This window comes from Salvelinus sp. IW2-2015, linkage group LG19, assembly GCF_002910315.2.
Source record: "Salvelinus sp. IW2-2015 linkage group LG19, ASM291031v2, whole genome shotgun sequence".
Lineage (NCBI taxonomy): Eukaryota > Metazoa > Chordata > Actinopteri > Salmoniformes > Salmonidae > Salvelinus > Salvelinus sp. IW2-2015.
In genome coordinates this window covers 1,467,041-1,610,661 of record NC_036859.1, presented here as the reverse complement: position 1 = coordinate 1,610,661, position 143,621 = coordinate 1,467,041, and the positions used below count along the sequence as shown (strand labels likewise).

At 43.4% G+C, this 143,621-nt stretch overlaps 8 protein-coding genes, 1 long non-coding RNA gene, 1 other non-coding gene and 2 pseudogenes across 17 annotated transcripts in view; 11 read left to right on the top strand and 1 right to left on the bottom strand.

The window, feature by feature from the left end:
* Nucleotides 1-1,475: 1,475 nt before the first annotated feature.
* LOC111979830 (eukaryotic translation initiation factor 3 subunit F-like) lies at nt 1,476-4,578 on the bottom strand. Its single transcript, XM_024010549.1, has 8 exons — nt 4,437-4,578; nt 3,995-4,065; nt 3,810-3,889; nt 3,472-3,609; nt 2,580-2,671; nt 2,280-2,416; nt 1,921-2,034; nt 1,476-1,654 (listed from the first exon to the last, which is right to left on the bottom strand). Exons 1-8 carry the CDS (start codon nt 4,546-4,548, stop codon nt 1,577-1,579), a joined length of 822 nt encoding a protein of 273 aa, XP_023866317.1. The 5' UTR covers nt 4,549-4,578; the 3' UTR covers nt 1,476-1,576.
* A 343-nt stretch (nt 4,579-4,921) lies between these two features.
* On the top strand, nt 4,922-24,162 carry LOC111978852 (G protein-activated inward rectifier potassium channel 3-like). 5 transcript variants are annotated; one of them, XM_024009087.2, is made up of 9 exons: nt 4,922-5,082; nt 6,669-6,722; nt 7,018-7,422; nt 8,048-8,258; nt 8,909-9,110; nt 16,771-16,963; nt 21,311-21,508; nt 22,090-22,220; nt 22,775-24,162. In XM_024009087.2, exons 3-9 carry the CDS (start codon nt 7,134-7,136, stop codon nt 22,949-22,951), a joined length of 1,401 nt encoding a protein of 466 aa, XP_023864855.1. In that variant the 5' UTR covers nt 4,922-5,082; nt 6,669-6,722; nt 7,018-7,133; the 3' UTR covers nt 22,952-24,162. The 5 variants fall into 5 exon arrangements, with proteins under 5 accessions (XP_023864855.1, XP_023864852.1, XP_023864853.1 ...); XM_024009085.2 differs by lacking the exon at nt 4,922-5,082 and adding an exon at nt 5,131-5,319; XM_024009084.2 differs by lacking the exon at nt 6,669-6,722.
* Nucleotides 24,163-25,086: 924 nt separating this feature from the next.
* LOC111979802 (dynein axonemal assembly factor 6-like) lies at nt 25,087-31,142 on the top strand (annotated as a pseudogene).
* An 81-nt stretch (nt 31,143-31,223) lies between these two features.
* Nucleotides 31,224-41,054, top strand: pip4p1a (phosphatidylinositol-4,5-bisphosphate 4-phosphatase 1a). Its single transcript, XM_024010510.2, has 7 exons — nt 31,224-31,637; nt 32,980-33,173; nt 33,546-33,652; nt 36,273-36,378; nt 37,846-37,898; nt 38,302-38,392; nt 38,632-41,054. Exons 1-7 carry the CDS (start codon nt 31,520-31,522, stop codon nt 38,773-38,775), a joined length of 813 nt encoding a protein of 270 aa, XP_023866278.1. The 5' UTR covers nt 31,224-31,519; the 3' UTR covers nt 38,776-41,054.
* Nucleotides 41,055-45,848: 4,794 nt separating this feature from the next.
* On the top strand, nt 45,849-47,293 carry LOC139029339 (uncharacterized). Its single transcript, XR_011481652.1, has 3 exons — nt 45,849-45,935; nt 46,741-46,798; nt 47,206-47,293. It is a non-coding gene; the product is annotated as an uncharacterized lncRNA (long non-coding RNA).
* A 64-nt stretch (nt 47,294-47,357) lies between these two features.
* Nucleotides 47,358-49,268, top strand: LOC111979823 (ETS domain-containing transcription factor ERF-like). Its single transcript, XM_024010542.2, has 4 exons — nt 47,358-47,437; nt 47,821-47,935; nt 48,150-48,252; nt 48,612-49,268. Exons 1-4 carry the CDS (start codon nt 47,406-47,408, stop codon nt 48,947-48,949), a joined length of 588 nt encoding a protein of 195 aa, XP_023866310.2. The 5' UTR covers nt 47,358-47,405; the 3' UTR covers nt 48,950-49,268.
* Nucleotides 49,269-60,178: 10,910 nt separating this feature from the next.
* LOC111979531 (DNA ligase 1-like) lies at nt 60,179-90,525 on the top strand (annotated as a pseudogene).
* A 7,222-nt stretch (nt 90,526-97,747) lies between these two features.
* On the top strand, nt 97,748-108,843 carry LOC111979456 (myelin protein P0). 4 transcript variants are annotated; one of them, XM_024010013.2, is made up of 6 exons: nt 97,748-97,978; nt 99,796-99,962; nt 100,705-100,918; nt 101,113-101,242; nt 101,814-101,862; nt 108,489-108,843. In XM_024010013.2, the coding sequence occupies exons 1-6, from the start codon at nt 97,933-97,935 to the stop codon at nt 108,489-108,491; spliced, it is 609 nt and encodes a 202-aa protein (XP_023865781.1). In that variant the 5' UTR covers nt 97,748-97,932; the 3' UTR covers nt 108,492-108,843. The 4 variants fall into 4 exon arrangements, with proteins under 4 accessions (XP_023865781.1, XP_023865780.1, XP_023865778.1 ...); XM_024010012.2 differs by lacking the exon at nt 108,489-108,843 and adding an exon at nt 107,222-107,314; XM_024010010.2 differs by lacking the exon at nt 108,489-108,843 and adding an exon at nt 106,113-106,843.
* Nucleotides 108,844-110,207: 1,364 nt separating this feature from the next.
* On the top strand, nt 110,208-129,453 carry LOC111979355 (sodium/potassium-transporting ATPase subunit alpha-2-like). The gene is made up of 24 exons (XM_024009844.3): nt 110,208-110,311; nt 111,566-111,643; nt 111,900-111,959; nt 112,916-113,119; nt 114,600-114,713; nt 115,698-115,832; nt 115,978-116,095; nt 118,353-118,621; nt 119,370-119,568; nt 119,957-120,066; nt 121,069-121,203; nt 121,417-121,496; nt 121,648-121,757; nt 121,985-122,160; nt 122,570-122,706; nt 122,829-122,979; nt 123,303-123,471; nt 123,574-123,728; nt 125,396-125,519; nt 126,248-126,393; nt 126,749-126,879; nt 127,131-127,232; nt 127,864-127,955; nt 128,878-129,453. The coding sequence occupies exons 1-24, from the start codon at nt 110,300-110,302 to the stop codon at nt 128,904-128,906; spliced, it is 3,036 nt and encodes a 1,011-aa protein (XP_023865612.1). The 5' UTR covers nt 110,208-110,299; the 3' UTR covers nt 128,907-129,453.
* Nucleotides 129,454-131,736: 2,283 nt separating this feature from the next.
* LOC111979797 (succinate dehydrogenase cytochrome b560 subunit, mitochondrial) lies at nt 131,737-133,980 on the top strand. The gene is made up of 6 exons (XM_024010504.2): nt 131,737-131,827; nt 132,554-132,613; nt 132,742-132,843; nt 133,310-133,371; nt 133,463-133,626; nt 133,734-133,980. Exons 1-6 carry the CDS (start codon nt 131,811-131,813, stop codon nt 133,839-133,841), a joined length of 513 nt encoding a protein of 170 aa, XP_023866272.1. The 5' UTR covers nt 131,737-131,810; the 3' UTR covers nt 133,842-133,980.
* A 4,459-nt stretch (nt 133,981-138,439) lies between these two features.
* trnar-ucu (transfer RNA arginine (anticodon UCU)) lies at nt 138,440-138,513 on the top strand. The gene has a single exon. It is a non-coding gene; the product is annotated as a tRNA-Arg (tRNA).
* Nucleotides 138,514-140,192: 1,679 nt separating this feature from the next.
* The window catches only part of cadm3 (cell adhesion molecule 3), a 64,083-nt gene continuing 60,654 nt past the window's right edge, over nt 140,193-143,621 (top strand). Inside the window, exons 1-2 of the mRNA XM_070449106.1 lie at nt 140,193-140,441; nt 142,829-143,012. Of these exons, the coding sequence (XP_070305207.1) occupies nt 142,919-143,012 (94 nt within the window). The 5' untranslated portion in view covers nt 140,193-140,441; nt 142,829-142,918. The remainder of the gene's footprint in view (nt 140,442-142,828; nt 143,013-143,621) is intronic.

Below are 143,621 nucleotides of genomic sequence, written 5' to 3'. Positions count from 1 at the left end.
TTATGAGTCCTCACTTGTGTGATGCTTCCACTACCCTAAAAGAGGGAAAATTGCAAAGACCCAGAGTTAGGCCCTACTGTCAGTAAGATTGACTTTAGAACTGCAATATKGTTTACCAAATAAGCTTTTTTGTGGGTTTCATGAGTCTGTGCTCAAGGCTTAATGAGACAGTGACCCAAGGATCCAAAATGGCACCCTTTTCCCTTTATAGTGCACTGCTTTTTACAAAGGCCCATAGAGTGCAATCTTGGATGCATACAGTATGTATAAGGAGTTTAAAGCCTTATGAAGACACATGGCCCTTGTATTCTTGTGTTAGTCCAGTTTCCTTTCAAAGCTCCACAAAAGGACAATCTCCATGGATAAATGCAGAACTCTTAGCTGTTCTGTATGTTACTTAGTGACCATAACTACACAACTCTACTGCTGCCGACTACCCTGACCCTCTATCCCCTTCAAGCTCCAACTAAGGACACATTCTAAATGGCACCCTATTTCCTAGAGCCATAGGGTTCTGGTCAACAGTAGTGCACAATACAGGGAATACGCTTGGCATTTTGGACACACTCAAACTTAGTGAAACCCACTTCCTCTCATCATAATACTGTAATAGTTTATTAGATAATGACAGCAGGGTTTGCGTGCCAGCTATTATAATACATTTTATTTGGCGGATGGCTTTCCGGGTACTCAAGGACATTTAAGAGGCTCAAAGTAATTTGTTAAACAGTATGTGATAATTATATTACTCTTTACAACAGAGCTGCATTGATCCCACTAGGATGAGAATGTAAACACTTGTTAAATGTATCCCTGTTGCCCCTCGATACTAACTGTATTCATGGTAACGATGGGGAAAGGACCGAACTGTTTGTGTACTTGACTAAACTGTTTTAAAATCAAGATTCAAAGAAATGATCTCAGTCAAAGGGAGAAATCTTACGTAAAAAGGTGGGTCTGAGGCATAAATATGATGTACATAAAATCAGACAGATACTAAAGATGACCATTATATCAAAATGTGCATCCCAAATAGTTACTGGGAATTCTGCAGACCCCTCTTTGACCATCTAGTCCTCAGAATTCATTGATCCTCTCCTCTGCCATATTCTGTCCTCTCCCTGACCATGACCCCCTGTTGCCTAGGAAACAGCGGGGACCTCACCATGCAAGGCAACAGGCCTGAGCTCTTTAGTGCCACCTTGCGGACAAGATAGATTTCATCCCAGGGACCGGTGAAGTGGCAACTAAATCGGAATACAGTATTGAGCCATATTTGTATCTCTTGTGACAACACCCATAGGGCGAAATAGAATTCACTCAAGCAAATGTATCTGACCTCACTTTTTCCAGAAATTAAAATGATGCTACAACTACGCATGCATTGTCCTATTCAGGACATTGTGGAATTTGTAAATAAATTGTCTTAGTTAGAAGACATTACCTAAGTTATAAAAGCAACCATAGCAATTAGGTACTGTTATAACACCTTTATTAATTTGAGTTTAAGAACATACACAAAAAATTAAATACAACTCCAAAAAAAGAAAAGTAAACAACCCCAATCCTTCAATGCTCAGAGTACCACGATTTTTTCGTTCAAGGCGATCTGTGCTTGAGTCAGATTCGATAGATAGGTCACCATCAACAGGTCCTGCAAATAGTAAAAGGTATACATTCACACAAACGTCATGAGGACAAGGGACAAACACAGTATGTACTAGAGCTGTTCAACTGAATAAATTCTAAGTACGTACCGAGTGTCTCAGAGTAAGATTGCTGATTTAAGAACAGCTCCACACAGTCCATGTGATCGTATCCATTCATTGTGATCTAAAAGCCTAAACTGATGCTAAATCAGCATTCCTACTCGGAGACACTTGATAAATACAGGCCCAAATCCAAAGGAGGCATACTCACGTTGATGTTGGAGTTGAGCATGGTCTCAAAGTCCTCTGCTGTGATCTTAGGAACTTTGTTGACCAGATCCATCAGGTAACGTCCAACACTGTTATCTGCTGTCTGTTTACCAGACTGAAACAGCCACAGAGAAAAAAGTGGTTCAGAAAACTAAGCTATGTAATCGTTGCTGTAAACACTACCCAGAGCCATCTATAACATATCATGCAACGGGCACACAGATCACTCCAATAGCAATGCAAACAGAGACTACTGACTGAGAACCCGAGCACTACGGGCCCTAGTCAAAAGTAGTGCACTACATAGGGAATAGGGTGCCATGTGGCATTGCCATTTATAGGCTCTGTGTATGTACTCACCAACACATCCTCTATGTAGGTCAGTACCGTGGCCAGCATGTCCTGAACCCGGCCAGCAGCCCCGCCAACTTGGCAGAGGTCAGAGGTCAGCCCATTGGTGGTGTTAGGAGCATCTCTCGTCCTCTCGAGAAGGTCAACTGGAATATAAAGACCATTATTTACCATTTATCAAGGAGTGTTACTTCCCCCCCCCCCCAATTAAACATATGACATAACAAATAAACAATGTCCAATAAAGGCACAAATTGGGACATAGAAAAGTTAAATGGATAGAAAACATGGCAAAGAGAACATTCTTACCGCCTATCCTCTCGGTGTCGTAATACTTGTATTTCACACTCAGRGGGGTGAACATCACACCGACTGTCTTTCCTAGCACACCCATCTGGGCACTGTCAGAGGAAACAAAGCAACGGAATAATAATGATTAATTTTAACGTATAAAGCAGGGATTCTCAAACTTTTTTGAGGCTAGGGACCTCCTTTGTGAAAGCAAATTCACCAGGAACCCCCTCAATCAGAACAACTTGAGTGATATAAAAATACATCATAAAGGAGTTTTACTATGACTTCGTGCAGCGCATTTTTTCCCCAAACTCATTTCCTGCAATTCTACACATCTTGTCACGGGCAGCGATGTTTTGTTGTTGCAGCTTTTAAAACTAATATCCAGCAATTCTACACATCTTACCATGAGGACAAGAGAAAACATTACAGTTTTAAAGCTTAAAATGGGGGAATATATTAATTATTGAGTTGAAAAATATATAATTGGTGGAGTACTGTGGATACCAATATCCTTGTGAGCCTCCCAGGCCCATGTTGCCCRGGGTTAAGAGCATAAAGTATTACATACAGTATGTTAAGAACTTATTGGATTTTATTAGACCCTCTAAATTTATTCCAGAGATCCTTGGCCAAAATTTGTTATATCTGTCGTGGACCTCCTGCGAACCTATGAGAACCTCTGTTATAGAACCACTTTTTAAGGAATCTCAAAGCGAGAGAAAAAAAAGCAAACTAACCAAACAGCAAATGCAAACGTAGCAAAAAACAAAAAACAAAGACGAGGGCAGGAAGTCAAGAGTTTAAGAAATCCTTTGCGTCAGCAATAGCTTCTCGGTGGACAAACAAGTAATGAGACAGAARTGCGACTGGTTGAAGTGAAAGGTTGCGAGGGGAAGTCACTGACCTGAGGTAGGCGCGGATGTTCATCTTCCCACTCTGCAGGGCGGTGTCCACTGTCAGGTGAATGGGGTTTGTGGCCTCTCGGCTGTAGTACTCATGGATCAACACAGAGTGCTCGGTGATCTCAAAGCCAGTGGCGTACCTGACGAAGGAGAATGGTTTCACTTTAGAGCAGAGTTTTATCTCCAGCATAGGCTTTTGGTCACAACACCACCTTTTTATTTTTTAGGGAATGTACCCATCCCATTAGATTGAATACATTACATCGGGTCATTCATTGTTAGTACTGGCATGAGACAAAAGCTTTACTGGATGGGAATAGGAAAACATTGGCCTACTCACCATCCGACGATGACCTCGCTGGGTGACACCCTCTTATGGAGCTCATACATGTTCTTGGCAAACTCCATGTCAACAGCAACCTGTCGCCGTCACAAAGACTACAGTGTCACTTCTGGTTTCACATGTGCCAACTTCACTMATTTCTACGTTACAGAGGTCGATAGGTGGCATCAGTTTCTACTCACCTCATCTTCAGACTCATTGTGGGGGACAGAGAAACAGTTGGTGACCTCAACAGAGTGTTTGTCAATGGTACCTTAGGAACACAAGAATGCAACAAGTTGTCATACTATTGTGCTTATGGGGACAAATAAGTTCAACTACTTCATGTAACCTATATTACTAACTAGCTAACAACGTTAACTAAAAACCATTCGTAGCGTAGATAAGCTAAAACGTTAGAATACTTGGTAAAGTCGTAAGTTAAACCAGAGCTTTGGTAGCTAGTTAAGTAGCTATGATTGTCAAGATGTGAGATTGACAAGCACCCAACGAAGTGATGCTAGCTAGCAACTAGCTAGCGAGACATACCGCTGTAGCTAGCAATTAGCTAGCGAGACATGCCGGATTCACTGCGCTTCGAATACATTTTCTTTACAGCTACTTTTCGGAGTAAATTTAAAGTACCAAGCAAGGTTCCGATCACACGACTCGCTCCCTCATTTCTCCGTTCGTATGAGTCACCGATGGAGGCGAGAACGACAGGGTGAATTTTCACCACAGGTCCGTACACCGACATCTTGAGAAATAAAATAAAATATTACGTTTACGGTAGTTTTATATGCAAGTATTGAAAGGTGCGTCACCTGCTGCATTGGAGGTCGCATTGCACACAGAGGCAACGCTATATTAAAAAAACACTTATAATTAAAGTAGTAGACTATAATACATGTGATTAACAATTAAATGCATCGGAAGACCAATTAATTTAGAAAATATTATCGATTCGTTTATTTTAAATGATGTTAGGCAATGTGGCTGTCCAGGAGAAAAACATTGTTTGTTTCACATGAAATTGATATGAATTAATTCACTCCAAAACGTCATCCTCCACAACACGAATACCCGTATGGCCTACTGCAAGCCTAATGAAGAATAGTGACGGTGATGACGACAGCATCCCCTCGACCGTCACGTCCATGATCTAACACCTGCACAACTTAAGTGATTCATACAACTCTATCGGACGCGGATCGGTGGTGCTGCTTGCACTGTCTGTACCCAATGACCTGTACAGACGAACTGCCACCATCTTAAACTCTTTGAAAACAAAGTAGGAAAATACAATAATATGCTATTTGTCAATACTAAAGGGCTTTTTCTATAATTAGCCCACAGTCGTTTGGTTGGGGTTGTCTTTGTTTACTGGTGAGAGAGGAGAGACTGAACTGATGCTTCGTCGAACACTCACCCGATCATCAGAGCTGATGGTAAACATAAAAAATGGGTAGGGTTGAACCTAAGCGGACGATCTCCGAGGCTCACTGTTGGACCATCGACTCATCTATCTGTAAGGTCCTTATAAATAAAGTGATGGGATAAAATATATTAGGAAAACCTTAAAGGTAGCGCTTTAGGCATCCATTTTAACATGAAACACGATGATTATTCATATTAGAATGACATTTGCCTGATTGCTGTTTTGTGTTCTTATAGCTATGTATTACAGAATACATTAAAAGTGACATTGTACATTTTCTGAGTAAGAATAGCCTTCTTACTCCGTTAAAATATTCCTGTAATTCATTGTGTCCCATAACAGACAGACAGACAGACAGACAGACATCTATGACACACACACACACACACACACACACACTCCCCATTATATTATTAGCTATTCCATAAATATAGATTATTAGACTAAAAGTAATGGGATGGGTTGAGTAGATAACGTTCAGTCAAGGACAGACATCCCAGTATGCAAAATGACGTTGAAAATACATATTTTCCAGACATAGAAGTTACGGTCATTTTAGGTTCTGAATGGAAGGTGAAAAAATGTATGTTGAAATAAGGTTCATTTTTGGTTCCGAATGAAAGTTTAAAAGGCGTAATTTACAGAAATTGAAAAAACTTATTTTTTGGTCATTGATTCTATGGCCAAATTTCAACTGCACACACATTCTCAATGAAGTAAACATTATAGCCCAATAAGAATGTTTAAATCCATGACGAAAGAGGAGCCAATTGAAGATTGTAACATAAAATATGAATTATTGCTCCCATTTGCCACATGCACATATGTTAGCTTATTCAAAAGCTTTAAAACTTGCCACGATTGTGTTCAAAGGAGTCTGACTTAACGAATAAACCAACAGACCACGGACTAACAACATTCTGAGTAACGGTTAACAAAAAAATATTGCTATGACTGTGATATGTTGTTAGTTCAATGCATTGACTGTAAGTCGCTCTGGAGTGTCTGCTGAATGACGAATATTATTGTAAAAACAGAAAAAATCTGTCCTAATCATAAACATCTAGTGTTTCACAAGTTTGCACAGTACAGTACGGCACAGTTCAGTACAGTAGAGCACAGTGCGGTACAGGAAAGTAGAGTTTTATCCAGTATAGTAGAGTACAGTACAGCAGGACAGTAGAGTTTAATTCAGTACAGTACAGTAGAGTTTAATTCAGTAGAGTATAGTACAGTACAGTTTAGTTCAGAAGAGTACATTTGACTAAAGTAGTGTACAATACAGCACATTATACCGTACTATACTCTACTATACTCTACTGTACTGAGCACAGTAGAGTAGACGTCTATGATTGGTTCATATTTTGTCCGGTGCGGATCAAAAAATCCACGTCCATGGACTTTTAACCGCACCAACAACAACAAAAACATTTTGAAAGAGACGGCTGGTCTGGACAGGACCAGAAAAAGATGCCCAAAAGACATCGGCGTTGGTCAGTACTTATGGTTTGGGTATTGAGGACAATTTAGTGAGGGGCATATTCTGTTCCCCAAATGGCACCCTGGTTACTATAGTGTGCACTACTTTTTACCCTGGCTCATAGGGAATAGGGTGCCATTTGGGATACAGTTCATCAGTATAGTGAAGGACATCAGTACTGCTCAACACTAGCCCCACAGTCCCCTTAGAAAAAATTTACTGAAAGCAGAGCACTTTAAATACCCCACTCTTCTATGATCTCACAATAATAATTTGAATCAATTTCCCCATCCTTGTTTTGTTTCCAGGACCTTGATGGACAGAACCCAATTAAACAGTCAATAACCATCGGACAGAGTCTGCCATAGGAATAAATCGAGGACCCAGGAACACGAACACACACACACACACACCATCATTCCTGATGGCGCTTGAGAACTCTGTTTTCACCTTGAGGCCAGAGTCCCTCTCTCTCCCCGTGGTGGAGAAAGGGAAGGTGCTGGTGGAAGAGGCTACCGAGGTGATGGTGTCCACCGGAGTGTTTCATGTGTCCGAGGAACTGGGCCATGTGGTTACGACAGATACCGCCCAGCCCTCCGCTAACAGATCGTGGAAGTCCAAGCTGGCAGAGAGGCAGGCAAATGCAGCATCTGATGAGTATGTTAAGAAGCTGCCTCGGGTGATGGAGAAGGAGAGGGGCAGATTTGGCTGGGGTGAGTAGTGGTGCTGTTAACTTTAAATGTGTCCCAAATGGCACCCTATTGGCATCCCATAGGGCTCTGGTCAAAAGTAGTGCACTATATAGGGAATACGGTGCCACAGTAGTCTGCAGATAGGGGGTTATTGACTATGCACYCTACTATTTTCTCTCCCTCCCCCCTCCACACTCACGCATTGCTTATTGGCAAAACATGTGTACTTTCTCCCTCCCTCTTCTCCTTCCACAGTTTCACCTCCTCCTCCAGCATCTCTTCCTCCTACTCCTGTGCAAAATGGCTGTTCCGTTGGTTTCTCCCTCAGTGATTTGGATATTCTCACAACAACCCCTCTGTCTTCCTATTACTAAGTCCCTTTAGTTCTGCTGTCGATATGTCAATGTAGTCTTTCTCATCTATCTGACTCACTCTCTCTCTCTCTCTCTCTCTCTCTCTCTCTCTCTCTCTCTCTCTCTCTGCTCTTACTCTCTCTCTCTCTCTCTCTCTCTCTCTCTCTCTCTCTCTCTCTCTCTCTCTCTCTCTCTCTCTCTCTCTCTCTCTCTCTCTCTCTCTCTTCTCCTCTCTCTCTCTCTCTCTCTCTCTCTCTCTCTCTCTCTCTCTCTCTCTCTCTCTCTCTCTCTAGCTAAGAGACGTAAGAGGCAGCGCTATGTGGAGAAGAATGGCAGATGTAACGTGTCGCATGGCAACATGAGGGAAACGTACCGTTATCTGACAGATATCTTCACCACCCTGGTGGACCTCAACTGGCGCTGCTCTCTCTTCGTCTTCGTTATGGCCTACGCCATCACCTGGCTCTTCTTTGGAGCCATCTGGTACCTGATAGCGTACCTCAGGTGAGAGAGACAGAAAGCAGGCACTCATACAGAGCATGACAGGGGACACTTGGCGTGCGTCCCAAATGACACCTTATTCCCTATTATCCGCTCAGTCCCATGTACTTTTTAGGATGGGTCCCAAATGGCACCCTATTCTCCATACACCCTATTCCCCTATGGGCCCTGATCAAAAGTAGGGCACTAGGGAGGAGGGTGCCATTTCAGACACATCCATGGTATCACTGTCTGGGAGAATCACTCTAGATCAGGGGTCCCCAATTACATTCAGCTGTGGGCCGATTTGTCTTTGAGCGGACGGTCTGGAGCCCGGAACATAGTTATAAATCATTTGTACACTGCAAATTGAGCGCAAGAATCCCAAACAGATATAGTATTTGACAAAAACAGTATAATTTCAAAACTTGATTACATTGGGATACAATCACATCTGTATGCATTGTGTACAGTCTTTTATGTCCAACAATGAAAATTATGAAAAATAATAAATACATTTTGCTCTGAAAACTATTATTATTATGTCATTTCTTCTCTGTAAAGCAAGTGGAAGTATATTAGTCAATGGATAGTTTTTTCACATCCTACATTTTTGTCGCCTCTTTGCTTCTCTCCCTCTTTCCCCTTCACTCTGCCTCCTGCCTCCCACCCAGAGGGGATCTAGATCATCTGGAGGATGAGACATGGACACCGTGCGTCAACAACGTGAACGGATTCATCTCGGCCTTCCTCTTCTCCATTGAGACAGAGACCACCATCGGTTACGGCTACCGTGTCATCACTGACCAGTGTCCAGTGGGCACCATGCTGCTCCTGCTCCAGGCCATACTGGGATCTATGGTCAACGCCTTCATGGTGAGACTCATNGGGATCTATGGTCAACGCCTTCATGGTGAGACTCATGGACTGCATCTCAAATGGCACCCTATTCCCTATATAGTGCTCTACATTTGACCAGAGCCCTATATAGTGCAATAATTTTGACCAGAGCCCTATGTAGTGCACTACTTTTGACCAGATCCCTGTATAGCAGTGGCTATTCGTGGATGACAAGGGAAGCCAGGCTTCCCCTCAAAACATTTGAGGAAAAAAAGAAACAATTATTTATGTATCGTTTCTCTTTGTTTCATGATTTTCCTTCAATTCACAAGAGGCTGAATGTATCTCATCGGATAAAGCATTTGAGCGAGCGAAACAGCGCCCTTCTGTCTCTGTATTTGTAGCCCATCTATTTGAAGCTGTCTGGTCAAAAAGAGTAGAACATTGTTGCTGGCCATTTTTTTWATTTCACCTTTATTTAACCAGGTAGGCCAGTTGAGAACAAGTTCTCGTTTACAACTGCGACCTGGCCAAGATAAAGCAAAGCAGTGTAACAACACAGAGTTACACATAAACAAACGTACAGTCAATAACACAATAGAAAAATCTATGTACAGTGTGTGCAAATGTCGAAGAGTAGGTAGGTAAGGCAATAAATAGGCCATAGAGGCGAAATAATTACAATTTAGCATTAACACTGGAGTGATAGATGTGCAGATGATGATGTGCAAGTAGAGATAATGGGGTGCAAAAGAGCAAGAGGGTAAATAACAATATGGGGATGAGGTAGTTGGGTGTGCTATTTACAGATTGGCTGTGTACAGGTACAGTGCTCGGTAAGCTGCTATGACAGCTGATGCTTGAAGTTAGAGAGGGAGAKATAAGACTCCAGCTTCAGTGATTTTTGCAATTCGTTCCAATCATTGGCAGCAGAGAACTGGAATGAAATGGGGCCAACGTAAGTGTTGGCTTTGGGGATGACCAGTGAAATATACCTGCTGGAGCTCGTGCTACGGGTGGGTGTTGCTATGGTGACCAGTGAGCTGAGGTAAGGCGGGGCTTTAGCTAGCATAGACTTATAGATGACCTGGAGCCAGTGGGTTTGGCGACGAATATGTAGTGATGGCCAGCCAACGAGAGCATACAGGTCGCAGTGGTGGGTAGTATATGGGGCTTTGGTGACAAAACGGATGGCACTGTGATAGACTACATCCAGTTTGCTGAGTAGAGTGTTGGAGGCTATTTTGTAAATTACATCGCCAACAGCAAGGATTGGTTGGATAGTCAGTTTTACGAGGGTATGTTTGGCAGCATGAGTGAAGGAGGCTTTGTTGCAAAATAGGAAGCAAATTCTAGATTTAATTTTGGATTGGAGATGCTTAATGTGAGTCTGGAAGGAGAGTTTACACTAACCAGACACCTAGGTATTTGTAGTTGTCCACATATTGTAAGTCAGAACCGTCCAGAGTAGTGATGCTAGTCGAGCGGGAGGGTATGGGCAGCAATCGGTTGAAGAGCATGCACTTAATTCTGCTTGCATTTAAAAGCAGTTGGAGGCCATGGAAAGAGTGTTGTATGGCATTGAAGCTTGTTTGGAGGTTTGTTATCACAGTGTCCAAAGAAGGACCAGATGTATACAGAATGGTGTCGTCTGCGTAGCGGTGGATCAGAGAATCACCAGCAGCAAGAGCGACATCATTGATATATACAGAGAAAAGAGTCGGCCCGAGAATTGAACCCTGTGACACCCCCATAGAGACTGCCAGAGGTACGGACAACAGGCCCTCCGATTTGACACACTGAACTTTATCTGAGAAGTAGTTGGTGAACCAGGCGAGGCAGTCATTTGAGAAGCCAAGGCTATTGAGTCAGCCGATAAGAATGCGGTGATTGACATAGTCGAAAGCCTTGGCCAGGTTGATGAAGACGGCTGCACAGTACTGTCTTTTATCAAACTTCCGGCGCCGAAAAGAGATGGCCGCCTCGCTTCGCGTTCCTTGGAAAATATGCAGTATTTTGTTTTTTTACGTGTTATTTCTTACATCGGTACCCCAGGTAATCTTAGGTTTCATTACATACAGTCGGGAGGAACTACTGAATATACGATTAACGTCAACTCATCATCGTTCCTACCAGAATATTGGACTTTCCCGAAACGGATCCAGTGTTTTGCCTTCCACCCAATACAATGGATCTGATCCCAGCCGGCGACCCTGTGCGACGCCGAAAAAGGGAAAACGAGGCGGTCTCGTGGTCAGGCTTCGGAGACGGGCACATCGCGCTCCACTCCCTAGCATACTACTCGCCAATGTCCAGTCTCTTGACAATAAGGTTGATGAAATCCGAAACACGGGTAGCATTCCAGAGAGACATCAGAGGATGCAACGTGCTCTGCTTCACGGAAAGATGGCTAACTCAAGGGACGGCTAACGGAGTCGTGGCAGCCAGCTGGTTTCTTCATGCATCGCGCCGACAGAAACAAACATCTTTCCGGTAAGAAGAGGGGCGGGGGGTATGCCTTATGATTAACGAGAAGTGGTGTGATCGATCATTAACAACACACAGGAACTCAAGTCATTCTGTTCACCTGATCTAGAACTCCTCACAATCAAATGTCGACCGCATTATCTACCAAGGGAATCTCTTCAATCATAATCACAGCCGTATATATTCCCCCCCAAGCAGACACATCGATGGCCCTGAAACGAACTTTATCTGACTCTTTGTTAAACTGGAAACCACACACCCTACCTGAGGCTGCATTCATCGTAGCTGGGGATTTTTAACAAGGCTAATCTAAAAACAAAACTCCCTAAATTCTATCAGCATATCGATTGTGCTACCAGGGCTGAAAAAACACTAGACCATTGTTATACTAATTTCCGCGACGCTTATAAGGCCCTCCCCCGCCCCCCTTTCGGAAAAGCTGACCACGACTCCATTTTGTTGATTCCAGCCTACAAACAGAAACTCAAACAACAAGCTCCCGCGCTCAGGTCTGTTCAACGCTGGTCCGACCAATCTGAATCCACGCTTCAAGACTGCTTCGATCACGCGGATTGGAATATGTTCCGCATCGTGTCCAACAACAATATTGACAAATATGCTGATTTGGTGAGCGAGTTCATTAGGAAGTGCAATGACGATGTCGTACCCACAGCAACGATAAAAACATTCCCAAACCAGAAACCGTGGATGACGGCAGCATTCGCGTGAAACTGAAAGCGCGAACCACTGCTTTTAACCAGGGCAAGGTGACCGGAAGCATGACCGAATACAAACAGTGTAGCTATTCTCTCCGCAAGGCAATCAAACAGGCTAAGTCTCAGTACAGAGACAAAATCGAGTCGCAATTCAACAGCTCAGACCAAGAGGTATGTGGCAGGGTCTACAGTCAATCACGGATTACAAAAAGAAAACCAGCCCCGTCGCGGACCAGGATGTCTTGCTCCCAGACAGGCTAAACAACTTTTTTGCCCGCTTTGAGGACAATACAGTGCCACTGACACGGCCCCCTACCAAAACCTGCGGGCTCTCCTTCACTGCAGCCGAGGTGAGTAAAACATTTAAACGTGTTAACCCTCGCAAGGCTGCAGGCCCAGACGGCATTTCCCAGCCGCGTCCTCAGAGCATGCGCAGACCAGCTGGCTGGTGTGTTTACGGACATATTCAATCAATCCTTATCCCAGTCTGCTGTTCCCACATGCTTCAAGAGGGCCACCATTGTTCCTGTTCCCAAGAAAGCTAAGGTAACTGAGCTAAACGACTACCGCCCCGTAGCACTCACTTCCATCATCATGAAGTGCTTTGAGAGACTAGTCAAGGACCATATCACCTCCACCCTACCGGAACCTGACCCACTCCAATTTGCTTACCGACCCAATAGGTCCACAGACGACGCAATCGCAACCACACTGCACACTGCCCTAACCCATCTGGACAAGAGGAATACCCATGTGAGAATGCTGTTCATCGATTACAGCTCAGCATTTAACACCATAGTACCCTCCAAACTCTCATCAAGCTCGAGACCCTGGGTCTCGACCCGCCCTGTGCAACTGGGTCCTGGACTTCCTGACGGGCCGCCCCCAGGTGGTGAGGGTAGGTACCAACATCTCCACCCCGCTGATCCTCAACACTGGGGCCCCACAAGGGTGCGTTCTGAGCCCTCTCCTGTACTCCCTGTTCACCCACGACTGCGTGGCCATGCACGCCTCCAACTCAATCATCAAGTTTGCGGATGCACTACAGTGGTAGGCTTGATTACCAACAACGACGAGACGGCCTACAGGGAGGAGGTGAGGGCCCTCGGAGTGTGGGGTCAGGAAAATAACCTCACACTCAACGTCAACAAAACAAAGGAGATGATTGTGGACTTCAGGAAACAGCAGAGGGAGCACCCCCCTATCCACATCGACGGGTCAGTAGTGGAGAAGGTGGAAAGTTTTAAGTTCCTCGGTGTACACATCACGGACAAACTGAATTGGTCCACCACCACAGACAGCGTTGTGAAGAAGGCGCAGCACGCCTCTTCAACCTCAGGAGGCTGAAGAAATTCGGCTTGTCACCAAAAGCACTCACAAACTTCTACAGATGCACAATCGAGAGCATCCTGTCGGGCTGTATCACCGCCTGGTACGGCAACTGCTCCGCCCACAACCGTAAGGCTCTCCAGAGGGTAGTGAGGTCTGCAGAACGCATCACCAGGGGCAAACTACCTGCCCTCCAGGACACCATACCACCCGATGTCACAGGAAGGCCATAAAGATCATCAAGGACAACAACCACCCAAGCCACTGCCTGTTCACCCCGCTATCATCCAGAAGGCGAGGTCAGTACAGGTGCATCAAAGCAGGGACCGAGAGACTGAAAAACAGCTTCTATCTCAAGGCCATCAGACTGTTAAACAGCCACCACTAACATTTAGCGGCCGCTGCCAACATACTGACTCAACTCCAGCCACTTTAAAAATGGGAATTGATGGAAATTATGTAAAAATGTACCACTAGCCACTTTAAACAATGCCACTTAATACAATGTTTTACATTACCTACATTACCCATCTCATATGTATATACTGTACTCTATATCATCTACTGCATCTTGCCATCTTTATGTAATACATGTACCACCTGCCACTTTAAACTATGCCACTTTATGTTTACATACCCTACAGTACTCATCTCATATGTATATACCGTACTCTATACCATCTACTGCATCTTGCCTATGCCGTTCTGTACCACCACTCATTCATATATCTTTATGTACATATTCTTTATCCCTTTACACTTGTGTGTGTAAGGTAGTAGTTGTGGAATTGTTAGGTTAGATTACTGTTGGTTATTACTGCATTGTCGGAACTAGAAGCACAAGCATTTCGCTACACTCGCATTAACATCTGCTAACCATGTGTATGTGACTAATAAAATTTGATTTGATTTGATTTGATTTGATGGCGGTTATGATATCGTTTAGGACCTTGAGCGTGGCTGAGGTGCACCTATGACCAGCTCAGAAACCAGATTGCATAGTGGAGAAGGTATGGTGGGATTCGAAATGGTCGGTGATCTGTCATTATAATTTTCAATCCCAATGACGATAACTAACAATTATTTTAAGCTTTGACCAATCCCCAAGGTTTGTAAGACCCTGGGTTTAATAATAATTAGGCAAAGACTCAGCTTATGCAAAAGGTCCGTACAGTTTATTCAGAGAACGTTCTGAAGTCCATAATACAAAGACATCCATTTTATAGTTCACTCCCTATTTACGCACATACATACACACAAACAGTAGATATCCTACGCACATACATACACACGAACAGTAGGTGAGTTGTATCCACTGTTTATCACTACCAAGCTGGCAGTTCCATTCCCCCCGAGATTAGAGGAACCTTGAAAGGACTCCCTGTTCTATCATACGTATCTCAGAGTTCTAGCCAGGTCGGGTCAAACACAGTTGAATTGTTCTCAGTATTTTCTTAGACACACACACACACACGTTTCTCTCCCTCACATGTCTCTACTAAACCTTATTGGACTTACGCTTAGTACTTTAATTATTCATTATACATGCTACATAAACTAATAATCACTAATAGTTAACGTTTCAGGGTGGAATTCTTTAATCATTACCTTTAAGCATATAAATTCCCTTATCATGATCTGTTTGTTAACTTGACTTTCGAAGATTTTAGAAAAGCAGAGCAGGATGGATATACTGTAGGTCTATAACAGTTTTGGTCTAGAGTGTCTCCCAATTTGAAGAGGGGGATGACCGCGGCAGCTTTCCAATCTTTGCAGATCTCAGACGATATGAAAGAGAGGTTGAATAGGCTAGTAATAGGGATTGCAACAATTTCGGTGGATAATTTTAGAAAGAGAGGGTCCAGATTGTCTAGCCCAGCTGATTTGTAGGGATCCAGATTTTGCAGCTCTTTCAGAACATCAGCTGTCTGGATTTGGGTGAAGGAGAAGCGGTGGGGCGGGCTTGGGCAAGTTTCTGCAGGGGGTGCTGAGATGTTGGCTGAGGTAGGGGTAGCCAGGTGGAAAGCATGACAGTGTGGTTTAAGCATTGTTGTGGACARAACATCCAATTTAGTTATTTTTCTATTTTAGAAAGTGTGACTTTGAGAGCGAAAACCTTAAATGTGAAAACCTGTGAACATCTGACTCAGTTGACAGCCTGTATTTCAATAGTAGGCCGCTATTAGCCTACAAAATCGGTGGAGGCTGTTGAGGGGAGGATGGCTCATAATAATGGCTGGAACTGCGCAAATGGAAACCATGTGTTTGACGTATTTGATACCATTCCACTTATTCTGCTCCAACCATTCCTCCCCAATTAAGGTGCCACCAACCTCCTGTTGCCTACTTGCACAGTATTGTTTGGGTTGGCCTGACTGTGAAAGACCAATATGGGATTTATCATTTTAGGTAATTCAGAGTATGTCACTATTTGTCATTTTTTKAATTTTTCACACAGGGCACCTTTCGGGGTTTTTGGGGTAAAATTTGAGAAGTATACCCACTTCTCCAGGCACCACTGCACCACTGCTCATAGTGTGGAAATATACACTGAGTGAACAGAACAGTAGAAACACCTTCATAATATTGAGTTGCACCCCCTTTTGCCCTCAGAACAGCCTCAATTCGTTGGGGCATGGACTACAAGCGGTCGAAGGCGTTCCACAGGGATGCTGGCCCATTTTGACTCCATTTTGACTCCACAGGTGTTTCAAGTTGACTGGATGTCCTTTGGGTGGTGGACCATTCTTGATACACACGGGAAACTGTGGAGCATGAAAAACACAGCAGCATTGCAGTTCTTTACGAACTCAAACCGGTGCGCCTGGCACCTACACCCATACGCCGTTCAAAGGCACTTAAAAATGTTGTCTTGTCCATTCACCTTCTGAATGGCACACGATACAATCCATGTCTCAATTGTCTCGAGGCTTAAAAATCCTTCTTTAACCTGTCTCCTCCCCTTCATCTACACTGATTGAAGAGGATTTAACAGGTGACATCAATAAGGGATCATAGCTTTCACCTGGATTCACCTGGTCCGTCCGTCTATGTTATGGAAAGAGCAGGTGCTCCTAATGTTTTGTACACTCAGTGTATATAAAACACAGGAAATCACTTTTTGACTGCACTGGGCCTAATCTTTTTCATCATCTTTTGATCAGGTGGGCTGTATGTTTGTGAAGATCTCTCAGCCCAATAAGCGTGCGGAGACCCTGGTTTTTTCTAAGAATGCAGTGATCTCTCTGAGAGATGACAAACTGTGTCTGATGTTCCGGGTGGGGGACCTGCGCAGCTCCCACATTGTTGGGGCCAACATGAGGGCCAAACTCATCAAGTCTAAACAGACTCAGGAAGGTGAGGCTAACATACCATCCATCGCCATACAAGGTCTGCATCCCAAATGGCACCATATTCCCTATATAGTGCACTACTTTTGGTCAAAAGGGGAATAGGGTACCATTTGGGATGCAGATATATATTTTCACATAATCTATTTCTGTATATTATGGAAGCATTCGGRAAGTATTCAGACCCCTTTACTTTTTCCATTTTGTTACGTTACAGCCTTCTTCTAAAATGTATTAAATTATATATTTTTCTCAWCATTCTACACACTATACCCCATAATGACAAAGCAAAAACAGGTTTTTAGAAATGTTTGAACATTTATTGAAATGAAAAAACCTTATTTATACCTTATTTATTTAAGTAAGTAAGTAAGTATTCAAACCCTTTGCTATAAGATTCAAAATTGAGCTCAGGTGCATCCTGTTTCCTTTGATCATCCTTGAGATGTTTCTACGATTTGATTGGAGTCCACCTGTGGTCAATTCAATTGATTGGACATGATTTGGAAAGGCACACACCTGTCTATATAAGGTCCCACAGTTGACAATGCATGTCAGAGCAAAAACCAAGCCATGAGGTCAAAGGAATTGTCCGTAGAGCTCCGAGACAGGATTGTGTCGAGGCACAGATCTGGGGAAGGGTACCAAAACATTTCTGCAGCATTGAAGGTCGCCTAGAACTCAGTGGCCTCCATCAATCTTAAATGGATGAATGAAGTTTGGAACCACAAAGACTCTTCCTAGAGCTGGTCGCCTGGCCAAACTGAGCAATCTGGGGTGAAGGGACTTTGTCAAGGAGGTGACCAAGAACCAGATGGTCACTCTGACAGAGCTCCAGAGTTCCTCTGTGGAGATGGGAGAACCTTCCAGAAGGACAACCGTCACTGCAGCACTCCACCAATCAGGCCTTTATGGTAGAGTGGCCAGGCGGAAGCCACTCCTCATTACAAGTCACATGACAGCCCACTTGGAGTTTGCCAAAAGGCACCTAAAGGACTCACAGACCATGAGAAACAAGATATTGAACTCTTTGCCAAGCGTCACATCTGCCAAGCGTCACATCTGGAGGAAACCTGGCACCATGAAGCATGGTGGTGGCAGCATCATTCTGTGTGGATGTTTTTCTAGTCAGGATCGAGAGAAAAATGAAACGGAGAAAAGTAAAGMGAGATCCTTGATGAAAATCTGCTCCAGAGCGCTCAGGACCTCAGACTGGGGCGAAGGTTAACCTTCCAACAGGACATCGACCCTAAGCACACAGCCAAGACAACGCAGGAATGGTTTCGGGACAAGACAGAGGAAATCTGCAGAGAAGAATGGGAGAAACTCCCCAAATACAGGTGTGCCAAGCTTGTAGCGTCATACTCAAGAAGACTCGAGGCTTTAATCGCTGCCAAAGGTGCTTCAACAAATTATTGAGTAAAGGGTTTGAATACTTATGTAAATGTGATATTTACATAAGTATTAGCAAAATTAGCAAAATGTTATAAAAACGTTTTTACAATCCTGTCTCGGAGCTCCACTGGGAATTCATTCGACCTCATGGTTTGGTTTTTGCTTTGACATGCACTGTCAACTTTGGGACCTTGTGCAGTGTTTTCTTTGTTTTCAACCTCGTGTTGCGTTTTGGGGTCACGACTAGTCGTAAACCTTGGCTGCAGCATGTTTTATACCCCAGGGTAGGAAGGGCGTTCCCAGACACGCTCTCTGGGTTCCCTGGGGCGTAGCTAGTTACGAGGCAAGGTATTATAAATTGCTATGGTCTCGTTTAGACAACTAAAATCCCAGTCTTATCGTCACCAAAACATTCTCTTTCATCTGGATATTTTCTACACAACATAAAGTATGTAAACATCACATACACATTATGAAAACTCTTCAAGTTAGAATGTTTTTGTTATAACGTCTTCATTTAACTTTTAATAACATAACAACATCGACTTTCATTTTCATATTCCATCTATCATTTTTACCACTATTTTGGCTAATGAAATATAACGTCCCGAAGTCCATTTATTGCATGTTACAGTTCTGAGGTAGATTCTCCATAAGGCCCAAACAGACATTCCAGTCCCAAACACTAAAGGACAAAGGATTCGTCTGCTGCTTTAAGATTTACAATGGGCGTGAGGTATCATAACCCCCCCCCAATCAATCAATCCCTCTATACCTCTCCCCTCTGCAGGAGGGAGAGAGATCTCTGTAGAACCGTGATCCGCTTTGTCATTATGGGGTATTTTGTGTAGATTGCTGAGTTTTTTAAATTTATTTAATCCATTTTAGAATAAGGCTGTAACCTAACAAAATGTGAAAAAAGTCAAAGGGTATGAATACTTTCTGAAGGCACTGATATATACTACCAGTCAAAAGTTTTAGAACACCTACTCATTCAAGGGTTTTTCTTTATTTTTACTATTTTCTACATTGTAGAATAATAATGATGATAGGTTTGGATTTATGAACTTTAAATCCTTTTTAATCATTAGTTGTAATAGAGAAATGAGGGGTGCTAAAACCATTAACCTCTGGTGTAGCCCCTCGGCTATCTGTAGGAGGAAGGTATATGGTGAGGGCTATTAAGCTTGGAATGTATTGAGCGTAGGGAAAGCGATCACATGTGGCAGGCATTGATAAGGGGAGTGAGCCATGGATTAGTGAGATCAGGTCGAGATCAGGTCAGTTCACGTTAAGGGAGAAATAAAAGTTTATGGCCCGTATCACTTCGTGTCCTGCCGAGCAGTAAAGATAAAATGTTTGTTCAGATGTGTAGGAGGAGACAGCCTAGGAGAAAGGGTTAAATATCACTGCTTGTGTGAAAAGGTTTTTGTCTAATGCAGCTGTATTGATCCTCTGGGAAGAATAAACTTGGTTTAAGCTTTCATAGTGTCCGTCGAGTTTTTACTCTGAGAATTAGAACCTAACAGTGAAGACATCAAAACTATGAAAAAGCACATATGGAATCATATAGTAACCAAAAAAGTGTTAAACAAATCAAAATGCATTTTGAGATTCTTCAAATAGCCACCTTTTCCCTTGATGACAGCTTCGCAAACTCTTGGCATTCTCTCAACCAGCTTCACGAGGAATGCTTTTCCAATAGTCTTGAAGGAGTTCCCACATACGCTGAGCACTTGTTGGCTGCTTTTCCTTCACTCTGCGGTCCAACTCATCCCAAACTCATCCCAAACGATCTCAATTTGGTGATTGTGGAGGCCAGGTCATCTGATGCAGCACTCCATCACTTTCCTTCTTGGTAAAAGCCTGGAGGTGTGTTTTGGGTCATTGTCCTGTTGAAAAACAAATTATAGTCCCACTAAGCGCAAACCAGATGGTATGGCTTATCGCTACAGAATTCTGTGGTAGCCATGCTGTTTAAGTGTGCCTTGAAATTCTAAATAAATCACTGACAGTGTCACCAGCAGTCAGGCGCAGAGAGCAAGGTAGTTCAAAACGTGGATCTTTATTCCAAGAACAGAGTAACTGTCACGCCAAACACAAGAGCGCATAAAATACCCAGTCCAACAAATAGGACGAAACTGTCCAGGAAAACAGAATCCACAATAATCCACACACCATGAACAGAAAAACAAGCCCGCACAAAAGCCGGCGGGCCTACCGGGTTTAAATAGTCCAAAACCCAAACAAGAAACAGGTGAAACTAATCAGACAAAACTAACTGAAACAGAAAAGGGGATCGGTGGCAGCTAGTAGGACGACGACCGCCGAGCGCCGCCCGAGCAGGAAGAGGCACCATCTTCGGCGGGATTTGTGACACTCCTCTATGCGTCACGATGGGAACCACACATGCGGAGATCATTCGTTGACGTACTCTGCGTCTGACATGGTGGTTGGAACCAAAAAATCTCCAATTTGGACTCATCAGACCAAAGGACAGATTTCCACCGGTCTAATGTCCTTTGCTCTTGTTTCTTGGCCCAAGCAAGTCTCTTCTTCTTATTGGTATCCTTTAGTAGTGGTTTCTTTGCAGAAAATCGTCCATGAAGGCCTGATTCAAGCAGTCTCCTCTGAACAGTTGATGTTGAGATGTGTCTGTTACTTGAACTCTTCTACAATGTAGAAAATAGTCAAATTTAATAAAAACCCTTGAATGAGTAGTTGTGTTCAAACTTTTTACTGGTAGAGTATATGCTCACTAAGGGCATATTTCCTGTGCACAGATTAATCCTAGTCCTGGACTGAAAACCTAGTCCTGAAGGTCTTATAACTCACTTCTCACCTGCTCTCTCGTGCTCCCCCTCTCCTCATCTCGCCCTGCCTCTCCATCTCTCCCCCTCCCCTTCACCCCTCTCCATCTCACCCCCTCTCGCCCTCTTCCTCCTCTCCCCCTCTCCAGGTGAGTTTATCCCTCTGGACCAGACAGACATCAGTGTGGGTTTTGAGACAGGGGACGACCGCCTGTTCCTGGTGTCTCCACTGGTCATCTCCCATGAGATTGACCACCACTCGCCCTTCTGGGACATGTCTCAAGGCCAGCTGGAGAAAGACGACTTCGAAATGGTCGTCATCCTGGAGGGAATGGTGGAGGCCACAGGTTAGTCCATGGCTGCGTCTCAAATGTCACCCTATTCAATATATAGTGCACAACTTTTGACCAGGGCCCAAAGGCAGTAGGGCCGTCATCCTGGAAAGAATGGTGGAGGCTATTGGTTAGTCAATATCCTGAATCACAAATGGCAAACTATTAAAAAAACAAGTGTAAAAACCGCACACTAGAAAAGACAGGCAACCGACTTCACTTCATTTGTTTTTCATTTGCAGTGAATCAACGGACCACACATTTCGTGTACAGCTTCTTCAAGTTCACATACGCACACCATATTTATTCACAGTTTGTATACTATTTGGACTATGCCTCTGCCTGTTCTCATGATCTGTTATGAGACTGTTGTATAGTGTGGTGCACACACAGAGATCCTGCACACACACACACACACACACACACAGTGAATTATATGATACCTATGGGTGCACCATGCTTTGAAAGTGGAAGTGACTTCACCGCCCACTGAGAAAAGATTTGCTTAGTCATCATAGTAGCTGTAGGTGAGCTGCCAGGGAAGGTTAATACAGTATGTGTTCTCACTATATGTGTGTGTGTGTTGGCACCCCCAGGTATGACGTGCCAGGCGCGGAGCTCTTACCTGGCAGATGAGGTCCAGTGGGGTCACAGGTTCAGCCCTATGATGTCACTGGCCGACGGGTTCTTTGACATCGACTATGGCGCCTTCCATCAAACCTTTGAGGTAAGAACACACAAACACACAACACTCCAGAAAGAGGAAGGGCTGAAAGCAGCCAGGGCCGCGGTGTGTTGGGGCTCCCGAGTGGTGCAGCGGTCTAAGGCACTGCATCTCAGTGCACGAGGCGTCACTACAGTCCCTGATTCGTATCCAGGCTGAATCACATATGGCCGTGATTGGGAGTTCCATAGGGCGGCGCACAATTGGCCCAGCRTCGTCCGTGTTTGGCCGGGATAGGCCATCATTGTTAATAAGAATTTATTCTTAACTGACTTGCCTAGTTAAATAAAGGTTAAATAAATAAATAAAAGTCTTAGCAATCACATGCTGGATGTCGGTGGCGATTCAACATGTGGATATAAACAGCTGCTTTTAATCATGTACCTGGCTATGTGCATCACTACCACTGGAACAAAACAACACAGTTTAACCGTTTCCCCCTACTGGTGTGTTTCCTCTTTTACTCTTGTCGTGTCACAAATGTTTTTACCCTGATTTTGAAAGTCTTCTTTCAAGTTGTGTCTGATAACTGCAGCTCATACCTCTTCTTCCCTTAGGTGGACACTCCCTCCTGCTCAGCGCACGAACTCTCATTGACGGCGGCCCGATTGGAGGCTCATCTGTATTGGTCAATCTCCAGTAAACTGGATGAAGAGAAATGGGAGGGATCTTCTCTGACCAACCAATCAGGAAAGCAGCTAGACAATGGGAAAGGAGGGGTCGTTGATCACTAGAATACAAGAGCAGTCAGGACCAGGAGGGTTGAATGGTTGTCACCACCGACCAGTCAGAATCAGAGGCCTAAAGTAGATCTGATAGAGTTCCAAAATGGCACCCTATCCCCTATACAGTGCACTACTTTTGACCAAAGCCCTGTACTATATAGGGAATAGGCTGCCATTTGGGACATACTTTCAATCAATGTCATGACAGGAGGACCCACAACTACAGTACTGTAAATTACTTTTAGCTAATGTATAGTATACAGCCATAGAACATTTGTTCCCAAGGGAGAGATGGGTGGTTTAAAAAGGCTCATTGCTACTTCATTGCTTTGTTTAATAACACTGACTAGAAATGACAAATTATATCAATTACATTTTCTCTTTATGATATTTCATTCTTACCACGAGCGTCTGTGCTATACTAGAATTATATTCTATCTTCTATTGTTATTGCTCTAATCACCTCTGGCAACATACATGATATTAATTAATACACTGTTATTTCAAAGAATGAAGTATTGACAATTCTTAGTCAGGAAAGAGGATGTTCAGCCAGGTAAGATACTGAAATGTTCAGAGACATAGAAAGAGCAGCTTGTTTTGGAACACTCTGGAACGTTCAGAGACAGAAAGAGAAGCATGTCATGTATTGGCTGAATGGGAGAGTCAATGTTTAAAAAGGAAATCTGTATTACAGATAATGGGATAGAGTGTGATAGAAGAGACCATGTATGTTTTTCACTTTAATGTGTATAGAGGATATAAAGGAATAGATTGAAATGGTATCTCTAAATCTTTATCTAAAAAACAAAACAAGGATTGTTTTAAAATATATATAGAAGTGTACATTAAGAATGGATGACATTAAAACAACCTCTGTTTTGTGACTCATTTAGATGTAAAATCATTTCTGTGTTCACTTAAAATGTTCACATCACAAGTACTGTAGCTTATCACTGACCCCATCCCAATAGGGTGAGTAGTGGAAGTATTCATCCAACAAGCTTTGAGATAAAACCAAGCATTTGCTCTCTTGGGAATGTTTCAGTGCGCTTTCACATAGAATATAAGTAGCACAATGAAATATCTTCTTTCGATAGCCTCATAGGATGTAAACACACCAATGTCCTGCTCAGCTCAGCCCAACCTCCTGCTTCTGCTGCTGTGTACATATGTGAGTGTTTTTAATATTGAATTCTATAAGAATTAATAAACTGTATTCCACACAAACTTTCTTCATCTTTGCCCCTCACTTTTATCAATGTGGTCTTTATTGTACTTTTTCACTGTTAATCCTTTGGGGTATACCGTTTCACTGAACAATTTCACTTCTGTCAATCCATTTGTCCAACAATTTGTTTTGTGTGAGACAATCTGGGTTAGAGTCTATTGGCAATACTTGACAAATCAAAAGTTGCCAGTTCCCTCAATGTGGCACAGAATCTGTGAGAAGAGACTAGTGTACCAGTTCACCAATCCCTAGGATGAAGTCCCTATCTTGTCCTCACGATGGAACTGAAGAGCTCAGGCCTGTTGGCTGGCACAATGAGGGGTCCCCGCTGTTTCCTAGGCAACAGGGTCATGCTCAGGGAGAAGGTCATCACTAGTTACCACAGCCACAAAGTCAGATTTATGTCAAAACCCCACCTATTTGTACAATTTCTATTCTTAAAATGTGATTTGAAAACTAACCCTAACCACACTGCTAACCTTATGACTAACCTTAAATTAAGTCCAAAAAGTTCATTTTTGTTTTCATCAATTTTTATGATATAGCCAATTTTGACATTGTGGCTGTAGTAGCAAGTGACAACCCAGTGAGAGAGAAGAACATGGGAGAGGAGAGGATGAATTCTGAGGACCAGAGAGTCAAATGAATTCTGAGAACCAGAGGGTCAAAGAGAGGTGTGCTGAATTCCTAAGCACTCCTGTATATCTGAAAATAATAAGTTTAACAAATACGGTATTTGSTTCACCTCGTGGATTTCACCTATCCTGTCATTTCATATCTGAGTACGAGTGCCTGACATGTTCTGTTGTTGTTTTACTCATATAATTAGAACGTAATAGTATCGTTCTATGGTTCTCGCCACTCCCACTCGTCTGAAAGGAGATGACGTCGTCACGGTCTCCATGGCATCGAAGAAAGCCGCGCAACTGTCTCCCAGGAAAMAGCAGTACGACCAACACATTCCCCGTTTTTGGGACTGGCACATCATGCTGTCGCTGTGAACGTATTTTGTCGCCTATTTTAGGTACACTGAAATATATTAGCCATTAAGTTTAGCTCGATAATGTAAGTATCCAGCGATATTGTTTGTTGCAACATGCTAGCAGTAACTGACTTTGCCAGGGAGCCTTTGCTCGAGCACGTGAATTATTTCACAAATGGGGGGGGGGGGGTCATCATTCCAGAATCTACAAGACCTCTCTGCCCTCTTATCCATGCAGGACGAGGATTATGAAGATGATTGTAAGGTAAGGCATTGTTAACGTTCATCATTGAGATAAGCTGCTAAAACCATAGAGATCCTATTCAAGAGGGGCTATTCTATACTAGAGGGGCTATGTCATAAACCATAAAAGTTCCAGAATGCGGGGAAAATAGAAGCCATTGTGGTCTGGGAGAAATTCAAAACCAGTCTAATTTTGGAATTAATGACAGTAGTAGAGGCATAGGTGATGCATTTCCTGATTTTACTTATGCAGGAAAATAAAAGTAAGGCATGTGTTATATCAGCAATTGTGTAATAGAAATATTGTCAAATCTAATAACAAAAAAAATAAATAATAATATTGTCATATCCTTATACAGTTAAATAGGTTTTATGCCAGTTTTCTGTATAAATAGCATCTAAAATCTATGTAAACAGACCATAATTTCTCAATGATTGTTTTATTGGAGAGCTGTGAGTGTTATTAGGCTGCATGATACAATATCAGTACTTGTTGCATTTACAATTTAAGTCAAATCAAAATGTATTTGTCACATACACATGGTTAGCAGATGTTAACGCAAGTGTTGCAACATGCCTGTGCTTCTAGTTCCGACGGTGCAGTAATATCTAACAAGTAATCTAACAATTCCCTAACCACTACCTAATACACACAAATCTGAAGGGGTGAATGAGAATATGTACATGTAAGTATATGGATGAGCGATGGCCRAGCGGCACAGGCAAGGTGCAATAGATGGTATAAAATACAGTATATACATGTGATATGAGTAATGTAAGATATGTAAACAGTATTAAAGTGGCATTATTTAGAGTGCATTGTATAAGTGACTAGTGATCCATTTATTAAAGTGGCCAGTGATTGGGTCTCAATGTAGGCAGCAGCCTCTCTGAGTTAGTGATTGCTGTTTAGCAGTCTGATGGCCTATCACTGATTTCAGCCATTGTTTGAATGAAACAGCATTCAAACAGCATTGTTTGAATGAAATGTTGGCATATTGGCAGTTAATTTGAAACATCTATGGAATGGCTGGCTAGCTAGCTAACAAACATACAGTGCAGATACATTCTTCAAATTCATTGTTTTAAACAGTATTTTATCACAGCACTTACAAACAATGGTTGACCAACTTACCAAAATGGCTTATATCAGGGCAATAACAACCTCTTAAGTGACAAAAAGGCACCCCATTCCTTATGGGCACTACTTTTGACTGGGACCCATAGGGCTCTGGTCAAAAGTAGTCCACTACATAGAGACTAGGGTGCCATTTTGGAGGTATAACAGACTATGCAAAGAAGGACAGTAATGCCATCTGGAATGAGGAGGAGGTGACAGAGGGATGACAGATTGATGACCTCACAGACAGCCGGCCACAGCCTAAGTATGTACATCCCAAATGGCATCCTATYCCCTACATARTGCATTGCTTTTGACWAGAGYCCTATAGGYCYTGGTCAAAAGTAGTGCACTATATAGAGAATAAGGTGCCATTTGAGACAGAGACAAGTTTGCAGTTGTCAAGAAAAATAAAACAACATTCAAGACAAGACAGTTACCACGTCTCACTGATCATTGTGTTTGTTGTTGGCTTGCTTGTGTACACTTTCTGTGTGTGTGTGGCAAAGGGTGGCTACTTTGAAAAATCTCAAAAATAATTGTATTTGTTTAAAACCTTTTCGGTTACTACATGATTCCATATGTGTTATTTCATAGTTTTGATGTCTTTAATGCAGGGAAACTTACATCCGTTTTACCTCATTTCTACCAGCATGTTAAATGTGCAACCAGAGGGAAAAAAACTTTAGACCACCTTTATTCCACACACAGAGACATGTACAAAGCTCTCCCTCACCCACAATTTGGCAAATCTGACCATAATTCTATCCTCCTGATTCCTGCTTACAAGCAAAAACTAAAGCAGGAAGCCCCAGTGACTTGGTCAATAAAAAAGTGTTCAGATGAAGCAGATCTTAAACTACAGGACTGTTTTGCTAGCACAGACTGGAATATGTTCCGGGATTCTTTGGATGGCATTGAGGAGTACACCACATCAGTCACTGGCATCATAAATAACACATCAGTCACTGGCTTCATTAATAAGAGCATCGTTGACGTCGTCCCCACAGTGACCATACGTACAGTTGAAGTCGGAAGTTTACATACACTTAAGTTGGAGTCATTAAAACTCGTTTTTCAACCACTCCATAAATTTCTTGTTAACAAACTATAGTTTTGGCAAGTCGGTTGGGACATCTACTTTGTGCATGACACAAGTAATTTTTCCAACAATTGTTTACGTACAGATTATTTCACTTATAATTCACAGTATCACAATTCAAGTGGTTCAGAAGTTTACATACACTAAGTTGACTGTGCCTTTAAACAGTTTGGAAAATTCCAGAAAATGACGTCATGGCTTAGAAGCTTCTGATAGGCTAATTGACATAATTTGAGTCAATTGGAGGTGTACCTGTGGATGTATTTCAAGGCCTACCTTCAAACTCAGTGCATCTTTGCTTGACATCATGGGAAAATCAAAAGAAATCAGCCCCAAAAATTGTAGACCTCCACAAGTCTGGTTCATCCTTGTGAGCAATTTCCAAACGTCTGAAGGTACCACGTTCATCTGTATAAACAATAGTACGCAAGTATAAACACCATGGGACCACGCAGCCATCATACCGGTCAGGAAAGAGACGCGTTCTGTCTCCTAGAGATGAACGCACTTTGGTGCGAAAAGTGCAACTCAATCCCAGAACAACAGCAAAGGACCTTGTGAAGATGCTGGAGGAAACAGGTACAAAAATATCTATATCCACAGCAAAACGAGTCCTATATGGACAACCTGAAAGGCCGCACAGCAAGGAAGAAGTCACTGCTCCAAAACCACTATAAAAAAGCCAGACTACGGTTTGCAACTGCACATGGGGACAAAGATCGTACTTTTTGGAGAAATGTCCTCTGGTCTGATGAAACAAAAACAGAACTGTTTGGCCATAATGACCATCGTTATGTTTGGAGGAAAAAGGGGGAGGCTTGCAAGCCGAAGAACACCATCCCAACCGTGAAGGACGGGGGTGGCAGTATCATGTTGTGGGGGTGCTTTGCTGCAGGAGGGACTGGTGCACTTCACAAAATAGATGGCATCATGAGGTAGGAAAAATATGTGGATATATTGAAGCAACATCTCAAGACATCAGTCTGGAAGTTAAAGCTTGGTCGCAAATGGGTCTTCCAAATGGACAATGATCCCAAGCATACTTCCAAAGTTGTGGCAAAATGGCTTAAGGACAACAAAGTCAAGGTATTGGAGTGGCCATCACAAAGCCCTGACCTCAATCCTATAGAACATTTGTGGGCAGAAGTGAAAAAGCGTTCTGCAAGGAGGCCTACAAACCTGACTCAGTTACACCAGCTCTGTCAGGAGAAATGGGCCAAAATTCACCCAACTTATTGTGGGAAGCTTGTGGAGGGCTACCCGAAACGTTTGACCCAAGTTAAACAATTTAAAGGCAATGCTACCAAATACTAATTGAGTGTATGTAAACTTCTGACCCACTGGGGATATGATGAAATAAATAAAAGCTGAAATAAATAATTCAGACGGATTACCAGGACATGTATTCCGAGCATGCGCTGACCAACTGGCAAGTGTCTTCACTGGCATTTTCAACCTATCCCTGACTGAGTCTGTAATACCAACATGTTTCAAGTAGACCACCATAGTCAAAAGGTTGTACAGCTGCACCATCGAGAGCATCCTGACTTGTTGCATCACTGCCTGGTATGGCAACTGCTCGGCCTCCGAACGCAAGGTACTACAGAGGGTAGTACGTACGGCCCAGTACATCACTGGGGCCAAGCGTCCTGCCATCCAGGACCTCTATACCAGGCGGTGTCAGAGGAAGGCCCTAAAAATTGTCAAAGACTCTAGCCACCCTAGTCATAGACTCTTCTCTCTGCTACCGAACGGCAAGCGGTACCGGAGTGCCAAGTCTAGGTCCAAGAGCTTCTACTCCCAAGCCATAAGACTCCTGAACAGCTAATCAAAGGGCTACCCAGACCCCTCTTTTATGCTTCTGCTACTTTCTGTTTATTATCTATGCATAGTCACTTTAACTCTACCTAAGTGTACATATTACCTCAATTACCTCGACTAATCGGKGSACCGCACATTGATTCTGTAACGGTACCCCCTGTATATAGCCTCGCTATTGTTATTTTACTGCTGCTGTTTAATTATTTGTTACTTTTATTTTCTATTTTTTACTTATCTATTTTTTTTTTTACTTAACACATATTTTTCTTAAAACTGCATTGTTGGTTAAGGGCTTGTAAGTAAGCATTTCACTGTAAGGTCCATACATGTTGTATTCAGAGCATGTGACAAATAACATTTGATTTGATTCACTATTATTCTACAATGTAGAAAATAGTAAAAAATAAAGAAAAACCCTTGAATGAGTAGATGTGTCCAAACTTTTGACTAGTACTGTATATTAACTTTTCCCCCATCCTCAGGTGAAAATCCAACTGCCAGACACCAAAGCAACAGATATAGTCCTGGATGGATGTGAAGGAGAAAGTCCTTGTTCTGCGAACACCATACTTCTAAGTTGCTTGCCTGTCATCGTTCTGCAAAGAGTTCCAGGATATCAATCCATAGCCAGAAAACTCTTTGCCACGATTTGCTGACCTCCTCTCATGCTCCTTTTTTCTTCATAAGGAGAGAAGTGTTTTATATCTATCTAAAACATCTGTCATCTCAGCCATGACTGAAAATCCCCTCTCTTCCTCTCCTTTTGTCCAGATGAGCAGGTCCGAGGTGTTGGCTTCAAACCGGTAGCTGCTTAGGGCTCAAATGTATAGACTTTGATCCCCTTATAATATTCATAGGAATTCACTCATAGATGTTCTACGCTAAAACAATAAAAACATTTGTAATAGTGCTCTTGGAAATAAATAGCTACTCTTGTTGAAACTACACGTCTGCTCTTGTTGTTTCATTTGAAAGTTTTGGGCTCCCGAGTGGCACAGCGGTCTAAGGAACTGTATCTCAGTGCTAGAGGTATCACTACAGACTCTGGTTCGATTCCAGGCGGTATCACAACTGCCCGTTATTGGGATTCCCATTGGGCGGCGCACAATTGGCCCAGTGTGGTTAGGGTTTGGCAGGGTTAGCCGTCGTTGTAAATAACAATTTGTTCTTTACCGACTTGCCTGGTTAAATAAAAATACAAAATGTTCTGTCTGACTGTCTGTTTGACACAAACACACAATTTCTCTGTCTCACTCTCTTTTCCCCTCCCAACTCATTAAATCCTTTCTTCACCCTTCGACAGTAAACTGGGCCTACAACTTCCGCACCCAGTACACAGTCAGGAGGGAAAAGCCCTGTTCTAAAGTGAAAGACAGGGGCTGGAGGTCACTCTACCCATGAACCGCTTCATGGATCAAAGCAACCTGCAATGAATGACAGAGCAAGTTATGGTGAAATACCCAATATTATACAAACTGAACCACCACACTTTTTCTGCATTTCCAACAAAGGACTTTGCACCTGTGCTTGGCCTAAATATGCAGGCTTTTGTTACCAATGCATGTAACAGGCTTGAGTTGAGAGGAGCAGGTAGGAATGTGCCCAGGTGAGTGCAGCGCTTCCATCTTCTGTTATGAAGCAGAAAAGATGGGTATTGTCATTACTGCCACTATGGATTAGAGTTCCATGGTTTTCATTATAAAGTCTCGACTCTGTTCATGGAATACATTTGGTCTGTTACATGGAATATTGTTTGCATTTCAAGAAATACAATTATTCAACCTGTGTTACACTCGCGTATTTGTGGTTTGTTCTCATTGTGCTACATTTACCAACACACTCTTTGCTATAGCTTACTATTATTGTTTGTTATTATTCAATATTGTTTTATTATAAGGTAGTTGTGGCCGTGGGCTGTGTTGATCAATTATCATGAGGGAGTACTTGGTCCGACAGAGTCGCAGTAGCGAACTCACGATCATGTGACGCATACGTTACTTTCCCGGCACAATCCCAGACGCAACGGCTCCATATCATCGCTTTGCACAGTCCTACTACTCCCACGCCTTGCTTTCGGTATGGCGGACGGCGAGAGGTCCCCGCTACTGGCAGATCTCGGAGATGGTGGTCTTGGGGGTGGTAACGGCGGAGTGTCACCTGGCTCGGCTCCTTATGGTTTACCAAATAAGCCACAAAGTGAGTATACATGCCATGGATGTTCTCCAACCTAGCCAAGGCAGTCGACTGGTTAGCTAGCTGACAACGCATCGGTTCCTATGACTTYCAGATAGCCAAGAGCACAAGTTGCTGTCTAGCTAGGAACATGAACAGCGCRTATTTGGTAAAACATAGTAACGACGATGTTGTGTCTGCACTGATTATATTGGGAATATATTGTGGTTGCTAGCCAGCTAGCGGTTGATGCAAGCATGCCGGTTAGTTAACTTAGTTGGCTGGCAATATTTCTCTATAACCTTATGGCATTTTATGCATTTATCGTTTAGGCATCATAGTTAAACGGATGTAACTAACAAAACAGAAACACTATGTTGAGTTGTGTGCATGGAGCTAGCTAACTAGTTGCTGCAAGATTTCTAACTAGCTAGCCTCGCTATAATCTATTTCTCAATACAGAATATGCAATTGACCATATCCTGATGATCCACGTGTTATGTTATAGTGGCCTACAGAAGAAGAAGAAAATGTCAGTGTAATATTTGTATCACCATTTGAAGATATACCGCCAGTATGTTCACGCTAACTAGCTAGTGTGCTAATCTCGTTTGAGGCGTGTACCGAAGCACCTGATTTGATTGGCACCGCTTCGGGCCATTCAATAAGCTTATAATTACTGCAAGATAAGACGTCGACCAATTACTGTTTTCTGGGGAGGGGCTACTGTATGGAAATATCAGAACAGTGGCATGAGTTGCTGTAACACAGGTGTTTGTTCACATCATAATACCTTAAATTCTTGTGTTTTAGAAATATTACAGTGGTAATTGCATATTTCCGCGATAATAGTACTACACACACACAGATAAGCCCCTGCAGCCCTTTTATAAAGCTCCTTTTTGTTGGAACTCAAGACTCAAATCTCATTCTTGTTAATCCTCATTTAAAAGGTACAAAAACGGAATAGTACTTTCCGTGTAACCCTTTCATGATTTAGTGCACTACTTACTCCATCTGTATTATTCTGTCAGTCAATCTGCAAATCCGTGGCGCTAAAACGCCAGATATATGCAATAAAAACTCAATGTTATCAAAAACAAAAAGGACTGATAAAAAAAAAGCAATTAAAAATAACTAAATATGTACAAATGTATAGAGGAGCTCTGTGCTTAGGCTGCTACTAGGGTGCCATGGCAACTAATGGCAACTGTCAGCAAAATCAGGGCTTTATTGAAGAAAAATGATGACTAATATGTGGTTGTTTTTCCTACCTTAGTTGAATGCACTGATTGTAAATCACTCTGAAAAGATTGTCTGCTAAATGACAAACGGTCATGTTCACCCCCCCCTCTCTGCATTTCAGGCTTTCCTCCCTTTCCCAGCCCCACCCAGCCCTCAGTACTTATGGGGGAGGACCCTCCTCTGTACTCCCCCCTCACCTCCCCAGAGAGTGGCAGTGCACCAGGCATCAGCTGTAGAGTGTGTCAGAGCCTCATCAGCGTGGAGGGGAAGATCCACCAGCATGTGGTCAAGTGTGGGATCTGCAACGAGGCTACGGTGGGTGACACATCTATCTGTAGTGTCATCACATCTATAGTCATACAAGTTGTATACAGTGGGCAGGCTGGGTGGGTGACCTACCACATAAACCTGCATGTCAGGGTTAATTTCAATTCCGGAAGTAATCTGACATTTGAATTTCCCTCGTTGCTTCTCTATGAGAACTTGGATGTGGAAATTCAGTTGACTTCCTGAATTGACCCTAGGTTTAAGATAAAAGGTTAGGACAAGTTATAATTCCATGTGGAAGCTTTTTGAAAATAAACAGATTCATGGGACCAGTGCCGTTGCTAACGGATTTATTTGAAATGGAATGGAACTTGTTCACCTTTCTGTGTCCCTCCTCCTTTTGTCTCTCTCCCTCTGTAGCCCATCAAGAATGCACCAGCAGGGAAGAAGTATGTCCGCTGCCCCTGTAACTGTCTGCTCATCTGCAAAGTTACCTCCCAGAGGATCGCCTGTCCCCGGCCCTACTGGTAAGGGGGGGGGAAGAGGGTTGAGTGAGAAGGAGTGTGTGAAAGAGAGACTGGCTGCATCCCAATTGGCACCATATTTACTATTTAGTGCACTACTTTTGACCAGATGGGCCCTGGTTATAGTGCACTATATAGGGAATTAAGTAATACACTATAGGGAAATAGGCTGCCATTTGGGATGTAGTCACATAATCGGAGACGGACAACAACGGTTATATGAAAAATGATTCCCTCCCTTCATAAAACATTACATGGCAGCAGCAGATGCTACTTCAGTCAAGACAGTGTCTCAGGGCATATATATATACATACATACATACATACATACATACATACATACATACATACAGTTGAAGTCGGAAGTTTACATACACCTTAACCAAATACATTTACACTCAGTTTCACAATTCCTGACATTTAATCCTAGTAAAAATTCCCTGTCTTAGGTCAGTTAGGATCACCACTTTATTTTTAWAATGTGAAATGTCAGAATAATGGTAAAGAGTGATTTATTTCATCACATTCCCAGTGGGTCAGAAGTTTACATACGCTCAATTAGTATTTGGTAGCATTGCCTTTAAATTGTTTAACTTGGGTCAAACGTTTCCGGTAGCCTTCCACAAGCTTCCCACAATAAGCTGGGTGAATTGTGGCCCATTCCTCCTGACAGAGCTGGTGTAACTGAGTCAGGTTTTTAGGCCTCCTTGCTCGCACACGCTTTTTCACTTCTGCCCACAATTTTCTATGGGATTGAGGGCAGGGCTTGTGATGGTCACTCCAATACCTTGACTTTGTTGTCCTTAAGGCATTTTGCCACAACTTTGAAGTATGCTTGGGGTCATTGTCCATTTGGAAGACCCATTTGCGACCAAGCTTAAACTTCCTGACTGATGTCTTGAGATGTTGCTTCAATATATCCACATAATTTTCTACCTCATGATGCTATCTATTTTGTGAAGTGCACCAGTCCCTCCTGCAGCAAAGCACCCCCACAACATGATGCTGCCACCCCCGTGCTTCACGGTTGGGATGGTGTTCTTCGGCTTCCAAGCCTCCCACTTTTTCCTCCAAACATAATGATGGTCATTGTGGCCAAACAGTTCTATTTTTGTTTCATCAGACCAGGGGACATTTCTCCAAGAAGTACAATCTTTGTCCCCATGTGCAGTTGCAAACCATAGTCTGTCTTTTTTATGGCGGTTTTGGAGCAGTGGCTTCTTCCTTGCTGAGCGTCCTTTCAGGTTATGTCAATATAGGACTTGTTTTACTGAGGATATAGATACTTTTGTACCTGTTTTCCTCCAGCATCTTCACAAGGTCCTTTGCTGTTGTTCTGGGATTGATTTGCACTTTTAACACCAAAGTATGTTCATCTCTAGGAGACAGAACGCGTCTCCTTCCTGAGCGGTATGACGGCTGCGTGGTCCCATGGTGTTTATACTTGCGTACTATTGTTTGTACAGATGAACGTGGTACCTTCAGGCGTTTGGAAATTGCTCCCAAGGATGAACCAAACTTGTGGTGGTCTACAATTTTTTTTCCTGAGGTCTTGGCTGATTTCTTTTGATTTTCCCATGATGTCAAGCAAAGAGGCACTGAGTTGGAAGGTAGGCCTTGAAATACATCCACATGTACACCTCCAATTGACTCAAATGATGTCAATTAGCCTATCAGAAGCTTCTAAAGCCATGACATAATTTTCTGGAATTTTCCAAGCTGTTTAAAGGCACAGTCAACTTAGTGTATGTAAACTTCTGACCCACTGGAATTGTGATAGTGAAATAATCTGTCTGTAAACAATTGTTGCAAAAATGACTTGTGTCATGCACAAAGTGGATGTCCTAACCGATTTGCCAAAACAATAGTTTAACAAGAAACTTGTGGAGTTGTTGAAAAACGAGTCTATGACTCCAACCTAAGTGTATGTAAACTTCGACTTCAACTGTACAAGTAACGATTACTGTAAACTAGGACTATGATGGACATTAATTACAACAGGTGTATTCCTGTGTAACTAAGTTGTGAAGATATATAACTTTCAAAGTACAGAAATTCTGCCTGTATGATGCATTTTTTAATGCTGCGTTTTGCATCATATGAGGCTCGTACCGGCTGTATTTCTGTATTTTGAAAGTTATATATCTTGTAAACTTGATTGCTGACATGCAAAACATTTTGGGACTATATCAATAATGGACTTTTATGAAACAAATACCAAAAGATAGTTTCTGGGTAGAGTTTTCCTTTAAGGGCTGTATTCGGCTAACCAGGTGCATGGATAAGTTAGGTGACTTGTATGGAACTTACGCTCTGTAGCATTTAAACCTAGCTAAGAATACTGACTTGTAGACTGAACAGTGAGTTATGTGGTTGCTGTTTTGCCATCCTGGCACTGATTCTGCTGATAGCAGCTATTTCGAATAAGGGTCTACTTGTGATGCAAGGTTACTTTCCCTCCTAAACATGAATGCACGAACTGTGACTCTGGAAAAGAGCATCTGCTAAAATGACTTCAAAGTAAACATTTTAGTTGACAGGTATGGTGACGCTCTGTTGCATTTAAATCTAGGAATACTGACTTGTAGACTGATCAGTGAGCTATGTGGTCGTGTTCCCCCAGTAAGAGGATAATAAACCTGGGTCCGGTCCACCCTGGTCCAGCCAGCCCTGACCCCCAGCCGGCCGGAGCTCGGGTCTCCTGTGGACACTGCAGCAACACTTTCTTGGTACGACCCTTCCCTCACAGCTATCATATACAGTAGGCTGCATCCCAAATATAACCTTATTCCTGCCAAAAGGGCACCAGGGCCCAAATGTTTGATTGTGTCTATAGGTAAATGAGGTGTGTGTGTGGTTAAGATTTGGAAACATTGTCCAGTGTCCAAAGGCTTATTGGGTTATTAGGTAATCAAATAAGTGTAAMATCTTTCCAGATTCCAGTTAAAATAAGGGTTGCAAATATAACCCTATTAAATCAACAAAACAATAATACAAGTTCTCCAAGAATCAATCATTTAGTGTTATGCACACGAGTGCAACAATCTGATTAGTATTATTGACTCTTACATGAACAACAAATACACCGGCCAGTTTATTTGCCTCCAGGACAGCCTGAATTCTTTGGGCATGGATTCTACAAGTCGGAAACACTCCACAGGGATGTTGGTCCAAGCTGCCGCGATGGCATTGCGCAGTTGCTGCAGATTGGACAGCGGTACACCACCGCCACCAGCCTGTACCTTTGACACCAGGCAGGATGGTACCATGGACTGCTGTTGCTTACACCAAATCCTGACTCTGCCATCAGCATGACGCAACAGGAACTGTGATTTGCCGGACCATTCAATGTTTTTCCACTCCTCAATTGTCCAGTGTTGGTGATTGCGTGCCCACTGGAGCCACTTCTTGTTTTTAGCTGATAGGAGTGGAACCCGGTGTGGTTGTCTGCTGCAGTAGCCCATCCGTGACAAGGATCAACGAGTTGTGCATTCCCGAGATGCCGTTCTGCACACCACTGTTGTACTGCATTATTATTTGTTTATGGCCCGCCTGTTGGCTTACGCGATTCTTGCCGTTCTCCTTCGACCTCATCAACGAGCTGCTTTCGCCCACAGGACTGCCGCTGACTGGAATGTTTGTTTGTCGCACAATTCTCGGGAACCCATAGACACTGTCGTGAGTGAAAAGCCCAGGTGTGCGGCAGTTTCTGAGACACTGGATTCGGCGTGCCTGGCACCGACGATCGTATCACGCTCAAAGTTTTGCCCATTCTAACATTCAATTGAATGTCTCTCTGCCTGCTTTATATGGCAAGCCACGGCCATGTGACTCACTGTCTGTGGGAGCGATCCATTTTCGTGAACGGGTGGCGTACTTAATAAACTGGTCAGTGAGTGTCTGTACAATTAATTAAAACAAACTATTACCACATTTAAAACCACAGACAAGTTAATGTTATATGGTTAGATTGAGTGTGTTTGAATATGCAGGTAGTGTGTATGTATTGTCGTCACTGACTGTTTCCTCTCACCCTGACAGCATCCAAAATGGTACCCTACTCCCTATTTAGTGCACTACTTTTGAGTAGAACCCATACGGCTCTGGTCAAAAGTAGTGCACTGTTTAGGCAATAAGGTGCCAATTGGGATGTATACTCTATCATATTGACATGAGTGTCTTGTAATGTGTTTCAGTGGACAGAGTTTACTGACAGGACACTCGCCAGGTGCCCACATTGCAAGAAAGTGTGAGTTTCTATCTGTCCACACAGTACCCAGTCAATACAGAGGAGTCCATTTAAACGGGATTATACAATATGCTAAAAATAATGTTCTCCAGTGGTGGCTGGTGGCACGTTATCTCGGGAGGACATGCTCCTAGTTGTGGCTGGATGACTGTACCATTAGCCTGTAGCATTAGGCATCAGGATAAGCTCCTTACTGACTTGTGTGCAACTTCTCAAGTCTGAGCTGTTACTCTTACACAACCTGTTATTAGTATGACTTGCTTCAGCAACTGTTTAAACCTATGAAGTTATTTTGGACAGCCGAAGCAAGTCGGACAATTTTTCTCCAGGAAAATTACCCTTTCTATTTAATGTTTACAGTCCATTTTTCCCTCTCTCTTTTACCACACCCTTCGACATGCAGCTCCTCTATTGGTCAGAGGTACCCTCGAAGGCGGAGCTTGTGGTGTTTTCTACTATGCTTGCTTTTCAGCATCTCCACTGCTGGGCTGGTGGTGAGTACACCCTCCAGACTGTCCACTCTACATTACATTACATTACTTGACAAACCCATATCGTAGCTGTGTCAAACACTGCCATGTCCCCACCGCCTAAGCCCCTTCATGAGGCAGGAAAAACCCTTGTTAAGTGTTCTCTCTCCCTCTGTTCTGTGTCTGTAGGACCCATCTCACCACTAAACACATTGCAAAAAATAATAATGTTACATGCTCTCTCTTTCTTTCTCTCTCTGTAGGCTGGTACGTGGGTGAAGGCCCAGGACTATGGGGGTATCTATGCTTCCTGGGCTGTGCTGATCCTGCTGGTACTCCTTACCCTGGGCCGGGCTCTGTACTGGGCCTGCATGCGTGTTAGTGAGCCCCTACAGAACTTCACATAGACACACACACACACGTGTAGGTTGAAGTTGCCCCTAGATGCTGATCTTGGGTCAGTTTCGCATTTCCCCCTCTAAATGGTTAAGATTGGGGGAAGGGAAGCTGATCTCCTAGATGTGTACCTAGGGGGAWACTTCACCCCAAAGCCACACAAACAGGGGAGAGGAGACCCGCAGCAGTGGGGGGGGGGGGGAGCTTTTAAAATAATATTTATTTAAACCGGAAATTAAAACAAAGTTTTCCTCCTCCTTCCCTTTAGTCTGTTCAATGTGTTTCCGAACTGGATAATGAAAAACATTTACTTACTCCCGAAGGAGCAGTAGCGTGACTGCTGCATTACTAGTTCAATTAGTTTTAACATGTTCGACTACTGTCCCTTCCCTGTTTTTAATCATCACTCGGGCCCTATCATGGCTTGGCTCCGTGGAAGAAAGTCTTAAATTGTGACACGACCCTCGGAAAAGACGGCTACTTCGCAACACTGATTTCATGTTCTGTTTTTTGGGCATTTTACATMATTTATTTGTTTTGGTAAACCCTTGAAGCATTTTAGAAAGGCAAATGAAGCTAAAATGAGGCCAGTGCAAGGTGAACGTCACCCAAGTTACCATCCCTTGCCCGTCATGGTGCATATTCTGTGGGACTGTCAGTCTTTGATCCAAAGTAGCTTGGAAGCCTTAAAAGCAGTTTTATTTATTTTGTATTTAACCTTTATTTAACTAGGCAAGTCAGTTAAGAACAAAATCTTATTTACAATGACCGCCTACCCCGGCCAAACCCGGATGACACTGGGCCAATTGTGCGCCGCCCTATGGGACTACCAATCGCTGACGGCTGTGATACAGCCTGGATTTGAACCAAGGACTGTAGTGGCGCCTCTTGCACTGAGATGCAGTGCCTTAGACTTAGCTGCGCCACTTGGGAGCCCAGTTAGAGAGAGAGCTTGAGATGAGGCTGTTCAATCTGACTGGACACACACACAGCCCTTCTCTCTTACACACACAGCTAATAGCTTAGATGAAAGCTKTCAGTGTAACCCATAGATGTACACTGTACTATAGAGCCTCAAAATGATGAAAGCCCTCAGTGGTGCTGCCGATGTTAAACAGGCTTTGGGCCAAGTGTGCCCACTACCCAGCTATGGTCGAACTACAGTACATCTTTTCCTGGCTACCCGTCTAACGTTTCTTCTCCACAATGAGTCGGGATTTGCTTTCCTCCCTGACCCTTAGAAAATGTGTCAACATTTTGACTGTTCTGATTGGTCCCAGAAATCGATGAGTCGGGCTTGATATGAATCGCGTCATTTTGACACCTGCACAAATGACTAGGATGGCAGGTTCAGACTGATGTATAGATCCATAGAGCAGCGGAATTAAATTGGGGTTGAGTCGTCAGGCAAAATCTACCCTCCCATGGTCAAAATGAGTCCTTGATGACAGAAGCAGGCCGCGGGTGTTGTAGACCCTGTGCCTCGGAGTGGCTGTCCTTCAGGTTGGGGGGTGCGTACCAAATGGCACCCTACTCCCTATACAGAGCACTCCTTTTGTCCAGAGCCCGTATATGGCTCTGGGCAAAAGTAGTGCACTAAATAGGGAGTATGGTACCATTTTGGGATGCTGTCAGGGTGAGAGGAAACGGTCAGTGAAGGGAATACACTTCCTGCATATTCAAACAGTCAAACTAACACGATAACACTAACTTGTCTGTGGTTCTGAATATGGTAGTTAATATGTTTTTTAAATTACAGATATGTTCGTTTCTGTTTTAATGAATTGTACATATGTTGTTCATGTGAGTAATTATTACTAAGCAGATATTCTGTTGAACTCGTGCATAACACTACATGACTGATTCTTGGAGAACTGTTTAGTTGATTCAATGGGGTTATTTTTGCAACCCTTTTTAATGGAATCTGGAAAGTTGTTACACTGATTTGATGACCTACTAACCCATTAAGCCTCTGGACTGTGTCAATGTTAAATCGCACACACAAACCTCATTTACTTAGACAAACATTTAACCACAAACCACATTTTCCACATTAATTGCATCATTTTACACACACACACACACAGCTCTTTGAGATGGTTACCCTGCTTGACAGAACTGTTCAGTAGCAGTGAGTTATTTTAAAATGTCATGTTATTTATTATGATGATCATGTTTTAATCATGATATTTATGTACAATATTGATCATGTTAATGATACCAATGATCAAGTACCTGGCTGATGTGCTCTTYAGAGTTTGTTTACACACAATAAAGACGTATGAAAATATCTGAATGCTTTTTAGGCTGTTTTGTTATTGCTTTTTAAAGACAGTTTACAATAATCAAAACCAAACATAAGACAAAACAACTACTTAGTGGTGAGTAGTCCAGATACTCGAACACTTTCACAGGTTGTTATAATTAGTGTCATTTCACAAAATGAGTGCCTTTTGAGTCCCGTTGATATTTTGAATAGAAATTGTGCACCAATATTTATTTTTAAAATACTTATTTTCGACATGCTCTGGAACTTTGGCATCTTAAGTATATATTTTTTTAAACTTCCAGCTTTGGGCTGGATGTGTCAGAGTAGTTCATTTAAGCAATAGGGCCTGGGGGGTGTGTGGTATATGGCGAATATACCACGGCTAAGGGATGTTCTTAGGCACGACACAACACGATTACAAACTGGTTACCAACGTAATTAGAGTAAAAAAATAAATGTTCTGATATACCATGGCTGTCAGCCAATCAGAATTCAGGGCTTGAACCACCCAGTTTATAAACATGCAAAATCTATGAGCAGAATTATTGTTTTACCTCAATTAGCCACAAAATCCCTAGCTTGAAAGCAACTTTTTTCTGGAAGCTGTGCTGCACCAATTCCCCCATGTGGGCCAGTCCCCGAGCAATTCGAGTTCAACCAATGAGCTTCAGCCCCTCGCCATATGAGTGACAGCTAGCATGATGCACACACAGCAGAGCGAGAGAGAGAGCAATGAGTTGGTGCGCAATTCAGGGACCACTTTTGGCGCATGAGTGCTGCTTTCAGAACTACTGGCTAAAAAGTATAAACAAGTACCAGAKAATCCCTTTAAATGAAGTGCCCTTTACAATAGACAATATTGAGAATTCAATAAATCTGTTTTGTTTTTTTTTACATGAAAAGGCTTGCTTGTTAAAGTGCAAAAATTCTGCATTTTGGCATGTCCCTGTGTCACTTCTGGGAAGATTTTAACCAACTTACCCCCAAAATGTATCCAAGTTTCACCATCATTGTAAAGCCCTGGTTATTTTCTTGGATTTGACAAAGTGATTTCTGAAGATTGATTTATTTCATGTGATTAGTGATTCATTTATGTCTGTGCCTCATTTTAACGTCAACCCTGTTACGTGAACTGAGCTATTTTTTTAATATGGTGAAACTATTCCTTTTTAAATATTCTTTTCAAAACAAACATTGAAAATCTAATAGTAAAATCAGGTGAGCTGGTTCTACTCTTTTTGGCCATTTTGTGGTGGAAAACTGAGCAGGTCGAGCATGACGTCAACCACAGGAGGTTGGTGGCACCTTAAATTGGGGAGAACGGGCTTGTGGTAATGACTGGAGTGGAATCAGTCAAATGGTATCAAATATATCAAACACATGGTTTCCAGGCGTTTCATGCCATTCCATTTGCTCCGTTCCGGCCATTATTATGAGCTGTTCTCCCTTCAGCAGCCTCCACTGTCGTCAACCCTGTTACCCATAGATAGAAATGTTAAATTAAAATGTTTTGTGAAGCTTGCATTACATTTCCACTCTGTTGCACACAACCTTGGTTCCAATCACGCTGTCACAAGGGGATGTATGGCTGATTTAAGAAGAGATCGTCAACCCTGTTACAGTCAACCCTGCTACTTTATTTGGCACTTACTATAGTTATTTCTTTATTCAAACTCTTGAGATGGGGAAAATGTTGTTTATGAACATGAGCTCCCGAGTGGCGCAGCGGTCTAAGGCACTGCATTTCAGTACACTACAGACCCTGGTTTGATTCCAGGCTGTATCACAACCGGCCGTGATTGGGAGGCCCATAGGGCGACGCACAATTGGCCCAGTTTCGTCTGGGTTTGGCCAGGGGTAGGCTGTCATTGTAAATAAGAATTTGTTTTTAACTGACTTGCCTGGTTAAATAAATGCATTTTATGACAATGTTAAAATTAAATTATTATTATTWTTTTTTTTAACAAAGTTACACTTCTCAAAAGCACCAAATTGGAGGAACGACCCAGTTACATTCTATCCAAATTAAAAGTTTTGAACAGATCCATTATGCCTTGTGATGTACACCAGTGAACCAAAGGTGCACACATTTGTTATAACCTCACACACACAGTCACACACCTAACCTAGCTCCTTTTGGGCTCTTCTTGAGTTTCATGCGGATATATTTTTTYCCCCGACAAAGAGATGGAAGGATTAGGAACATTGAGAAACCTTTCAAAAACCACAAGCTCCCTGGAGAGAGCGGGGGAGAGGGAGGGGTGAGAGAAGAGTCAGCAGGAAAAAAAGACAGACAAGTGTTTTTTGGGGAGAAAAGGTGTGCATCCCAAATGGCAACCGAAACCCTATGTAGTGCACTACTTTTGACCAGGGCCTTATGGGGCCTGCACTATACAGGGAATAAGGTGCCATTTGGGACACATTCAAAGAAAGAGGGAGGAAAAGACTGTTGGTCCTGTAACCTTCTGGGTTTAAGTGGCTTTAGCTCAGAGGGCATTAGCAAAAAAAAGAGTGGGGCGGTAATCTGGGTCCTGTTCAACACACACGTGTTTGTCACAAATGGCAACCTATTCCCTATATAGCGCACTCRTTTTGACCAGGGCTCTGGTCAAAGTAGTGCACTGCATAGGGAACAGAGTACCATTTGGGGTAAAGCCACAAACTTACACTTTCCGTTCTCACATACACACATGATGAGAACTGATGTTCCCACTAAACTCATTGCCATGACTGAATACTAGGCCCTGAAAAAAACACTAAAACCTTCATCCCTCTTACTCCTAACAGGATTTGACCCTAAGACCTGCAGCATGACCCTCATCCCACACAATACCATCATCCTGTCTCCCATACAGGCTGCAGCATCCCAAATGGCATCCTATACCCTTTGTAGTGGGCCACTTTTGACCAGGGCCCATAGAAAATAGGTTGCCATTTGGGACGCGGCCACACTTTCCTCTCTCATACATACTATGGGCTCATCAACCTGTATCATAAACAGTTCTCTCACCATATCCCTTCACTCTTACTCACAAAGCTATCTCTGTCAGTGAAAGGAAAAAAAGAGCAGAGGGGGGGGGGGGGAAGGAAGAGAAATTGGGTGAGGAAAGGATTTAAATGGACGGCTTGAAGGGAGAGAGAGGAGGAGAGGACGGAGGCATGAAAAGTCGCGGAAAGAGATTGAACAGAGGCTAAGCTAAGTAGCAGATTAAGCTTCTCGGTCGTCAAGCTGTAAAACAAACAGTAGTCCTTTTAGAAGAACGTAATCCTTATTTAGCCCCCCCCATCCCATTCATGCACATACATACATACGAAACACTAYGATAAGTTTAGTCACAGTGGACATATTCAGCGTCCGAACTGGCCCCCTATTCCTTTATAGTGCACTACTTTTGACCAGGGCCCATAAGGCTCTGGTCAAAAAAAGTGCACTATGTAGGGAATAGGGGGCCATTTGGAATGCATACAGTACATACTATTGACAAAGGAGAAGAAGCTCAGAGCAAGTTGTWAAACCAAATTCCTGTGTGCCAGTTGGGTTTTCAATGAGCATTGCAATGTTGACGACTGACTGGTCCAACAGCATGCGGAGTCAGAGGGGGAAAAAACAAGGAATTTTACACCAAACTGAAACATATTTTTGACACCCCCAATGACGACTTCAATACCTCTTGTATCTGTAACTCTGTGTGTCATCGACGTCCACCGTAGGCTGTGTCATCAGTGTATCCCTTTGGGCTGCCACAGGCTCTGTATGTGTGTGTGGGTGCATGCGTGTGTGTGTGTGTGTCTGGTTTCAGGCGATCCACCCGCATGTGACCCGGAGTCCCAAGACTGCTCAAAGCACAACATTCAACTCAATTAGCAGCATGCATAATTGATRTCTGTCTGGAAGAGTATTTGTATTTACACTGGAATTAAAAGCCTCCGGTGTCAGCTATCGTATCTGAGGGGACAGAGGGGCGGGAAGGATGCACTGATTCTACACCTTTTTCAAACCATTGCTATATCGAGAGTAAAGTGCTCTTCAGCAACCATTGCTGCATTAGAAGTGATATTGTAAATCTTATTTTTAACACTTGAAAAGAGCAGAGGCCCGGACACAGTATGCGCCTAATCACCTCTGGCGACGTTTCAATCCACAGTCAGGTACAATGAAACACTCGTGTACACTGTGATTGAGATAGCCAGTATCATCAGAGCCCATCTCCCCCTAACTTTACTTATGCTGGCTGCTTTGTTGGTCCTTGATCAAAGACACTATTCATAGGTGAAAACAGACTGCGTCCTAAATGGAATCCTATTCCCTATACAGTGTACTACTTTTGACCAGAGCCCATATGGATTGCTTTGACGTTACGACTCTTATGTTGTTAGATACTGTAGGACCAACGGGACATTTAAACTCTGATGTAATAGTATCATTATATTGTCTATTGTTGTATATTATGATTTGTTTTATTATATATATTTATAGTGTGTTATATTGTAGCATTGTAATGATGATTGTTTTCTGCCCAGGGACTACAGATGAAAATGAGCGATCTAGCTAAATCTGGTGCAATGGCATGTTGTACATGGTCCCTGACAAATAAACAAATACATAAATATGTACACTTTGACATCATTTTGAATGTCACCACACTGGCAAATCATAGCGATCGCTTTAGTTTAACTCCAGATCATGGGATGGTAAGAAAGAAGAACAGGGGAAGGCGTGGAGAGGGAGGAAGGAGGAGGGTAGGAGAGAAAGGTAGATGGGATGGGGGTATAAGCTTGATTCTGACAGACTGCTGTCCCTCAATCTGTCCAGACTTCGTCAAGGGGACTAACAGACAAACGGCTCTTCTCTGCTCATCTGGAGAAGCATCAGCCTACATTTCTGCAACACTGGCCACAGAGGTAACTATAGCATCTTCCTGCTTATATCACATTTCCTCCTCCGCTTGTGTTTGTTTCTTTTTTAACCAGTCCAAACAATAAGAAGTTCACTCAAGGGAAAAATAAAGTTATTCTAGTCTGTTCCTGTAATTGGAGGAATCGTATAGTTTTTTTTTAACGAAAAACATCCTCAGTGCAGCTGTGTGCTGTGATGGGCGATTCTGCTTTCATGCTGCAATCGTTTGTCGGTTCTTATAACTGTACTGTATATCTATTTGCTAAGAAGTTGTAATGAAACTCCAAATGACATGAAATTGTCTGCTTTCCTTTCTAAATGTGAGCATTTTACAAACAAACTAATTACATTTTAAGAGACAGTATGTTTTATTTGTCCCATGATTAAATGCACGTTTTAGTCTAGTTTGGTGGAATGGCATTTTTGGAGGCCATCAACAATGATGATACAATCATATTACTTCAGTGTGAAGATGAATCAGGTGCTTAGGATGACATTGGATTTCTATAATAACGTCTTAACATAAATATTTAACATTTATAGAAAAAAAATCTTTACACATTTGAAGTGGCTAATATTATTATCGACTGCATTTCTGCTGTGACTGTTTACTGTCATTTGTTATCCACGTCATAAAGAAAGATGAAAGAAAGTGACTTGTACCAATCATCAATACCGTATTGTGGCAATGAAGATAATCAAACAACTTTACAGACGTTCGTGAATATATGACTTCATTGTGGTGGTGGTGATGATGATCATGATGATTATGGCGATGACGATGAAGATGACGATGATGATATTTTACAGATGCAGTGTAACTGTCACGCCTCTATAGGATCCCTTCCCTCGCCATATTGGAGCAGAAGTAAGGGTCCCACTTTATATTGTGTCCCTAAAACAGTTGAGTATTTGCATAGTAAGTAATTACATCATTTAGGCACCGGGCAGGCACAGTGTGTGTGCACATTTTACAATGCACTTGCTATCATTGCAAATCGAGGTTTGCGTGGTCGACGTAGGTGTCTGTGTCTATGCATTTCTCTCTGCATGCGAATCTCAATCGTATTCCCTTGATTTGCTCGCATCCTCCTGTCTCTCGTCCTTCTCAAAACTAAATTGGAGACGAAGGTCAGAAGGAAAGGACCGCTGACCTTCTACTACAATACGGTTGAGAAGTAGGTGAGGAGAGAGGATGCGAGGAATTGAAGAAAAACAAACTGATAAACAGCCTGTGTGTTTAATCTAACGATTCCTCCTGTCTCTTCCTGTTAGCAGTGTTATTCCCTGATTGGGCATACAAGCCTGCGTGGTCGCCTGGCTCCAGACAGGTGCAGCTGTGGCACTTCCTGTTGGAACTCCTTGGGCGGGGTGAGGGCGGGGCGATCGGATGGGGGGGAGAGTGGGGGGAGTTTGTCATCAGAGACCCTGAGAGGCTGGCGAGGCTGTGGGGAGAAAGGAAAGGCAAACCCCACATGAACTATGACAAGCTGAGCAGAGCACTGAGGTGAGGTGACATAACACACTCACATGGTGATGGTGATGAGGATGTCTCACAGATGTAACTGTAATTCCACAAACACACAAGTCACTCACGCACGCACACACAGACTCTTACGCTAGGCTCACATACAGTAGCCTCGGTCAGTAGCCTGGTGGATCAGGCTACACATCACAGGAGGCTGGTGGCACCTTAATTGGGGAGGAAGGGCTCGTGGTAATGGCTGGAGCGGAATCAGTGGAATGGTATCAAATACATCAAACACATGGCTTGATGCCGTTCCATTCGCTCCGTTCCAGACATTGTTATGAGCCGTCCTCCCTTCAGCAGCCTCCACTGCTACACATACAGTGTCAATACTACCGTTGCTCCTTCTTTGTTACCAACAGGTACTACTACAACAAGAGGATTCTTCATAAGACCAAAGGGAAGAGATTCACCTACAAGTTTAACTTCAGTAAACTGATCCTGGTTAACTACCCAGGGTACCCACCTTGCCACCAGGTCATTATATCCCCGGTTTATCTCAAGGTGTCCCAAATAGCACCTGGTTCCCTATAAAGAGCTATACAGGGAATAGGGTTCCATTTAGGACGCAGCTATCTACACATATCCTACCATCTCACAATCATACCAACCTCATTACATATAAGGATGTGATGTTAGTCAAAAAGAGAAGGTGTCTTCATATCTCCATTACCATCCTTGTCCCTCCCAGCTGGTACAGAGTGCCCCTCTTCCGTTCCCCCTCCCTCCCCCTGAGGGTGGGGTGGCTGGGGCCCCACTGTGTGGAGGAGGGAGAGGTGCCATGATGGACAGAGGTAAGATTCCAACCCTCCCTCCCATAAAACCTCATGACAACACACTCCAACATATTGATGATTGATCCATGTCATTCCGATTCAATTTATTTGACGTTACTCAGTGCTCATTTCGGGCTCCAAGATTTCAGGGGCTGTATGTATCAACCTTCTCAGATTAGGAGTGCTGTTTTGCCTTTCAGATTACAATGAATACGATTATATGGACAAGAGGGAACTGATCCTAGATCAGCACTACTATTCTGAGATGCTTAATACATACAGCCCAAACATACAGCCCCTTGTCCTCAAGATATTTGTGCCATCTTTTGATGTAAATCAATGTGCATGTGTCTGTCTGTGTTCCTATTGATTGACAGCCCTCCAGTGTGTCACACACCCTCTCCTGCTTCCGTACGGCCTCCAGAAGCCCATCCCGTTCCCACAGTCCCACTATCTTCAGGGACACCTACCTTTCCTCTCTGGGCCCCCTCCTCCAGGGAGCTCTAACCCTAACCTGAGTGAACTCTCAGCAGTCCTTCCACCTTCCGCCACCGCTGCTTCACACCTCCACCCCAATGGCTGGCCAACCAAGAATGGCTCAGAGTGGGGTTTGAAGAATATGAACAGAACCGCCACCCTTCGTGTGGGACTGGGAGCCAAAGAGAGTGGGAGCAAAACAGGAGAGAGAAATGTGGGAAATGTTGATGGGGAGTAGAGTCAGAGGAGGGGAAATGCAGGGGAGATCATTTCCTCTTGACATTATAATAGGTTTTTGTCTGTGTTTTTTTTGTTGAAAAGGCTGTTATTGAAATGACAATTTTATAATAGTATCGTTCCTATTGAGGTTGTTTTATAATATGTTTGTGTGACAAAGCACTTCGTGTATAGAGCAGATAAATGACAACTGTAAAATATGTTTGATGAATTGTATGAGCAGTGCACTTACTTTCTCAACAATCTTCAACAGAGATGTCGTTTATGTGTTATCAAATATTTCACTTGTCAAATTGTTGTCCCGTGCTTTATGAATATAATTTTTTTTAACGATTTGGTCTACCTAAAGACTAATAAAGCATCCCCATAATCACCAGTATCGTACTGTAGCGATACGACTCCACTCCAGCTGGAGACAGTATCACAGCTGCTGGTGTGCTCAACACAACAAAAACATTTCCCCGGGAGAATCGTCCGACGTCACTTTGGCGCCGAACATTTCAATCGCATTTCTGCGCAGGTAATGTCTGTGTGGTGTTAGTTTAATTTGAGTGTTAAGCAAGGAATTTGCATTTAAATACAATTGACCCCAACGGAAAACTGCAAGATAGCATGCGGCGAAGCATAGCGTAAGTAACTTTGTTTTAGTACAGTCAGTCTCTTCGACATTATCCAAGTAACTTCAAGCGCACTTGAATGTTGTGCTAATGCACAGGGCAATGTGACCAACACAGGTGAACTCAGATTAACAAACAAAAACTCATATCTCAAGGAGGAAAGACTCATTAACATGACATTTTCAAAGGTTATGCAATAAACGATATCGACCTACTCGCAGTAAATATGATCGCTTCAACAATTCCGCATGCAAACTGTGCCAAAGAATCGGAGCTGTTTAACGCGTCAGCTACCTAGTGATATGCGTTTTTGAGTCATGTAGATGGAATCTTGCTTACATTATCACTCAGGCAATTTTTTTTAATTTTAGCTTGCTCCACAAAACTCATTCCAGACGTCAGTGAATTTGTAAACTTCGAGTTGGTACTCAAATTGTTTGTTTGGACAAGATAACACCACCTGAAATGGACAAAGCGTCAAACCGTTCTGGTCCCACTGATTTGTGGGAGCTCCCGGATAGAGAAATGATCGCAAACGGTTTATCAGACATTAACATACCTTATTCACAACCTATTAAGGAAGATATTTATGCACATATTTCAATTCCGTTGATCAAAATAGCATGATTTATAAAGTGAGCACCATTATCAAACAGTATATCTCTCACACAGCGTCCAGGTTGTCAGTAGACCTATCACCCTAATACTGGATCCAAATTCAAGTTGACACCTACCTAAATAGAAATCTAGCTAGCTATGACTCTGTATACCTTTACCTTTTTTACAGTCCATATTTATGTTTCTGACTTCTCTTCCATTTTCTCTTGCCCTAAAGCTCTTTATTCCAGTCCCAAACTGGCAAAGGAAAGCAAAGAGTGATGGACAAGTGAAGGAGAAACTAGAGTAAGTGTTTTAAAGCTAGAATCCTTAGTTTCTACATACATTTAATGATGTACAGAACCAGTACAGTACACATTTATTTGAGATTCTTCAAATAGCCACCCTTTGCCTTGATGACAGCTTTGCACACTCTTTGCAATCTCTCAACCAGCTTCATAAGGAATGCGTTTCCAAAAGTCTTGAAGGAGTTCTCACATTTGCTGGGCACTTGTTGGCTGCTTTTCCTTCACTCTGCAGTCCAACTCATCCCAAACCATCTCAGTTGGGTAGAGGTCGTTTGATTGGGGAGAGGTCATCTGATGCAGAACTCAATCACTCTCCTTGGTCAAATAGCCCTTACACAGCCTGGAGGTGTGTTTTGGTTCATTTTCCTGTTGAAAAACAAATGATTGTCCCACTAAGCTTAAACCAGATGGGATGGGCTATTGCTACAGAATGTTGCGGCAGACATGCTAGTTAAGTGTGCCTTGAATTCTAAATAAATCACTGACAGTGTCACCAGCAAAGCACTCCCATACCATCACTCCTCCTCCATGCTTCACGGTGGGAATCACACGTGGAGATTATCCGTTCACCTACTCTGCGTCTCAAAGACACGGTGGTTGAAAAAAAGTCTCAAATTTGGACTCATCAGAACAAAGGACAGATTTCCACCGGTCTAATGTCCGTTGCTCAGGTTTCTTGGCCCAAGCAAGTCTCTTCTTATTATTCTTGTCCTTTACTAGTGGTTTCTTTGCAGCAGTTTGACCATGAAGGCCTGATTCACGCAGACTCCTCTGAACAATTGATGTTGAGATGTGTCTGTTACTTGAACTCTGAAGCATTTATTTGGGCTGCAATTTCTGAGTCTGGTAACTCAAATGACCTTATCCTCTGCAGCAGAGGTAACTCTGGGTCTTCCTTTCCTGTGGCGGTCCTCGTGAGAGCCAGTTTCATCATAGAGGTTGATGGTTTTTGCAACTGAAGAAACTTTCAAGGTTCTTGACATTTTCCACATTGACTGACCTTCATGTCTTAAAGTAATGATGGACTGTCATTTCTCTTTGCTTATTTGAGCTGTTCTTGCCAAAATATGGACTTGGTCTTTTACCAAATAGGGCTACCTTCTGTGTACCACCCCTACCTTTTCACAACACAACTGATTGGCTCAAATGCATTAAGGAAAGCATTTCATTTCTTATTTTTTCACCTTTATTTAACCAAATAGCTAGTTGAGAACAAGTTCTCATTTGCAACTGCGACCTGGCTAAGATAAAGCAAAGCAGTTCGACACATACAACAACACAGAGTTACACATGGAATAAACATACAATCAATAATACAGTAGAACAATCTATATACAGCATGTGCAAATTAGGTAGGATAAGAGAGGTAAGGCAATAAATAGGCTATGGTGACAAATTAATAACAATATAGCAATTAAACACTGGAATGGTAGGATGTACAGAAGATGAATGTGCAAGTTGAGATACTGGGGTGCAAAGGAGCAAGATAAATAAATACAGTATGAGGATGAGGTAGATTGAATGGGCTATTTACAGGTGCAGTGATCTGTGAGCTGCTCTGACAGCTGGTGCTTAAAGCTAGTGAGGGAGGTGAGTCTCCAGCTTCAGAGATTTTTGCAGTTCGTTCCAGTCATTGGCAGCAGAGAACTGGAAGGAGAGGCGGCCAAAGGAAGAATTGGCTTTGGGTGACCAGTGAGATATACCTGCTGGAGCGCGTGCTACGGGTGGGTGCTGCTATGGTGACCAGTGAGCTGAGATAAGGCGGGGCTTTACCTTGTAGAGACTTGTAGATGACCTGGAGCCAGTGGGTTTGGCGACAAGTATGAAGCGAGTGCCAGCCAACGAGAGAATACAGGTCGCAGTGGTGGGTAGTATATGGGGCTTTGGTGACAAAACGGATGGCACTGTGATAGACTGCATCCAATTTGTTGAGTAGAGTGTTGGAGGCTATTTTGTAAATTACATCACCGCGGATCGGTAGGATGGTCGAGGATCGGTAGGATGGTCAGTTTTACGAGGGTATGTTTGGCAGCATGAGTGAAGGATGCTTTGGTGCGAAATAGGAAGCTGATTCTAGATTTAATTTTGTATTGGAGATGTTTAATGTGAGTCTGGAAGGAGAGTTTACAGTCTAACCAGACACCAATGTATTTGTAGTCCACATATTCTAAGTCAGAACTGTCCAGAGTAGTGATGCTGGACGGGCGGGCAGGTGCGGCAGCGAACGGTTGAAGATCATACATTTAGTTTTACTTGCATTTAAGAGCAGTTGGAGGCCACGGAAGGAGAGTTGTATGGTATTGAAGCTCATCTGGAGGTTAGTTAACACAGTGTCCAACGAAGGGCCAGAGATATACAGGATGGTGTCGTCTAGAGGTGGCTCAAAGAATCACCAGCAGCGAGAGCGGCATCTTTGATATATACAGAGAAAAGAGTCGGCCCGAGAATTGAACCCTGTGGCACCCCCATAGAGACTGCCAGAGGTCCGAACAACAGGCCCTCCGATTTGACACACTGAACTCTATCTGAGAAGTAGTTGGTAAACCAGGCGAGGCAATCATTTGAGAAACCAAACTCTATCGTAGAAGTAGTTGGTGAACCAAGCGAGGCAATCATTTGAGAAACCAAGGCTGTTGAGTCTGCCAATAAGAATGTTGTGATTGACAGAGTCGAAATCCTTAGCCAGGTCGATGAATACGGCTGCACAGTAATGTCTCTTATCGATGGCGGTTATGATATCGTTTAGGACCTTGATCGTGGCTGTGGTGCACCCATAACCAGCTCTGAAACCAGATTGCATAGCGGAGAAAGTACGGTGAGATTCAAAATGGTCGGTAATCTGTTAACTTGGCTTTCAAAGACCTTAGAAAGGCAGAGTAGAATAGATATAGGTCTGTAACAGTTTGGGTCTAGAGTGTCTCCCCCTTTGAAGAGGTGGATGACTGCGGCAGCTTTCCAATCTATGGGAATCTCCGACAATACGAAAGAGAGGTTGACCTCTCTTGGGTACGTGAGACGTTAGCGTCCCACCTCTTCAACAGCCAGTGAAACTGCTGGGCGCCAAATTCAAATACAGAAATACTCATTATAAAAAATCAGAAAACAAAACATATTTCACATAGGTTTAAAGATTAACTTCTTGTGAATCCAACCACGGTGTCAGATTTAAAAAATGCTTTACGTCGAAAGCATACCGTACGATTATTTGAGAACATAGCCCAGCAGACAAATCATTACAAACAGTAACCAGCCAAGTAGAAGAGTTAGAGTCAGAAATAGAGATAAAATTAATCCCTTACCTTTGATGATCTTCATATGGTTGCACTCAGCAGACATTCATTTACTCAATAAATGTTCCTTTTGTTCGATAAAGTGTCTTTATATCCAAAAATCTTAGTTTTGTTCGCGCGTTTTCTTCAGTAATCCACAGGCTCAAACGCAGTAGTCAGGCAAACAAAAAATCCAAATTGTATCCGTAAAGTTCATAGAAACATGTCAAACGATGTTTATATTCAATCCTCAGGTTGTTTTTAGCCTAAATAATCGATAATATTTCAACCGGACAATAATGTCGTCAATATAAAAGGTAAACAAGAAAGGCACTCTCTCGGTCGTGCGCATGAAAAAGCTCTGTGACACTTTAGGGTCCACTCATTCATACTGCTCTTACTTCCTCATTTTTCAGAATACAAGCCTGAAACAATTTCTAAAGACTGTTGACATCTAGTGGAAGGCATAGGAACTGCAATTTGAGTCCTAAGTCAATGGATACTGTAATGGCATTGAATAGAAAACTATATAACCCCCCAAAAAACTACTTCTGAATGGATTTTTCTCAGGTTTTCGCCTGCCAAATCAGTTCTGTTATACTCAGACACTATTTTAACAGTTTTGGAAACTTTAGAGTGTTTTCTATCCAAATCTACCAGTTATATGCATATCATATCTTCTGGGCCCGGGAAGCAGGCAGTTTAATTTGGGCATGCTTTTCATCCAAAATTCCGAATGCTGCCCCCTACCCTAGAGAAGTTAAACAGGCTAGTAATAGGGGTTGCAATAATTTCGGCAGATCATTTTAGAAAGAGGGTCCAGATTGTCTAGCCTGGCTGATTTGTAGGGGTCCAGATTTTGCAGCTCTTTCAGAACATCAGCTATGTGGATTTGGGTGAAGGAGAAGTGGGGGAGGTTTGGGCGAGTTGCTGTGGGGAGCGCAGGGCTGTTGACCGGGGTAGGGGTAGCCAGGTGGAAAGCATGGCCAGCCGTAGATAAATGCTTATTGAAATTCTCAATTATTGTGGATTTATCGGTAGTGACAGTGTTTCCTAGCCTCAGTGCAGTGGGCAGTTGGGAGGAGGTGCTCTTATTCTCCATGGACTTTACAGTGTCCCAGAACAGTGTCCCAGTCTACAGTGTCCCAGTGTCTTGGTTTGAAAACAGCAGAGGTGTATTTGGAGGGCGAGTTAGTTAGGATGATATCTATGAGGGTGCCCGTGTTTACGGATTTGGGGTTGTACCTGGTAGGTTCATTGATCATTTGTGTGAGATTGAGGGCATCAAGCTTAGATTGTAGGATGGTCAGGGTGTTAAGCATGTCCCAGTTTAGGTCACCTAGCAGCATGAGCTCAGAAGATCGATGGGGGGCAATCAATTCACATATGGTGTCCAGGGCACAGCTGGGGGCAGAGGGTGGTCTTTAGCAAGCGGCAACGGTGAGAGACTTGTTTCTGGAAAGGTTGATTTTTAGAAGTAGAAGCTCGAATTGTTTTGGTACAGACCTGGATAGTAAGACAGAACTCTGCAGGCTATCTCTGCAGTAGATTGCAACACCGCCCCCTTTGGCAGTTCTATCTTGGCGGAAAATGTTATAGTTAGGGATGGAAATTTCAGGGTTTTTGGTAGTTTTCCTAAGCCAGGATTCAGACACGGCTAAGACATCCGGGTTGGCAGAATGTGCTAAAGCAGTGAATAAAGTAAACTTTGGGAGTAGGCTTCTAATGTTAACATGCATGAAACCAAGGCTTTTACGGTTACAGAAGTCAATAAATGAGAGCACCTGGGGAGTAGGAGTGGAGCTAAGCACTGCAGGTCCTTGATTAACCTCTACATCACCAGAGGAGAAGTAGGATAAGGGTACGGCTAAAGGCTATAAGAACTGGCTGTCTAGCACGTTCGGAACAGAGAGTAAAGGAAGCAGGTTTCTGGGCACGATAGCATAGATTCAAGGCATAATGTACAGACAAAGGTATGGTAGGAAGAGAGTACATTGGAGGTAGACCTAGGCATTGAGTAATGATGAGAGAGATATAGTCTCAACCAGGTGATGTCATCGCATATGTGGGAGGTGGAACAACATGGTTGGTTAAGGCATATTGAGCAGGGCTAGAGACTCTATAGTGAAATAAGACCATAATCACTAACCAGGTCAGTAATGGACAAGGCATATTGATATTAGGGAGAAACATGCGTAGCCAAGTGATCGTATGGGTCCAGTGAGTGGTTGGGCTGGCTGAGGACACTGCGATTCAGACAGTTAGCAGGCCGGGGATAGCAAGCTAGCAGTTAGCAGGCCGGGGATAGCAAGCTAGCATAAGGGCCTTAGAGGGACGTCGCGATGGGGGAAAGTCTGTTTTTGCCTCCTCATGCGGTGACGTCGATAAACCAGTTGTGGAATTAGTAGGGTTCCAAGTAGCAGATGGGTCCAATTGGCAAAATGGGTCCAAGTGGTCCAAGAAACTGGCCGATGGATCAGCTAACAGTCCAATATGCTATAGATAGCTAGCAGGCCGCTGTTAGCAGAATGGGCCTTCAGGGGACGTCGCGCCTGAGGGGCCTGTTGGGCAGATTATGTCGTTATTCCAGTCGTGAAGGATCGGCGGGGTTCCATGCCCCGTACCGGCAGTAGAAGGGGTCCGGATATTGTAGCCGAGGAGTGGGCTTCTGGAGTAGCCCAGGAGCCCTAGCCGGGAGATGGGTCTAGCATGGGCTAGCTCCAGGCTAGTTGGTGCTTGCTCCGGGACGGAAACGTTAGCCAGGAGTAGCCAACCCGGGTTAGCTAGCTGCCACGATCCAGATGAAAAGGTTCAGAGTTTGCGGTAGGAATCCCGGGGATATGGAGAGAAAAATAGGTCCGGTATGCTCTGGTTTTAAACGCGTTGTACGAACTGGCGAGAGCTTTCCAGGCTAAAGGTTAGCTGATGACCGCTAGCAGTGGTTAGCTGACTGATAGCTGGTAGCTAGTTAGCTAGCTAGCTTCAGTTGAGGTATTCCAGTTCGGAGGTAAATAGAAATACTTTAGAAGAAAAAAAAACAGATCCACACCACATTGGGTGAGGCGGGTTGCAGGAGAGTACTTTGAAGTTGAGGTTTAGGAAAAATATTAAAAAGAATGCGAAGAAAAATATATAAAAATATATATACATGGGACGGGACAAGACAAAGACGTCTGACTGCTACGCATTCTTGGAATGGTATTTCCACAAATTTACTTTTAACTAGGCACACCTGTTAATTTAAATGCATTCCAGATGACTACATCATGAAGCTGGTTGAGAGAATGCCAAGAGTGTGCAAAGCTGTCAAGGCAATCGGTGGCTACTTTGAAGAATCTCAAATATATATTTTGATTTGTTTAGCACTTTTTTTTTAAACTACATGATTCTTTGTGTTTTCAATAGTTTGTCTTCACTAATTCTACAATGTAGAAAATAATAAAGAAAAAGGGAAAACCCTGGAATGAATAGGTGTGTCAACTTTTGACTTGTACTGTTGATTCTTTAAGAATATAACTTGGAAATGCCTCAAGCTTAAACTGTACCCCATCAGAACCCAAAATATACACTCTTTTGCATCAATGTTTGTGAAGAACTTAAATCGAAACAAACACTGTATGGCCTGAACATGGTTACAACTATAATTTTGATAAATCATTGCATCCATAGGTGTCTATGAATTTCAGTGGTTACAATTCTGCAGGCCCATCGCTCGGCTTTATAAACTCAGCAAGAAAAAAAAAATCCTCTCGCTGTCAACTGCGTTTATTTTCAGCAAACTTAACATGTGTAAATATTTGTATGAACATAAGAATCAACAACTGAGCCATAAACTGAACAAGTTCCACAGACGTGACTAACAGAAATGTAATAATGTGTCCCTGAACAAAGGGGGGATAAAAAATCTAAAGTAACAGTCAGTATCTGGTGTGGCCACCAGCTGCATTAAGTACTGCAGTGCATCTCTTCCTCATGGACTGCACCAGATTTGCCAGTTCTTGCTGTGAGATGTTACCCCACTCTTCCACCAAGGCACCTGCAAGTTCTCGGACATTTCTGGGGGGAATAGCCATAGCCCTCACCCTCCAATCCAACAGGTCCCAAATGTGCTCAATGGGATTGAGAACCGGGGGCTCTTCGCTGGTCATGGCAGAACACTGACATTCCTGTCTTGCAGGAAATCACGCACAGAACGAACAGTATGGCTGGTGGCATTGTCATGCTGGAGGGTCATGTCAGGATGAGCCTGCAGGAAGGGTACCACATGAGGGAGGAGGTCTTCCCTGTAATGCACAGCGTTGAGATTGCCTGCAATGACAACAAGCTCAGTCCGATGATGCTGTGACACACCGCCCCAGACCATGACGGACCCTCCACCTCCAAATCGATCCCGCTCCAGAGTACAGGCCTCTGTGTAACGCTCATTCCTTTGACGATAAACGCGAATCCGACCATCACCCCTGGTGAGACAAAACCGCGACTCGTCAGTGAAGAGCACTTTTTGCCAGTCTTGTCTGGTCCAGGGACGGTGGGTTTGTGCCCATAGGCGACGTCATTGCCGGTGATGTCTGGTGAGGACCTGCCTTACAACAGGCCTACAAGCCCTCAGTCCAGCCTCTCTCAGAGAGCCTGTTGCGGACAGTCTGAGCACTGATGGAGGGATTGTGCGTTCCTGGAGGGATTGTGCGTTCCTGCTGTAACTCGGGCAGTTGTTGCCATCCTGTACCTGTCCCGCAGGTGTGATGTTCGGATGTACCGATCCTGTGCAGGTGTTGTTACACGTGGTCTGCCACTGTGAGGACGATCAGCTGTCCATCCTGTCTCCCTGTAGCGCTGTCTTAGGCGTCTCACAGTACGGACATTGCAATTTATTGCCCTGGCCACATCTGCAGTCCTCATGCCTCCTTGCAGCATGCCTAAGGCACGTTCACGCAGATGAGCAGGGACCCTGGGCATCTTTATTTTGGTGTTTTTCAGAGTCAGTAGAAATGCCTCTAGTGTTTTCATAACTGTGACCTTAATTGCCTGTAAGCTGTTTGTGTCTTAACGACTGTTCCACAGGTGCATGTTCATTAATTGTTTATGGTTGAACAAGCATGGGAAACAGTGTTTAAACCCTTAACAATGAAGATCTGTGAAGTTATTTGGATTTTTACAAATTATCTTTGAGAGACAGGGTCCTGAAAAAGAGTTTACCTAAACAGGCAGGGTGACCACTTTGTTTCAACTGCAGATCCTAGCTTTAAGGCCAGGGGTGACGATGGCAGGGTTGTCACCGAGTTTCACCATCTATACAGGAAACTGGTAACCTGCTTTTGAAGGTGGTGGTAGAGTACTTTTCTGCGTCTCAAATGGCACATATTGCAGTACTTTTGACCAGAACTCTATGCGTTCTGGTCAAAAGTAGTGCACTACAAAAAGGAATAGGGTTCCACTTGGGACCTAGCCGTTCCTTGGATGACAAAGCAATTAGCTGTGGTGAAAGCAAACAGACTGGTCTAGGATGATGTGATAGTTTGTTGTCTGTCTAAAAAAAAAATCATCCTTGTGTCATGACGTGGCCCTTTTTGGGTATAGATAGTGGCTTTTCTCACTCACACACAGGTTCTGTTATCTCAGATCGTAAATTCCTGGAGGAGACTCTCTCGCAAAGGCCATACAGAAAGAGACGCATAGAGAGAACAAAGGATTTCACATGGCTAACTCCTAAATCCCCAAAATGGGGATTTGATACTAAAGGTCCACTTGTGAGGAGGTGGGAATAGTCCGTGGACTCTTAAGGGAGAGGTATGACGAGTGCGTTTCATTTGGTGACCTCCGAGAGGACAGGAAACACACAGAATTAGATCTCTGAATATGTACATTTCTCAATTATGGTGTTTGCATATAATTCTTGTATAAAATGAATGAGTAAAGATGAAACTATTTGTGAAATGTAAGGTGATAAACCTTTCAATGAAGGAGAATTGTATTCCTTTAAAGTGTAACCAAGTCATTGGCTCGCCCCCGTGAGCACAGACATGACCTGGCGTAATGGACCAGCCCTTTTCTACTGTTACGAATAAAAAACCCTCCTGAGGAAATCCTCTTCAAACCACAAAAACCTCAGACTCCGCTAAGGTTGCAATGGTTGTTGAATTCCTAACCATACCACGTGAAGCTGATGCTACACGGGTGAAAATGGTTCAACTCTGAGACTATCGATCCCGACAGAATAAGAGCAAATCTTAGATACTAATTACTAGTCTGCAGCTAGAAATTGTCAACCTGGGATGTGAAGACCGACAACTAGAGGTCGACCGATTAATCGGAATGGCTGATTTTAATTCGGGCCGATTTCAAGTTTTCATAACAATCGGTAATCGGCATTTTTGGATACAGATTATGGCCGATTACATTGCACTCCACAGGAGACTGCGTGGCAGGTTGACTACCTGTTATGCGAGTGCAGCAAGGAGCCAAGGTAAGGTGCTAGCTAGCATTAAACTTATCTTATAAAAAAAATCAATGATGATATTTCTAGTTTATCTAGCTTGTCCTGCGTTGCATATAATCGATGCGGTGCCTGTTAATTTATCATTGAATCACAGCCTACTTCGCCAAACGGGTGATTTAACAAGCGCATTCGCGAAAAAAGCACTGTCGTTGCAGCAATGTGTACCTAACTATAAACATCAATGCCTTTCTTTAAAATCAATACACAAGTATATATTTTTAAACCTGCATATTTAGTTAATATTGCCTGCTAACATGAATTTCTTTTAACTAGGAAATTGTGTCACTTCTCTTGCGTTCTGTGCAACAGAGTCAGTGTATATGCAGCAGTGTGGGTCGTCTGTGTCACGTTCCTGACCTGTTTTCTTTTGTCTTGTATTTATTTAGTTGGTCAGGGCGTGAGTTGGGTGGGTTTGTCTATGTGTGATTTTCTATGTTGGGATTTTGTGTTCGGCCTGGTATGATTCTCAATCAGAGGCAGCTGTCAATCGTTGTCCCTGATTGAGAATCATACTTAGGCAGCCTGGGTTTCACGTGTGTTTTGTGGGTGTTTGTTCCTGTGTCAGTGTTTGTGCCACACAGGACTGTTTCGGKTTTGTCACGTTTGTTGGTTGTTTTGTATTTTGAAGTGTTTTGTTGACTTTCATTAAATAATGAACACTAACCACTCTGCGTTTTGGTCCTCTCCGTCTGTCAGCGAGGACAGCCGTTACAGTCTGGCTCGTTTCGAACTGTGTGAAGACCATTTCTTCCTAACAAAGACAGCCAACTTCTCCAAACGGGGGATGATTTAACAAAAGCGCATTTGCGAAAAAAGCACAATCGTTGCACAAATGTACCTAACCATAAACATCAATGCCTTTCTTAAAATCAATACACAGAAGTATATATATTTAAACCTGCATATTTAGTTAATAGAAATKAATGTTAGCAGGCAATATTAACTAGGGAAATTGTYACTTCTCTTGCATTCATTGCRCGCAGAGTCAGGGTATATGCAACAGTTTGGGCCGCCTGGCCCGTTGCGAACTAATTTGCCAGAATTTTACATAATTATGTCAACATTGAAGGTTGTACAATGTAACAGCAATATTTAGTATTTAAATACGGTTCCGTATTTCACTGAAAGAATAAACGTTTCGTTTTCRAAATGATAGTTTCCGGATTTGACCATATTAATGACCTAAGGCTCATATTTCTGTGTGTTATTATATTATAATTAAGTCTATGATTTGATAGAGCAGTCTGACTGAGCGGTGGTAGGCAGCAGCAGGCTTGTAAGCATTCATTCAAACAGCACTTTCCTGCRTTTGCCAGCAGCTCTTCGCTGTGCTTCAAGCATTGCGCTGTTTATGACTTCAAGCCTATCAACTCCTGAGATTAGGCTGGCAATACCAAAGTACCTATTAGAACATCCAATAGTCAAAGGTATATGAAATACAAATGGTATAGAGAGAAATAGTCCTATAACTACAACGTAAAACTTTTTACCTGGGAATATTGAAGACTCATGTTAAAAGGAACCACCAGCTTTCATATGTTCTCATGTTCTGAGCAAGGAACTTAAACCTTAGCTTTTTTACATGGCACATATTGCACTTTTACTTCTCCAACACTTTGTTTTTGCATTATTTAAACCAAATTGAGCATGTTTCATTATTTATTTGAGACTAAATTGATTTTATTGACGTATTATATTAAGTTAAAATAAGTGTTCATTCAGTATTGTTGTAATTGTCATTATTACAAATATATATAAAAATAAATAAACACATTTTAAAAACGGCCGATTTAATCGGTATCGGCTTTCTTTCGGTCCTCCAATAATCGGTATTGGCATTGAAAAATCATAATCGGTCGACCTCTGCCGACAACCGCCGAAACATCTATTCTATGAGAACATTTCGGAACGGTACTCTGAAGTATCCATTTTAACCACGAAAKACTTGATCTTCAGGGAAGCAGAGAGCTAGAGAGACTCGTATGAACTCCAGACGGACGATTCCAAGAAGAGATCACGACGACACACTTGAGCGTAAATATATATTGATTGCAGTTATTCCCAAATGAGTGAGCATTCATGTGCAAAGGAGTAGCATTTCAATTAATATAATTATCAACTGTGTAGTGATTCCTTTTTTCTTTCCCGCTGTTCTCAGTCCACACCCACTTCCATTTGTCCACCAAGCCGTCATATCGGCTTAGCCCACTAGGGAACCTCCCCAATCATTTCCTTGTAACCATATCTGTTTGTTTGTTTTTGCATTTCTGTGATTATTTAGTTAGTAAATAAATGATTAAGACAATTGGTGTATGGATGATTCATAGTAAAGGCTGGGTTCGTGCAGATAACCAACAATTTACGACGTTTGGAATGAGACTAACATGAGGTAAAGAATAATTCATTAATTAGACTAATTGATCAGATATTAAATTATCTGAAGAGTTATATTAGGACAATTATAACTTTAATCTTAAGATTTCCTTGGTGCCCTGACTTCCTAGTTAATTACATTTACATGATTARWYTAATCATGTAATAATAATTACAGAGAAGTGATTTGATAAACAAGTCTTCACTTTTAATGAYGACAAAGACACRACACTTGCTAGACCTGTCAAAAGTCCTCTCAAAGTGCAGAATGGAGTCCACAACGAGCCTGATTCGCAAGTAAAAAAGTTCAGTAAACGCAGTCGTCAGATCCTGGACAGTGATGAGGCTCCAGTCGGGAAAGAACAGGCAGTCAAACAGGAACAAGAGGACAGGGCTGTCCTACCCAAGAAGGAAAAGGTAGCTACTACATTTCCCACCACATTTCCTTCTCTATGTAAACCATCTCTAATAAAAGAGATTATTTGCACACCCTGCACTGGGCCTGTATTCACAAAGCGCCTCATAGTAGGATCAGGTACCCCCTGGCCATGTAATCTTATTCATTAGAATCTAAAAGGCAAAAACAGGTTCTAGATCAGCACTCCTACTTTAAGACCCTTGAAACATATGGCCCCTGGTCTATGCAATTAAAGACAAGAGGCAAAGTGTGTGTGCACGCACACGTGTGTGTGTATATATAGATCTGAGTAAGAACTTTTGTCTTTCCCCCACAGGATGAAGTATTCMAGGCAGTCCCCAACCCCTTGTACCCTGCTGCTGCCCCCGTCACTCCTGCTACACCGGTGACCCCAGCTGCCACCCCTGAAACTGCCACGTCCACCTCACCTTCAGTAATACTCAAGCGCCGGACCGGTCAGTCTCTAAACAAGTCCCTCAGCCTCTAATAACACGCTGTTAACTATCTATCTATCTAATGCAGCTTGCATTTTCAAAGGTGTTTGAAAAATGAAAAACACTCGTATATCTGGTCTTACTCGTTGCAGGAACGTGGGAATTATTACTAAAAGTAAAGAGAAGCTTGCTCACAAGTTGTTTGAAAAAGGAATTAGGCTGCATAATTACACACATGTGCTCAGTAGTAATGCATCTCTATTTTTCTGTGTCATCTCTGTCGCAAGGAAGCAGTTCCCAAAGAGAAAAGCTGGAGTGGGGAGTGGCAGTGAGGAGGAGGTGAAGAGGAACAAGGACGCCGAGGCAAGTGAAAAAAAAGGTTGACAGCACAGGTAAGGTTTATTTTCTCCCATTTACAAGTGTGTTGCTTCTTACCCCTTGTATTGCATCACTATATTTCTCTCTTTCTCTGTAGAGAATGAAGAGGAAGCGATGGAGGTGGGAGGAGGGGGGGGGGGGGAGTGTGGATACGCTAAGGTAGCGCTTAGAGAAAAAAACAGAGCAGAAAGAGACCGGTGAAGACTAAAGACGAAGAGAAGGAGAAAGAAATTGATGTGAAAGAGACCATGACCGAAAAGGTGGAGGATGATGGAAAGAAGTTGAAGGAAAAAGAGAAGGGAAAAAGGCCTAAAACTCCAAAGATGGCAGTAAAGGATGACAAAGAAAAGCAGAAAAGTCTTAAAAATGAAAAGGCAGTAAAGGAGCCGAAAGAAACTGAGGACAAAGTGTCACAAAGCCCCCAAGCCAAGAAAGCCCCTATCAGCAATTTCTTTGGTGAGATTTTTCCCCACACACTTACTTCCTCCCTAGCACTGAAACATCCTATATGAATGAGTTTGCTCTCTGCAGTTTGTTTAGAAGAAACCTGCAGGAGAAACAAGTGTGTCAAATGGCATCCTATTCCCTATATAGTGCACTACTTTTGACCAGAGCCGTATAGGCCCAAACAATTTTAGTGCATTATATAGGGTGCCATTCGGGCCTTAACCTAACTTTGCTATGGGAAGTTTAGAAGAAATCTGAAGTGGTGTAAGAGGCTTATAAGCTGCAGAGATGGCAGTGGAACAAGTAAATGGAACATGCTTTGTACTTCTCTGTTATCTAGCTCCCAGGAAAGCAGCTGTGAAGATGGAGAAACCAGAGGAGAAAAGCGTGGAAGACAAAAAGGAGTAAAAGCGTGGGAAGACAAAAAAAAGTGTAGAAGACAAAAAGGAGAAGAGCGAGGGGTACAAAAAGAAGAGCGAGGGAGAAAGAAAGCTGAGCGCGGAGAAGGGGAAGAGGTGGCTAGTATCACTGAGGACGTTAAAGACAAGAAAGGGTAAGAGGGAGACAACTGCCAATAATGCATATATTTACTTTACACCAGTGGTCACCAACCGATCTCCAAGCCATTCCTTTTTTAAATTATTGTTTTGTACTTTTGACCTGTTTTTCCTCCCTAATTTTGTGATTATCCAATCTGCCAAGCCACATTGCTTCTTGACACACTGCTCCCTTGACCCGGAAACCAGCCGCACCAATGTGCCTGAGGAAACACCGTTCAGCTGGGCTACACCATTTTGTGATGCAAAACATGGGCTAGGCTACATGATGCATGCGACAGATTTGAAAAAGTTGCACACACAAAAAAAAGGCATGTGCTGTGCATCATTCACAAGTGATAATATTCTCACCATTCAGACTATTCTCAATTTAATCTTGTCTTTAAATGTGTGTGAAATGTGTTTTGATTTCAAATGGGACATTTATCATGCACCTGTCAGAGCAGGGGCAGTGTAAAAACAAAAGACGTCATCGGTATGCACTTGAATAGCAAAGGACGCTTTTCCCACTGCTCATTTTCATGCCAGCCAGGCAGGCTACTCTAGTTGTAAAGATTTAGAAAAGTGCTTAATCTATGGAAAGTTGAGAAATAAATATAATAGTCCTAGCCTATAGAAAGCTAATGGGTCCTCTATTAAAAAGAGGCCATCAAATCTGTTTTCTCATGCAATTGCCTAGCCTATAGAAATGTGCCGCATAAACACTTTATTCCCCACATCAACCAGTTATGAGGAGCTGGCTCTCGCTGCCAAACAGGTTCCACTCAAACTCGGAATACCAGGGCACTCATTAAGTGTAATTTCATTTGTATTGATGTCTGAGTGATTTAGAAGGACAATAGAGTGCTGAGTACTGGGCATTAGCGACTGGCTGTTAAGCAAGTTTGGTAGGCTACTAACGACCATCAGAGACATCAGAGCAGTTTTGGAGAAGCCTAGATACCGTGGCTCAATGGTCATGTGGAATTTCACTGCGGTCATGACTCCTGACTGCCGTTGTGGGGGTAATACACTTAAGTGGTAGTACAGAGGAGAAAAATCCCAGGGAAATCAAGTTAGTGGCAGCTGTACAAATAACTAATCCAAAGGACTTTGACTTTTCAAACAAATCAAATTTTATTTGTCACATGCGCCGAATACAACAGGCATGCTTACTTTACAAGCCCTTAACCAAAAATGCAGTTAAGAAGATATCTCCCCCCCCAAAATAATAAGAGATAAGAATAACAAATGATTAAAGAGCAGCAGTAAACAACAATAGCGGGGCTATACACTGGGGGTACCGGTACAGAGTCAATGTGCGGAGGCACCGGTGTCGAGGTAATATGTTCATGTAGGTAGAGTTATTAAAGTGACTATGCATAGATAGAGTAGCAGCAGTGTTCCAGATGGGGGGGGGGGGGGCAATGAAAATAGTCTGGGTAGCCATTTGATTAGATGTTCAGGAGTCTTATGGCTTGAGGGTAGAAGCTATTTAGGAGCCTCTGGGACCTAGACTTGGCACTCTGGTACCGCTTGCCGAGCGAGAGAGACCAGTCTATGACTAGGGTGGCTGGAGTCTTTGACCATTTTTAGGGCCTTCCTCTGACACTGCCTGGTATAGAGGTCCTGGATGGCAGAAAGCTTAGCCCCAGTGATGTACTGGGCCGTACGCACTACCCTCTGTAGTGCCTTGCCGTCGGAGACCGAGAAGTTGCCATACCAGGCAGTGATGCAACCCGTCAGGATGCTCTCGATGGTGCAGCTGTAAAACCTTTTGAGGATCTGAGGACCCATGCCAAATATTTTCAGTCTCCTGGGGGGGGGGTTGGTTTTGTCGTGCCCTCTTCACGACTGTCTTGGTGTGCTTGGACCATGTTAGTTTGTTGGTGATGTGGACGCCAAGGAACTTGAAGCTCTCAACCTGCTCCACTACAGCCCTGTCGATGAGAATGGGGGYGTGCTCGGTCCTCCTTTTCTTGTAGTCCACAATCCTCTCCTTTGTCTTGATCATGTTGAGGGAGAGGTTGTTGTCCTTGCACCACATGGTCAGGTCTCTGACCTCCTCCCTATAAGCGGTCTCATCATTGTCGGTGATGAGGCCTACCACTGTTGTGTCATCGGCTAACTTAATGATGGTGTTGAAGTCGTGCCTGGCCGTGCAGTCATGAGTGAACAGGGAATACAGGAGGGGACTAAGCACACACCCGAGGGGGCCCCCGTGTTGAGGATCAGCGTGGCGATTGTGTTGTTACCTACCCAGTTGCAGAGGGAGGTGTTTAGTCCCAGGGTCCTTAACTTAGTGATGAGCTTTTAGGGCACTCTGGTGTTGAACGCTGAGCTGTAGTCAATGAATAGCATTCTCACATTGGTGTTTATTTTGTCCAGGTGTGAAAGGGCAGTGTGGAGTGCAATAGAGATTGCATCATCTGTGGATCTGTTGGTGCAGTATGCAAATTGGAGTGGGTCTAGGGTTTCTGGGATAATAGTGTTGATGTAAGCCATGACCAGCCTTTCAAAGCWTTACATGGCTACAGAYGTGAGTGCTACGGGTCGGTAGTCATTTAGGCAGGTTACCTTAGTGTTCTTGGGCACAGGGACTATGGTGGTCTGCTTGAAAAATKTTGGTAATACAGACTCAGTCAGGGGTAGGTTGAAAATGCCAGTGAAGACACTTGCCAGTTGGGTCAGCGCATGCTCAGGGTGCACGTCCTGGTAATCCGTCTGGCCCTGCGGCCTTGTGAATGTTGACCTGTTTAAAGGTCTTACTCACGTCGGCCAAGGAGAGCGTGATCACACAGTCGTCCGGAACAGCTGATGCTCTCATGCATGTTTCAGTGTTACTTTCCTCGAAGCGAGCATAGTAGTTATTTAGCTCGTCTGGTAGGCTCGTGTCACTGTACAGCTCTCGGCTGTGCTTCCTTTTGTAGTCTGTAATAGTTTGCAGGCCCTGCCACATCCGACAAGCGTCGGAGCCGGTGTAGCACGATTCGATCTTAGTCCTGTATTGACACTTTGCCTGTTTGTTGGTTCGTCGGGGGGCATAGCAGGAATTCTTATAAGCTTCCGGGTTAGAGTCCCGCTCCTTGAAAGCGTAGCTCTACCCTTTAGCTCAGTGTGAATGTTGCCTGTAATCSATGGCTTCTGGTTGGGGTATGTACATACAGTCACTGTGGGAACGACATCCTCGATGCACTTATTGATAAAGCCAGTGACTGATGTGGTGTACTCCTCCATGCCATCTGAAKAATCCCTGAACATATTCCAGTCTGTGCTAGCAAAACAGTCTTGTAGTTTAGCATCTGCTTCATCTGACCACTTTTTTATAGACCGAGTATCTGGCGCTTCCTGCTTTTAATTTTTGCTTGTAAGCAGGTATCAAGAGGATATAATWATGGTCAGATTTGCCAAATGGAGAGCGAGGGAGAGCTTTGTAAGTGTCACTGTGTGGAGTAAAGGTGGTCTAGAATTTTTTYCCATCTGGTTGCACATTTAACATGCTGATAGAAATKAGGTAAAACTGATTTAAGTTTCCCTGCATTAAAGTCCCCGGCCACAATGAGCGCCACCTCTGGATGTTTGCTTATGGCGATATACAGCTCATTGAGTGCGGTTTTAGTGCCAGCGTCGGTCTGTGGTGGTATGTAGACAGCTACGAAAAGTACAGATAAACTCTCTAGGTAGATAGTGTTGTCTACAGCTTATCATGAGATAATCTACCTCGGGCGAGCAAAACCTTGAGACTTCCTTGGATACCATGCACCAGCTCTGTYTTAGCAGAGGCTGCTGTTCTATTCTGCCGATAGTGTATAACCCACCAGCTGTATGTTATTAATGTTGTCRTTTAGACACGACTCGGTGAAACATAAGGTATTACAGTTWTTAATGTCCCGTTGGTAGGATAAACGTGCTTTCAGTTCGTCCCATTTATTTTCCAGCGATTGAACGTTAGCTAGCTGGACGGAAGGCAAGGGCAGATTAGCCACTCGTCGCTTGATCCTCACAAGGCACCCTGATCTCTCTCCGCAAAATCTCAGTATCCTTTTCCAGTGAATCCCAGGGATCTGGGCCTGGTCGGGTGTCTATATCCCTCCTGTCCGACTCATTGAAGAATAACTCTTTGTCCAGTTTGAGGTGGCAATCCCAGTTTTGATGTCCAGAAGCTCCTTTCGGTCATAAGAGACGGTAGCAGCAAAATTATGTACAAAATAAGTTACGAACAACGCGAAAACAAAACAGCACAGTTGGTTAGGAGCCGATGCATAAAGCTAACACAATATGATGCCCTGTCACCTTATTAATTCAGTCGCTTAATTAGATTAACTAGCAARTTAAACTTAGGGGTCACATTAAAGCAGAATTCTGCGTTTTGAACAAAGGAGAAAAATAACGCATAACTTTTTTTTGTAAAAACAAATGTAAAATGCTTGGCATCAGACTAATTTCGTGCATCAGTTGCACTTCTCCACTCAAATGAGAAATCGCAAACGAGCATTCAATCAGCAGACAGCGCTCTAACTGATGTGTAGCAACTGTTCTCAGTCATGGTGTGGGGTGGCATGGTGTGGGGTGGCATTTCTTTGTGGGGCCGCACAGCCCTCCATGTGCTCGCCAGAGGTAGCCTGACTGCCATTAGGTACCGAGATGAGATCCTGAGAGCCCTTGTGAGACCATATGCTGACACATGCACATTTGTGGCCTGCTGGAGGTCATTTTGCAGGGCTCTGGCAGTGCTCCTCCTTGCACAAAGGCGGAGGTAGCGGTCCTGCTGCTGGGTTGTTGCCCTCCTACGGCCTCTTCCACGTCTCCTGATGTACTGGCCTGTCTCCTGGGTAGCGCCTCCATGCTCTGGACACTACGCTGACAGACACAGCAAACCTTCTTGCCACAGCTCGCATTGATGTGCCATCCTGGATGAGCTGCACTACCTGAGCCACTTGTGTGGGTTGTAGACTCCGTCTCATGCTACCACTAGAGTGAAAGCACCGCCAGCATTCAAAAGTGACCAAAACATCAGCCAGGAAGCATAGGAACTGAGAAGTGGTCTGTGGTCACCACCTGCAGAATCACTCCTTTATTGGGGGTGTCTTGCTAATTGCCTATAATTTCCACCTTTTGTCTATTCCATTTGCACAACAGCATGTGCAATTTATTGTCAATCAGTGTTGCTTCCTAAGTGGACAGTTTGATTTCACAGAAGTGTGATTGACTTGGAGTTACATTGTGTTGTTTAAGTGTTCCCTTTATTTTTTTGAGCATTGTATTTTCTGTCTAGGAAAACTATAGTTGCACGTCCCTGATCACTCTATTGAAGCAAGAGGTTGACTTTTAGTATAAAACGCGACCCCTGTCAATACACAGCTGCACTCACCTGCTCCCGCTTTCTCCCCTTGTGCCATTTACAAACACATGATTGGCTCAACTGTTCTGGTGAACTACGGTAAGTTTCATAATGTGACCGGTGAAATTAACTCCATCTGCTTTATCTCCTACAGTATTGCACAAGTTGACTGCGGGTATTTACTTAAAGTAGCTACGTATTAAAATKTATTAAAACTTTAAAGAAATGGTTTCAACGGTATTGACAAATCATCCAGTGGCTATTTCCAAATACCCGGATATACGGTGTTTACCGTCCATGCCTATAACTTCCATCGTCAGCCAAGTAAAATACATCAGCCTAAAGTCGACAAATTAAAACGGTAGAAAATGTCTTGACGAAAATGCAGCTTCTTTCAATCGCGTTCATCTCTACAACGCCCGTCTGCCTCCCTTTTCTATCGGTCTTGATTTGAGCTAGTGAAGTGCAACATTGTGTCAAATCAATCAACTGGGTGCCACCCAAAGCTGTGACATTGTATCAACTAGCCTATTCCGGGCCAGCAGTTTCCTGCACGACAGCTGTTTTTGCGCAAGGGAAAAGTGTTCAGGTATTTTATGTTTCCACTGGATATATAGGATCATTAGATCATAATATTTTGCTCTTTCACACCGAGGCTTGGTGATTATCGAGGCCAGGAGAGTGTTATAAAGATATTTTCAAGTACTGTGAGGAACTATTGTTGTCATTCACAATGGATGAACAAATAATACTTTGTTGACTTACTGTGTGAGGTGAAGAAAAAATTACTGAGAAGCTCAKCTCATTAGTGATGGTGCTTAAAGACAATCAGAAATCAGACAATCCCAGCAGCTTTGCTGTTTTTGACACTCAAACTGGTGCTCCTGGCAGCTACTACCATACCCCGTTCAAAGGCACATTCACCCACCGAATGGCACACAATCAATGTCTCAAGGCTTAAAAAGAATTTGAACTCTCATCCCCTTCATCTACACTGATTTGAAGTGGATGATTTAACAGGGGACGTCAGTAAGGGATCATAGCWTTCACCTGGATTCACCTAGTCAGTCTGCCATGGAAAGAGCAGGTGTTCCTAATGTCATGAGATTGGGGAGAAAAAAAGTGTAAAATTACAACAACAAAAAGACCCCAAAAAAGTCTTTATTTTCACCATTATTGAACTGATTCTGTTACAACAAGTATTTCTGGTGAGTATTTTTCTGGATMACTGTGCTCATCCCTAGTTTGGGCTCAGACGGACAGATGCAATGCTATTTTAAACATTTGGACCGGATACCGATCTGTAGCAGTGAACCGTAACATCTCTAGTATTTTTTGTATGCATGGGCGGTATAGCGTGTTTTGTATTTTACGATATACCGGTATTAATGCACGGACCGGTTAGGGTTTTTACTTTACGGTATTTGAATGTTTGTTTTGTTAAAGGTGATACGCCGTGTGTAACATCCATTTTTATAGTTTACTTCGCTACTTCAGACATCTCTCTCAGCATGCCGCTTTCCATACAGACCTAGCCCCGCCCCCTGTCACTCAAGGAGCGCACGTGTTGTTCCTAGACCATGCGACACTTGCGTTCAGTCTGCATGGTCAATGCAGCGTATGCAGCAATGTTGATGACAATGATGCTGTTTTCATTTTGCTTCTTAGTATAAAACCAATGGAGTTGTATAATTACACTATTAGTTTGTTTCTTACATCTGCGAACAGCTAGTTTGTCTTTTCTTAGCAAGTTGGGCCTAAATCTTGTTAGCTGCTAATTGTTAGCCACTAACGCTAATCGCTAGCTAGCTAATAAATGTACTGAGTCAGAGCAAAGGTAATTAGCTAACGTAAACTCACCCCATTCCGTACAAATGTGCGCAACCGCAACATTCATACGAGGCTACAAAGAAAACTAATGGGACTGTAGCGACTGTGTTGACTTCAAAATTGGGGGTGTGAACTACGTTTCTATTCAAGCGTTGATCGACATGGTAATGGCTCTATAGTATTGGAGAAAAGTTGAAAAAACAGACCCTCCGTTATCCATCTCTCTCCTTCTCACTATCACGCATTAGTTTCGCTTCCCCACCCGCCATTTTTTTAAAGGCCCGACGGAGCTAATTGCCTTGTTGAATTATGCAGAAACAGGCAGCGTGCGGGTCATGTAATTGATTATGTTGGAAAGGGGAGAAATTGTGCTTTACAATGGTATTGACATTACTGTTGATCTGGAAGTATTACATTTTGGGGCGCTAAAATAAGGTCAATTGTACGGACCAAGGCGATTTACAAAAGTGAGTGAGTTTACATTATACAGCCTGATAATAGCAGTGATTGTGTAGACTTAAATCAGCATGTTATTTGTGCAACAGTATCTTCTAAATCAGAGGAATAAGCAAAGCAAGAACATGTTGGCTACATGAAGTAGCTAAGAGCGAACGTTACATTTTGACAAAGATTACAGGGTCCCCTAGGAAACACTTGTCAACACTTTGGTTCCTACCCTGTCACAATAACTCTTCCCTGGCATTTTTATTCATTGTCATGTCAAACACTATTCAAATTGCCCCCTATTATATTGTAAGTATAGAATGATTACGCTAATTATATTTCCATGATTCCAACTGTTCACCCAAACATGCAACATTTGGTCAAAAATAAGGCCTAGATAGTTTCCCCCCCAATTTCGTGGTATCCATTTGGTAGTTAGTCCTGTCTCATCACTGCAACTCCCGTACGGACTCGGGAGATGCGAAGGTCGAGAGCCGTGCGTCGTCTGGAACAACCCAACCAAGCCCACTTAACCCGGAAGCCAGCCGCACCAATGTGTCGGAGGACACCTTGGTGCACCTGGCGACCTTGTCAGCGTGGTCTGCGCCCGGCCCGCCACAGGAGTTGCTAGTGCGCGATGGGACAAGGACATCCCTGCCGGCCAAACCCTCCCCTAACCCGGATGACGCTGGGCCAATTTTGCGCTGCCCCATGGGTCTCCCGGTCGTGGCTGACTGCTACAGAGCCTGGACTCGAACCCAGTATCTCTAGTGGCACTGCAATGCCTAGACCACTGCGCCACTCGGGAGGCCCTAAGGCCTTGATTGTTTGTCCGTATCGTCCAGCCTACGTGAGTGTGGAAATTAACTCAAATGAGTACAGGAAATGCAGAAATGTATCATATTTATTTTTGGTTGAATTGAACAGTATAAAACAGTCAGAATGGAGAAAGACCCATTTGAAATCACTTGTATGTGTTGTCACCCAAGGGTCACACACTACTCATGAATACCGGCATTTCTTTTTCAAATACCGTGATATGATATTTTGGCCATATCGCTCACCCCTATATGCATGTTCATTTCTCAGGGTGCTTCCCTAATGGCAACCTATTCCCTATAAAGTGCACTACTTTTTACCTGAAATGTTTTCTTCATTGAGTTGAATAGTGCATTGTATACTGTATTAATGTCAATTGTTTCTCCCACCAGACAGAAGACGGACCAGGCCCAGTACGACCCGTCCAGACCCAACTACCACCCGGTGGACAACGCCTGCTGGGGGTGGGGACAGAGGTACGTCCAACCCCCTTGTCACAATTTCACACCCCTCTGTTATATACCTCAACCTGGGTCGTGTTCACTAGGTACTAAACGAAAGCAAAGGGGACGAATCGGAGAGGGACTACCTGAACTTGTCCAACAAATGCTTGTTTTAGTTTTCTGTTCCAAATTGTTTTGCGACAGTGTGCATTTATGAATACTAAATATTGAACAACCTGCACAATACTTTGATTTACATAATGTCTCTCAATGGAGGTGTTTTGACTCTCATTTTCTCTTTCACAGGGTCCCTTATTCAGCTGTTTCATGTACCTTTGAGAAGATTGAGGAAGACTGGCAGGTAAGCTTTTTCCCTAATGTTTGTGCATGTGGAGCTGGCAGCAACTACATTAGCTATTGGCCCAGTTGCAGGATGCAACCTAACCTATTGAGATGAGTCAGATGGTCTGTGTCCCAAATGGCATCCTATTTCCTACATAGTGCAGTTCTTTTGACCAGAGCACTGGTCAAAAGCTGTGCATTATATAAGGAAGAGGGTGCTTATAAGCTCTGGTCAAAAGTAGTGCCCTATAGGGAGTCATTTGGGACGCAGGCAGAGTGTAGATGAGTCCGATGTGTGTGCTGAGTTGAGTTTTCTCTCTTTCTGTTCTTCCTCAGAGGACCTGCTGAGCTGTGTTTACCTGTCTCAATCAGTTGGGTCCTGCTTACCTGGGACTGGAGCTGGGAGTGGGAGAAACTGTACTGATGAAAGCTGTTGCCCAAGCAATTGGTAAGGGACATACACTTGCATGTGAGCACACACACAAACTTTTGCACAAGTAACTGGTATGACACACGTACTCAAACACACCTTTGTTATTAATTCTCTTACTTTGCTTTCGGGCTTAGAATTTTATCACATCTTACTGTTTTTATTTTTCTTGTTGCCAGAGCGACAGTTGGACAAAATCAAGGCAGAGGCTGCAGAGAAGGGCGACTTGGGGTTGGTGGAGGAGAGTTCCCGTAGCAACCAGAGAATGTTCCAGCCAGCCAATCTGACGGCAGGGGGCGTGTTCAACAAACTGAAAGACATCGGGAACATGAGTGGGAACTCTGAGTTTTGTCTGTCTGATGTTTACATTAACATCCTCAATGTTTTTGATACATTTACTGATTAAAAACCACAGTCTTCTGMTGTCCAGGGAATGGAATGATGAGTTGATTTGTAATCAGTCTAGAATTTGATGAAAAGGCATGGATTCCTTTATGCTTTTCGTCAGTTAGATACTAATATCTAGTGTGCATCTCAAATGGCATCCCTATATAGTTCACTACTTTTGACTTGGGCCCTGGTCAGAAGCAGTGCACTATATACAGTGCCTTCAGAAAGTATTCATACCCTTTATTCAAAATGTTGTCACAGCCTGAATTCGAAAGTGATTAATATTTTTTGCTCACCCGTCAACACACAATACCCCATAATGACAAAGTGAAAATGTTTTTATAAATGTTTGCAAATGTATTGAAAATGAAATATAGAAATATCATTTCTATAAGTATTCACACCCCTTTGCGATGACACTCCAAATTGAGCTGAGGTGCATCCAATTTCCTTTGATCATCCTTGATGTCACTACAACTTGATTGGAGTCATCCTGTGTCCAATTCAGTTGTTTGGACATGAATTTGAAAAGACACACACCTGTCTATATAAGGTCCCACAGTTGACCGTGCATGTCAGGGCAGAAACTATACCATGCAGTCCAAGAAACTGTCCATAGATCTCCGAGATAGGATTGTGATGAGGCATAGATCTGGGGAAGGATATAAAACAATTTATTATAGAGTTGAAAGTTTCCAAGAGCACAGTGGTCTCCATCATTGGGAAATTGAAAAAAATAGGGGAGATGACCAAGAACCCAATGACCACTCTGACAGAACYACGTGGCTGCGATGGGAGAACCTGCCAGACGGAAGCCACTCTTGAGAAAATGGCACATGCTGGCACGCCCAGAGTTTGTAAAAAGGCATGTGAAAGACTGTTTTAACCATTTTGTCTGAGTGCAAAGCTCTGTCTGGAGAAAACCAGGCACAGCACATCTAACACCATCTAACACCATTTTTTAGTCATGTTTATAAATAGTTATTGTGGTCGAATATGGTGGCAGAGTCAGCAAAAATATCCGGACGTTCTGGGAAAAAGATGCTACGTTAGCACAATGTATAACCACTGATTTCAGCTCTAAATATGCACATTTTTCAAACAAAACATAAGTGTATGTATAACCTGATGTTATAGGATGTAATCTGAGGAAAAAAGGTAGTGATAAGGAATTAATTATTTTTGCTGGTTTATTTCGCCTAACTTATCCACGTTACGATTTGCCTATCTGCTAAACGAAGCGCTTATAGAATGATGCGGTAGTGTGGTAGGGCACTTGTAGTAAGTCTAATATAATGCTATATTGTGTTATTCGCTGTAAACACTTAACAAAAATTCTCAAATATTGGCTGGATTACACAGATGCTTGTCTTTTCCATTGCTGGTAACAGATGTTTTCCAGAAATGTTTTATGATCGAGTTTCTAAGATATTCCACCGTTGGTTCTCTATAATTACTAGCTTTGACGCTTCGGTGCTATTGTTCTGACGTGTACTGTAGATGGTACTGACAATGTAAAAACTGATTTATAGCTCAAATATGAAATATTTTGACAAAACATAGATTATTTGGTTAACATGTTATAAGACTGTCATCTGATGAAGTTGTTTCTTGGTTAGTTAGGTTGGCTTTGTGCATGCTACCTGTGCTGTGAAAAATGTCTGTCCTTTTTTGTATTTGGTGGTGAGCTAACATAAATATACGTGCTGTTTTCGCTGTAAAACATTTAAAAAATCGGACATGTTGACTGGATTCACAAGATGTGTATCTTTCATTTGCTGTATTGGACTTGTTAATGTGTGAAAGTTAAATATTTCTCTAAAATATTTTTTGAATTTCGCGCTCTGCCTTTTCAGTGGAATGTGGGAGGAGTTCCGCTAGCGGAACCCCGGGGCCAGACAGGTTTAAGAAAATCTGCAAGGAAGAATGGGAGAAAATCCACAAATCCAGATGTGCAAAACTGATACGGGCATACCCAAGATGACTCAGAGCTGTAGTCGCCGCAAAAGGTGCTTTTGCAAAATATTGACTCAGGCGTGAAGACTTATGTAAATGAGAGATTTCTCTATTTCATTTTCAATACATTTGCAAAATTTCAAAAAACGTGTTTTAAATKTTTCATTTTCGGGTATTGTGTGTAGCTGGGTAAGCAAAACAAATATATTTCATCCATTTTGAATTCAGGCTGTAACACAACAAAATGTGGAATAAGTCAAGAGGTATGAATACTTTCTGAAGGCGGGTGACATTTGGGACATAAGCCCTAGTCCTGTGGTAGTTCTTTACTCCTTTTCTCTGCATCCTCTTTCCTTTCGTATCCTCTCCTTTCCCACGCTCCCTCTGAATCTCTTGGCCCTCTCTCTCGCTCTCTCTGCAGGCCACGAATAAGAAGATTGACACCATCAAAGGTCTCTATATGTAGCCTGCCGCTTCTCTGAGGCCAGATACATTGTCAGATAATCTGCCTTCACTTTACTACTGGTCAACCTGAGCATCTCTCAAATGGCTCACTACCTTTGACCAGAGCCCTATTGGCCAGAAGCAGTATACTACAAAGGGAATAAGGTGCGTTTTTGGGATGTACTTAACACCTGTCGCTCTGCACTCTTTGAGCATTGGCCTTTTGTTCAAATGTTCATGTCGTACATTTTTGGTTCCAAGCACCTTTTTTTCTTGGTTTAGATGAGGATTTAGAGTGGAGCATGTTTTCTTCCTTCACTAGTCAATCCGAACCTTGTATTACACCTGTCTGTCCATTCACAAGCAGCTGGTCGTCACAGTAACAGATTAAGATGATACCTAACTTTAAAAAAAAAAAATACCACTGTCAAAGCAGCACAACATCAGTGTATGTTAAAAACAGTCTGATTTCAGATTGCCATGTCTGTATTGGTTGGTTGACAGGTCTCTGGCAGGGAAGCTGAGGATAGGCTTGGCTGAGCAGAGTGTACTGGCTGCCCTGAGTCAGGCTGCGTGCCCTGACTCCTCCAGGACAATGTGAGCCAGCTAACGTTTTTTCAACGTTCACACAGCGTGACCACCACCACAACATCATCACAATGTTTACACGACATTTCCTCCAACTGTTATCACCTTTTCACAATGTTACTTCAAAAAATGATCATATGATTTCACAACATTATCACAGTGTTTTCGTCACATTTTCACAATACGACCACAACATTACCCCTCAACGTTTCCCCAACATTATTACAATATAACCTATACATATGAAAACAATGTCTTCCTTTTATTGTGACTGAGACATTGGTTCATGTGCAATTCTAGACTTCCCTCCAGCGGTGAACGATGCAGGGAAAGGAATGAGTGCAGGAGAACAGAAAGCCTGGATAGAGGAGAAGAGCCCTGTCCTTAAACACACCTACTGGTACTGTACACCTCTAACCCCACTGTATATACTCACTCACAGCACATTCCCTAAGTACCACCTTACCTACACCCTGATTTGTGTCCCAAATGAACACCCCGTTGCCTATGTATATCAGTGGTTCTCTTTCTTTGGTTACTGTACAAACCAAGTGCATTTTGCTCTGCCTGGAGTACTAGTGCCCCCGGTTGAGAACCAGTGCACAATAGTGCACTACTTTAGACCAGGGCCCTATAGTGTACCATTTTGGGACATACTGATTCACTCTATTGACTGACTCTTACTGGTGATGTTTTCTTGCTTGTCCACTCCAGTGAGATGCCCAACTATGATGTCATCATCCCAGTACTGATGGAGGGCATAGATGAACTGCCCAACCACTGCAAACTCACTCCAGGTACAGTACTGTGTGTGTGTGTGTGTGCTGATTTATGACACCCTCCTCTCCCCCACCTCAGGTGTGCCACTGAGGTCCATGCCGGCTCACCCCACCAAAGGTGTAGGAGAGGTGATGAAGAGATTCGACGAAGCCGCCTTCACCTGCGAGTACAAGTATGATGGAGAACGAGCACAGGTGTCTGTATTCTCACGTGCCCACAGTATGTGTGTGTGTGTGTGTGTGTGTGTGTGTGTGTGTGTGTGTGTGTGTGTGTGTGTCAACTGTGTGCCCCTGTTAGAAAACAGACATGATGCTGTTGTCTCAGGCTGTTGGGCTGTGTTAGCCCCTCCCAGTGGAAGCATTGGAGAGAGCCGTGTAACTTCTCATTCTCTATTTATCCTTCCTCAGTTTCTCCTAACCTCTCTCCTCACCTTCTCGAAGCACATTGGAGCAGAAGATCTGTCTTCCTCCGCTAGAACCTTCTTCTCCGATGCGTTTTGAGGAGGAGGCCGAGAAGAGGCCAGGAGTCAGAAAAATACAATGTAAATTCACTTGAGATTCACCCAGAGAGCAGAGTGACACCTCCTATTCGTTGTGCCTTTAAACTGCAGTGTGACTCCTGAAATGGCCAGCAGATGGAACTCTAAGATGCTGGCATCTGGAGCTTCGGTCGTACAGTTGGGCTCTGTCAATTCGTCTTTCTGTGATTCCTAGCATTCTATCTCCTCAAATTCTTCTCAACCATATTGGAGTAGAAGAGCCAAGGCCCCTCCCCTCTGGCCTTCTTCTCCAGTGGGTTTTGAGAAGGGGGCGAGGAGAGAGGATGCGAGGAAGAATCAATTGAGAAAAAGCCTTGGACACTGCCTGTCTCTCTACTCTCCAGATACGATAGGAAACTCACTCGCTGTTATTGGTTGAATGATAACTATTGATTATTGTATTTGTGCAGATCCATATTCTGGAGAATGGGGAAGTGCGTATTTTCAGTCGCAACCAGGAAGACAATACGACCAAATATCCCGATATCATCTCTCGTATTCCCACGGTAATAGTAACCCTCTCAACACTAGCACACTCCGTATGCATCCCAAATGGCACCCTATTCCCGATTTATAAGGCTCTGGTCAAAAGTAGTGCACTATATAGGGAATAGGATGCCTTTTGGGATACACTCTCAGCCAGCATCTTAGCCCCTTCATGGTGATAATTTGAATAATACCTCTCTTTCTCCCCTCTATTTCTCTCTTTCGCTCCCCTCTTTCTTTCTCTCTCCCTCCCTCTCTGCCTTCCCCTCCCCCATTTCTCTCTCACACCCCTCCCTCCCTCAGGTAAAGGAGTCTGTGGTGTCCTGTGTGCTTGACTCTGTGGCTTGGAACAGGCTGTGGCTTGGAACAGAGAAAATAAAACAGATCCAGCCATTCCAGGTGCTCACCACACGGAAGAGAAAGAGGCGAGAGGAAAGAGAAATAAGGGGGGAACATTCTCAGTATCCATGGTTTTGGTTTCTGTAATTATGTTCACAACAGCTGGATGGCTGATTAGCCCAGGCAGCTGTGTTCACAAGTTGTCTGCAGTGCTGGTGGATCATTTCCCTACCATGCTCTCCATGCTCTCCATGCTCTCCATGCTCTCCCTGCTCTCTATGCTCTCTATGCTCTCCATGCTCTCCATGCTCTCCATGCTCTCCATGCTCTCCATGTGCTCTCCATGCCTCTCCATGCTCTCCATGCTCTCTATGCTCTCTATGCTCTCCATGCTCTCCATGCTCTCCATGCTCTCCATGCTCTCCATGCTCTCTATGCTCTCCATGCTCTCCATGCTCTCCATGCTCTCTATCCTCATCAGGTGGACTGCTTTGTTTGATCCCTCGTCCTCAAGCTGTTAGGTTAAACCTGCCGGGAGTTACCTCGAGGTGGCCGTTGAGGTACACAAGCCCCCTGACTGCAACAATATGCTGAGTGAAGGGGCCAAAAGATCTAGGTTTTGAATGCTCTTTTTTAGTGTGTAGGTAGGTATGTGTATGGTCCTGTTTAGTTAGGTTGCTGTTAAATTACTTGTTTTATTTTTTTTACGGGACGTGGATGCAGCTGATATCAAGATCCAAGTGTGTGTTTGTGTGTGTGTGTGTACGCCTTTGACCTGCTGTATCTCAACGGAGAGGTGAGTCGGGATGATGATTAAGTAAGCATTTCACTGTAAGGTCTACACGCCTGTTGTGTTCGGCGCGCGTGACAAATGAACTTTGATTTGATGGGAGTTCTGGAGTCTGTTAGACATTTATTAAGTAAGCCTTGTCCCAGTCAGAACGGCCTATCCTTTTTCTGTAGCATGAGGCAGCTTGTTGTTCAAGTTTTAGCCTAGTCTTATTCATTTTGACTGAAATATCATTAAGTCTTAGTCAAGCACATTAAATGACAAAAAAATGTGAACACATCACTTAGTGAACACATCACTGACTTCCATGTGCACAAGCATGCGTGGTCTTGTCCTACATTTTTCTGCATAACATCCTATCGCGTGATTCTCTTCCCAACAGCCAAATTGCCAGAAGAAGCATTAATCTGCAGCAGATTTTAAAAAATCACATCCCTTGTCAGGGCTCCAGACTAACATTTCCCATAACTTTTTCAGTTGGTGGCACCAATTTCTTTCCACAGCGTCACGCAATAGAAAAACGTGTAATTGCCTTATGAAGTCATGTCACAGTGCTTTAGACTGTGATAGACTACTGAGATGGTAGGCTTTTCGAGAAATAAATTGTTTCATCTAACATGTCCAAGCAGGAATGCCTGATTCAACGTATGTTGATGTGCTACCTAATCCAGTGACTCATTAATTGTGGGTTTGACAATAGAGTATTGTTTTTATTTTACTATTAAAATAGGGCTTTTTTTGCTCAGTAGAGAGTGATTTGCCTTAATCATTATGTGCACTAATATCATAGGCTCATTTATTTTGGGGTTAATTCACCACAGGAAGTAAACTCAAAACACATTAGCTAGATTGCTAACCCTAAGTATAATACCCACTGCTAGTGTCCCGTGTGGCTCACTTGGTAGAGCATGGCACTTGCAACACCAGGGTTGTGGGTTCGATTCCCACGGGGGATCAGTATGAAAATGTATGCACTCACTACTGTAAGTCGCTCTGGACAGTAAATGTAATGTCCTAAACGTTGTAGCTTGCGACCCTATGTCCTCGCAATTGCGCGCTTCGCATCTTAAAGAATAATCAAACGTCTTGGTTGGAAAATAGCTGCTTTTGAGTTCAATATTAAGAGAGGACAAATAGAAATTAGACCCACAGAAAGCTGAGAGTAGTTGCAACAGTAGTTGCTTCCAAAGATGTGTATTTCCCAAATTGGATTTTTAAATGTTATAACATTGGAAGCTTTCTTCTCTCTCGTAGTGCACATCAAGTGGCTCACTCATCACAGCAGCAGGCCCCATCGAAACATGCCCAGAGGCTGGGCAGACAATTTCATTACTGGAATCATGAGGATAATGCACTTTACTGTTTGACCAAATCATGGTTTTAGCAGCCCAAAAATAGGACATTCTTAAACTTTTGATTGAGGTGACTATGTAATGAATTTTCAGCTTCCACTGATGCGACCAATAAAAAAATGTAACTCACACAGCCAAGTCAAAGGGTCGCAGAAAGTGACTAAATGGCCGCAGTCTAGAGCCCTGCCTCTTGACATATTGTAGATGTATTGTGATCAAAGTTAAGCCTTACAATTCTACTAATGTCATGCATGCTTTTGATTGGACCAAACAAATGACACTAAAAAGCTCTCAATCTCTCCAAAAACTCTTGTCCAGTCCATTTACTAGTCAGATTTTAGTCACACAGATAATTTAATCCAGTCTTGTTTTTGTAAACCAAAATGAGAAATCCTTTTCATTGAGTTATTTTTTTCCCCTGGATTTATACAGTCGTCTTGTCAATTGCCACTGACTCAAATCATATTGTATTGTTTACATGCACATGCTTAGCAGATGTTATTGCGAGTGTAGCGAAATGCTTGTGCKTCTAGTCCAGACAGTGCAGCAATATCTAACAAGTAATCTAACAATTCCACAACAACTACCTAATACACATACATCTAAGTAAAGGAATAAGAATATATAAATATATGGATGAGCAAYGACAGAGCGGCATAGGCAAGATGCAATAGATGGTATAAAATACAGTATAAAGATATGAGATGAGTAATGCAAGATATGTAAACATTATTAAAGTGACTAGTGATCCATTTATTAAAGTGTCCAATGATTTCAAGTCTGTACGTAGGCAGCAGCCTCTCTGAGTTAGTGATGTCTCGAGATACAAGCTGTTTTTCAGTCTCTCAGTCACAGCTTTGATGCACCTGTACTGACCTCGCCTTCTGGATGGTGGCGGGGTGAACAGGCAGTGGCTCGGGTAGTTGTTGTCTTTGATGATCTTTTTGGCCTTCCTGTGACATCGGGTGCTGTAGGTGTCCTGGAGGGCAGGTAGTTTGCCCCTGGTGATGCAGACCGCACCACCCTCTGCAGAGCCTTGCGGTTGTGGGTGGTGCAGTTGCCGTACCAGGCGGTGATACAGCCCGACAGGATGCTCTCAATTGTGCATCTGTAAAAGTTTGTGGGTTTTAGGTGACAAGCCAAATTTCTTCAGCCTCCTGAGGTTGAAGAGGCACTGTTGTGCCTTCACCACACTGTCTGTGTGGGTGGACCATTTCAGTTTGTCCATGATGTGTACGCAGAGGAACTCAACTTTCCAACTTCTCCACTGCTGTCGCGTTGATGTGGATACGGGGGTGCTCCCTCTGATGTTTCCTGAAGTCCACGATCATCTCCTTTTGTTGACATTGAGTGAGAGGTTGTTTTCCTGACACCAAACTCAGTGACCTCACCTCCTTCTTGTAGGCTGTCTGGTCGTTGTTGGTAATCACTGTTGTGTCGTCTGCAAACTTGATGATTGAGTTGGAGGCGTGCATGGACATGCAGTCATGGGTGAACAGGGAGTACAGGAGGGGGCTGAGCACGCACCCTTGTGGGGCCCCAGTGTTGAGGATCAGTGGGGTGGAGATGTTTCCTACCTTCACCACCTGGGGATGGCCCATCATGAAGTCCAGGACCCAATTGCACAGGGCGGGGTTAAGACCCAGGGCCTCAAGCTTAATGATGAGCTTGGAAGGTACTATGGTGTTGAATGCTGAGCTATAGTCAATGAACAGCATTCTTACATCGGTATTCCTGTTGTCCAGATGGGATAGGGCAGTGTGATGGCGATTGCATCGTCTGTGGACCTATTGGGGCATTAAGCAAATTGAAGTGGGTCTAGGGTGACCTGTGAGGTAGAGGTGATATGATCCTTGACTAGTCTCTCAAAGCACTTCATGATGACAGAAGTGAGTTCTACGGGGCGATAGTCATTTAGKTCAGTTACTTTTGCGTTCTTGGATACAGAACAATGGTGGCCATCTTGAAGCATGTGGGGACAGCAGACTGTGCTAAGGAGAGATTGAATATGTCCGTAAACACACCAGCCAGCTGGTCTGCGCATGCTCTGAGTACGCGGCTAGGGATGCTGTCTGGGCCGGCAGCCTTGCGATGGTTAACACGTTTAAATGTCTTACTCACGTCGGCCACGGAGAAGGAGAGCCCACAGTCCCTGGTAGTGGGCTGCGTTGGTGGCACTGTATTATCCTCAAAGTGGGCAAAGAAGGTGTTTAGTTTGTCTGGAAGCAAGACGTTGGTGTCCGTGACGTGGCTGTTTTTTGTTTCTTTTTGTAGTCTGTGATTGTCTGTAGACCCTGCCACATACGTCTCGTGTGTGAACTGTTGAATTGCGACTCCACTTTGTCTCTATACTGACATTTTGCTTGTTTGATTCCCTTCCCTATGGAATAACTACACTGTTTGTATTCGGCCATATTCCCAGTCCCCTTTCCATGGTTAAATGCGGTGGTTCTCGCGTTCAGTTTTGTGCGAATGCTGCCATCTATCCACGGTTTCTGGTTAGGGTAGGTTTTAATAGTCACAGTGAGTACAACATCTCTTATACACTTCCTTATAAAGTCACTCATCGAATCAGCGTATATGTCGATATTATTCTCTGAGGCTACCCGGAACATATCCCAGTCTGCGTGATCAAAACAATCTTGAAGCATGGATTCCGATTGGTCAGACCAACGCTGAATAGTCCTTAGCACGGGTACTTCCTGTTTGAGTGTCTGCCTATAGGAAGAGAGGAGCAAAATGGAGTCATGGTCAGATTTGCCAAAAGGAGGGCCAAAGTTAGAGAAGTAGTGATCCAGTGTTTTTCCAGGGTAGGTGCTACAGTCAATATGCTGATAGAATTTAGGTAGCCTTGTTTTCAAATTTGCTTTGTTAAAATCCCCAGCTATAATAAATGCAGCCTCAGGATATATGGTTTCCACTTTTCATGAAGTCCAGTGAAGTTCCATGAGGGCCGTCATGGTATTGGCTTGAGGGGGGATATACACGGCTGTGACAATAAACACATAGGTTGTTTGACTAATATTTTCGCCACTTTTCATTGACAAAATTAACACTGAGGTACACCCCCTGGACAGGATGCTAGCGTAATATATTAGACATTGAATCATTAGACATTGTTTGTAATGTTTGCAATTTCAGTGGTGTGTGTGTGTGTGTGTGTGTGTGTGTCTCAGACTCTGGTAAAGTGGCCCCTGTCCCATCGCAGGGCCCTTCTGAAGGAGAGCTTCGAGGAGAAGGAGGGAGAGTTTGTGTTCGCCCGCCCTATTGACTCAGACAACACAGACACCATCGCTGAGTTCCTGGAGCAGTCTGTTTGAGGTGTGTGTGTCAGTGTTGGACCGGTCTATTTGCTGTGTGTGTGTGTGTGTGACTGTCTGTGTGTGTGTGGGAGGGAGGGAGGGAGAGAGACGGGAGCCAACCGTGTGTTTGTGGGAGGTCAATCCTGTCTTCTGTGATCTCCTTTCTCTCCTGAAGTTGTTTAATAATGAATGTCTTAGGCTGTGTCCCAAATGACACCCTATTCCCTATGGGCCCTGGTCATAAATATTGCGCTATATAGGGAAGGGGGTTGCCATTCGGGATGCATTCTTAGTTGTATGTCCTTCTGTGGTGTGATTTTTGGTTGAATCCTCAGACTCCTGCAAGGGACTAATGGTAGAAGACTCTGGAGAAAGATGCCACTTATGAAATCGGCCAAGCGCTCTCACAACTGACTCAAGGTGCACACATGCACGCACACGTACACAAACCACACATGCATATACACATGCACGCACACGTACGCACCAGGGGTTCCTGAACTTTTTGGACCCACGACCCCATTTTGATATCCGAAAATTCTCGGATCCCAACCACGTGGGGGGAAAAATGTATGTGATTAACAGCCAACGTTAACTTTTATTTGGGGCTATGGTAGTCAATTGGAAAACATTCTAACAGTATTTTTCGATTTGTCTTCTCAACTCCCCATCACATACTTCTGATGTGGGGCTACGAGTCATTTGCAAATGTGTCAGATGTTTTAAATCTTATCTCACCACAACTAATGAGATGGGTGTGCTTGATGGGTGTGCTTGATGGGTGTGCTTGATGGGTGTTCTTGATGGGTGTGCTTGATGGGTGTGCTTGATGCATGTCGCGTTAGCGCTTCTCAAAGTCAGCGGGCGTGGTCTACAGTGCGCACCTCATCTCTGGTTTTAATGCGAACCGGCGTGTGGTTTGATTTAGTTTACAATCGAAGTTACTTGCTGCAGTATATCTCCGAGTTCTGTGCTCAGCTCTTTTGCCGCCAGTTGCTCTCAGGTTATCATACAACGCGTCCATATGGCAGAGGCAGACGCATTCATAACTAGAGAGCAGAGACCTGACCTCCGTCCCGTGATCGATGGAGCCACATCTGTGCAGAAGCCAGCCATTTGATCCCATATGGAATCTGTTAGCCACGCTGTTAGCCACTGAACATCCCCTGTGCCGTTTCATGCTCGGGAATGGTGAGACCGAACATTGTGTCCTCGTGAATAGCATCCCCCGACATGTATTGTAAACAAGGCAATTTATAGGCATCTCGGCTCTCACAACTAACGTCCGTTTGGAGTTTGGGTCATTCAGTCAGTTTCTTCTTCATTGCGAGCAATGGCATGAACGATTTGTTTAACAGTGTTGTCTGGCGAAGGTATTGATGTGAGTTTCTGTGACTCCGCCTCCCCACACATTGTTTTCACCGTATCTATTGCGGCCGGTAATTTTGAAGTCTCTGCCATAGTGTGTGGTTTCATGGCGTAGCGGGCCTAGTCATTCACTGTGGGAATGATTCAAGTCAAGTGTGGCCTTTTCCCAGGATCAAGGGCGCTCTGGTTGAATTAGATTTTTTTTAGATTTGAATCATTTTGATTTTGATTTTTAAGATGTACCACATTACAATGATTTTGAGATACAAAGATGATGTTATATATTTTTTGTATTTTGTTGGGGTGGGGGGTTTGGAAATTCTCCCGCGACCCCATTTTCATATCAGGCGACCCCACATGGAGTTGGGAACCACTGGTATACACACACACACTTACTCTCTATCATAATAACTGCTCACATGAAAACCTACCATTCATCCCTGTCTCTCCGTCTAGCTGAAGGACTATCTGGATGGGGGACAGTGGATCTGTGTGTGATTGGAGCGTATCTGGGGAAGGGCAAGAGAACAGGGACCTACGAACGATTCCTGCTCGCCCGCTACGATGAGGACAATGAAGAAATCCACTCAGTCTGCAAGGTCTGTCAGGGGTGTCTTTGTGTGTCTGCGTATGTCTGTGTGTGTACCTCCTTGCCTAGGAGGTGACTTTTTGTCTTTCTCTGTCTCGGTTGGTTTGTCTCTGAAAGGTGACACAGCGCCTCAGTCCAAATAGGATAAAGGCTTTTTGCACAGGGAATTCTTTCACAATTCTTTGTTATTCTGCTCTGCTAAATGTCTCATCTGACTTACAACAGGGGAATATATTTTTCCGGTTATTTTGTCTTTTCAGATTGGGACAGGTTTCAAGGATGAAGATTTGGAGCAGCATTACAAATTCTTAAAGGTACAGTACAGAGACGTTTGTGTTCTATGCTCGTTTGATGCGAAGCGCGGAGTTTCTTGAAGCAAATCTGCCAAAAGTCATTAGACCCAATTAACTATGAAGGCATTGTCTTTTCCAGGAGCACATTTTGCCCAAGCCCCACCCCTATCATCGTGTGGACCGATCAACAGAGCCCGATGTGTGGCTTGATGCCGTGCAAGTGTGGGAAGTGAAGTCTGCCGACCTATCGCTGTCGCCGATCTACAAGGCTGGCATGGGATTGGTTAGTAGAACTCGTCCTTGTACACTGGCTCATCAGTACTAATAATATTTGGATTTCAAGCCAGTTTAAAGTAATTTGGAAGTTAATAATTTGATTCAATGCAATTTCATCTTTGAGGGCCGACCAGTAAAGCAACCACAACAGAATCTTTAACTCAATAATCCCCTCTGCAAATCTAAAAGGTTTAGGTCTCAGGATGTTGCGACATTTCTCCGGGAACATTTTCACATTTTTTATGTCTCAAATTTCTCATGAGGATCATGCCACTTTTTGCTTCCCCTTCAAAACGATTATTTAAGAGACCTACCATGAAGCGACCATGTTACCCATAGGTGAAAAACACACTCGTATAGGCCTAAGTCAAATATTTAGGCAAAATCTCAGGACCGTATTCAGTCTGAGTAGCAGTGCTGTCCAAAAATCTTATTCACCACTTCTACTCCAAAGCTCTTTGTGGATATGGGTCCTAATCTGTGCTTTGCATTAGTACTCAACAAAGCTGTGATATCATGGTACTATGTTAGGTTAAATAAAGAGTTGCCATCCTCGAATCAATAGTTCTTCAACCTCCAGTCTTTTGGTGCAGGGTTTAAAAGGCATATTAACTGTGAAAGGAAAACCCACAATAGTCTTCCGTTTTAATGTCTTTAGCGGCAGCAAAAGTCAGACAAGTTTAGGTGAAAAGATGATTCATAGCTTTTCTTTGGCCCTCTCTGGCCTTCTCCCAGTGTGACCCAGAGAAGAGCTTCAACAGCTTGCTCAGGTTAGGGTAAGGGCTAGGGTTAGTGGATAGTTGTTTGAAGTGTTGACAATCCACAAACCATCTATTTGGAACTAGCCAAATGCTGTTTCTGTCGATTCATGTATTTTCTCCTCTCTCCCAGTGTGACCCAGAGAAGGGCGTCTCTCTTCGGTTCCACACGCTTCTTGAGGATCCGAGATGATAAAATGCCAGAGGACGCAACTTCAGGAAGACAGGTAGTTGAAGACACTGCTGTGACAGTGTATATCTCGTAGTTCCGAATTTCTCTGGTTGCATCCCAAATGTATTTCTATGCAGGGTGTCCAATCAAAAACGCTTATTTTGACAAATGGGTCAACTCAATGGTCCAAACCACATGCCCCTATCATAATCAATTCAAAAGTTATTGGAGTTTTTACCCTTGTAGGATGGCCAAAATTAGGGGGACTAAATCAATGGAGGCCAAATATTTTTTTCTAAAAAATAAGGACAATTGCACAGCATCGCATCAGCTAGGCTGGATGCTGTGAGGGAATAAAGGCTCCTTGACAGGCTCATTTCCCCGTTGAACTCGCCGTCTTTCTTCTCGAATCCGCAGGACTTAAAACAATGTAGAGGTAAGACGTATATCGATTTTGAGACTTGACATGTAGCACTTTCATATTTTGGTGTACCCTTTTCATATTCATGTGAAATTCCTGTTCTTTTTGAAGATTTCTCACAAAAACAAGTATCTGTAAAATGTCAACAGAGCACTGCGTATACCGCAAGCTTTTTTTCAAAGCCTTTTACATTTAAATTCAGCTCGTGCCATGCTAATTTATCTTTTTGCGACCCGCGGAAACAACTTTGAAGTTGAGAACCACAAAATGTAAAATCCTCAAGTTGCGGCATGCTCTTTCAACAGAGCTTTGTGATTATTATCAGATGTAGTAGGTTACAAATTCTGCCTTTTTGGATATACTGTTAATTAAATGTTAGAGAAAGACCCCACTAATGATTCAGAACATTTATAATCATATTTGTCTTGGTAAAATGTATTTTATAACACAAGGAAGTGAAATCTCATCACCAAAGCGCTTTTTCCACCCACTCTGGGCAGAGTTGGTAGACACTCTATTCTATAGAAGGAACCTACCTTCAGAGACAGAGGGTGCATCCATATTGCACCCTATTCCCAGGCAAAAGTAGTGCATTAAATAGGGAATAGGGTGCCCGTTTTCTTTCATATAAATACATCATTCTAGATCTATTCTTCCCCCCCTCTGTGTTTCAGCTTCTCCCACATATATACACACAGTACATTTTATTCTACCAATTTTGGTATTCTCTGTTTATCCCCCTGTAATTTGATATAAATTGGCCCTCGTACCTTCATGGCCACCTTATCCTCAGCTTCCAATTGGCTCATTCACCCCCCCCCCCCCCTCACTGATTTCTTTGTTCTGTCCCATTTCAGATTGCTGATTTGTACAGGGAGCAGCAGGTTGTTCAGAATTAGGGAGACAAAGCTGACCTTGAGGACTGCTACTGACCTCATCAATGGACCGGCCAGTCGCCAATGACTCGGGTGAAATCTCAATTTGTACATATATTTWAAAAAAATTATGGTAAACTTGAACAAGGCTCTGTCAATGCAAAAAAAAAAATGTTTAACTCTGTGGCTAGATCCAGGTGCTGGTTTAGACTCTGCCAATGCCATGATAATCAACATTTTGTGTGTGTTGGTGTTGAGCCTAAGGCCTATTTCTGTAAACGTATACTTAACAGCATAAATAAAGGATGTGTTCCACAGTTTTCAATGACACAAATAAATCACAGGAATGACAAATGTGAATCAAGGCTTTGCTAATTTTATAATATCAAACATATTGGGTGTTGATTTTATCCTGTCCTAAGCTTCATTTTATCAATTGATAGTGTTGGTTTCCCGGACACAGATTAAGCCTAGTCCTGGACTAAAAACCGCTTTTTAATCCAGTTCTAAATTTAATCTGTGTTCAGGAAACCATCCAATACAGTGTAAAGAACGCCAAGACATTGAAGACATCTTTGAGAGTCACGTGTAATGCATATATATCTCAGTAACACTACCTCAAACTTGCAGGTATGCTTTACAACTTGTTCTAAGCATGTATGAGCCGTTATCCTTTGTCTTAAGGTTTATCGTTCATGCAGTGAGTGAAATGGAGATCCCTTTGTTGGTGTCCTATGAGCCACCTGGTGCAATAATGATGAGGAGTTGAGAAGAGTTGAATAACACTTGCATAATCCTAGCAGTACGCGGAGACTTGAATACTGTCGAGGAGGAAACACAGCTCTGACTTCCCCCGAAGTACCTCTCGTTCTTACAGGTTCAGTCCAGTATGGGCCGCATCCCAAATGGCAGCCTATTTATGTCATAGTGCACTACTTTTGACCAGGGCCCATATGGCTCTGGTCAAAGGTAGTGCACTAATATAGTGAATAGGGGGGCCATTTAGGATGCCCCCTACCAAYGTGTGGATGTCAGAATGTAAGGATAAATGCCCTTCTGTTTTTCCCCATTACACTATTGAAGGCAAGGTCAACTCTTAACATTGCTGCTCACCAGTGGTGTAAAAGTCCTTAAGTAAAATTAAGTTTATTTTTTATTATATTTTATATAGCCCTTCGTACATCAGCTAATATCTCGAAGTGCTGTACAGAAACCCAGCCTAAAACCCCAAACAGCAAGCAATGCAGGTGTAGAAGCACGGTGGCTAGGAAAAACTCCCTAGAAAGGCCAAAACCTAGGAAGAAACCTAGAGAGGAACCAGGCTATGAGGGGTGGCCAGTCCTCTTCTGGCTGTGCCGGAAGTAAAACTACTTTAAAGTACACTACTTAATTTTGGGGGGGGGGGATCTTTACTTTACTATTAATATTTTTGACTACTTTCGCTTCACGACATTCCTAAAGAAAATAATGTACTTTTTACTCCATACAGTTTCCGTGACAACCAAAAGTACTCGTTTACATTTTGAATGGGTATCAGGACAGGAAGATTGTCAAATTCATGCACTTACTGTATCAAGAGAATATCCCTGGTCATCCCTATTCCCTCTGATCTGGCGGACTCACTAAACACAAATGTTGTTGGGAGTGTGCCCCTGGCTATCTGTAAATAAAAACAAGAAAATGGTGCCGTCTGGTTTGCTGAACATAARTCATTTGAAATATTTTTACTTTTACTTTCAATACTTAAGTATATTTTGCCAATTACATTTACTTTTGATACTTAAGTATATTTAAAACCAAACCCTTTTAGACTTACTCAAGTAGTACAAGTTTTACTTGAGTCATTTTCTATTAAGCTATCTTTACTTTTACTCAAGTATGACAAGTGGGTACTTGTCCACCACTGCTGCTCACATTGATTGTGTCCTTGGAACTGAAGTTAATTCTAGTCTACCCAATAAGCYGTACAAAAATATCTCGACTCTAGGTTACAAATATTGACAATTTCTCTCTTACGCCAAATATTACAGTACAATACACCAACAGTGTGTAACAGTACACTGTGACATCTCAACAGTTCACCAGAGTCAAATTAACACTCCCACACAAAACAAGTTTCCCTGTAGAAACATTGCAAAACACTGCAACAAGAGACATGCGATTTCTTTAAGACATTGTTATTATGCAGAATATCAGTGTGACATTTCTAAATGTACTGTGCATGTGCAGAAGAACAAGGACAAAGCAAGGGGAGCGCCTGGTACATTATAAAATGCAAACGGGTTGACAGCTCAAGGAGCAGTAGAAAACAGATGCATTTCCCAGCCTGCATTAGACGAAACTCCACAAGTCAGTAGACGGAATCAAGAATCAATCCACTACAAGAAGACGCAGGCCAGAGAAGAGAGTCAAGGACACCTGGTCATTATAGGAAGTACAGCGGATTGTAGAGTTCTGGGAAGCTAGTGAGATGCCATACACGGTGGTTGTTGTGTCTGAAATGCCACCCAATTCCCTATATAGTGCGCACATCTGGTCATACGTAGTGCACTGTGCAGGGAATAGGGTGCCATTTGGGCCACACACCCAGAATGAATGTTGCGGCGTGCATGTGGAAGTGAGTGGGCTGTGATGTGACCTGTGCTTGAGCTTCAGTGTCTGCTTCTGCAAGGGAGGAGGGGGAGGAGAAGGGCTGCATTGTGCCAGCCTGGGCATGGAAATGTAGATTTTCTTGCCCTTTCCCATCTGTTTATGTCATTGTGTTTTCTCTCTCTGCCTCTACTCATCTCCACAACTTTCCCTTTTTCTCTCTCTCTCTTTCTCTCCCTCTCCTCCTCTTTCTCTGCATGTCTCAACATGTGGCTTCCTTTCCAAGCTAGCTCAATCGCGAATAAATGGCAGATTTCGATTTGATGCTTGTTCTCTTTCACATTTAATTAAATACCTGAAGCAAGGAAGAAGCAGTTAATGTTTGCACGGTGGAACATTAGCTATTTATATAAGCTATTTATATTATATTTTAATATTAGTCTCTGGCCCCTGTTGGCGTTGCTTCTGATAATTAAAAATCATACCTGAAACTAGGAAGTAGCTGAACGTTTGCGCAGGAGAATATGAGCTGCAGACTTCTCTGCCCATGTGTTGTTTCAGTGCAGCAGCAGCAGCAGTGTGTTGTGTTGTGGTGTTGTAGACCGAGGCGAGGAGTGGGAGCTGGTGTTTAGTGTTTACGGAGGGGCAGCTGGCTCAGATCATGTGCCTGCAGGGCAGAGTACCGCTCTGCTGTGGTTCTGYGGCCTCAATCTCTACAGAGGCCTGGGTGGATGTCTCAAATGGCACCCTATTCCCTTCTTATAATGACCAGAGCCCTGGTCAAAAATCTTCCACTATGTAGGGAATAGGTCGCCATTTGGAACGCAGGCCTGGTTTCCACTTATAGCATCTGCCTGATGTTGGTTCAGATTAACTAACCTGCTCCACTGAGTCCCCCCACCTGGGAGCTGCTGAACCAAACTCAGGTTGTGTCCCAAATGACATCCTATTCTCGTTATAGTGCTCTCCTTATGACCAACAAAGCTCAAAAGTAATGCACTATATGGTGCCATTTGGGAATCATCCTGCCTCTCACCGCTGTTTATTATGGTCTGTTGATACACATGATGGAGTAGCTACATACCTACATCCCTGACGTAAAGGAAAAGAAACTGACACATCAAATCGCATCACTGCTCAGTTCTGCTCACAGGCATCGAATTAAATGGAAATGTTGTTTCCGTAGCTTGTATTCCCCGTGGTTCAGAGAAAGAAATAGCGGTAAGGCCGGGTAGCAATGCTGAGATATTGGCTGAAATGCAGAACCTCCTGAACACTGTTATGGATTGCCCCAAACTGTTTAGATTTTGTTTGGTGCTTGGCAAATAACGGTTTTCACCTCCTTTTGTCTCCTCTCCCCTTTCTCCCACCCAGCTATCTGTCTTGCACACAATACCCCCTTTCTCAACCGTGAATAATGTGTTTGTTCTCCTCCATCGCGCCTTCTCTTTTCATCCCTGTCTACCCCTCCATCCCTTGTTTGGTGCTCTCTGTGACATCTCGGCCATGCAAGGACACGAGGGAGCGAGGGAGGGACAGGACCGTCCATTGTCTTCTACTGAACCCACGGAATATCAATTGTGTTTTTCTTCAGCCACAGGACCACCGAGCGTTGGCCAGTAACCTTTGGATAATGGTTTTGATGATGTCATGCCAGCTTTATCACCCTGGTTGAGTAGCAAATGGCACCCTATTCCCTACATAGTTCACTACTTTTGACCAGAGCCCTACGGCTCTCAAAACACTCGCCAGAGTGCCATTTGGGATACACACAGCACCTGACATGTTTTTTACACAGTCTTCACTGGCACTTTTTCTGTAATTATACCAAGACCCTATTAAGCCACATCTTATTTCTATTCATATTCTACACCTATTCAAATAATGGGGAGACTTGCAGTCTCTTGTCTGGAGAACATTCTGGAATTGCCTACTGTTTGTTCGTCGTGGCAGGTTTGGCTGGTTACCCTCACCCTTTAGCTGCAGTTTGGGAGCAGAATCTGGGCCTCTTCACAAAGCGTGTCAGAGTAGGAGAAAGGATCTACAAGCAGGTCCCCCCTGTCCATTTAATCTTAGTCATTATGATCTAAATGGCTAAACTGATCCTAGATCAGCACTCCTACTCTGAGAAGTTTTGTTAATATGGGCCCAGGGTGTTTATGGCTCTTGTGTTGTGATTGGTCCACACCGGTGGTCGTTTTCCCAAATGCTGGTTGGCTTAGGCCTACACTGCTGCTCCTCTCTTCTCCCTAAGGGATTGTCTGCTCTGCTGCGCTCCATTGGATCACTTCCCTGGCCATTAGCTTCATGACCTGATGAGTACTGTGTCCTCTGGCCTCTGTTTCCCCCTCTGTCCTCATGGCCAGAGAATGTTGTCTGCATACCAAGTGGAACCCTATTCCCTATCTAGTGCACTACGTTTGACCAGGGCCCTGGTCAAAAGTAGTACGCTGTATTGGTAATGGGATGCCATTTGGGAGTCAGCCTCGGCGTCCCGCCCACCGCCACCCACCAGCCCCCTCAAGACGCTCCCCAGATCACTCCAACCCGGCCAGTCCAAGACATTCCACTGGTGCTCATTTGCCAACATGCCTGGTTATGAACCTTCTGTTACACACAGACACTGTAGATGGCGAGCCTATTGAGCTGGTTTTATTCACACGGCAGTAGAACCCAGGAGGGTGCTGCTCCTGTAATCCACTCTTCTCTTCCATCTGGGCTAAGGCCTAAATATGCGTCCCAAATGGCACCCTGGGGCCCTGGTCAAATAAACAATAGGGTGCCATTTGGGATGCAGGCTAAGAGTTAGCCCTAACCTCTTCTCTCTCCTGTGTTATTTAGAGGTTGATGGTCTCTCTCTCTTTACTGCAGGTGGTTTTATAACTGCCAGCAGAGGGGCCTTTCGTTCTCTTTCTTCTCTCTCTCTTTCTCTCTTAATACAGCAGTTGTGTGCCAAGGCAATCTCCGTCCTGCCACTGCTGAAGACTTTGGAAGTGTGCCATGCGCTCCCTCCACCTGCCTGCCAGGTTTATAAAATATATCCTGTTTCCTTTGCCTTATGGCAGCCTTAATCATTTAGGAGATACACAGAGATAGTGTCTGCCACTACAGGTTGGCAGATGGTCTGTTGTAGTTAATTGATCCGTCAGTATGGTGTTCGGGTTTTTAAGCTTAGCCTACAATGAGTAGCCTTGTAATATGTAACTGAGTTTAGACTGCATGCTGCCAATCTTGTACAGGATCTGCGTCCCAAATGGAACCCTATTCCATATATAGGGCATTGCTTTTGACCAGAGCCCTGGTCAAAAGCAAAGTTGAGCACTATATAGGGAATAGCGTTGAGCACTATATAGGGAATAGTGTTCCATTTGAGATGCAACCCTGGTCTGATGGGAAGACCAAATGTTCTGATATAGAGAGTAGAGCTGGAGGCCCAGCGGATAAAAGGAATGTAACATTAAGCAATAATCTCAGCGTGGATTCAATCGACCCACCATAGATAAACAAATGCATATTTATGTCATATGACAGGTTGATGGATTGTGGGTCCTCCTGGAGTGGAAGGCTTGGTCTCGTACGTAGAGCCCCCTTCTCTGGTGTTCTGTCTCACCCTCTCTCTCTTTCTCTGTCTCTCTCGCTCCCTGTATTGCCATTTGCGCTCATGTCTGTGTCTTAGTGTCCTCATATCAATCTATCTGTATGTATATGTATGTATATATATGTATACACTACCGTTCAAAAGTTTAGAGTCACTTAGAAATGTCCTTGTTTTTGAAAGAAAAGCAAATGTTTTGTCCATTAAAATAACATAAAATTGATCAGAAATACAGTGTAAACATTGTTAATGGTGTAAATGACTATTGTAGCCGGAAACGGCAGATTTTTAATGGAATATCTACATAGGCGTACAAATGAGCTTTTCTTTCTACAACAAGGAAATTTCTAAGTGACCCCAAACTTTTTAACGGTAGTGTGTATATATATATATATATATATATATATATATATATATATATATATATATATATATATATATATAGCTGGTCTCTCCCTACTCTCTCTCTCTCTGTCGGTTTTACAGGATTAAGTGGAGTAGGCGCTCGGCAGAGGGAGGCGGGAGGAGAATACAGAGCTTTGTCTGGATGGAGAGAGAGAGAGAGAGGGAGGAGGTTGAAGAGGAAGAAAGCGCCATTGACAGACAGAGACACGCCAGGCACCCCCTGTGCCCCTCTCCCTCTCGCCCTCCATTGTTTGACTGCTAGACGTCAGCAAACAGGCAGGAATCCGTAGAGAGGGAGGAGAGAGAAAGGGAGAGAGGGAAGACTTGGGGCTTTGTTTTCCATCCCTCTCTCCATCCCGGTGAAAGTGCAGGGAAAGGAGAAACGGGGATGGCGGGAGGAGAGGACAAGACGTCCCCACACACACACATTTTTCCCATCCATGTCATATTTACACACATTGTATGTACTCACACATCACATCTTACACATCACCATCAGCCCTTAGAAATACAGTCTGTATAATGTGCATACATCCTATGCTCTCACACAAGTCATTTACATTTTGGTCATTCAGCAAACGCTGTTATCCAGAGCGACTTACAGTCCATGCATTCAACTAAGGTGGGTAAGACAACCACATGTCAGTCATTGCAAGTAAAAAACGTCCCACAATTATGCAGCTATCAGCAAAAGCAGTGGTAGTAAGACAATAAAGTAACGATGCTCAGGAATGCACATGATGGTGTCATATAGTAGTGTAGATTTGTGTACATTTGACTCGAGCTTTGACTGCCACTTCAGTGAATTTGATCAGTATCTTTCTACAGTACGTTGCTTTTCACTGCATCTCAATAACACTCTTGAATGTAAAAAAGTGTTTTATTTTGGTCTTCAATGGGGTTGATTGTTTGATTTGTTTCAATGAGATTGGAGAGAAAGAAAGAGGTGGAGAGAGGGAGGAATGGTGCCGAGCAGTGGGGAGCGAGGGGTGTGGTTGGTTATAAAACCTGGGACATTGTTGTCCTGTTGTGATGCCCTCTGTCCTGGAACCCTGCACCCTTCTGTCCTATCTCTCCATCACTTCATAGCGGGACTCTTCTGCAGCATCCAGTGAGGTCTGCAACATCACTTGGAGAACCCAAAGAGTCAGGAACCATGCTGACCATTTTGGCGCTAGCGTCGGTCGTACTCCTGGGAATAGGTAAAAAGTCTATTTCATTTTTCATAATATATCCCTAACCTTAGTCCTAACCCTAAGTACAATGGTTAATTACAATACTTGTAACACTGTAACTATAGGAATAACTACACAGTAATAAGTCCACTGTAATGTAACTTGTTATCGCAAATATTTTGGGGGGGATTTATGGGTAAAAAAATATATACTTCTAATATGTTAATTCTATGTTTAATCCTTCTGATCTGCTTTAAAGTTGCACGTGAAAAGTGTTGTCTTGTTTTTATCATCATCTTGAGTTGAAGGTTGAAGTTCACGTAGTATCGGTGACACAATTTGAATTAATAGCATTTATGATGAATGATCTCGTATGCTTTCTTTTTATATTATTATTAAAATCCTTTCATACATGCTTGGTATTTCATTCCCAGCTGTACATTAAACTAATCCCGTGGGTCACTGAATCTGGTTGACTCTGGGTTCTGCGTTATTGCTGCATTTCTTAATGAATGAATTAAAGGGAAAGGAAGTAAAGGAAAACCTGTGCAGACGATTAGTCTTGTAGTACGCTGTCGTGCGGATGTTATATTGTTGTGACTATTATTGTTATAAGTACAGCGACATTTTGTTCTTCATCCCGTGTTTCTCTTATACAGAGTTAATTCCGTAAGGCTCACAAAGTTAAGATGAGGGCATACATTTTGGGACTCACTCTGAGACTGTGTATTGACAGTGTTTCTACACTTGAGTAGAGATCTTCCTCCCAGCTTTGTCAAAATGTCATTAAAAACGTCAAGTCTTATTCGATTGACAACTCCTGTGCTGGCTGACATGATTTATTGAAGGACGCTCGAGTTCCGAGCTGCATGTGAAAATATGAAATGTGCATCTTTACATTTCTGAATGTGATTTGTGTGTGAGTCAGTATCTTGGGTCAAAATCTTGAATCAAACGGAATACCCAATACCCCAAAGTAATTGATGATAGCAATGTTTGTAGATGCCATTACATACTTGGTGGTGGTTGTTGTACTGCGATACTAATTGCATTCACAATGGAAGTGATATTTTGATTTTATGGCAAATATAGAATTGACATTCATTTTTCAAGAACACAACGTAGATAAATAAGCTATTTATATTCTGTGGGTAGTTATGTTGTACTTTTCAGTTCATATCAACGCCAATCCTTGCTGCATGCTATCATTGCACATGTTCATACCTTATTGAACCTTGGATAAATAGTGGTTGTGTGTGTGTGTGTGTAAAAAGGATTGAATGAAAGACTTAAAAAGGCTTTGCAGCTGAAAGACATTGAAATGAACTTGAACATGTTTTCCTCTTGACTGTCTTTTTATAGTATATTAAATGGCACATCGACAGAAGAATAGTTTTAAAGGTTGTGTTTGTTTAATGCTATGAATACTCCACAATGGTCTACTGGAACCATAGTCTGGAACAAACCCTTGCAACTAAAAATAAAAACACTTTTCTCTGCCGTACGTCCCAGGCGCACATTTTGTAAGTGTGTAATGCATATTTTTCTTATTTAACCATGTCCGCCCCAGTCCACTCTATCCTATTGTCTGTTTTCATAGTATGTATGTCCATTATATCCCCAGAATAGTTTTGAAGCACGCAGTAATGATCTTTCGCGTTTATATATTTTTTATTGAAACCAACATAAACATTTACAATGGAAACTTACATATAGGCAATGGTACAATGGTATCTTGGAGGTAACAAATGGTAATGGTTCAACCCAGGAAGTGTGACAAAGGTAATTATGGACCACGTGGGTGCTGATCTTTCCTATTTAACCCTGTGTCTTAACCCCTATAGTGCCCCAGCAGTCTGAGGCCATCGTCATCTACACGGGCTGGGAGCGACACGCCCTGGTGGGCTCCGACATCCGTCTTTCCTGCTCCTTCTTCTCCTGGCGCTGGACCTCTGATGACGTCACCTTCTCCTGGAGCTACCGGCCCGACGGTGCCAGGGACGCCATCTCTGTACATATATCCTCTCCTCTATCATTATCCTCCTCTAGCCTCCTCTATGGATGCGTCCCAAATGGCACCCTAGTCCTTAGATAGTGCATTGATTTTAACCAGAGCCCTATGAGCCTATTCCTTAAATATATTGCACCCTTTGGGTCCTGGTCAAAAGTAGTGCACTACATATGGAATAGGGTGCCATTTGGGACACGAACCTATCACCTCTTTCCCATCTCCTTCTCATTCCCCTCATCTCACCCGGTGCCAGCTCTTTAATTTCAGTCCCTCGCACCTTATCTCCATCTTATTAGCTCTCTCTTCTCGCTGTGCCTTGCCCTCCTTGGCGCCCAATCTCACCCCCCCCCCCATATCGCCCTCTCCTACTTTCATTATCTCACTCTCCTTCTCTCCTCCTCTGCCTTCACCCACCTCTTGCCTCTCTCCCTCTGAAACGATGTCACCCCCTTCCTACTCCCTCCTGTCCCTTTCTCTTCAGCACAGTTGTTTAGATCTAAATGCTGGACTTAGCTTACAAGCTTCTTCTTTTAGCACATTCCATCTGTACCGTATCTAACAATTCATGTCATCTTTAGCCTAGATGTAGTCTGGTCTCAGATCTGTTTCTGCCAACAAAAATGTTGCCATGACAGTTCCATGAGGAGTTGGTAAGAGAGCAGAAACAGACTGGCATCCAGGCTAGCCTAGATGTAAAAGCAGACAAGAAACTGAATCCCTTTTACGGTCTTCCGGACTCCAGATCTTCCACTACACCGGTGGAGCTCCCTACTTAGACAACAAGGGACCCTTCAGAGACAGGCTGGAGTTTGTGGGGAACCCTGGTCGCCGGGACGGATCCATCCTGCTCAAAAACCTAGACTACGGAGACAACGGCACCTTCACCTGCGATGCCAAGAACCCACCTGACATAGTGGGACGCGCCTCCAGTGTCAGACTGCTGGTCTTTGAGAAGGGTGAGAGCATAGAATCACTAGCCTGGGTATCGATCTTGCCACTCGTTGTCATGCCTGCACTCCTTGCATGTTTGCCATGACAAGGAGTGGCATGAATGCACGAACTGATCAGGGACCAGGCTATATAATTACATATAGAATCCCTAGAATGCCAAGTAGACAGTTCTTGTTTGGCCTTCTCTTTTCTCACTCAGTTCCCATCCAGGCGGGCGTGATCACGGGGTCCATCATCGGTGCGGTGCTGGGTCTGTTGTTGCTGATCGTTGTCATCTACTATCTGATGAGGTTCCTGGTGGCCCGTAGAGTCTTCAACCTCAGTGTCAGGTCAGTGCCCCTGTGCCTCGGTCTAGGGCCAAAGCCAGAGCCCATCCCCGGCTTGGACACCTGTATGGTTTAGCTGGCACTAGGTGGCACTCAGTTCTTTTTGTTCGTAAAGGTATTTTTCAGATTGTATTGAAACAGATAGAGAGAGAGGATGACAGTGGGGGGAAAGTTGTGTCGAAAAATGTTGCGCAGGCGGTGGCAATACCGCTACACCACACAGACCACAGGTGGCACTAAGTTGACCGCTAATCAAGTTCTACAGTCAGGCTATGATCATGCAAATATGACGAATTGAACAGACTTGGAACCTCTGACCCTGGCAATTCTCATGCGTACACTCACTATGGCTAACCTGGTATTGCAATGTATAATTTCCATGGTAATTTAGTTCCATTCTAGTTCTGTATCTATGATCTTGTCTCCTAACCTTCCATGGAGAGTCAGTGCTGATTCTGTTCTTTGTGATAGCTACAAAGCAGGACTATACTGTAACAGCAACAGTATATTGCTTTGACCACTGGGGGGAGAGGTGTGACATCCACCTGACGTTGTTCTCTTTTGTTTCCTCCAGCAAACATGGAAAGAAAGGGAAGGGTAAAGAGGGATCACAGCAGAGACAGGCAAGTCCTCTCGTCGTCGGCTCACTCACAACTACACAACGACAACAACAGCAGCTCACAGCTACAGCACACAAGTACCGTACAGCACAAGTCATGTAAGAGTACAACACATATATGACAGCTCATACCATAACAACTTGGCTATACACAGCCACAGAACCACACTTCAGCACGGTATTGTTAGTAAGAGCGCCACAGAGCAGGCGTTATTGCACCACCAAAGCAAACACATGTAATAATCCTCTCCTGCTATTAAACGAAACAGTCATCGAGTGTTGGAACGCTTTAAATCCAGTCAGTCGCCCAAAAGCTTAAGAGCTAAATGACCGCCCATCCCCCACTCTTATATCCTTCCTCCGTTAGTTTTACTACCTCCTCAAGGGCCAACAAACACAATACAATGGGTAAATAGTCGGGGGAAGTTCACCCATTTTTACGTGGCCTTTTTTTCACTTTTTTTGTGGTTGTAGTTGATTCCCCCCCCCCCCCCCCCATATCGTGTTTTTTTATATTTTGTTTAATTACAGAGAAAATTGGTTGAAAAATGTAGCTGTCACCACTTGCTACATTGACTTATAATGCAATATGCAAATATGTCTTAAGCATATTATAAAACATTCTAAAACACTCCACACCAACTCATATTACACCAGAATCACATTCTGAATGATGTCTGCACAATTTTTGGGAGAAAAAAAAAATCTAATTTGCCATGTTTTAATGAGGCTGTTTACAACAACGAAAATATGCAAATATGGTTTTATGGGACAATGATTTTTTTTTGGGGGGGGGGGGATTTTGTGCAGAGACATCATTCAGAATGGGATTCTGATGTAACATGCTTTGGACACATTTTCACAATGCATTGTAGTCATTAGCAAATGATCTCAGCAAAATGTGTCTACTAATTTTCTCTGTAACAAAACAAAATATTAAACAGTTTAGGTAATCAACTACAAGACAGTGAAAAGGCCACATGTAAAAATGGGTGAACTTCCCATAACACCAGCCACCATTGTGAAATGGCTGAGGCAAGTTCGTGTAGTACAGTAATTCGATTCCCTGTGAATGGAACTGAGTTGCTCTCAGTGGGAGAGAAAGTAGAGAAAGAGGGAGACCTGCTGATTCTGAATCAAATGAAAATCACTGGCCCTATTATCGGCTCACAGTTATCCCAAATTACACTGAGTCACACTGGGGATAAGTGCAAGGCTAGGGGGTGGATAGCTCTAATGTGCCTCCCAAATGGCACCCTATTCCCTATGTGTATATATATATATATATATATTTTTTTTTTTTTTACCTGTATTTAACTAGGCAAGTCAGTTAAGAACAAATTCTTATTTTCAATTATGGTTAACTGCCTTGTTCAGGGGCAGAACTACAGATTTTTACCTTTTTACCTTTTGCAACCTTTCGGTTACTAGTCCAACGCTCTAACCACCACGCTACCTGCCGCCCCAGGTAGCAGTGCATATAGTGCATTACTTTTGACCAGAGTAGTGCACTATATGGAATAGGGTGGCATTTGGGATGCGACCTGGCTTTTTGGTATTACCGCTGGTTCCTCCCAGGTCGAATTAAGTCAAATGATTTTCTATACTGTGAGAGAGAGATTCCATGTCAAATCGAATGATGATGTACGCTGCTAAATGACATCCTAGGGTATTGATCAACTCACTAAGATGTCTTCATGGAAGTAGTCAAGCGTCTAGGGTTGCTAAATCCTAAACTCAACTTTCCCAGGTTTTCCAGAACCAGGATTTCTGGAAAATCTGAACATTTTGGGAAAGTTTAGGCAATTCTTCAACACCACAAGGGACAGTTTGGCGTGTAGTTAGTTTCCTCACAGTATTGTTTAGGAATCAATCAGGCATGCAGCTGGCTGGGGTCTGTGCAGTATCAGAGGTCAGGGGTTATATTCAGGGTTTACTTCTGTCTACCTCAGCATTAGAGTGCACTGTCATTCTCATCTCCCCWCAGCTCTCGCTGACTGTGTCCAAAATGGAATCCTATTCCCTATACAGTGCACTACTACTTTTTTTTTTACCAGAGCCCTATGGGTCCTGGTCAAAAGAAGTGCAATGGGTTGCGTCCCAAATGGCAAGGGCCCTGGTCAAAAGTAGTGCACTATATAGGGTGCTATTTGGGATGCAGGCATTGTCACATGACGGATTGTCAGGTTGCACTTGAGTTGCAGTCAGTTGCACAAAATGCCTGGAGGTTGGGTGCATAAATTAATAATATATCTCACAGTCAAAAGGACAATTGCTGAAATTCTGACAGTATTGTTATATACACAGTTTCACCATGAGAAATTCATTTCATGGTGCGGGGAAAAAAAAATAAAATGTGCAAAACAGTCTGCTCCTCACTATGGCTCCTCTCTTTAAAACTATGTATGTAAACACATTTACAGGGTTTTCATATATTTGTCAAATGTGCTGTTTAATCCAACAGGCTTTATCTACTTCCCAAATTGCACCCTATTCCCTACATAGTGCACTACTTATGACCAGAGCCTTATGGGCCATGGTCAAAAGTAGTGCACTATATAGGGAACAGGGTGCCATTTGGGAAATAAACAGGGTGTTCCTCTATAGGGTTTACTTGCACTTGTAAAACATGCCGTTTGATCGAACTGGCCTTATTTAGCTCTACGCTGACTCCACCCAATCTGTATCAGCCACTGTACCTGGGTTATTTCTATTTGCTGGGCTTGCACAACAAAGCTGCGAGAATCCCATTGGCTGCATCCCAAGTGGCGCCCTATTCCCCATAAGGCTCTGGTCAAAAGTAGTGAACTACATAGGGAATAGGGTGCCATTTAGAACGAAACCACCATCATGTGGCATCTTCGTTCACCATTACTCCATTAGGGGAGGGAGGCAGAGTGGGAGAGAGAGTATTAGTAGCTGACTACCCTGGAGCCTGGAGCAGCATACAGCACACAACAGGCTGTGCTGGAATGATAATACAGTGCACTCGATATTGATCCCAGCGAACACACCGTCCGCACCCATTCTCTCCATTCCTCCCTCTCACTCACTCACTAGCTCATTCACATTCCCTTTATCTGGTCCCTCTCTTCCCCCTTTCTTTTCAGTCTCATCCTCTTTCTCGTCCTCCCTCCTTCTCCTGTCTGTCTATCCTTTGTCTTTTCTCTCCAGATGGCCGTGAGAAGCCCCTGTCTTTCTTCCTTCCTTCCTTTCTTCCTGTGTTTTCTTGTTCTGTCTCTCTCTCCACAGGTGAACAGCCAGTTCGTTTTTGGATCCATATTCTGCTTAACTGATCCGTCCTCTGATCAATCTCTACCTCTACCTGTCTATATCTCTATTTAGTAAGGGACTTACCTAACCACCTTCTCTGCCTGCGTCCCAAATGGCACCTTGTTCGCTATGAAGTGCACTACTTTTGACTAAGTAGGGCACTATATAGGGAATAGGGTGCCATTTTGGACGCAGTATCTGTCTATAGGCACTGTAGCGATAGCCATGCACTTGACCTTTTACCCTTTCCACAGAAGCCCAGTGTCTCTTCATGTAAGCGATTGCTTTTCAGTAAAGTAATTACATTAGATCGCTCTGACATTTCCTTTTCACTAACTCAGAGGCTACTTTCCTCTTGCAGGTGGCCTCTGTACCGAGCCCTTACCTTCCCAGTCTTCTCCCTTGCTCCCATGTCCTTGGCTCCAGTAAGATGAGGGTTTGCAGAAATATGTTATTTGTTGTCATTGTCATGGTCCAGTTGGTAGATCAATGTTTTTGAGTGAACTGGTGCATGTCTGCGTGTTGATTGGTTAAAGTTGACTCAAAGCTGCATTTTATTAAGACACCTGCTATGTTGGAAATAGATGTGTGGCAGTCCTGTGTCAGATGTTAGATCTGACTGTAGCAGTCCTGTCACTCTGTCCCTAACTCATCGATGCCTGTTTTGTCACCCCTTGCAGCCCTGGAGACCACCCCCCGTCACTTGCCTCCCCCTTACCTCCTAAATATGAATCTCTTTCTCTTTTTCTCCTAAATGTACCTCTCTCTCTCTCTCTCTGCTCTAATGTCAATACCTCCCTCCCTCCTTCAATCCTAATCCATCTGTTTCCTCATTTTTAACATGCCCATCGACCTCACCCATCTCTCCCCGTGCTAACACCACTTCTCTCCCCCTCCCTCTTCCCCTCTCTCCTTTCCCACACTCCTCCTTTCCTCCTGAAGTGACTCCTCTCCTCCCCTGTTCCCTCCTCCTCTCCACAGGGCCCAACTCTCTCCATCGGAGACCCGTCCAAGCTGAAGGCCGCCGCCTCAGAAAAGAAGAAGCAGGAGTCGCGCAAGGATAAGAAATAGGATACGGGGAGCAGAGAGCTAGAGCCCCAACACACAGCCCAGCCCAAAGCATTGAGACAGGCAGAGAGAGCAGGAACAGGGGACTCACCCAAGGGGGAAGGGCCTGGGAGGGTGCTGATGACCATCGAGCTGGAGCTCTCCAAGTGGGAAAAAGAGGGGGAGGGGAAGAGGGGTGGGTCCGCCTCAGCCAAATCATCCAGTTTCCTGTCCCTGTCCAAGCTCTCCAAAAAACTGACCCTGAAATAAGTGAATGAGAATCATACTGGAGAGGGAGGCAGCGGAGGACCTTAAGGAGGCAGTCTTAAAGAACTGTAAGGTGGTGTCCCAAATGGCTCCATATTCCCTACATAGTGCACTAAATAGGGAATAGGGTGCTATTTCGGAGGCAGCCTAAGTCTGTCGTCAACAGTATATTCTTTCCCACAAGATCTAAGCCTTTACAATTCAAAGTATATTCATCGAGATCTCAATGCCACACTGGGGTGAACATAGACACAATAGTGATTAAAAAAATATGATAGCTCAATCAATGGAAGTGAAACACTCCAACTACTACTGTCAGGTCATGAAACATGCCATTTGAACCAAATCAAATGGCATCTGACTGCTGGTTTGATGACAAAATCTTTAAAGCTATTCCCAAGTTTGCCTTTCATTCTGACATCTTAGATGTGATGCAAGGCAGTATTTCTCTACTACGCCTGTCCGACACACATCAGAGAGTCCTGGCTACAGGGACCACCCAATTTGTTATTTTTTGTCTGTGTCCCAAATGGCACCCTATTCTCCACTCAGTGCACTACTTTGACCTGAGCCCTATGGGCCCTGGGGAGAGGATCTGTCAAAGTTTGACTTGCCCTCACACTGACTGATGTCTTCTCTTCTTTCTCCTCTCGTCTTTCACTGGGAGCACTTTTATTCTGACTCCTCTTCATTAAAACTGTAGAAGTTTCAAAAAAAAAACGTTGAATGCTTACTCTTTCTCATCCTATCTTTTCTATCTCTCTTTTCTCTCGTAGATTTTCTGAATCTTATTTCTCAAAGACTCGACTTCCTCCCACTTGACTGCTTCAGCTTCCATGCGCCGCACCCTTTTAGACCACACCCCTTTCCTCCTGCCCCACCTTTTGATGCTCTTCTCCCATCTCATTAAGTCCTGACTATAAAAGATCAGTCACACGAAGCGAAGCAAGAGTAGTCCTACCGAGTTCAGTGTTTGTATGACGAGGAAAGAACATACAACTCATAACCCATTCAGCTAGCATCAAGCAGAGACCAGACCAGACCCAGGATAGACATGCAGTGTAACAAATTGACCCACCAGGCTATTGTATAGAGAATAGAGATACAAATCACTACAGGGAGAGGTCAAATAGTTCCTGAAACTTCTGTTAATGCTTCCCGCTGCTCAGTGCTCAATCGGATCAGGTGTGAGTGGTGTGAAGAGTTTGAGTGCACCCTGTGCTGGACGAGTCAGAGCGAGGGAGAGAAATATGATTCCTAGCTCTTACCTTGTGTAGATGGGTTCAAATTGAAGTTCATATCGCCGGGGTGATTCACTCCCTTCACATTTGAGCTAATGGAGGCCGTAGTGCTGCGCTGCCTTTCTGTCGCCCGCAAGCTGGAGGCTAGGTTATTCCTGTCTATAAGGGTGTAGTTGATACAGGCTTACTGTAACAGCTGCAATTTAAAGCAGAGTAGGAAAAAAAAGCCCTGTTTGTTTGTGTCTGAGAGGGCATCCCAAATGGCCAGCTACTTCCTATATATTGCTCTACATTTGACCAGGGCCCATAGGGCTCTGGTTAAACATAGTGCACTATATGTTGTATAGGGTGCCATTTTGGACGCCGGCTGCTTTGACTTCTGTGACTGAGTCCTTGAAATGACGTCACGTTGACAGCCAGTGGACATTCTCAGGCTCTGACAACAAAGGGATACTCCTCCTTTCTACTCCTCCATGTTATTTTGGTCCCGTTAATCCCTTCTGCACATTTCTCCCCCCTATTTTAGCACTTGCTGGTAACTGGATCTCTCTATCTCTCACGCACGCACGCACACACACACACACACACATACTGTCTTTCTCTAATTCTCTCTCTCTCTCTCTGTGTCCTTTAGTGACGCTAAGCTATGTTCCCTCATAGACTACCCAATCCACTCTACACTTAAGCCGCTTCTATCTAGCTCTATCAGACAAAGCCAGACCCCATCTCAAACAAACTCAGCAATTCTTTTTTTCTTTTCTTTCCTCTCCTCCTCCTCCTCCTCCCTCTTTTTCAAACTCAGTGATGGACACCTCTCTCCTCCACCCCCCTGATCACCAGCGTCCCTCTCACTCACCCACCAATGCCACCACACCCCTGCACGTTCGTTCACCTACCTTTTCTGCTGGTTGGAATGCCACGTCGCTCTCTTCTGCCCCCTATTGGCCAGGGATGGAAACTGGGCAGAATCATCCATGTTATTAGTTCTCATTGAAGACTTTAATCTAGTTATAGCTCTCTGCCGGTCGCAAAGGTGCGTGTTTTATGTGTGTCTGTGTGTCTAGTCAGACTGTCATGTCAAACAAAAGATGATAAAAACACTGTTACATGCATGTCATTCTAAAGTAAAGCAAATAATGAGACATTTTACTGAACAAGTGCAAAAAAATGCTTGTTTTCGTTTGAGGGAGGCAGATATGTGATAGTGTCTTCTTATGACATTTTATCACATTGATGCCCTTGTTTATGGAGGGGGATCTGTGTGGCTGTTTTTATTTTGGTGCATATTTTCCAGGGGCGGAAAATAAATATTTGTTCTTTTGAGGTGCAAGCTGCATGGGGCTACAGGAGGCACTCGCACGGTGAGGGAGATGATGATGATGATGATGAGGAGGAGGATAAGGGAGGTTAACTTCAGATGTTGCTGGTGGTAATGCGATTGGAAAAAAATAACAGGTTGTTGCTGGGATGAGGATACTTTGGAGAGAGAGAGAGAGAGAGAGAGAGAGAGACGTATCTTGTGTGTTAAGCCAAGCCAAACATTCATATGTATCGCTGAAGATATGGTTCATCTCTCCCTAAAGCTCTTTCTTTCAAGGTCCTCACCCTGAGCTTCTGGTCAGAACGCTTGATAGGTTATGCGAGGTGGTTAGCGTAGGGTTTAGTGTTGAATGTGTTTTGTTCTTTTAACTGTGGTCATAGGGAGTGTGTTAAAACCACACCATGGTTCATTAAGCCAATAGAAAATAGATAGTTCTGTTCACCCCATCGCTGTTTAACCAACTATCCATCATCAGATGTGATCAGTTTGAATGTTTCTTTTGTTTCTTTTTCAGTACAGCCACACGGACTCCCGACATGAAACAAAACTGCTTTAAAATGTCTTCACAATGTTTTGTTGTCTGGATTGTGTACTGTATGCATTATTTTGGTTGTCAGATAACATTCCTTTCTTAGAAATGTCAAGCTTACATTTTTACGTTTATTTTAATGCTTTATAATTAAAGTGCACTAATCATATACATTTGATGGTTATTTAAAATGTGTTGTCAAGGGAAGGTCAATAAAAAATTAAAGCATCAAACACATCTCGGTTGTAAAAGGAGAATAAAATAAACTCAAATGAAAATGACTAGTGTTCTCCATGTCTGTTCCATTCAAGTGTATTTTGAAAAGTCGTTGGATGATCTACTTCTTGATCGGGTTCTTGATTAATGGTACATGTGAGGTTAATATTGTCGTTTGTTGTCACTGTTTCTTATTGTTTTCAGTGGCAATAGAGGTGCTAGCCTATGACAGTGCTCTTCTGGGTTGTTCCTGACAGAGGGGACAGCAGGTGCAGGTAACACCACAGAGCCCCCCTCTAGCTGTACAGAAGGGCCGGGGCGGGGGGAAGAGGGGGGGGTAGGCTAAGTGCTGCGGGCAGGGTCTCAGTGAGCTGTACCTTACAGGACGACAAAAGAGAGGCTGGTGAGGAGCGGGAGGGGGGGGTGTCAGTCCCAGCCACCCAAAAAGTCATCCGTTTCTTTTCCACGTGTTAGAGATCAGTCCCCTGTCTGTCAGGACGAAAGGTCTGCCCTTCACATTTCAACTTACACTTGGAACACCGCAAGCATGGGGAAAGGGGTAAGTTCTCTTCACTTATTTATTCATGCATATAGAGGGCTATTTTCCTGTCCTTTATACCAGGGTCGGGGTCAATTAAATTTCAATTCAGAAAGTAAACTGAAATTGAGGAAAATTGAGGAAAATTGGAATTTGAGTTTCAGTTTACTTCCTGAATTGACTGAATTGAAAATGAATTGACCCCAACTCTGCTTTATACACACATACACAGTCCGTCATATGAATATATGTATGGTTGAGTTGGTGTCAATTTATTGTCTAACACCAACACTCATGTCTAGTGTTGTAAAATGCCTGTAACTTCCCAAAAATGTCTGGTTGGAGGATTCTGGATTTCCTGCTTATTATTGTATGATTACAGGAATCTTTCATCCAGGAAATCTAGAAAACCTGGGCATTTTGGGAAAGTTAACAGAATTTTACAACCCTAGACATGTTACACAGCCACAGACATCATGGAAAATCTAAGCCGGTTTTCTAATAGTGTCTGCAGTGACGCCGGGCGCCGGTTCTACATGCCGTTGTGTTGAGGCATTTTGTGACCACATTGGATTGTAGGATTAGGGCCTCGATAACTAATACCATCAATATATTATCAAGATCTCTATTCACACATATTACAGAATTTCAGCTGTATAACCTGTTTCAATTCCAGCTGACTTTTGTTTTTAGCAGGTTTTGGTGATTATCTGTTATATCATACAGTAGAGGAAACCGGGGAAATTGCTAAGTCAGGCACATTTCCTGCACTCCACCAACACTCTACTCTCAAACTCTTTTTTGATTGCTTTTTCAATGTGTCGCTCTCTCACACACTCATTCTTTCGCTCTCTCTCTCTGTCGCTTTCACTCGTTCACGCGTTCTGCTGGGAAAGAGTGACAGCAGCAGATGATTTCCACGAAGCTGCATTCTTCAACAGCGACTGTTCCAATCTGAACAACACACTCACTAATGTCAACTCAGACTTTCCATCGCCATACTTTCACAAAGTAACACACAAATGAACCAACACACAAAGCAACGATATCCTACTGTTACAGCTGATACATTAGTGAAATGTTTAAAAAAAAAAGATTTATGAACACGAATATATAATATAAACATGGATATACTTCCATAGGGATCCTATAACTCATTCTATATAGGATTTCTACCGCATGCTATATGCAATGCCTATGTATACTTCTCCCTCTGTATGTGGGAGGTTTGAGTTAAGGGCTTATGTTTGATGTGATAATCTCCTCATTCCTCAGAGTGGTGCCGAAAAGGGAGGAGGAAAGAAGAAGAAGAGGGAGAGGGACTTGGATGAGCTCAAGAAGGAGGTGTCAATGGTAAGAACAACCGGCTGTCTGGGGCTGTGTGTCCCAAATGACACCCTATTACCTATGTAGTGTACAACTTTTGACCAGGTCCCATAGGGCTCTGGCCAATAATAGTGCACCAAATTAGCCTGGGTACCAAGGGTGCCATTTGGGACGTAGCCAGGCTGTCACGTGTAAAGAACTCAGCGCAGTGTGTTTCATATTGAATAATGACCTTCTGGTTGTGGTTTATTTGAGTAAATCAGATTATTCTGTTCTTTCACAGGATGATCACAAGATATCATTAGACGATCTGGAAAGACGCTACACAGTCGACTTGGCTCGGGTAACACACACACACACACACACACACACACACACACACACACACACACACACACACACACACACACACACACACACACACACACACACACACACACAGCTGCCTTCCCTTCTGCTCTGCCGAGTCATTTTAATCTCCTAGCCCTGATCTAATCTCTACATAACTACTGCTTCCTGTCAGTGCTACACACATAAACCCCCCAACTGTTACTTTGGTCCATGTGGTCCAAGTTGAGTCCATAGGGTTCTCATCCCTATCCCACATGGGGACCCCACATGATATCTCCATTACTGGTGTTCAGTGGTATTACAGTGAATATAGGTCCCATATGGAGAGATGTCTGTCTATCTCATCTTTAATCCTACTGACTTTATCTCACACAGAACTAAAATGTTGTTTAGTCGCCATATTAGAAATGGCCACCAGGGGGTGATGGACAAAATCTGCAATGGTACTATACTGGCACTATAATACTTCTCTTACATTTGTCATTTTAGTCATTTAGCAGACGCTTTTACAGGAGCAATTAGGGTTAAGTGCCTTGCTCAAGGGCACATCGACACATTTTTCACCAGTCGGCTCGGGGATTCGCTCTTAACCGCTAGGCTACCTGCCACCCTTCTTCAGACATGCCCTAGATGTGTGTGAAGTGTGGTGCCTCTATCACAAAAGGCAGAATCCCATGCTTTAGCTGCCCCACTACACACAACAACCAAAATGGCCGTAGAAATGGAAAACATGATTTTGTTGTTGTGAGTGTGACTGTCTGACTTGCCTAGTTAAATGAAGGTTAAATAAATAATAAACAAAGTCTCCGTAGTGATGGTCTGTCTGCTCGCTGACGGACAGTGATTGTCTAAGTGACTGTGGTACATGTTGTATAAAGTCTTGTGTGTCTTGCAATGCATTATTTGTATGCCAGGAATGCCTGTAATATTGCCAATATTGTCTTCCAGGGTTTGACCAATGCCAAGGCTCTGGAGGTGCTGGCCAGGGATGGGCCCAACGTGCTTACCCCCCCTCCCACCACGCCAGAGTGGGTGAAGTTCTGCCGTCAGCTGTTTGGGGGCTTCTCCTTGCTCCTCTGGATCGGTGCCATCCTCTGCTTCCTGGCCTACAGTATCCAAGTGGCCACTGAAGACGAGCCAGCCAATGACAATGTGAGAACCGCCTCAAGGCTAGGCTGTATAACATCTGTCATGTTCACTACACATTGACCAACCTGGTCCCAGATCTGTTTGTGCTGATTTCTTTTTATTTTATTAGGATCTCTTTTCGCCCACCRAGGGCTAGTCTTCCAAGAGTCTTTAAGAAATGTAAAAAACATAAAGAAATGTAGAAAAAGAACAAAAACAAAGTAAAAACACAAAACACAGATCCACATTCCCATACCTTTGCATATTACGAGTTACACCTGCCAAGCCCCCAACCCTCACCCACCCACATACCTCATGTGCACATACTCATTTGAATTTAAATACAACATCACATATTATCATAACCTCTTAGACCCATTCTAGTTGTTCATTAATGTGCTTTGTGAATTATTTTTCTAAAATAACAATTTGACAAGTTTTTAGAACTTCCTGGCAAAGAGTTCCAGGGTTTTACTGCCCTGAAATTTAAAGCTATTTTCACTAGCTCTAAATTGGGTTTTGGTGGTCTATACGTGGTCTTGGTTCTGCTCCGTGTGTTACGAGAGTGTTTGTCTATGACTATATCCAGTTTATCATATATAGTGGTTGGTCTTACAGAGTGGTGAATTCTATGAAAAAGGGTTAGTTAGTATATTATTTTCTATCATTTCCTTGACAGTCAGCCATTTGAGTGCAGTATGTAATTCTATGGAGGGCCTCTCCTAACCACATTGCAGAACCATTCTGGCTGTCTTATTTTGCGCTGTTTGCAGGCTCTTTAGGTCACCGACACTTGCATTACCCCAGACGACAGAGCAGTAGTTCATTTGACTATGGATGAGAGCTTGTGAGAGTTATTTTCGAATTAGCTATGGCATATATTTCGCAATCCTTCTGAGCATACAGGAGGGTCCAATGATTTTGTTGCAGAGGTGATGACCAAGAGAGACTGTCTAGCGGTACACCTAACAGCCTAGTCTCTGAAACCTCTTCAAATGGGTGTCCCGCCAAATGTCAGCTGTAAGGAGGGTCCTTTGTTACTTCTCTCCTTTGTACATATTAGCATTGTCTTGGTTTCTTTGTTTTTAAGCACTTGTTTATTGTGGGTTATCCCATTTGACATTTTGGTCATGTCAGCTTTAAGAGCCTCTTTCAGCTGCCCTACAGAATTGCATGATCCATTAACAGTTGTGTCGTCAGCAAACATGGTTGCATAGAGTTGCCCAGTTATTAGCTAACACTGTCTATCATCATCATCATCATCATCATCACCAACCTGGTTGCAAACATACTACATACAACCACAAATAAAACAAGCATCAACATCACGTTCACTCACAATTATGTTGATATACTGTAGTGCAACACCAGTAACCTTCATCTGGTCATCTTGTTCTCTCTCTCTCTCTCTCTCTATCTCTATACAGCCCTCTTCCTCTCTCTTTCTCTACCTCCCTCTCTCTCTATCTCACTCCCTCTCTCCTCCCTCCCTCTCCCATAACAGTTGTACCTGGGAGTGGTTCTGTCAGCTGTGGTCATCATCACTGGCTGTTTCTCTTACTACCAAGAGGCCAAGAGCTCCCGCATCATGGACTCCTTCAAGAACATGGTTCCTCAGGTGAGCTGAGCTGAGACAGCACAGTATATTGCTTTGTCGGCGTCCCAAATGGCACCCTATGAGATGGCCCTATTCCCTTTATAGTGCACAGTTGACCAGGGTCCTATTCCCTTTAAAGTGCACTACTTATTTATTTTTTATTTTTTATTGTACTTTTTACCCCTTTTTCTCTCCAATTTCATTATATCCAATTGGTAGTTACAGTCTTGTCCCATCACTGCAACTCCCGTACGGACTCGGGAGAGGCGAAGGTCGAGAGCCATACGTCCTCCAAAACACGACCCCGCCAAGCCGCACTGTTCTTGACACACTGCCCGCTTAACCTGGAAGCCAGCCGCACCAATGTATTGGAGGAAACACCGTACGTACAGCTGGCGACCGAAGTCAGCGTGCATGTGCCAGGCCTCCACAAGGTGTCGCTAGAGCGCGATGGGACAAGGTCATCCCAGCCGGCCAAACCCTCCCCTAACCCGGATGATGCTGGGCCAATTGTGCGCCGCCTCATGGGTCTCCCAGTCACGGCCTGGCTGCAGCACAGCCCAGGATCGAACCCGGATCTGTAGTAACGTCTCTAGCACTGCGATGCAGTCCCTTAGACCGTTGCGCCACTCGGAAGGAAACTGCACTACTTTTGACCAAGCCCAGGGCCCTGGTAAAAGTAATGCACTACATAGGGAATAGGGTGCCATTTGGGACACAGGCTATGGCTTGGTCATCGTAACAGTGTGTGAAGGCTATAATAGGCTTAAATCCCCTTGGATAGTCTTCGATTTCAAGTAATTTAATTTCCTTTGAGTGCCTCGAGTGGGCTTACACTGACTTGAGAGGCATAATAAGCTTATCCAACATAACACAACTAATAATTTGAGCCAACTTTGGATTTGCCAATGAACGTTTATCTGAAAAAAGTTTCATTCTCCCCTTTCAAGCTCCCCTTTGCCTCTCTCTCTTTCATCTCTCCTCTCCCTTATCCATCCCTGGCAGCAAGCCCTGGTGATCAGGGAGGGAGAGAAAATGACAATCAATGCAGAGCTATTGGTGAGGGGAGACCTGGTGGAGATCAAAGAGGGAGACCGGATCCCTAGCCGACCTCGAGTTGTCTCCGCTGCTGGCTGCAAGGTGAGGAGAGGCCAGGAGTCCAAGGGTCACATCTGTCCAGTGGATTACTTAGTTGCTGTCTCTCTCTCTCTCTGTCATATCTATGGTCTGTCTGTCTGATTTACTTCTGGTCCAAACTGGATAACTTTCCTCTGTGTGTGTGAAGGTGGATAACTCTCTTCTTGACTGGGGAGTCAGAGCCTCAACACGCACAACAGAGTTCACCATGAAAACCCCCTGGAGACTCGAAAACATCGCCTTCTTCTCCACCAACTGTGTGGAGGGTCAGTAGGGACAAATCCTTTTCCTATCTTTTTATTCATTTATTTTGATTTTACAAGGGAACCTGACCTATTCTTCCTCCCTCTATCTACCCCATTCCATCCAAATCATCAAATCAAATCAAGTTATTTTATATAGCCCTTCGTACATCAGCTAATATCTCGAAGTGCTGTACAGACACCCAGCCTAAAACCCCAAACAGCAAGCAAGCAGGTATAGAAGCACGGTGGCTAGGAAAACTCCCAGAAAGGCCAAAACCTAGGAAGAAACCTAGAGAGGAACCAGGCTATGAGGGGGTGGCCAGTCCTCTCTGGCTGTGCTGGGTGGAGATTATAAACAGAACTATGCCAAGATTTTCAAAATGTTCATAATGACAAGCATGGTCAAATAATAATCAGAATAATTTCAGTTGGCTTTTCATAGCCGATCATAAGATTGAAAAAAAGCAGGTCGGGACAGGTGGGGTTCCATAACGCAGGCAGAACAGTTGAAACTGGAAAGCAGCAAGGCCAGGTGGACTGGGGACAGCAAGGAGCATCAGCCCGGGCCCCGACGAGGCTCCAGGGCTCAGGTCTCCGAAGAGAGAGAAGAGAGAGAGAGAACGAGAGAATTAGAGAGAGCATACTTAAATTCACACAGGACACTGGATAAGATAGGAGAAGTACTCCAGGTATAACCAACTGACCCTAGCCCCCCGACACATAAACTACTGCAGCATAAATACTGGAGGCTGAGACAGGAGGGGTCAGGAGACACTGTGGCCCCATCCGATGATACCCCCGGACAGGGCCAAACAGGAAGGATATAACCCCACCCACTCTGCCAAAGCACAGCCCCCACACCACTAGAGGGATATCTTCAACCACCAACTTACAGTCCTGAGACAAGCCGAGTATAGCCCACAAAGATCTCCACCACAGCACAAACCAGGGGGGGCGCCAACCCAGACAGGAAGATCACGTCAGTAACTCAACCACTCAAGTGACGCACCCCTCCTAGGGACGGCATGAAAGAGCACCAGTAAGCCAGTGACTCAGCCCCTGTAATAGGGTTAGAGGCAGAGAATCCCAGTGGCGAGAGGGGAACCGGCCAGACAGAGACAGCAAGGGCGGTTCGTTGCTCCAGAGCCTTTCCGTTCACCTTCACACTCCTGGGCCAGACTACACTCAATCATATGACCTACTGAAGAGATAAGTCTTCAGTAAAGACTTAAAGGTTGAGACGAGTCTGCGTCTCTCACATGGGTAGGCAGACTATTCCATAAAAATGGAGATCTATAGGAGAAAGCCCTGCCTCCCGCTGTTTGCTTAGAAATTCTAGGGACAATTAGGAGGCCTGCGTCTTGTGACCGTAGCGTACGTGTAGGTATGTACGGCAGGACCAACTCGGAAAGATAGGTAGGAGCAAGCCCATGTAACGCTTTATAGGTTAACAGTAAAACCTTGAAATCAGCCCTTGCTTAACAGGAAGCCAGTGTAGGGAGGCTAGCACTGGAGTAATATGATCAAATTTCTTGGTTCTAGTCAGGATTCTAGCAGCCGTATTTAGCACTAACTGAAGTTTATTTAGTGCTTTATCCGGGTAGCCGGAAAGTAGAGCATTGCAGTAGTCTAACCTAGAAGTAACAAATGCATGGATTAATTTTTCTGCATCATTTTTGGACAGAAAATTTCTGATTTTTGCAATGTTACGTAGATGGAAAAAAGCTGTCCTTGAAACAGTCTTGATATGTTCGTCAAAAGAGAGATCAGGGTCCAGAGTAACGCCGAGGTCCTTCACAGTTTTATTTGAGACGACTTTACAACCATCAAGATTAATTGTCAGATTTAACAGAAGATCTCTTTGTTTCTTGGGACCTAGAACAAGCATCTCTGTTTTGTCCGAGTTAAAAGTAGAAAGTTTGCAGCCATCCACTTCCTTATGTCTGAAACACAGGCTTCTAGCGAGGGCAATTTTGAGGCTTCACCATGTTTCATTGAAATGTACAGCTGTGTGTCATCCGCATAGCAGTGAAAGTTAACATTATGTTTTCGAATAACATCCCCAAGAGGTAAAATATATAGTGAAAACAATAGTGGTCCTAAAACGGAACCTTGAGGAACACCGAAATGTACAGTTGATTTGTCAGAGGACAAACCAATCACAGAGACAAACTGATATCTTTCCGACAGGTAAGATCTAAACCAGGCCATAACTCACTCAGAATCCACTCATCCATCTTCAATTAATGAATTGCTTGTCCCTCCCTCCCTCCCGCAGGCACAGCCCATGGTGTAGTAGTAGGTACCGGTGACCATACAGTGATGGGTCGTATTGCCACCCTGGCCTCGGGGCTGGAGACGGGCCAGACTCCCATCAACATGGAGATCGAGCACTTCATCCAGCTGATCACGGGCGTGGCTGTGTTCCTGGGGGTGTCCTTCTTCATCCTGGCCATCATCCTGGGTTACACCTGGCTGGAGGCTGTCATCTTCCTCATCGGCATCATCGTGGCCAATGTCCCAGAGGGCCTGCTGGCCACCGTCACTGTGAGTAAGCCTTGAATGTCCCAGTCCGATTGGCCCGTAGCCTAGGGGCAGTAGCCTATCTTGCGTGAGGCATGTTGATGTGCTTGATGGGACTTAGACGCTAGTCTGTCGCAGGGACCGTCACTATGAGTCCGACTACTATTGTAGTTGGTGAGTGAAATAGCAGTGGGCCGGATTCAATCCCGTACTGGCAGTGGTACATGTATGTGTGCTAGAGGCAGCGACTTAGACCACTAGACACCCCAACGCCACCGACTGGGATTGTGTATATGGGCCAAATTATAATTCTAAGTCTCCACGCAAACCTCTTGCTAAATCTCATAATTTACACCAAAGTCTATGTGAGTCTGCTCTGTCATAGGATTTTCCATCCATCTGTCCATCTTTGACCATTACTCTGTCGTTGCTCAAGTTTCAGGTTGTATTGTCACGTGTGCTACTACACTGAAATGCCTTTCTTGAAAACTCTTTCCCAACAATGCAATAATCAATACCAGTAGTCCTATATAATCAGGTAAAGTAGAACAAAAATGAATGAGAAATAGAAATAAGAACATGAGAAAGTAATTGAGCGATATACAGGGACAGTTCCAGGGTCAATATGCAGGGATACTGGAGTGGTAGGGGTAGATATGTATAGGGGTAAGAGGACTCGGTAATGTCCATTTCCTCTCCTCAACCGCCCCTCTCTCTTTCTTTCTCTCTCCCTCCCTCCGTCCCACTCTCCCTCCCTCCCTCTGTCTCTCAGGTGTGTCTCACCCTCACTGCCAAGCGTATGGCCAAGAAGAACTGCCTGGTCAAGAATCTGGAAGCTGTGGAGACCCTGGGTTCTACCTCCACCATCTGTTCCGACAAGACAGGGACCCTGACCCAGAACCGCATGACCGTGGCCCACATGTGGTTTGACAACATGATCCATGAGGCCGACACTACGGAGGACCAGTCTGGTGAGACCACCCACAGACATCATCTGTCCCTTCTACACTCAGCCAGACCCGTTGAATTAGTTCGCTTCTCTGCTGTGTTAAATGAGCTTTGATGTAAGAATTTAGAATAGAGATACTAGAAAGGAATAGATACTATACTGTGTGCTATACAATATACTGAAAAAAGATACAAATTCAGCTCAGTCACATTGTCTATGGTTACAAAATTCGGGTATTTTCCCAATATTCCCAGGTTTTCCAGAAATTCCGGTTGGAATATTCCCGGAATCAGGATGGAATATACAGTAAATCTGGGAATCTTCCAACTGGAATTTCTGGAAAATCTGGGAATTCTGGAAAAAATGAATCATCCCTCTGTAAGTCTGAAGGCTCTCCTGTGTTCCTTCAGGTGCCACCTTTGACAAGAGCTCAGCTACATGGCACTCTCTGTCTCACGTGGCTGGACTCTGCAACCGCGCTGATTTCAAAGCTGGGCAGGAAAGCTTCCCCATCCTCAAGGTAGGGGATGGCCACTATACACGCATACTGGTGGGGGTTGATGAGGGGAGGATGGCTTATAGTAATGACTGGAATGGAATGGTTGATATAGTAAGAGTCCGGCGTCCGATTTAAAGTGCCCCAATGACCCATGCGACAAAGTGTAATATAGACACACCTGGCAACATTGAATCTAACAACACAAAACCCATTCCACCAAAATATTACAATAGCAATATTATAGTTTACTATCTAATACTACAGTACTTACTATATAGTTCTATAGTATACTGTAGAATAGTATACTACATACTGTAGTATCCCTCGATCATGTGTAGTACTTAATATAGAATGTTGTAGTATACTGTAGAATACTATAGTAAATACTGCAGTAATGTCCGCAAAAACACTACAGTCTGTAAAAACACTACACTTTTTTAACTATAGTAAATACTACAGTATTTAATTTGCATAAACCATGTCCATTGCCCTCCCCATATCACAATTTGTGCCACCCATAAGTGAGAAATCTACATGCCAAATATAACCATATATTGTGCTCCCTACACGTTACAGAAAAGAGCAGAAGCTCTGAACTATCCGTTCAGACCCCAGCCCTACCTACTTACAGGCTATGGAAAATGTGTAGGTGTTCTGAAGGAGAAGCCCCAACTTCTATGTCAAAGATAATAAAACAAAAACATTATAGTAAATGCTAAAGTAATTCCCACAAAAACACTACAGTAAATAATACAGTATACTACAATCTACAAAAACACTACAGTTTTCTTTTACTACAGTATTTATACTATAGTTAACTGTAAATACTACAGTATACGACAGTAAATATCACATTAAAGTCTGCAAAAACACGACAGTGAACACTATATTTATACCATTGTATGCTATAGTATTTTTTCATGTGGGTAGTCACATACTAAACCAATTTTCAGGCAGCAACCCATTCTGACAATGTGAATAGACCGTCTCCTGCTGACTGCTTGATGTTGTGTTGTTTTGTAGAGGGACACTGCTGGCGACGCGTCAGAGTCTGCTCTGTTGAAATGTATCGAGCTCTCCTGTGGGTGTGTCCGCTCCATGAGAAACAGAAACCCCAAGGTGGGCGAGATTCCCTTCAACTCSACCAACAAGTACCAGGTATACAATTACCCCTTCAACGTGGACATTCACAACACAAAACATACAGCATAGACACAACTGCATAAACAAGAAAAAGTCATTGTTGTACAAACAGAATTACAGCCCAATCCATAATTCAGAAGTCTTTTGAACCACCAGAACCATTAAAAACGGCAATGACAAAAGAGTAAAACATGTATATACTTTTATCTTCTACCCACCTTCTGAAAGCTTTCCATTCATGAACATGAAGACAATGGAAATGGCCACCTACTCGTTATGAAGGGAGCACCTGAGAGAATATTGGACAGGTATTTATTTACATCAAAACTGTGTCTCCCTCAATAGGTAAATACRACAGAGTCACATAAGCCATTATGCCAAAGCCGTGCCCTCTAAATACACAGCTCACTGATTGACCGCAAAAGGTGAATAAATCCTATGTGTTTGTACACCTCTTAGGTGTAGCACCATCATGATCCAAGGTCAGGAGGTTCCAATGGATGCCAACTGGAACGAAGCTTTCCAGAGTGCCTACATGGAGCTGGGAGGGCTAGGAGAGAGAGTTCTAGGTACGTACAGTATATAGAGTGACATTTGAGACTCAACTATCCCCAGACCACACATGCCACCCTGGCCGTTGTCTGTGCCCTTCCTTYATGTGTCCCCTCTCAATCTGTATCTCCCGATCTGTTCCCTACATCTTTCCCGTCATAGAAACTCGACGAAATACAAAAAGCAGATTTGAACCTTGATGTCGTAAAAAAAAGTATCGGTCTGTTGTCTCTCTCTCCCTCAGGGTTCTGTCACTTGTCACTGTCTCCGGCCCAGTTCCCTCGGGGGTTCAAATTCGACTGTGAAGATGTGAACTTTCCCACTGAGAATCTGTGCTTCGTTGGCCTCATGTCCATGATTGACCCTCCCCGCGCTGCCGTGCCCGACGCTGTGGGGAAGTGCCGCTCTGCTGGGATCAAGGTGAGTGGCGTCATCAACCAAGAAAGGTCGCAAAATTCCAGTAACTTTCCCAAAATTCACAGGTTTTCCAGGAATCCCGGTACATTCCCGGAATAAGCAGGAAATCTGGGAATCCTTTTACCGTGATTTCTGGAAAACCTGGGAATTTTGGGAAAGTTACTGGAATTTTGCGACCCTACAACCAATTAACCAATCAGCCAACACATCCAAACTTGTCTTATTGGGCCCAATCAGAATGATAGGTTAACACATACATGGACATGATAAATGAGAAAAACAGAAAGCAAAAAAGATGGCAAAGTGTATAAGTTAGCACAGGCAAGAATGTCATAAATGAGCAGATTGTTGTATGTGGTGACAGGTAATGATGACATATGGTGTGCTTATAGTTGTGATGATGTGCTATTAGGTTATCATGGTGACAGGCGACCATCCAATCACTGCTAAAGCCATCGCTAAAGGTGTGGGCATCATCTCCGAGGGCAACGAGACTGTGGAGGACATCGCTGAAAGACTGAATATTCCACTAAGCCAAGTCAACCCCAGGTGTGTGTGTGCGCATGCGTGCCTGTGTGTGTGCATCTGTGTGTGAGCGGTCACGTGTGTGTGTGTGTGTGTGTACTTGTGTTGTTTCTCACTGTCGGCTTGTACCTGTATCTCGCTCCCAGGGATGCCAAGGCTTGTGTGGTGCACGGGGGGGACCTGAAGGACATGAGCGCAGAATACTTGGATGACCTGCTCAGGAACCACACTGAGATAGTGTTCGCCCGCACCTCACCTCAGCAGAAACTCATCATCGTAGAGGGCTGCCAGAGAACGGTGAAAGGACGTCTGTGTGTGTGTGTGTGCATGTGTGCATGCATGAACGCTAGCGTGTGTATTTGTGTGTGTGTGTGTGTGTGTGTGTGTGTTTGAGTCACTCTATAATTAAAGCATGGTTTGGAGTTAGGAATTCTGAATCTATTCTTCTGTTCAGTTTGATATTGGGGGGCTATTATTCTATAGAAAAGTTTTTGATGGGAAAATGGCTCCAAAATTGACAGAGGCGAAAGAACATGAAAACGCTGCATTTATCTCCAATTCACAGCTGTTATTCAACAAAAATGTTTCTTATTTCATGATCCTTTGTTCTCTTATTCTAGGGGGCAATTGTTGCGGTTACTGGGGACGGAGTGAACGACTCACCTGCCCTGAAGAAGGCTGATATCGGAGTTGCCATGGGGATCGCTGGGTCTGACGTCTCCAAGCAGGCTGCTGACATGATCCTCCTGGACGACAACTTCGCCTCTATCGTCACAGGAGTGGAGGAAGGTAAGGAAGAAAGAGGAAGAGAGAAGGAAAAAAAAGAAAGTGGGAAAAAATGGAAATACTGTGAGTCAATCAATTGATCTGTTCTTCTTCAATCCCAAACAGGCCGTCTGATCTTTGATAATTTGAAAAAGTCCATTGCCTACACTCTGACCAGTAACATTCCAGAGATCAGCCCCTTCCTCCTCTTCATCATTGCCAGTATTCCCCTGCCCCTGGGCACGGTCACCATCCTCTGTATCGACCTGGGAACTGACATGGTGAGCACCTGCCATGCTGACTGGAAAAGGAAAACCTGCACTGAAACAGTCTTAGGGGTGGTTTCCCGGACACAGATGAATCCTTAGTCCTGGACTAAAAAGCAATGTAGAATCTCAATTGAAAGGGCTTTTTAGTCCAGGATTAGTTGTACTGCTGGTTGTGACTGTGAGTGTCAAGGAGTATAGATATGATGAGTCAACATGGCCAGTCATAGAAGTAAGAATTGACATGCTGGCCTCAATAGTTCATCATCAAAAGTCTTTGGGTGCAGGGTTTAAAAGGCATAGAAACGGTGAAAGTAAAACCCACACTCACTGAAATAGTTGTAATGTTATTTAGCAGAAGAGATCAAACAAACTGACTGCCGAAGAACATTACAACTCTTTCAGAAAATTCTCGATTCTATGACTGGCCATGTTGACTCATCATATCTCTACTACTTGACACTCACAGTCACAACCAGCCATTCTCTTAGCTTGATCATACACTACTTTACAATCTATTACTCATCCCTGCCCTGCCCTGCGTCAGGATGAAAGCTGCTAAATCCACTAAAGCAAACTGGATTTGAATCCACTCTGCTGTGTGGATTCTGGTCTCACAATGGGCTAAGTCCATTTCCCACCTTAACTCACTCACATTGCCCTGTTGTTGCCTTACTGGCAGGGTTGGGTAGGTTACTTTCTAAATGTAATCCATTACAGTTACTAGTTACATGCCCAAAATTGTAATCAGCAATGTAACTTTTGGATTACCCTAACTCGGTAACGTAATCTGATTACGTTCAGTTACTTTTAGATTACTTTCTCCATAAGAGGCATCAGAAGAAGACAAAAATGTATGTTACCAATTGAGCGACATCTATTGCAGGATAAATCAATGTTAAAGTTTACATAGCTGACCATATATGGATGTAACATTTTACTTTATGGGTTGGATATGTAGGCTTCTTCGAACCCATCGCTCTCTACTACATATAATAATACGATTAAATGATATCTTTACATTAAAAACCAAAGTCTATCAGAATTCCAGTCATTCCAATAAATGCTATACCCCTTGATCTTCAAGAATAGGTCTTGGAAATATGGAAGTATAGATAAGCCATATTGTTTTACCTGAGCATGACCCCAAAACTAAGGACTTATTAGCCAGCCCTACTCTGTTGTTTAGGATTTTGTTGTCATGGAGGACTGATTGGACTCATTGATTTGAGTTGAAAAATCAATGCTGCGCTCATGGAATGGCATGCTTTGACCACTACTGAAAAGTGCTATTTACATGTGAAAAAATGAATGCCATATGCTGCATTTGCTATAGGCCTATAGTTTACCTTTTAGTTGTTGACACTTTGATTTCTTGGTTATGTTACTGTTACCAAGTCCAGCACGGGCTAGCCCACACCAAGTCCAGCACGGGCTAGCCCACACCAAGTCCCGCACGGGCTAGCACACACCAAGTCCAGTACGGGCTAGCCCACACCAAGCCCAGCACGGGCTAGCCCATGCTAGCCAAATATTTTAGCCCTCATTGGGCTAAAATCGTGTCAATGTGGGCTTGTTTACTAGGTGTAGCTTTATCACATTGTTCTGTCTGTCATACATTCTCTCTGTCTCTGTCTCTCTCTCTGTCTCTTTCTCTCCCTCTCTCCTCTGTCTGGGTCCAGGTTCCTGCTATCTCATTGGCCTACGAGACGGCTGAGAGTGACATAATGAAGCGTCAGCCCCGGTGCCCAAAGACGGACAAGCTGGTGAACGACAGACTGATCAGCATGGCCTACGGACAGATAGGTCAGAATACCTCCTCCACTTGCAAGCTCATCCGTGGGTCTGTGTCCCAAATGGCACCCTATCATGGGCCCTGGTCAAAATTAGTGCACTAGATAGTGAATAGGGTGCAATTTGAGACATGCAGATTGCCTTTTTACCCTCTGTTATTCATTGCAGTTATTGAAAGTTACACTGAATGTACAAAACATTAGGAACACCTTCCTAATATCGAGTTGCTCCCCCCTTTGCCCTGAGAACAGCCTCAATTCGTCAGGGCATGGACTCTACAAGGTGGCGGAAGCATTCCACAACATGCTGGCCCATGTTGACTCCAATGCTTCCCACAGTTGTGTCAAGTTGGCTGGATGTCCTTTGGGTGGTGGACCATTCTTGATACACACAGGAAACTGTTGAGTGTGAAAATCCCAGCAGCGTTGCAGTTCCTGATACACTCAAACCGGTGCGCCTGGCACATACTACCATACCCTGTTCAAAGGCACTTAAACCTTTTGTCTTGCCCATTCACCCTCTGAATGGCACACATACACAATCGCAATTGTCTCAAGGCTTAAAAATCCTTCTTTAATCTGTCTTCTCCCCTTCATCTACGCTGATTGCGGTGGATTTAACAAGTGACATCAATAAAGGATCATAGCTTTCACCTGGATTCACCTGGTCAGTCTATGCCATGTTTTGTACACTCAGTGTATATTGTGCTGATGGACTCGTCTCTCTCTCTCTCTCTCCAGGTATGATCCAGGCCATAGCAGGTTTCTTCACCTACTTTGTGATCCTGGCTGAGAATGGTTTCTGGCCAGGGACCCTCCTTGGCATCCGTCTGAACTGGGATGACCGTGCTAACAACGAGGTGGAAGACAGCTATGGGCAGCAGTGGGTGAGAATGAGAGGGTTTAACACACATAACACCTACAGATTGGAGCGAATGGTTAAAGGTTCATGCAGCCGGTAGCTATATTTTACGCAGAGCCACCACACGTTACTACAACAGTTTTTTTTTTTTTTTTATGTTAAAGTAAACTTGCACACCTTGACGTACTACCAGGTGCATGGAGAAAAATTTGTGGTCACGGTGGAAAAAGGAAAAACTCCAGCACCCCGGTAATGTGGATGCTACCAACAATTGAATGGATCTAAATTGTTGGAAGCATCAAAATGACCTGTGTGCTGGAGTTTGTCTTTTTCTTGACTACGACAGGTTTAAGACGTGTAAGACGTGTTTCTGTTCGCAGACCTATGAGCAGCGAAAGATAATTGAGTTCACCTGTCATACCTCGTTCTTCGCGAGCATCGTGGTGGTGCAATGGGCTGATCTGGTCATCTGCAAGACCAGGAGGAACTCTGTCTTCCAGCAGGGCATGAAGTAAGTGGAAAAGGACGCATCTCAAATGACAACCTAACCCCCCGTATAATGCACTACTTTTGACCGGGGCCCAAGTGGCTCTGGTCAAAAGTAGTGTACTGTATAGGTAATAGGGTGCCATTTGGGACACACCCAATGAAAGAGAGGATGTTTTACTTTGTATAAGTATGGATATGGTCATTTTTTTTTAAAGTGTTCCCCTTTTCTTGTCGTACTCTTTCCTGTATTCACCTCTCCCATCCCCATGACAGGAATCGTATCCTGATCTTTGGCCTGTTTGCTGAGACTGCTCTGGCTGCCTTCCTGTCCTACTGCCCAGGAATGGACATCGCCCTCCGCATGTACCCCTTGAAGTCAGTACTAGACAACATATTCTCCAACCTACCCTAAAAACATCCTATACCCAACACCCCCGTTTTTCATTCTACCCCAAAACGACTATGTCCCTCACGCGCCTTTCTCATATCACACTTTCTCACAGACATGGATTTTACAATGTACCACACACGTCTCCACGCTATAATCCCCAGCCTCAAAACCTCCAAAACATGTCCCACAAATGTTTTAGTTACACCCTCATCACATCCTCGTATCACCCCAATAATTCGGAGGGTGAATCTGCATGGATTTTCAACCTGGACTTCTTACAATATGTTATGAATTGCAATTTGTACAATATGTTACCAATTCCAATTTCTTGTGGCTAATGTTAGGTAAGGGTTTAAGGTTAATTTTAAGGTTAGGAGTTAGGTTAAAGGGTTAAGGTTAGGGTTTTGGGAAGGGTTAGCTAACAAGCTAAGTAATTGCAAAGTATCTAAAAAGTAGTAAGTAGTTGCAAAGTTTCTAAAATGCTAAAATTGTCCTGGATTTGCATTTAATATGTTACGTCTAGTCTATGAGACCAGGCTGGATTTTACAATGAACTACACCAACCACCTTTCCCTTGTTTCGCTGACTCTCTCTCTCTCTTTCCCGCTCCTTCAGGGTCTCCTGGTGGTTCTGTGCCCTCCCCTACAGTGTCCTCATCTTCATCTATGATGAGATCCGCAAGCTCATCATCAGGAGGTGTCCTGGAGGTGGGTGACATAGAGTGACACAGAGGTGATAAAAAAGCAGTGGTGTAAAGTACTTAAGTAAAAAATACTTTAAAGTACTACATTTTTGGGGGTATCTGTACTTTGCTTTACTATTTATATTTCTGACAACTTTTACTTTTACTTCACTACATTCCTATTGTAATTAAAATACTTTTTACTCCATACAATTTCCCTGGCACCCAAAGTACTCGTTACATTTTGAAAGCTTAGCAGGACAGGAAAATAGTCCAATTCATGCACTTATCAAGAGAACCTCCCTGGTCATCCCTACTGCCGCTGATCTGGCAGACTCACGAAACACACATGCTTCATTTGTAAATTATGTCTGAGTGTGCCCTTGGCTTTCTGTAAATAAATGAAAAAGAAAATGGTGCCGTCTGGTTTGCTTAATATAAGGAATTTGAAATGATTTATACTTTATCTTTTGATATTTAAGTACATTTGACCAATTACTTTTAATTTGTATACTTAAGTATACTTAAGTATACTTAAAACCAAATACCTTGAGACTTTTACTAAAGTAGTATTTTACTGGGTGATTTTCACTTTAGCTTGAATTATTTTTTATTAAGGTATCTTTTACTCAAGTATGACAATTTGGTAATTTTTCCACCACTGATAAAAAAATACTTAGCGTGACATAGAATATGTGACACAGAAGATGCTGGTTGTCTGTCACTGAGACAAAAATATTCAAAAAAGTTCATTTATCGTGACAGTTAATCGCTCATGTTAATTAGTCATGTTAATAATCAGATTGATGTGCTGGGGATCAGTGAGTCACTGAGTTAAAAGGGCCTGTTCATATTGAAACACAGATGAAGAGATAATGGGACATAATGACGTTGTCTAATATAGTCATAATCCGTGTCTGACTGTTCTTTTTCTTTCTGTTTTATAGGTTGGGTGGAACAGGAGACTTATTATTAACATTCAGAAACGTATTATTGTGAGTTTGAATTTTTGTCAGTCTGTGTTAATGAAAGGGGAAAGTGGATATCTAATCAGTTGTACAACTGAATGCATTCAACTGAAATGTGTCTTCTGCATTTAACCCAAACCCTCTGAATGAGTGAGTATATTTGTGTATGCAAGGTCTAGCTAAGCAAAGAACATAGCTTTTGTGTGCACAACAAAAATACCTTTCAAATTGAATTTTGTCTTTGAAAGTGATTAACAATGGGTTTTTAAAATAAGCCTAAATTACCACTGTAAATCCTGCTAGTGTGTGTTTGTTTGTCCGCCAGGCAATTGGTGTATTATTGCATGGATCAATTTATCAGTACACAATTCTGGTTATCATAGAGAATTCTGCTGCAAATAGACTTGTAATTGCGATTTGACATTTCTGAGTTTTCCAGATGACAATTATTGTACTAGAATGATTTTCCAAAACCCAAATGGCAACCTAACAAAATGTTCCAACATGCCTGTACCATACTAAAGCACCCTGAATATTTTTTTATTCACCAATAAATAAATAAATAATCAGGGCTGAAGGCTATCCATCCCTAATGGGACCCTATTCTCTACATAGTACAGTTCATTTCACCAGAGTCATATGGGCCCTGGTCAAAAGTAGTGCAGTATGGAATAGGGCGCCATTTGGGTTATCATAACGTTGTTGTGAAAAATAAATTGCTCTGAAAATCTCGATATGAAATAAAGTGAATCTGCACAAAGCAGTTGTTGTTTGCTTTTGTATTACCCCATCACGCGTGCACTTCTAAATGTAACGTTGGCAGCACCCAAGGCGCTTGAATTGTTGTATTTTCTTTGCTGAACAGGTGAGGCTCAGAACACCTGCCCTGAATGACGGGTCGCCACTGAGCCTACACCGCATATCAAACAAGCAAGACACAAACAGGCAGTCAATAGCGAGTTAATGTTATTTTTTCATCATCATTGGCTAAACGGGAGCCACGACTGCTGGCTATATGGCTGCATAACTATAATGATTACATCATCACACAAAACGCTAATTGTTTGCCCCAATGCAATGTTTGTGCTACGGCAATATCTGTTACAACAGATAGAGAAGGTTGTAGCCTTCATATATATTTTTGGAACGTTCGTTCAAATCGCAGATGTTCAGAAATACGAGACCTGAGAGATCTAAATCATCACATCGATCAAATTGGTTGAGGGTCCAGAAGAGGGAGAGAAACGTAGGTGTGTGTGCAGAAGTTATTCGGATCTGATTTGAGAAATACGTCTCCAGAGGCGGGGTGGGGGCGAAAACTCCGTATTCGTAGCCTCTGCCTTTAAATGTATAGCCGTTGATTCTTGAAGTATATAATTTAGAAATGCCTCATGAGCTTAATTCAACTGTCGTACCCCATCAGAACCCAAAATATAAGATTGTTTTACTCCAATGTTTGTGCACAATGTTTTACTCCAATGTATGTGCACAATGTAAACACACTGTATAGCCTCAAAACATGGTTAAAACGATCATTTTGATATCATGGATGGTCAGTCCTTGCAACGGTCTATGAATTTGAGAGTGGTTACATTTCAACACGGCCATTCCTCAGCTTTTCTTCTCCAAAACTCAGGTGGGCTGAAAGGTTTGTTATTGTGTAAATGATAGATCCTAGCTTTTAAACCGTTTTACTGTAAATAATTGTTACATTAGGCCTACCCTTCAACATTACCTTCTCAAAATGGCAGTACAGACCCGCCCCCGGGGACACACTTTTCACACCACTTCAATTCAGCTACGACCGGAAGTGATTTTCGTAGCAGGTTATGAGAGCATTTCCCCTAACACTAACCCTTTTCCTAACCTTAACTTCAGTCTCCTAACCTGCTACATTAATTCTCCTAATCACTGCGTAAATTCTCCTAACATGCTACGAAAAAGTCACTTCCAGCCATAGCATACCACCCTGCATCCCTCTGTTGATTTGCCTGGATGGGAGACCAGATGCTGCAGGAAGTTGTGGTGGAAGGCCAATAGGAGGCACTATTTCCTCTGGTAAAAAAAAAAATCTCAATGCCCCAGTGATTGGGGACATTGCCCGGTGTAAAGTGCTGTCTTTTGGATGGGACGTTAAAATGGGTGTCCTGACTCTCTGTGGTCACTAACGATCCCATGGCACTTATTGTAAGAGTAGCAGTGTTAATCCCAGCTAAATTCCCAATCTGGCCCTCATACCATTATGGCCACCTAATCATACCCAGTTTCCAATTGTCTCATTCATCCCAACCTCCTCTCCCCTGTAACTATTAACTATTCCCCAGGTCATTGATGTAAATGAGAACGTGTTCTCAGTCATTTTACCTGGTAAAATAAGGGATAAATAAAAAGTATCCAAGTGGAGTGAAAATAGTGCATGGGTTTCCACTAGTTACCAAAGTCAAAATTGGCTATATTGTACAAATTGATTAATTGTTTTTGGATGCTTTTCGGTCTTAATTTAAGATTAGGGTTAGGCATAAGGTTAGCAGTGTGGTTAGGTTTAGGTTTCAAATCACATTTTAAGAAGATACCTTGTAGAAATAGGCGGGGATTATGACGTTGTGGCTGAACGTCAGGAAAAATATAATAATGTTGCATTCAAAACCCCTGGGAACTCGGAACTGGTGCCTCGTTCAAAACAACTGGTTACTCGGGAAATACAAGATCAAATCATGACGTCAGTGATCTTCAGGTAGGAAAGTCGTAGCTCTAGAAAGAGGCCCGAATTCCCGAGTAGGAATTCCGAATTGCATGACCGTTCAAAACGATTTTCCCCGAGTTGTCAGTCAGAGATTTCCGAGTTCCTAGTTGTTTTGAATGCGGCATAACATCTAGACACGCCATATCCTGTTTCAGCTGTCAAATAAAAAATGGCGTTGCTTCTAAGGTCAGTAGCTAGCTAACTGTACCATATCTAACTTCGATACATTGTATTTGGGGGTTCCGTTCGTTTGTTGGTTAGACGTGTAATACTCATTTAGAATAATTCGATGTTCAAGTATATTGTTTAACTTAGCTAGAAAGCTTGCGTCACCCCGTCATAACATTGTTGCTTGCTACGCATACAAGTTAAATAGTTAACTCCTCCTGTGACGACAGGTTTGAGATGTACATGTTATTTTGATATCTAATGAACGCTACAATGAGCTCTACATTCGTATGGAAGCCATGCGTCCAAATCCCATGGATGTAACGGCCAATCTAGATAGCTAACGTTAGCCTGCTTGTGAAGTATCGTAACTAACTAGCTTGTCCCAACCTTGGATGTGAGGTTAGCTAGGGACTCCTCTCATCACGTGTGGCCCAAATAGAAGTTGAACCCCTTTACTACTAGCTACTTAGCTAGCGTACTAGTATTTCTTCCTCATATAGAAAGGCGCAGTAACCTCTGCTCTTCTAGGGTCTCTGAACATTAACACCCTTCAAATGTTGAACTTTGACCACACAGTTTATGATTGCTTGTGCATTATTAATTGAGCCATTGCGCAACCATCTCACCAATATCAAACAAGCTGTAATGAATTAAGAAGGAAGCTGCTCAGTGAAACGAATCTCGTCCTTTAACCTTGTTATTACTAACATTACTAAATGTGTTTTGCTTCATCTCTCTCAGGACCTTTACCCGAAAGGGCACTTGCTTGTTCCGCCCTCAGTTTGGCAGTCTATACAGACAGTGAGTAGATGTGTCAAGTGTGTGTCCGTGTACACGTGTGTCTCTGTCGAAAAAGAACAACGTTGTATGTGTACGTGTCCTATAGCCTTTATGTGTTCTAAATTCTGTTTTTCTCTCCGCCTCTTAAGTGCTGTTCCAATGGGAACCACAGCAAATGAGGAAATGAACACGTATTGGGCTAAAAACAACAAGTTGAACCGACCCATGTCGCCACATCTGACCATCTATAAGTAAGTTGACTACATGTGTGATAATGAAGGAGCTCACACTGCACCTCAGTAATAGCTGTCCTTGTTGAATTTGGTGCTGAGTGGCTTGATTGTGTTTGTACAGTCCGTTTGAGTCTCCAGGCCATCAGCGATTCGTCCCATGGAAAGACCAGAGACACAGCTTTGATTCAGTGTATTGTGACATGGTTTATGGATCAGGGGAGCATAAGTACCTTTTTTTAAAGCACAAAACAACCATTCCTCACAAGATTATTTACTCCTTTATGTATGTACTGATCCTTTATCACTTTTGCTGGACCAGCTAGGCCACAGTGTATTAGATTAAACGTCAGATGACATGGCCGGTAATAACTCAGGCCCCCCAACTTGAACTTGATAGGGTTTATATCCAGTGTGGACTACAAATGCCGTGTTTATATACTGTATGTGTGATGGCCATGTTGTCATGGTACCCTGTGTCTTGCAGGTGGTCATTGCCTATGATGATGTCCATCACACACAGAGGCACAGGAGTGGGACTCAGTGGAGGTAATGTAATATAACAACCTTGTACAGTGTATGGAAAGGCCCACATGATCACAGACCTCAACATATATTTATTGTTCTTTCTCTCTCTCAGGTATCTCAGCATTTGCTCTATTGGCACTGGTGTTGCCAGGTAACTATCCATACTACCTTGACTTGATCCACTCCCTGTCCGTTGGTCCTGCTCTGCTCAGCCTTGCCAAGTTTGGCATTGCCTTCCCTGTGTCCTACCACACCTTGAACGGAATCCGCCATCTGGTAAGTACTGTGTCCACAGGGCACAACACAAGTCAACACTGTCTGTCGGTCCTTGTTTTTCCTTAATATATTCTCCTTTTCTTTCCCTCTCTCTCTCTCTCTGTTAGTTTTGGGATAGCGGTAAGGGATTTAAGATTCCTGAGGTGTATCGCTCGGGCTACGTGGTCATTGTGCTGTCAATACTGACCTCCATTGCTGCCATTGCATACATGTGAGCAGCATGACGAGAGCAGAGAAAAGGAGTGCAGGAAGAGAGAGAGGAGGCGGACACGAGGGATGTTTTTTTAATTTAATGTTCTGGTCTTTGTGTCCCCAACACAGTAATTGAATGAATAAATAAATATGTCTAACCTATTTTTTTTCTTTTCTGTTTTTATCATGGAAAGGCATAGCCTGGTCTCAGACTAACGTTTTGTTTCACTTAGCTCACATTCTGTTTTACTTACCTATGGCGAGATCAGTCCGGTTTCACAAGGCTAGAAAAGGATACTGTTGTGTGATGGGGAAAATGAAACTGAAATATTGGAAATAGGACCATAATATCACCCTTTTTGTTATCTAACTGAACAATAATATCACCTTCTCAAATGGCTCCCTATGAAGTCCATTACTTTTGACGAAAGGGCCCATATGGCTCTGGTCAAAAATAGTGCTATATATATATATATATATATATATATATATATATATATATATATATATATATATATATATATATATATATATATATATATATATATAGTAAACAGGTTGCCTCTTCACATGGTAATGTCCTACATTTGTCTCCATTTACGTCTTCCATTTATCTGCAATAGATCCACATTTACATCACTCAGAGCTTCAAATCAGCATTAATGCCACTTGCAAGTCAGAGCTTATGCGTGTGGTGATTCAACTCAAATCTCTATCTATTCAAGCCCCAAGTTTTGTCTCGATCCGAGTCCATATCTGTATCTCCGCCACAGCGCGTGTGGATCATCCTCAGCCTAGTGAAAGAGACAGAGTCCCATTACTTTGTTTTATGTGTCCACGTCACACCTCACCATTAATAGCATTTTGTAGCCAGGGCAGAAGGTTGATATGAAAGCTGACTGAGTTATGGTTTTCTGAAACGTGTGTGTGTGTATATATATATATATATATACAGTGGGGAGAACAAGTATTTGATACACTGCCGATTTTGCAGGTTTTCCTACTTACAAAGCATGTAGAGGTCTGTATTTTTTTTTAATCATAGGTACACTTCAACTGTGAGAGACGGAATCTAAAACAAAAATCCAGAAAATCACGTATGATTTTTAAGTAATGAATTTGCATTTTATTGCATGACATAAGTATTTGATACATCAGAAAAGCAGAACTTAATATTTGGTACAGAAACCTTTGTTTGCAATTACAGAGATCATACGTTTCCTGTAGCCACCACTACTATCAGTAGCACTGTCAAAGCTGTACATAAAAAGTTTGCAAGCAAGTACACACCGGCCACGAACGATATGTTTACAATGCCGCATTGGTGAAAATAGACCAAATTATTACTGTGAGTCACATGGGCTACGAACAGTTTACTACATAACATACACTTAGTATTACTTTCTTAGCTACAGTATACATATCTCCTTTGCATATTATATAATTTATGCAGCAGCATACAATACATTTTTGGACTCACCTTGTGAAGGTGGCGATGCGGTCCTTTGGAGGCAAATTTTGTCATCAAAGCATTCTCTGGATTTATGGTGGGAACTCAACCCCCCCCCACACAGCCACTCCATTGAATAGCAGGCTAATGTTAGTGATTGCTTGGTAATGCTTGCAGCCACTGATTCCTTATAGACCACTCATTGTTGAATTTGTGATTTCCAGCATGTTGCGTAATCTTTATGGCCGTTTCTCTAAATGATTCATCTTCATATGACAAGGATTAAAAAAGGATTTGCCAGTAGATTGTCGACTTGATTCATGAGGATGACTGCTAGCTAAGATTTTGAAAGTATGATGTTGACATGATCAGTACAATCAAAGCTACTGTACATATAATGTGATTTTAAGTAATTTTATCTGTGGCCAATGACCTTGAGCCTTCTTGGAAGGGAACATGTAATATAACTCTATGGCAGGACCCAAAGGGCTGACATTCTGGATATCTACCCTTACTAAGGACTTCAACTTGGCGATGACGTAGTGTCCCCATGAGTGACAGAACACTGAGCCAATCACGGCGCAATGCTCCTATTTTCTGCTCGCTCGCCTCACCACCACAGAAAGCACTGAGCTAAGCTGAAACACCTGCATTTTTGAGCTGCCTCACTCAATGATATATTTTTTTAAATTAACTCAATGATATATATATATTTTTTTACATTGTTTGCAAACTGATATGTGACACGTATTGTGCAAAACAGGCAAACCACCCCCCCAATTTTGAAAAAAATAAAATATATTTAGATTTTTGCTCTGCCCCACCTGCCTTGAATGACAGGTTGCCACTGATTTGGATAACTGCACTTTGCTGAATGTTCCCGCGATTTGGTGTTTGAAACGTATTAAACTACGGGAGCATTCATCAGTGTGCATAAATGTATCTGTCTTTATTTCATGAGCACCTGCAAGTTATTGGATGCGGGTACACTACGCCTGAGACTAGTTGTGATTTCTGAACAAACTACAATGTGCCTGAGGCTACACCTCTTACTGAGCCACACAGGAGCTGTGCTCTCACTCTCTCTCTCTGCACCTGATCCTGTTTGGTTTTGTTTAGTTGCTGTCTATTGAGAATGCTAGGCTGCGATATAATGGTGGGCCTCAACATGCTGCTTATTAATGTGTGTGTCTGTCTCTCGAACGGCACCCTATTTCCTATATAGTGCCTACCCAAACCAAAAACCGTGGGTAGATGGCAGCATTCACACAAAACTAAAAGAACGAGCCACCGCATTTAACCACGGCATGGTGACTGGGAATATGGTTGAATACAAAGAGTGCAGTTATTCCCGGCGTAAGGCGATCAAACAGGCAAAACGTCAGTACAGAGACAAAGTGGAGTCGCAAGTCAATGGCTCAGACACGAGACGTATGTAGCATCATATTACCTCCACCTTACCTGACACCCTAGACCCACTTCAGTTTGCATACCGCCCCAATAGATCCACAAACGATGCTATCGCCATCGCACTGCCCACTGCCCTATCCCATCTGGACAAGAGGAATACCTATGTAAGAATGCTGTTCATTGACTACAGCTCAGCCTTCAACCCCATAGTACCCTCCAAGCTCATCATCAAGCTCTGGGCCCTGGGTCTTAACTCCGCCCTGTGCAGCTGGGTCCTGGACTTCCTGACAGGCCACCCTCAGGTGGTGAAGGTAGGAAACAACACCACTACGCTGATCCTCAACTCAGGGGCCCCACAAGGGTGCGTGCGCAGGCACCTCATGTACTCCCTGTTCACCCATGACTGCGTGGCCACGCATGCCTCCAACTCAATCATCAAGTTTGTAGATGACACAACAGTAGTAGGCTTGATTACGATCAATGATGAGACAGCCTACAGGGGGGAATGGCTTCCGTCTGGCCAATCTACCATAAAGGCCTAATTGGTGGAGTGCTGCAGAGATGGTTGTCCTTCTGGAAGGTTCTCCCATCTCCACAGAGGAATACTGGAGCTCTGTCAGAGTGACCATTGGGTTCTTGGTCACCTCCCTGATCAAGGTTCTTCTCCCCTGGTTGCTCAGTTTGGCCGGGTGGCCAGCTCTGGGAAGAGTCTTGGTGGTTCCAACTTGATTCCAGTTAAGAATTATGCCGGGCCGGCCACTAAAATACAAATTGGTTCTATTTGTGAAGCTCAACATGCTGCAAGTACAGCACCTCCCATCATTGTATTATTTAACTAGACAAGGCAGTTAAGAACAAATTCTTATTTACAATGACGACAGATCAACAGATTTTTACCTTGTCAGTTCAGGGATTCAATCTAGCAACCTTTTAGTTACTGGCCCAACGCTCTAACCACTAGGCTACCTGCCGCCTCCTGTTTCTAGGAGCATATACCCACGTGCCATCTCCTCATTGGTTTTTAGGAGCATATACCCACATGGGTGATTGAAAGATGAGGTCCACACTCCTGTCAGTTGTAAAGCTGCCATATAAAGTCCAAAGAAGAAAAAGAAGTAAGGAGGAGATGACGAGTAACAACCCAATGTTTAAACAAGGACAAATTAGCTAGCAACAGCAAGCTAGCTAGATAAATTGCCGTAAATGTTTAATGCTTTTTGACCTGTCCCAAATGAATATAATTGGTTCAGAGTTTGCTTTGATATTTCAACCTGCACGTCCTGATCGCTTCTGGTGTGGTTTGACAAAATCAACTTGCTCAGCATTTAAGCTACCCTGCGCCCTTTAGATCTCAGAGAGCGCGTGGTCTAGAGAAAAAGAGGTGACACAAGGAAAGAGTAATAGACTCTATTCACCAAGAGAGATAGGGGGGAAATCTCCATGATGAGAGCATCATTTTATCGGATGCTTGTATCTGATATTTACAAGTTACATGAATTGTTACAAATGCACTTAATATTGTATTTTTTCAAATAATTACTCAGCGTAATTATGCATGAAATGAAAGATGTTTGGCTATCCCTCAGATGAAACGCACAGAGACTGATATCGCCATCTTGGCGCTGCATAGTGATGCTGTTAGCGCGACCTCTACCGGTCTGTCGGTGAACAGCAGCCAAGTGGTCCTGATGCTGCGTGATGAGGATGCTGTATACGGTAGGAGGAAATATAAACCCTTTTTTCATCTTTTGGTGAGACTCAGTCTCTGTGGCGCAATGGAATAGCGCGCTGGACTTCTAATCCAGAGGCTCCGGGTTCGAGTCCCGGCAGAGATGAGTTGTAATCAGGAGCCAGGTGGCTTTTTAGAAAACATAAACCTAGTAAATGTATGAATTAGCCTAAAGCATACCTTTTATTTCACTACAACATTGTGTCCATACGAATGTGTATGTTGTCTCTCAATGTGGAGATAAACTAATGGAAATTCTGTGGCAAAATAATATCGTTTTTCTATAAAACGAAGCATGCCATTTCCAGAACAGATGCGCGTTGGTTTCTCTAAGCCATGTATTTTATTATCAGTTCTCATCGCAGTGCCGCGATATCCTTTAGCAGTAGTCGGGAATGTGCGCGCAATGCATGCGCCGCTTGGTACGGATTGACTTACCTCATCAGACACTTTCCCCTGAAAGACTACAGCTCTAGCTTGACATCTTAACTCAGACACCCACCTGTCTTTGCATTATTCCCCCCCCCCCCCTGCTCCCCCCCACTTATCTTCTTTCATGTGATCTGAATTCATTCACACATCTATCCATAAGTCATTCATGAGAATATAGAATAGTCTATACCCTCTCTGACTGCCAGTATGTGGGAAATTATAATAATTGTAATTATAGGCAATAATGAGTGTCACATTATGTAACTACTTTTAATCATATATTAGGCCTAAGCCATATAAAATAAACTCATTGCACGTGCCTGTGTGCATTTGTTTCAATTACACAAATTAAGTATTCTAGGCCTACACCATCATCACAAATAGATCAAATGACATGTTGATATTGTATGTTGATTATGCAACTAGCGCTCGTATAGGAATGCGCGCAATGACAACTCTTTGCCTCGTGCTTCTGTTTTCAGCACCTGGAGCTGTCCTGCACTCACATGCCCTGTCAGGGCCTTTTTAGAGACACTATAATTTCCGTCCCCCAACAACTAATTAAAACACCGCGTTTGAATTATACGGATGCATAAAATGCTCCAATGAGTAGGCATATGTGTCTCTATGTGTTGAATTTTAAGAGACATTATATTTGTAAAAACAATCCTGCTGCTACTACAGCTGTCAGTTTGGTGATCCCCTGCCCAGTTTGACATTGATTTCCTCCTGCCTCCTGTTTGTTGCCTATGGTAGTGATTGGGCTTTTCGTGCCGCCATCCACCATGTTTTAACCCCATGCCTCCCCACACACACGAACTAATCCGCGTGCAAAACTAATCCTTAATCCCCTCGCGAGTTGAACCGCCCCCCTCCACTGAACACCCACCTGGCGGGCCTGGCGCGTGTTGATTCCACTCAGACAGACCACGCCTCGTGCTGTCAGCCAAAAAGGCCCCAACTCCAGTTCAGAAAGCAGAGTAAAACATTGATTCTTAAGTGTTAGGTCTAGGCCTACATCAGTTATCTATGGGGACTATGCCTACTACCACTTATACCTATAGACTATTATGACTAAACATATAATAATAAGAAATCAATTAAGAAAGAACAATTCTAATTTGTCTATAAGAGGCTAAGAACAATACTATGAGATGACTGGGCATACAATCTATATGAATAGCCGATGAAATCTCAGTTTCTCTCTTTCTTTCCAAATATATCTCAATCTGTCTCTTAGCTCTCTCTCTCTCTGCGTGTCTCTCCCTCTTCCAGGCAGTATGCGCTGGCTCTGTTATCCGAATGGTACGGGCCAAATCGTATTAAAATCCCCTCCCCCTCCTCACTCCTCCGCCCCACACGCCACCCCTCCTCCCTCCTGTCTTTCAGACAGACTGTTTTTGCTGCAGTGAACGGTAGCCGTGGAGAGAGGGAAAACGCAAGAAAAACAAGAAGCCGAAGAAGGAAGATAAAAAGTCAATATAGACACATCCAGAGAGACCTCAGATCCAGCGCCAGCTATCCTGCATCACAAGGACCACTTCCAGACCAGAACCAACGGCGACAAATAGTGCAGGACCCGGACTCCAGAGACGTATATCGGTGTGTATGCTGCTATGTCTGTCCCTAGGAATATTATTGTTGTTGGCTGTGTCCGGGCTGTAAGCGAACGGGAGACACCTGTCACTGTTGTAAATACGACGCGTTCTTGTTCTGGAATGTTTCTACGTGCGCCTCGCTCAGTAGCCTAGGTTACTGTCAGGTGGTGGAGGTAAACCGTTATCTTGACCCGGGAATAAAACGCTAGACGCGTTGTATAATTTAGTGCGAATATGCTTTTTTGTTATTGGACTGTAGCGACGTTATGCCCCGCCGTCTCTCCCCTCCCCTTCCCTCACGGCTTTTAACACTGGTCGTGTGGCTGCAACCGCGCGCTGTTTGCACCTTTATGTCCACGTTTATAGGCTACTAGGTGTTGCTTTCCTCCACACGTAGGCTAATTTCGTTTATTGGGAGAAAGGTGTAGGAAAGGTGGCTCCTACCGGGGCTCATTTCTAGATTCCACGCCGCATCCAGCAGCATTGCAGGTGCCTTGTAGGCTATACCTATCTTTAGGTTGGACTTATCCAATCCCTTGTAGAGGGGCTATTATTAGTAGTGATCCGCAATAATGTTATTATAGCCTACCAATCAGTTCTGTGTTTTTCTTGACACACTCCTCGAATGGTTCCAACAAGAATAAACATCCCCCTATTCTATCCCCGCCCTAAATTCGCCCGCCCGTCCCGCAGGCAACCTCTCTCTCGCCATGGCTCCCGCTGCTGCTGAACCGAACGGTGACAATCAAGGGGCATTTCGAGGATAGATCCTAGCCTTGCCTCGGCTGCCATGTAAAGCTATGTGCTTGTGAGAGCCTGAGGGTATGTATTATAGTGACACAATGTGCGTTACATCTGTGTCATGTGAAGCACAGCCAGGGAATTCTCAACGGGCGACCGGCCGGTGCAGGCATCTTGCTGCTCACTCTTGCGTTTTGCTTGGCCAATAGGGGGATTTGATTTGTGTTATTTGTAGTTAACAAGAGTTGTTTTGGTCCCAGAAAACATCCTACCTATACAGGGCAGTTTGTAGCATTCTCCCCGACCAAAGCAAGATTTGGTCCCCCCCCCCCCCCCTAAAAMCATTTTAGTGTCACCCCTCTTGGCAGTGGACAGACAAATGTGCAGACTTAAAGTGCATGTCCTGCAATTCTGTGCATGAGGCAGAGAGAGCATTTTTAATGGTTTGAATTCATTTCATTCTATTCAACTCATTTTGCCATGGGGCGAAGAGAAAACTTTGGAGTTGTAAAGCTAATTTCCTGCAATTCTACACATTTTGCCATGGGATTGAGAGAAGAAATTACCGTTTTAAAGCAGATTTTCCCCAATTCTACACATTTTGCCATGGGATTGAGAGAAGAAATTGCCGTTTTAAAGCTAATTTTCCCCAATTCTACACATTTTGCCATGGGATTGAGAGAAGAAATTGCCGTTTTAAAGCTAATTTTTCCCAATTCTACACCTTTTGCCATGGGATTGAGAGAAGAAATTGCAGTTTTAAAGCTAATTTTCCCCAATTCTACACATTTTGCCATGACTAATGCAGTGTTCATATGATATCTGAGTGAGAGTGACTAACAAAATCAATGAGGGCCCCTAGAGGTTGGAGACCCTGGGCATGTTCCTCGTGTGCCCGGTCATTAATTCAGCCATGATACGTACCTAGCAATCTATAAAATGTTAGCTGACATGGGCTAATTGAGTGACTGTCAGTGACTGACACAACAAGAGAAAAACTGCTGATGCACTACCAATTTTCGAAATTGCAGTTTGTGTATTCTACTATCCTAACTACCAGTAAGTTGAGACCCCGACTGACTTCCTAAAAACAATACTGCTTATAATTGGCACTGCACCTTTACATTTAGAGGTGGATTGAATACATTTAGGGCATGGGGTTCTCAAACTTTTTGGGGCCCCGGGGAACCCATTTGTAATAACAAATTCACCAGGGACCCCCCTCATAATCAGAACAACAACTTCAAAATAGAACAATGTATTAAATTGCATTGCACACTTTTAACTTATTCCACAGATCAAAGGCCACAAGTTGTTTAAACCGTTGTTAGTAATATTCATTAAAAAAAATGTAATGTAAAAAAAAATGACATAAATATTTTAAGAGCTGACCGTGGACCGATTTGGGGCAAATGATAAACAGACACTGATTTTCTGCCTTTAGTGATTTATACAGTTGCCTTTTACAGCAGTAGGCTATAGGCTCGATCACTGCGTCACCACCCGATACTTTATGACACAGGCAGATTGATTAAGCCCAGGGAGCAGTTACGTGAATAGCGATGTCCAGACGTTCATTCAGCACCGGCCAACCAATCAGAAAGCAAGCAATTCATCAATAATGCTCTTGCTTTATCTCCACTGCTGTAGGTAACACTCCGGTAACACTCCGGTGCTCCTCTGCCTACCCTCGTGAGGATTCATTGAGACGAACAAACGGATCTGTGTGTCCAACCGACCATGGCATTCCCTTCTTACCCGGTCCCTGGTCTATGGATGCTGAGCTTATTGACACTACTGACAGCCTCTGTTCAGAGCAACTTCATCGTTTTCGGTAAGCATCTCTCTCACCCCTCCTCCCACACTCCCCCCTCCACTATCTGACGCTCTATCCTGTTGACGTTTTATTTCTTACCGTGTGACTACAAGGGAGTCACGGAGGCGTTAATAATAAGCTCATGGGGCACCTCCCCCCTCCCCCTGAGCTCCAACTGAATTTCTGCTCTTGTTTTTGAAGAATGTGTGTGACTTACATGTGCACAAACAGGCCTGTGCTATGCCTCTCTCGGTGTCACACACATATGTGCGCATACATAGGCTACCCCTGCACATTATTATGTGGGGCCAATATGATCATTAGAGACATTGAAAATTGATCATTGGGAGAGCCCTTAATGGATACAGTAGGCCACACACACACACACACACACACACACACTGCTCTCAGTGGACACACACACGTCTATCAATCATCAACTGTCTGTCGATTAAACAGCCTATGATTGGCAGAAAATCACCCTTTTAAGTATTGATTTGTTCCATCAGTAACTGTTGACCGACGGGGGTCAGACACAAGCAAGTAGTAATGTTATAGCCTTTATAATAGAGAGTAACTATCCCAGACTCACTATCAGACTCTAAAAAACAAAACACTAGACTATAT

Coding starts and splice junctions, on each gene's coding strand:
- LOC111978852 (XM_024009084.2), top strand. CDS start 7,134: ATGGCGCTTGAGAACTCTGTTTTCACCTTGAGGCCAGAGTCCCTCTCT. Junction 16,964..21,310: donor GTCTAAACAGACTCAGGAAG/GTGAGGCTAACA, acceptor CCCCCTCTCCAG/GTGAGTTTATCCCTCTGGAC. Junction 22,221..22,774: donor CCTTCCATCAAACCTTTGAG/GTAAGAACACAC, acceptor TTCTTCCCTTAG/GTGGACACTCCCTCCTGCTC.
- pip4p1a (XM_024010510.2), top strand. CDS start 31,520: ATGGCGGACGGCGAGAGGTCCCCGCTACTGGCAGATCTCGGAGATGGT. Junction 33,174..33,545: donor GGATCTGCAACGAGGCTACG/GTGGGTGACACA, acceptor CTCCCTCTGTAG/CCCATCAAGAATGCACCAGC. Junction 33,653..36,272: donor GCCTGTCCCCGGCCCTACTG/GTAAGGGGGGGG, acceptor GTGTTCCCCCAG/TAAGAGGATAATAAACCTGG.
- LOC111979823 (XM_024010542.2), top strand. CDS start 47,406: ATGAACTATGACAAGCTGAGCAGAGCACTGAG. Junction 47,438..47,820: donor AAGCTGAGCAGAGCACTGAG/GTGAGGTGACAT, acceptor TGTTACCAACAG/GTACTACTACAACAAGAGGA. Junction 48,253..48,611: donor AGGTGCCATGATGGACAGAG/GTAAGATTCCAA, acceptor ATTGATTGACAG/CCCTCCAGTGTGTCACACAC.
- LOC111979456 (XM_024010010.2), top strand. CDS start 97,933: ATGCTGACCATTTTGGCGCTAGCGTCGGTCGTACTCCTGGGAATAG. Junction 99,963..100,704: donor GTGCCAGGGACGCCATCTCT/GTACATATATCC, acceptor TCCGGACTCCAG/ATCTTCCACTACACCGGTGG. Junction 101,243..101,813: donor GTCTTCAACCTCAGTGTCAG/GTCAGTGCCCCT, acceptor TGTTTCCTCCAG/CAAACATGGAAAGAAAGGGA.
- LOC111979797 (XM_024010504.2), top strand. Junction 132,844..133,309: donor CCACATCTGACCATCTATAA/GTAAGTTGACTA, acceptor TGTGTCTTGCAG/GTGGTCATTGCCTATGATGA. Junction 133,627..133,733: donor TGAACGGAATCCGCCATCTG/GTAAGTACTGTG, acceptor TCTCTCTGTTAG/TTTTGGGATAGCGGTAAGGG.